Below are 144,179 nucleotides of genomic sequence, written 5' to 3'. Positions count from 1 at the left end.
AACCACAGCACTAAAAATCAGTTCTCCACCTGAAAACACTCAAAAACAAGCTAATTCTGGATCATGTCAACTGCTCCACTGAGCATCTGCACTGAATGTCAACTGCTCCACTCTGTACCTGTGTTGAATGTCAAATCTAATGAAGGCTACCTGCGCTGGGCGAGATTGGCCAAGTGGCACAGTCATTCTGCAAGGTGTCAAATGCCCAGGAAGCTTCCAAAATGACACTTGGATCAGGGAATTCGCCTTGTGATGAGTAAGAGGATCTAGATCTCCAAGTGGAAGCAAGAAACTCCAAGTGGACTCAAGAACTGAAGTATAACTGAAGTGGGAGAGGACACTAGTCAGCTTCATGCCAAACTCAAGCTGACTCATCCTTTCTCCAAAACTCCTATATATAGAGCTCTCTCATGAGGTCTAGGGAGGCTGGAATCTGGTGAATGTAAGGAAGTGCTGTTGGTTTCAGTATAGAACTATTGGGTGATTGCTTTGAAGGAGGTGAAGAGGAGATTTCTTTCTGCTGGGAGGTGTTGCTGGATTGGGCCTCTTATGGTTGTAACACTCTCAGAACTTTACTTCTTCCATTAATAAAGCATTTGAGGTTCTTCTATATGCATGTGTCTTTGTGGCGTATTGATGCTTGTATATTTGATTTATTCTAATCCTTGAATCAATTATGGATGTATGCTTCTTGTAGTTTCCCTTTCTTGTGCTTTTGCAGGATCTTTGTGTAGCTGGGCCAGTGAAAGAGCAAGGAGCTGGGAGAAAGCAGCAAGGAGAGAAGATTGGATCAAACATTAGCGGAAGACAACGGTTAGTGGATCTCTTTCTCCCCTCTCTTACATCTCATAAAGAAGTAATCTTGAATAGCTTTACATTCGGTTGTTGCTAAGGTACTATCACCCTTAGAGTGGGATAGGGTCATTCCGTATTGGATACTTTTCCCAACAACACCCGCGACAGCAGCAGTTACCTTCATTATTCTAGGGTTCTCTTCTTCTAACAGCCTATACATGCCTTCCCATGTTGAGATACCTGCATCTCTGTTGCAGGCTGTATCTGTGTACAGGGGCGCCATCTCTTTGGTTTTTTCTCTTGTTTCGGAGCTTTGAGATTTGTTCTTCTTTCCCATTTCGCTTTGCGCTTCTGTCTGATTTGCATTCGCACTTTGCTCCTACAGGTTACGAGTGAAATGGAAAGACTGATCAGAAAGGTGATGGGAGAGTTTTAAATGCAAGAGATAATCAGATATGCCACCTTACGTGAAGCAAATCCGCATCAAGGCACGCGTCTTTATTTCACTTAATAACTGACAACTAATTTATTATTATCATTAAAAGCGCATAATTTCAAGTCAGGTTATAGTAAGTGGCTTTTCTTTGGGTGACGCGCCCGAAGGATTCGTACTAAGGTGCTTTATGATTTGCCAACGTACCCTTGCATGTCGCGCAATCGCAAATCGCAGCGATCGCAATATCGCAGATCGCAATAATTCAATGTTTGCCAAACTTCGCCTGCCTCATTTCTGCGATATGCGATCGCGCGATCGCGATATCGCATATCGGCGGATTTGTAAGCTTTTCTTTATGGATGCTAGTATGTTGCGATGCGATGTTGTTATTAACACTGGGGCGGCGCGCATATTGGTCTTTAGAAGGGAAATGAAGGTGTTTCTTATCCTTATGTGGTGTGACCTTAAAGATTTGCTTTCATGAACACAGGCTTAGGCTTAAGACATTCAAGAAACCTTTTCTAAGCGTATGGTTGTAACTTCAAAAATAAATCCTTGCTTTTCCTAAAAAATTAACTAAGGGTCCCCATTCATTCAGTATCGTGGCTGATACTAGATTGAACGAGGGGGGTTGTTGCTGGCCACAACAATTGGCGATTCACTTGGGAGAACCAGTTATCTCTGCTCTTTTTCTATTGACGCTTTCAAACTTCTAAAAAATAAATTTCTCAGGAAATTTGAACTTTATTATAAAAAGATAAAAACAAATGATACTTCAAAGCGTCAATGATGTTTTGTTTCAGCTCCATTCTAGCTCAATTACTTGCATCCCCAGATTGTATTCGAATTTAAATCAGTCATTACTTGGTCTTGTAAAACATAAAAACAAAGTGTTCTCTATGTATCAATCCTTCTTAAATATGCTCCTTTGTCGCAGGTAGAGCCACTGCTGTCAGCAGGCGTCCATAGCCTCGACAGGGTTACCTATTATCCAGGAATGATCCTTTATCCTGCCTCAGGTTATTTACAACTTTTTCAGAAAGAATCCCTTTCTTGATGCTTTTTCCTTTTTTTATTCTCTAAAGAACAATGTCTTGGTTTGGTGGCCAAATTATGACACAGTCATTCACCTTATTTACACTTTTGCTGAGCAAGCTGGCTCGTGATGAGACCCCGTGTCTTTTGATTGCAACAATCTTGAGTCATTGCCCTGCTTTGGTAGACAGTTTTGGCAAAGTCAGCAAGTTATAATATCTGTGATCATGATAAGTCGGCTCGTGATGAGACCTCTTATTCTTTGAGATATAGCATCTTTTTAGGTCATTCCTCTGAATGTTGTGTTTTCCTTCAGCAGGGAGGAAGTCAAATTTTCTTTCCTTAAGAAAGTTCTGGACGACAATGATAGGGCTGCTTTTGGTAATGGCTGCTTTCACAGAGAATATTTATTTTAATATTGATACCTTTCATTGTGCTGACCTAAAAAAAATCCTTCACTGAGATAGCTTTCTTTAATTTTATTTTATTTTTATTTTTTTTTTTGGAGTTGAAACTATCATCATTTCTGGGTCAAAGTTCTATCGATAATAAAGATCAAATTCTCAAAAGATTTGTTGTTCATAGGAGCCGAAGTCCAAAATCTTTTAACAGAGACAAGGTGTCTTTAATAAACGTCAAATGTCGTTTAGCCAGAACAAACATTACTTGAGAGAGGCAAACTTTCCCTAGGGTCATGTAGAGAATATAAATACCTTTGCCTATCAATTATTGAAAGCAAAACTAACAACCTAGCTAAATTACTCCTACTCCTATTCTAACTATATACAGGAAATAACTAAGTAAAATGATATTTCCAATGGAACCAACGATTCATTATTATTCCTAGCCGTATGAATCTTCCAAGCATCAGTAAAAAGAACCGAATTTCCCTTGGATCGAAATTGTTGGCTAGGGAATAAGAACCTACAACCTCAATTGGAATTCTGTCTGATTTTCTTTTCTCATGAGAAGTTTTTTCCAACTGAGTACCTATTGGATCATAAAAATTAGGATGAATTTCTGATGTGAATTGGTGATCTTTCAATAGGAGGGATAACGAGTCAAATTGTGAAAAGGGTTTTTCAGTTTCGATGGCTTGTAACCCGTTGCTTGTTGACGTTGAGCTTTTAGCGATAATGAAAGTTCTCATATATAAATCGCTAAAATATAATCTATCAAAAATTTGAAAATTTAAAAAGAAATCTGATTTTGTACAAAATGAATGCAAGTGAGAAAGAAATGATTGGGCATTTATACAAATAGTGTTATCGCACAACTGGGAGTTACTTGCAACTTTTTGCTTTTCACAAGAACTGGCTAGGTTTTGTGAATCAGGATCTAAGTCATGATTGCGAACAGGGATGGAGCTTTCTTCTTGATATGAATCATAGATCGGAGTATTGTCTTGGATAGTAGAATTATTCAAATGAGCTTTTGCTTTGAGATGAGGGTCAGATGGAATAATTCTTGATCTAAGATGTTCCTTATTAACTGACCCTAGATGAGTTACTTGTGATAACTCAACATCATCACAATTGTCAAAGCAACTATCACGAAAGACTTTACAGTTTTCCCTAGGGTCCTCTTTTTCATTATATGTTTTCAGACAAGGGAGGTTAGGCAGCTCTCGTTTGATATTGATCAAAGGCTGTTCTAAAGTGGTCTCTTTATTTTGAAAACCCAATGATGATTTATATGAATAACCCTCTGTGTCTGTTGAGATATGCTTGATATTATGAGGGGAAAAATTGTCATCACTAAAAACATTGGGGTAAAGAGAAAAATGCGAATCTGGAATAATGCATTTAAAAACATCAAATAAATTTTGTTCATCAGATTCACTATAAACATCGGGCTTTAGATCATACCTTTTTGTGCCGATATTTTTTGAAAGAGAAACAGTTGGTGGATCTAACCTTGGCATCAGCATTTGTTGATTTGAAATGATATTGTCTGACTCTATGTCAAAGTCATCTTCTGGTTCCAAGGTAGTTTCCCTTTCAGTATTTTCGTCTTTGTTTTCTGGTACTAGAGCATGCAAGACTCCTAGGCTAATCTCTGTTTGGTCAGATACAGGAGGTAGGAAATACTCGTCACAATCTGAAGATTCTTCATCTGTGAGCTCATTCTCGAGGTCATATTGTAGACATTTAAGATGAAATCGCATATTGAAATCCCTTACGGGTTCGTCTTGTTTCCGCAGATAGTCGATTTCATCATAGACCTGGTCGTATTCATAGCAATCAAATTCCAAGATGAAAGTCCTAACGAATTGGTCCCAGCTGTGGATTGATGCAACTGGGAGGTTTCTGCACCATTTTTTAGCTTCCGCTGTGAATGTAAGAGTAAAAATCCTGCACAAAACGCCTTCATCAATTTTCTGAGTATCAGAACTTGAAACTCTTTGAATGAATTGCAGGGCATGGTGGAATGCAGAAGAATTATTCTTACCATTGAATTTTACCTGAGACAATAGCCTTACCACATCTGGTGGAGTGTTGGAAGAGGCAGGAACATGGATGCAACTCCAAATAGGAATTCTATGAGCAGCCATCCTGTTTCAAGATTTCTAATTTAAAAACATTCCAACAGACAATATGCTCAGGCCCTCCTTCTAGCGCCAAATATGTTGAGGGCCCCGAAATCGGGTCAACAACAAGGGGGATACCCACCCGGTCCGGAACCTGGTTGGCGGCTCCTTGCCCATTTGATGTAGCGGGTCCGACTGGGGGTAACGGGACCAGCTTCCCGATGCATGGGATGTGTGTGTGTGTAGAGTTTGATTATGTTGATTCTGGAAGCATTCTAAAACTAATTTAAATCTAACTTGCAAACTGATTCTAAGCTATAGTAATCTAATGAAAACAACATATGTAATCTACACTAACCCGGGATATATCTTTTCCATTATGCGATTTAGAAAGATTTCATATAATAACTGGTAATAAAGATCATTCAGCTATCACAAGAATATAAACCATTTAAGATGAACCATTCTGCATAAGAAGTTAAACAAAACAGTTGTGAACAGCATATCGCATAAATAAATCATTCATATGTCAAGCATAAATAAATGAGTCCACCGTACAAAAGTGCCAAATGATAACCCATATGCTCATACATCAACATATAAACGATATCAGCTGCATATCGCTCTAAGAATATAAGCAGAAATTCGTCAAGAGATAAAAGTACCATTTATGACTGATTTTTACTCACAGACTTCAAGCAATAACGATTTATCTCTACTTGTTCTAATATCTACTAAGAGTACAGTAGTGCAACATCAGTAGCAGACATTAAAATGCAAACATAAATAAATCTCGATCCTTCCATTCATCAAAACCTCCTCTGAGGGTGCAGAAGTGCATGTTCCGAGGACAAGTTTTTGACAAATTTCTGGACCCTTCTCCAATGCAATGAGAAGGGTTAAAATACTACTTCCTAATTCTAATAATAGTATTATTACAAAATTGAGGATACAGTTCTCAAATGACTGCCCTTTTTCTAATTTAGTTAAAAAGGAAAAAACAACATTCTAAATGAAATTACTTGTGAACTTGGTCTTTGAAGTTGCAGCTGTCAAGCATAGGCTTGAGAAGAGTAAGCTGGCTGATTTCTGCGCTTAGCTGGGCTGCGAAAACGGCATCCATAAGAGCTGGCGCTACCTTCTCGGCTGCGTTCATGATGCATCTTACTGTCATGCATTGGCTGTGCGATTTAACTAAGTATGTCCAGTAACTTTCCCAATTTAGTCTAGCCAATGCCTGGATTGTTTTCCCGTTTGCCTGCGCTTTCTGCCTCCATTCTGTCTCCAGTTGCAACTTGCTCGGTAGGTATCCCGGGGTGGTCTCTGAAATCAAATTGGCTCTGTGTAAATTTTCATTTACACAGTCGATAAGGATGCTCGCTTGTGTCGTCGCTGTCTCTGCTGCTTGCTCCGCCTGTGTGATTTTTTCGTCCCATTTATTAAAGAGAAGCTCCTTGTGAATTTCATTAATCTTGGGTGCCCCTGCTCTTTTCCCTTCCTCATCATCTTTCCAAGTCAAATATTTTGTTACTCTTTTGTTGTTCTGATCATAGTCGTTCCGCAATTCCACCACCTGGCTGGTGATCCTGTCGCTTAGTTCACAAAAGTGTCTCCACTGTGATATTCTACGTACCATATCTTCCTGTTGCTGTGATAGTTGCTCGTTCAAGCCGATGGACTCTGAAATAAACTCTGCCAGCTTAGGTTCATCTTTATGCATTTCTTGCACCGTCTGCAGTTGCTTTTCTTTTTCTTCAAGACTTCTTTGATAGCTTACCTGCATCTGGCGAAAGTCTTCCTGTAGCTTTTCGAGCTGTCTGGAAGCTTCAGTGTTTGCGCTGGCTTGTTGCAACTGTTGTTGTAGCAGTTGTATTTGATTTTCATGTTCTTTTAGGAGTTGCTGAACTTCAGAGGCCTTGTCAATAGTTGCAGAAGCATATGCTCCTGCAATCTGAGACAGCTTCATGAGATTCTCGGTTGGATTATTATTTGGGTCTTTCCACAAGATGTCTAGATGTTCAGCATCTTGAGACAGTGCATTCTCAAGCTTTCTCTTCTTTCTTTGTCTCCTTACAACTGCTTTGTGCTGGGGACTGTAGAATACGTCCAGTGGAGGAATTTCTTCTACGTTGAGTAGAAGTTCTGAGGATGGAGCGATAGGAAGGTGTTCTACTTCTGCGGCGCTACTGACTATGGTCGAGACGACCTCTTGCACCACCTGTGTATTGCCCACAGGTGTCTTCGGGACTTGCCCTTCAAGATTAATTAATTCATTGAAGGTTTCCCACTCTTTATCCAACTCTGTTGTGACAAGAGGTGTTTCGACGACAGGAGGGGGAACGTTTCTTGGTGGTGAGGCGATAACTTGCTGCTGAGCCATCGTACTTGACTGAGCTGTGTCTTTGGTTGTTTCTTCGTTCTTTTCTTTGTCGTGCACAGACTCTTCAGGATGTTCAGATATTTCTCTTGCGGCGCTGGACTTAGATCTGGAAGCGCTGGAGTTTTCACTGAGGCTGATGCTCGGAGTCGGTTCTCTAGTAGCTACTCGCAGCCCTTCTAGTGGAATACTAGCCAGCCTTCTCTCTCTATATAACGTGAATTTCCGGAGGTCGTCTGGAGACAACCTCGACTGAGCTTCTTGCAAAATCTCTTTGAGCGAGCTCTTACTCTGAAAGAGATCATCAAACAGATCTTTCTTCCCAGAGAACACTCTTATCTTGACGTTGGTTGTAAATTCCTGGGCCACATTATTTGGGTCGAATGGTCTTGATGAGAACTTAAATAATTGAAGACACGTCACATTCTCCACCTCGCCAAAAGCGTGTCCCACATCGAACAAAGAGAAGGCCCCACAAGTGACGGGAAATTGAGGCCAAATGGCCTTCTTTTTGTCCTTTAGGTCCTTGGTTAAGCCGCCTTCAGAACAAGTTTGATAAGCGATTTCCCGGGCCAACAGTTTATCAGGGACATACAAGGGTAGGACATGTGGAGGTACAGTGCTTCCAAAAACTCGAATGTAGGTAAACCATTCTTCCCCAAACCATCTCGCGATGGGGATGATGTCAATTTGGGCCTCGGGAGAGCACCTTGGGGGGTCCTTATCATATATCATTCTATGTATGGGCAATATGAGCCCATGGCAAATCTGGTAAAAATGAGGGGCAAACTGGGAATCCCATAAGACTTTATGATAAACATGGATGGGAAATGGGTCTTGGGTAGTCCATTTCCAACCCATGGTAGGAAAATTTGATACAAGACAGACAGAGTTCATTATATAGGCAAACAAATAAAAAGGAGGATAGACCCTTTGGGAGAAGGATCTCCTAGAACAGTAATTGACAACCACCGTGTATAGAGTATCAGAAAGGATTTTGGCCCAATCTACTATCTCGGAGCTAGTCGTGGCGTCAACTAACGGTAGCCATTCAGATGAAAACTTATTGATATCGGGCATACCAAATAATCTACAGAGCATAGCTGCAGCAAAACAATATGGAGAGGTAAGGGAACCAGTGCTGTACATACCGTTTTTATCCTTTTTCAATGGCTCATCTCTTCTTGACCATTCTTTAGTGGTGTCTGATAGATCCGGATTTTCTACTACGAACTTCTTAACAAACTGTGCATTATAGGTCGCTTGCGGTTCAGGAAGATGATACATGAGCTTCAGGTCTTGGGCAGCAAACGATCCCACGAGCCCATGTCCCTGGACTTTGAATTGCCTATTTGCCAATTCCGCATCATCTAGAATCCACTTGATCATGTCTGTATATGGTAGGATCTTCGGCCTTGCCGCTATTCTATGGAGGAAAGAACACGCTAGGTCTTCCAGGGATGCCTCCGAAGGACGTGATGCACCCGCGACAGCAGCAGTTACCTTCATTATTCTAGGGTTCTCTTCTTCTAACAACCTATACATGCCTTCCCATGTTGAGATACCTGCATCTCTGTTGCAGGTTGTATCTGTGTACAGGGGCGCCATCTCTTTGGTTTTTTCTCTTGTTTCGGAGCTTTGAGCTTTGTTCTTCTTTCCCATTTCGCTTTGCGCTTCTGTCTGATTTGCCTTCGCACTTTGCTCCTGCAGGTTACGAGTGAAATGGAAAGACTGATCAGAAAGGTGATGGGAGAGTTTTAAATGCAAGAGATAATCAGATATGCCACCTTACGTGAAGCAAATCCGCATCAAGGCACGCGTCTTTATTCCACTTAATAACTGACAACTAATTTATTACTATCATTAAAAGCGCATAATTTCAAGTCAGGTTATAGTAAGTGGCTTTTCTTTGGGTGACGCGCCCGAAGGATTCGTACTAAGGTGCTTTATGATTTGCCAACGTACCCTTGCATGTCGCGCAATCGCAAATCGCAGCGATCGCAATATCGCAGATCGCAATAATTCAATGTTTGCCAAACTTCGCCTGCCTCATTTCTGCGATATGCGATCGCGCGATCGCGATATCGCATATCGGTGGATTTGTAAGCTTTTCTTTATGGATGCTAGTATGTTGCGATGCGATGTTGTTATTAACACTGGGGCGGCGCGCATATTGGTCTTTAGAAGGGAAATGAAGGTGTTTCTTATCCTTATGTGGTGCGACCTTAAAGATTTGATTTCATGAACACAGGCTTAGGCTTAAGACATTCAAGAAACCTTTTCTAAGCGTATGGTTGTAACTTCAAAAAGAAATCCTTGCTTTTCCTAAAAAATTAACTAAGGGTCCCCATTCATTCAGTATCGTGGCTGATACTAGATTGAACGAGGGGGGTTGTTGCTGGCCACAACAAATTGGAATATATCCTGAAATGTTATTTTTAACATTTCTATTTTATCATTCCTTGTTGCTATTTTCCACACTGGTACCTGAAATGCTATCTATAGCAATGTTATTTTTATCATTTCTATTTTTAGCATTTCTTGTTGCTATTTTCAACAAACACAAAAACAAAAAATATTAAAAATAAATAAATAAATAAACAAGAAAATATTTCAAAAAAACCTAATTTAAGTAAAAACATTTAAAAATAAATAAAATAAAACGCTTGGGGTAGCTCAATTGGCAATGGTCGTGGAAATGAAGTCTCACTGAACAGGAACAGGAAGTCTTGGGTTCAAATATTTTGTTATCCCCCGATCGGGGTGAAAAGTTGGACATGATGAAGATGTAGTACTACCAAGCTTACAAAAAAAACAAAAAACATTAAAATAAAATAGTATATATGATGATGATGATGATGGTTAACGTCCGCTGAGACCAAAAAAATGCAAATTAAGAAAACATTAATAATAATAATGAAACAAAAAATAATAATTAAAATTAAAAAAATAATAATAAAAGCCTTGCCAGAGACCAATAGGGTGCACGCGAGGCTTGTAATAATTATTAGTTTTATTTTATTTTTTTATAAATTTTTTAATGTTCTTTTTTATTTAATTTTTTTTAATTTATTTCATTTAATTTAATTGTTTTTAAAATGGTTGTTTAAATTGTTTTAACGTGTTTTTTTAATTTAATTTAATTTTAAATTAATTAATTAATTTTATATATATATATATATATATAATTTAATTTAATTTTAAATTTTATATATATATATATATATATATATATATATATATATATCGAGAGAGAGAGAATTTATTTCATTTAATTTTGATTGTTTTTAAAATATTTTTTTATAATTTTTATTTTAATGTTTTCTTTTTCAACTTAATTTTTTATGTATTTATTTAATTGTTTTAACGTTTTTTTATTATTGTTTTAATATTTTTTATGTTTTTATGTCTTTTTTAATATAATTGTATTTTTTTTATTTTTTATGTTTCTAATTTTTATTTTTAATGATTTTAGTTTTTTTTTTAATTGTATGTTTTATTTTATTTTATAACAATTGTTTTGTTATTTTTACTTAAAATTTGATCTGTATTATTCTTTTTGGAAAAAATATTTCAAATGTCATCATCATTGGATATAAAATTCCATAAAATTTGTTATTTTTCCAACTTTTTCATTTAATTTTTTTTATTTAACATGTTATTTTTAGCGAAAAGGTCTTGAAATACATATTTTTTAATTATATTTATATGCAAAATGTGTACATTTCGTCGAGTTTTTAAAATTATTATTTTTTGTGACAATTATTTTATGTGTATTGAAGTATTAATTAACGATATATAAATATATGAGATTCAATCGGACGTGAAGGCAGGGCGGGAAGTGAAGAAGTCGGAGTTAGGGTTGAAGGTGCGCTAACGTTTGAACTATGGAAGCATGGCAGGACGTGCAGGGGGGAGCGCTGCTCCCTCCTACAGTCAGGTAGTTACAGGCAAGAATAAGGAAGCAAGAAAGCAACACTTTAAAAAACCTCTGGAAAAGGCTGCAAAAGCAAAAGGCAAAGGAACATTGGAAAGAAATGGACTTCATGAACAAGAAGGGGATAAACCGGAAACAAACAGAGAGGGAAAACAGAGAGGAGGAGAATGCAGGAAGCCATGGAAAACATCCTTCCATAAGGACAACGGGGGTCTACAAACCCAAATCAAGTACCATTCCACAGGTCATATGGAGTGATCATGCGCTTCAAGCACATAGGGATCATATGACAGAACATGTGATCATTTACAAGTTTATGGGGCTATGGCCAACGGAGAGGGCGCTACATATCTAGATAAGGAATCATTAGAAGCCTAAGGGGGAAAGACACCTATATCTGGGGTCTAAGCTCTTCTTTACAATGGTGTTCATGAGCCTAGAGGATAAGGACAGAGTGTTTGAAGGAGGTCCATATTTCTATGCTGCAGCAGGACTCTACATGCGGCCATGGAAGATGAACTTTGTCCCGGAGCGTGAAACCTTCACATCAGTACCGGTATGGATTAGACTATACTCTCTTCCTCTGGATTATTGGCTACCAGAATCTCTGAAAACAATAGGCAATAAGCTGGGGCATTTCCTAAATATCTCAGAGGCAACTTTGAAAGGAAAATACACCTCCTTTGCCCGGATTTGTGTGGAAATGGACTTATTTGGAGCTCTTCCGGAAGCAATAATTCTGGAGGTGTATGATGAAGAATGGGTGCAAACTGTGGACTATGAGCACATCCCATTTAGGTGCCGAAAATGTCATGAACATGGGCATCTATTCAGAGACTGCCCAGCAAACAACAGGGAAGGAAATGCGAAAACTGCTGAAGATAAGAATCAAGAGGGTTTCACCAAGGTCGGGAGCAGAGGGAAAGGCGGTAAATGTCCACAAAAGAAGATGAATGAGGATAGATAGTCAAGACACAATCGGTTCAAAATCTTAGAGGAAGAAGAGGGGAGCAAGGAAATAATCTAGGACATGGAGAACATAATCAATGAAAAGGAGGAGGAAGACGACATGGAGGATATCACGGTCGAGTACCAGTGAAAGGATGACCAACTGAGTTTCATGGAGATAAGTAAGGACCAGGAGATGACTCCAAGTGAAGTGGGAACGGAGGAATTTGAACTCCAGGAGATTTTAAATAAAGAAAATCTAGATCTAGAAAAAAAATTGGAACAAGGGACGACTATAGGAGTAGACTCCCTGCCAAGGGGGGACTATGACAAGGTTCAATAGCTCTTTCTATGGATATCACAAGCAAAGGGAGCTGGAGTCAAAATAAATCATGAAATTCAAGAGCACAGTGGAGTCATAACAATGGAAAATGTACAGGCACAATCGTCAAAGAACTCAAAAAGGAAAAGAGGAAGGAAAAGACAGAATGAGCTGCTCAACAAATGTGGGAAACTATTGATTAACTCAGGTAAGATGAAAGATGTTAGCTATTCCTTTACTAATATTTCTGAATTAAGCTCACAACTTGGAATATCATAGGCATAGGAAATAAAATGAAACAAAAGACTCTCAGTCACAGAATTAAAGAAGAAAAACTAGATATGATCTTTATTCAGGAGACAAAATGTTCGATGGAAAAGATTAGAGAAATTCATAATAAGTGGCTAATCAGATATGAGTACTTAGAGGTTAAAGCAAACAACTCGGCGGGGGGTATTCTCACGCTGTGGGATCCACAAAAATTTGGGATCCTGGATGCTTCAACATCCAGGAACTATCTTTCTATGGTTTGTCAACCTATAGGGGATAAGGAAGTCTACATGATAACAAATGTTTATGGACTGCAAAAGCAAGCAGACAAACTCAAACTTCTCATCTCCCTTGAGGAGCTCAGAGCTAGATACCCCAATTCCGTGGATTGTTGTAGGATATTTAAATATGATAAGATCTCTCTCTCAAAAAAAAAAAAGAGGTACTAGACAGCTAGGAAGAGATTCCTTGGCTTTCTAGAATTTTATAATGAACATGGGGCTAGTGGACACTGAAACAATAAATGGAACCTTCACCTGGAACAACAAGAGGGGAGGATTTGTTCAAGTTGCTTCCAAACTGGATAGATTTATTATTTCAGAGGATCTCCTTCTCGCAGGCCCAGCCATAAAAGCTTCTATTCTGCCCTTTGGAGGATCGGATCACTGGCCTGTACAACTGGAAGCCACATTTATGGGCACGCCCAGGAACAAACCTTTCAGGTTTGAAAATGCCTGGCTAACTCACCCTGAATTCATCAGTAATATTGGGAAATGGTGGAGAGAAGATATGAACATCCAAGGCACTAAAATGTTCATGCTCCATCAGAGACTCAAATACATCAAATCCAAGCTTAAAGAGTGGAACAAAAAGGAATTTGGGGATATCTTCAGAGCCAAAAAAGAAGTGGAGCAGAGGCTACATGAGATTAATCAGATAAACATCACAGATGGATTTACCAAGGAGTGGCTAAAGCTTACAAACTCTTTGCAGGAAGAATGGGAAGAGCGATGCTTGCAAGAGGAAATTTTCTGGTGGCAGAAATCAAGGATATAGTGGATTAGAAAGGGGGAAAGGAATACAAAAAATTTTCATAAATCCACCATGGCTCACAGGGCACATAAAAGAATCACCAAGCTCAAAGATTCTCAAGGAATAGAGCTTGTCTCTCACAACGATATGGAATCAATCCTTGTACAACACTTCCTCAATATAGCAGAGGAACCCTTGGAGGACAGATCCAGGTTCATTGAACAATTTACTCAATACATCCCTCAACTGGTCACCAGAGAAGATAACCACAATCTCAACAGGCCAATGTCGGAAGAGGAAGTCAGCGGAGTGATCAATGAAATGCAAAATGGAAAATCCCCAGACCCGGATGGGTTCAATGTGGACTTCTTCAAAGCCTACTGGGAAACAGTCAAACAAGATATCCTTGAGGTTGTGGAAGACTCAAGAAAATCTAAAAAGGTTCTAAAGGCTCTTAATGCTTCCTTCATAACTTTGATCCCAAAACAGGAGAATTCCATGACTCTGGATGGTTTCAAACCCATAGCCTTATGTAATGTGGTGTACAAAATCATTTCCAAAGTCATAGCCAATAGACTCAAGCCCCTTCTACCATCTCTAATCTCGGAGGAGAAAACGGGCTACGTGGAAGGAAGACAAATCCTCAACAACATCATACAAGCACATGAGGTGGTACACTCTCTCAAAAGCAACAAACAATCAGGTATGATCATTCAGTTGGACCTAGCGAAAGCCTATGACAAACTAAGTTGGTCGTATATAAGAGCAATTCTAAGGGCCTATGGATTCGACCAAAATTGGATAAGATGGGTTATGGCACTGGTTACCACGACCAGTTTCTCTATACTGCTCAATGGAGCTCCATCAAGAACCTTCATTCCATCCAGAGGTCTCAGACAGGGAGATCCACTCTCACCTTTCCTCTTCGTTCTCATGATGGAAGGGCTAGGTAGAGCGATAAAAGGGGCAAATGCTGAAGGACGTAACCAGGGCATCAAACTCACTGAAGAAGGAGAAGCGAACACTCATTAGAAATTTGTGGATGGTACGATGCTACAGGGTATACCCACAGTCAGGGAAGCCAGAGAGATCAAACATATCTTGAATGAATTTGCTATGGCAGCAAGCATAGAGGTAAGCCTCAACAAATCCAAAGTTTTTTCTTTAATACAAATATTGCTATTCAGAGGAATATTACCAAAATTCTTGGGTTTCAAAGGGAACAGCTACCTTCCAGGTATCTGGGCATACCTCTTACTGATAAACCTTTTAGCAAGAGTGTGTGGGAGCCAACAATCAACAAACTTAAGGACAAGGTCAGGAAATAGACACACAGGTCACTAAATCTGGCAGGATGCCTGGTGCTCACACAAGCAGTCTTGCAGGCTATTCCCATATTCATGTTCTCAGCTCTTCCAGCTCCTAAAGGCATTATGCAACAGATCAGGAGTATACAAAGGGATTTCCTATGGGGCAGAAGTGAGGAAAACAAAAGTGGGCCTTAGTAACTTGGGACAAGATATGCAAGCCCAAAAACCATCGTGGCTTGGGGCTTCATGACCCTGAAACCCTTAGTAGAGTATTGGGAGCCAAACTTTGGTGTAGATGGATTAAGGAAGTGGCAGCTCCATGGGCTAAGCTGTGGAAACAAAAATATTCCAAGAATTGGCAGGAAAAGGATCACATTAGAATGTCAGGGCAAATCAGGGGCTCCCATATTTGGAATCTGGCATGGGAGAATAAAAGCATTGTTTAGAAACACATCTTCTGGGAAATTCAAGCAAGGAACCTAGCAATATTTTGGGAGGACAACTGGCAACAGGAACCCATCCTATATAAGGATGGTTTGGCAACTCTCAAGAGAGACACAGATAATAAAGGGCTGATTATGGTTAAAGATTTCTGGGACCAGGATGGGGATAATGAAAAATGGAGGAATTGGAAGGATCTGGGCTACAATGATGATAGTCCTTTGAAGGCCCTGGCAAGAACTCTCGCCCAGGAGCTAGAGCACAGAAGGATTCTGGTTTCCTCCTTACCTGACCAACTAAGATGGGGAAAGAACCTCGAAGGTAACTTTAACCTCAAAGAAGCCAAACAGGAAGTAACAAGATTTAACTATACGAATCTTGTTCTAGTCTGGAAGAAACTATGGCAAAGGCCCCACTGGATGAAAATAAAGTTATTTATCTGGTTAGTGCATCAAAGGAAAATCTTAACCTGGGAGAATCTCAAAAAAAAAGGCTTTATTGGCCCCTCCCAATGCTATCTATGTGTCTCTCAAGAGGAGACAATGGATCACCTTCTCAACCTCTTTCCTTTCGCATCAAATATATGGGAGTGGGTAGCCTCAATCTTTAGGAAAACAGACAGGGACAGTCTCGGCATTTCTAATACCTTGAAGAACTGGTGGCTAAATTTCTCAGGGAATGAAATCATTAACAAAACCTGGATTCTGGTACCAGGCTTTGTTATCTGGAATGTTTGGAAAGAGCGCAACAATCGGATCTTCAAAGACAAATCAAGAGAGCCCAAATGCATAATTGTTCAAATATTGAGGCAGCTCAAAGATACAATAAGAAGCCTGCTAAGGAATCTTCCTAAGGATCCTCCTCTACCCCAAGAGGCGAGCATTCTTATGCAGTTGGGTCTACAGTCCCTAAACCCTCAGGGCTTAACCAAGGGGTAAAGCCAAATTAGCGCAAATATTAATATTTGGCAGCGTCATCCGCATGGCTTCCTAAAGGTTAATATAGTCGGAGCTTCTAAAGGCAATCCAGGGTTAGCTAGCTTTGGAGGGGTTATAAGAGATGAAAAGGGTCAAATAAAGAAAATCTTCCATGGCCACTTAGGCAAGGCTAATAACAACATGGCAGAGCTTATGGCACTAGAACAAGGCTTGGAAATTTTGTTAGTTTCTAATGTGCACAATGTCATCATAGAAGCAGATTTAGAATTAATTATCAGAGCGGCCCAGAAAATCTGTAATGGTACTTCTCCAAACAACGTTTCAAAGCACTGGAGGCTTTTGCAAGTCTTTTACCAAATCCAATCCCACCTGCAAACATTAAAAAAGGTCGACTTTGTCCATGTGAAGAGGAAAGTTAACATGTTAGCGAATCGCTTGGCGAATGAGGGGGTCACCAACATGGATAGGGATTCTCGGTTTGATTGGGATCTTGTACCCCCAGGCAAGCTGTTGGAGGATTGTCTCTGTCAGGCGGACAAAGATATAGAGCTATGGATTCACAAGAAGGAATAAGATGGTACAGAAGACAGGAGGGAGGATAGGGTACCCTAAATTGTCCGCCCTCATGGGGGGTGGGTCACAGTCCACAGCTCAATACTCCCTCGGACCTACTCTGGATGCACTACAGACTGGGTCGTCTATGGAACAGATCTTTAGGTGGAAAGGTTGATGGTGTTTTTGGTTCAACTGAGATTTTGGAAGGATGGCACAAGAACTGTCCGATACGCTTCATCAACGGCAAACGCTTGGCGAAAGAGCACAGTAGTTATTCCGCAAGGCGTAGTTTTCCAAAACCACAAGAGGTTTATCGGGCGGGATCTAAGTGTTATCGGGTTTTTTGGAGGAAGGCCCCGATTCCACTCATCAGGAAACACGTAGCAGGGAGAGGTGAGAGAATACCACTTGTATCGGATGGTTATCCCTCGTGCAATTTGTCCACCCAATATCTTTGTACACCATTGGATCATCGGCGGGAGATCAACGGTGTATGGTTGATCGTGCAAGTTAACTTGGATCTCAGACCTGAAAAAAGTTTAGAGGGTGGGAATAAAGTTTACGTCACGTCCATAAGAATGGTTTGGTGTGGGTTGTTGTGGGCCCGTGGTTATGGTTGTTATTGTGGGTCACGGTTGGTGTTGTGGTTGTGGGTCTGAGCGGGCCCAGTGGATACTGACAAGTTGACTCGGACGGTGCACGGCTCTACTTGCTCTTTAAAGTTTCTTGTTGATCTTCCTGGTTGAAAGTCTGGTGGACCCTCACTTGAAGCTTCTTCTGGAGGCTCGTTTTCTTTCAGCACTAGACAACATGACCAAATGATCTTCTGTTTGCCTGTTGTCCATTGTAAACGGAGGTAACTCCTAGGTTGTTTTGTTTGGACTGCGCACGGTTTTGGTTGCATGGTTCGGCTTTTGTTTGCACAGCTGCCGGTTGAACTCTCACGGGGCTACAGCTTGTAATTTATGTATTTTTAACTTGATTAATAGAAGGTCCTACTCTTACCTGATAACAAATAAAAAAAACGATATATAAATATATAAAATATCATAACCTCAAAATATTAATGTTATTGTTTTTTTAAATCTTGCAAAAAAAATTAAATTTTCATTATAAAAAAACATTACAAAGAAAAACAAAAACACATGTTTAGAAAACCCTTAAAAAACAAACATTTTACAATGAAAAACAAGAAAAAGAATAAGACAACTTGAAAAATGGTTAAATAATCAAAATTATAATAAATAAATAAACGTTGTGCATACTTAGGAAATAAAGAAAATTTAAAATGTCGATTCTTTTCAAAACCGCATGAAAATTGCCAACATTTAAAAAAAATATATCCACACTTAATAAATTAGAAATTTTAAAGTGTCAAAAATAAGCCCTCTAAAAAAAGGGTTGATGTTGCATCAACACTTTTCAAAATCAGCGTGAAAATCACTAACATTTTAAAAAAGATGTTGAGACTTGATACATAAGAAAATTTAAAGTGTCAAAAATATGCTCAAAAAAAAAGGTGTATTTTGAATCAGCGTTTTTCAAAATCAGATGATTTTTTACTACCTCAAAAAATGGGTACTAAGTACAGTTCTTGGTTCAAAGTTTACATTTCTTTATCTTGAGGTTTGAGTTTGGAAGAAACCCCGGAGTATGATAAAGGCTTAAGTTTTGGTTCTAGCACATGTGACAAATTTGATATACCCCTAAATGGGCTAGTCTCAATCAGGCCTTGGTTGTTGATGAAAATGATTGGAAATATTGAAGGCAACAGTGTTATATGGACATAGTAATGACTCTTGAAGGCTAGTTCAAGAGGGAGATGATCACTTCTCATTGAAAGAGAAGTACCATTTAGATTTATGGTATTTATTGATTAGATTTATTGTTTTGTTTATATTTCTTGCATGAATATTTGAGTATGTGAATACTTCTATTCTCTAGATGAGATGTGATAAGCATATCCTTCTTGAGGATCATCTAAGGTGCAGGAAGAAAAGAGTTGGTGTTGGAAAAGGAAAGAAGTGCCTGAGGAAAAAATTTGGAAGTTTTCAAAGTAGCATCCAGAAATTACAATATGCAAGTGCTACAGTTGCCAATGACAAATAAGAACTGCAAGTTTCACATGTATATGAATACTTCGAGGCATATATAGTGTATTGTTTCAGTGTTATGATTAAGTTGCAAGATTGGAAGGCAAGCTAATCCCTGAGATACGATGGAATATTACTGTCATAAATGACTCATGCATACATATGAAAGTAAGTTTGATTTCTGGCACATGTGATATACTGGTTCTCTTGATATTTGGCAAGTATTTTACATTTTAGATGAATTTCCTAGATGCATTGTTTTTTATATATTGTGACTTGATACAGCTTGTGATATGTACGGTAACCTTGATGATGAAAGTATAACAAGATGGATACTCAGGATCTTCTTGTTGACCTTGTTTAATTTCTAATAAGCTTGAAAATATGAATGGATGCCCTAATTTGGTAAAGAAGTGATTATTATCCTTGAAGTATGATGATACACTTGTCATTTGCCCTAATTATATGACACTAACCCTTGATGAAAGTTTGATGTCATGTACATGTGTGATGATGAAGTAGTTTATGCTAATATGTTATGACTATGATGTATATATGTCTAAGAATTTGATATAGTTTGATTTCATGATCTAACAGTTTTGTTGATGCATGATAGTATTATGATAGATCGGTCAATGTATTGATTAATGTTGATTGAAGTGGCTTCCAATTCAAAGGGAGAAACTCTCCATAAGATCCCAACACCTATTATTAGTTGCATAAAATGAATAGAAGACATGTGACTATTGAAGGAAGGATTTTGGACATGAATAACCATATGATGTTGTTAAAGAAGTTTTGGCAATTTCTAATTTGAGCATAGAAGGTTTCTCCTAATCCAAGCCCCAATTGTTGGGAAAAAGTCTTAAGGGTGCGGTTATAAGCCTCCCAACCACACGGAAGAAGGCCTATGGGTGTGGTTGAGCATGTAAGATACAAAAACCAAATCCATATGCATGAAACTAGGAGCACACTAGGAGTATGACAGTCCTACTGATATGGAGCGGACAATAAAAATTTCTTTGAGTGGGGAAGTTTCACTGTTTGACTTATTATACAGAATGTGAACTTCTTGACTAAACGTGTGTTTTCATGGTACTGGAATATACATACCAATATTTTATTCGTCTTGATTTGATCATTGGAACTAGTATATGACAGTATTTGGTAAAAGTTGCAAGGGTTTGACAAGATTTGGCTTATTGGCTTAATATAGATGAGGAGTATTGAATTTTTGACATGATGCTTGAAAATTCATGGATATGTTTTAGCTTGATTGAATTCACAGTGACAAAAAGTCGGGGTTTTGATTAGATTTGGTACTTGACAACGATGATTTGCCTTGATGAGGCATGACAATATAGGCATAATGAGCTCTCAATTATTAAATTATGTATTCAGTGTTGATTCTATGTTCCCAGCTGTGATTCAGTATTCAATGATATCACAATGAATGGATGAAATTTATTTAACTTAACCTTGGTGTATGCATTTGCATCTAGGGACAAAAGTTATTCATATTAGGATCATGAGGATGGCTTGATAAAGTTTGGTTGGATATTTCTTGGTAAATAAAAAGTTGTTGAAATGACAATAGATAAGGTTGTAACCTGGTATTTGGATGTGAGCTCTTCCTAGCACTTGGTTCGAAGAGTTTGTTAGTGAGATTGGCAAAAAAATTATGGATTTTATATTAGTTTTGGTTTAGCATTTAAGGTTTGATAAACAGACTTGGTTGATTTGATTGCATAGTATTAATTTGTTTTAGGTTGAGCATATTGATTTGGTTAGTATTATGATTACAAAAATCATTTTATGGTTTGAAGCAATCTTTTCGATCTTGGCATGTTCACATTGGAAATTACCTTGTGAAGCTTGGAAGATGTGTCGATCAAACCTCTACTTCAAAAGTAGTCCAAGGTATACCTTTGATTTTGGTTTTATATGTTGATGATCGATTCTTGACATGTAATGAGCCTTTGATGATGAAAGTAAGAGGAAGTTGACCTTTGAAGGTCGAGATGAAGAATCTTGGCATGATGAATTAATTTCTAGGATTAGAAGTTTGGAAAAAGAAAAAAAAATGTCGTAAAGTTATTTGTCATGATGAATGCAAATCCTTGGACACACTGATGGAATTGAATTTAAAGAAACTATGCAAATATATTGTTGAACTCGACTTGGAAACCGACAATTGATTGAAGCATTGATGTTCTTTGTAACACCCATCTAGACATATGTTGTGAAAAGAACGATCTCAGTCAATTCATGATTAAGTCGCTTCATACACATTGGGTTGTCGATGAGCACATTTTGAAATATTTGCATGGGATGATCATTCTTGGTCTAAGATATACTACAGGAGAAATATGATTGCATGAATACACTAATGTTGATTGGGTTGGAAAGCATTATTAATAGAAAGAGCACATATGGGTGTTTTTTTAGCTTGGGATTTTCCATGACATTTTTATGTGTAGAAAATATAATTTCGTAGCTTTAAGCACGATTGAGGTTGAGTACATTGTTGCTAGCATGGATAGTTGTGGGGAAATTTAGTTGAGGGAGCTCTTTGGAGAGTTGTTTGAGCAGGTTTGGATATGACAGTGATATATTACAACAATAAAAGGTGGGATTCGATTGGCAGAAAATCTTGTATATTCTTGGGACTAAGATATCTCCTTGTGTTGAGATAGTGTTGTTGTATGAGACGAGCTTAGGCTTGTGGTTGTTTCCTCCATGAGAGGTGGGATGAATAAGGTATCCTTTGTGACATGTATTATTCTAATATAATATTTGATGTAATATCCTACATAAACAGGAAATCATAGGATTGCTTCTTTTGGTAATGTATGAGGCATTATGATTGAACTTTTCAGTGAACTGTTTAAGCAAGTCTCGGATATGAACACGTTGATATGTTTTTTATCTATAGAGAGCAGGGTTGATCAAGGACACTAAGCTAGCTCTTCCCCCTATCTAAGCTCCCAGGGTGAGGAATTGAGATGTAGGGCTCATGGGGTTGAGGGATCTCTAGACAATAGGGTATTTCCCCTATATGTCACCCATAGGGTGAAATATGTAGCTCCCCTATCTTGGTCTATGCAGAGTATACCCCAGTTGGAATCATACCCACAAGACAGGTTTGTTGCAATTGCCATTCCCCATCTAGCCAACGGGTTGAGAGAGCTTGGGGGTGTGTGATCCTTAGCTTTGGTAAGTCAAGTATCACACCCAAGCTAGATTATGAGGCAGGTGTTCTACCACTTAACTCTTGAGGGTCATTACTGGGAGATCAGTAGACAATAGGATGGTTGTGATCCTTACCTTGTATAGCAAGTGGTATATCACCCAATGATTGCAAAATGGGATGGTTGTGATCCTTGCTTGGTAAGTGGTATCTCGCCTATTGCTTGAAATAAGGTGGAAGACATATGCTCCCCTATGAAATGACTTGGGGTGAGAGTGTCCCATAGGACCTTCCCCATTATCATAGACATGAGGTGAGAGTGTCCCATAGGACCTTCCCCATTGTCATAGACATGAGGTGAGAGTGCCCCATAGGAGCGTCCTCATTGTCATTGGATTCTAGGTTGAGATGTGCTCCTCGATGTGGTTCCAAGTTGAGCAGAGCTCCCTAGTGATAAGCTCTCTGATGTTTCCTAGGTAGTAGCATTGGGCTTCTCACTAGCGCTGATTTTGGGTGGTAGTAGTGGCTCCCCAATGAATAGAGGGTGGTAGCTTGGACTCCCTTCCAATATCAAATTCTTCTTCTTTTAGATTCGAGAGTGTTCATCATATGAACAGATACAAGCAGAGATAAGAAGAGATGAACAAAGATGAACAAAGATGAGCCAAGATATGCAGTGACGACGTTTGTTGACGAGATACATGTGATGGGATATATGTTGCAATTGGTAATTTATCCCTAGCTAAGAGGGAGTGTTAATTTGGCAGCTCAGGGACAAATTCCCTCCTTTGGATAGTATTCCTCATCAAGAAATACCCCTCCTAACCTTCGGAAGAATTTAATTTGATTAAAGAAAAACATTTTTTAATATGGAAACCCTCATGTGCACAAAATAACGGGTCAACCCTAAGAAGAATTTGGACTCCCTTGGATGGCTATAAATACAAGTCAAGTGACCCTCATTTGGAGATCATCATAAAGCATCTTCTTCTTCTATCTTCTTTGATTAGGCTCACACAAGTCTGAAGTGGTTCGTGGAGATTGGTTCATACAGGGCTGTAATTGCAGGGTCCAAAGATTGCATGTGTGATCTAGGTTTTTTTATTTGCAGCGACGTGGTTGCTACATGGAATTTTCGGTTGCAACCGCAAGGACGCAAGCTTATCCATGTGGTTGGATGGTTTCAACTGCACACACATACACTCTCCATGCAGCTGGAAACTAGGTTTTTATTTCATCATTTGAACGCAAAATTCGGCAGTTGACCGTAGATATTGACAATTGACCACAGACTTTTGAATCAGGGTTTTGATTATTAGCGTTGTTGGGTTTATCTCTTGGATGTTGTTTATTTACTTTTGCTAGATAGTTTTGTGGTTGAAGATATGGATCATTGTATTCTCTCTTTGTTGAAACATTCAACGACAATCCAATAAGAAGAAACAAAAATTAAAAGGGTTTTCCCCCTTGTGGGGTTTTTCCCTGGTCTCCAACTAATCCTGGTGTCTCTATGTGTGAATGCTTTTCTTCTATTGTTTCTTTACGTTCCACCGCATTAATGATGATTTTGTTCTTTCTATATAATTGCATATGTCGTTGAATAATGTTATGATGATATGGGGTGAATTCAATGTGTAAATTATGAAATGCAATTATCCAAAGCAAAGAACAATGTAGCCCTAAGAAAAATTAACAAAGAAAGTGATGACACATAAGCATGGGATGGATGGATGGTACGAGGAAGTAGGAATACAATCTTGCAAGATGTTTGAGCAAGATAGCAAGTATATCAGGATGCAAAAATAAGATTCGAAGCTATGGCATAATGTCATCTTACTTATAAAACATAGTTACCGATCAAATGAGAAAATGACCTAGTACCCGTTTTTTTGAGGTAGCAAAATATCACTTGATTTTGAAAAATGGTGATTCAGAATACACATTTTTTTTTGGAGCATATTTTTGCCACTTTAAATTTTTATGTATCAAATATGAACAAGTTTTTTAAATGTTAGTGATTTTCATGCTGATTTTGAGAAGTGTTGATGCAGCATCAACAATTTTTTTAGAGGGTTTATTTTTGACACTTTAAATTTTTTTTATGTATCAAGTGCAAACATTTTTTTTGTTAGTGATTTTCATCTTGATTTTGAAAAGTGCTCATTAGCATCAACCCTTTTTGTTTAAAGGGCTTAGTTTTTACACTAAAAACTTTCTAATGAATTAAGTGTGGATAATTTTTTTTAAATGTTGGTGATTTTCAAGTTAGAAATAAAACATAAAAATAAAAATAAAAATAAAAACATGAAGAAGAAAAAAATCAAATACAAAAAATATATATAAAAACAAAAAACCTATAAAAATGTAAAAAAACATAAAACATGTTAGTAAAATAAAAAATTTAAAAAAAATAACATGACCAAAAAAACAAAAAACAAAATTAACTCGTAAAAAAATAAAAAATAAAAATAAAAACAAAAAAATAAATAAATAAACATAAAAAAAATAATTAAAAAAATGAAATTTTTTCAAAAAATATATACAATTTAAAGAAAAACAAATTGAACCAGGAAAAAAATCTAAAAAAGTTATTTTAAGTTATTAAAAAAAAACGAACCTCATTTTAAAAAAATATATAATAATAATAATAATAATTAAATTAAATTAAAAATTAAATAATTTAAATAACAAAACTAAAAATAAAATAAAAATTTTAAAATTAATTTTTAAAATTAAATTATAAAAATAAATAAATAACATAAAATAAATAAATAAATAAAAATAAAAAATAAAGATAAAAATAAAATAATTAAATAACAAAAAAAAACATTAAAAATTTTCAAAACAAATAAAAATAAATAAATTATAACAATAAATAAATAACTAAAATAAAATAAAATAAAAATAAATAAAATAATAATAATAATAATAATAACAATTAAAAAAAAATTAAAAGAAACACAATTAAAAAAAATCAAATACCCTATGCCACCTGCCTTTCCGCTCCCCTCAACCCTGCCCTCCCCCTCCTTCGGCCCTCGCTCACCCACCTCCTCTCACCACCCTCGGCCCTCCCCCTCCCTCCACCCTCGGCCCTCCCCGTCCCTACCACCACCCAATCCCTCCCCTCCCCTCTCCCCCCGACCCCCACCGTCCTCCCTCACCCTCCTCTCCCCTCCCCCATCACAGCGCCCGCTCACCCCCCTTCCCTCCCCGCTCGGGCCCCCAAGGCCTGCAGCCTCTTGGCAGCTGGCTAGGTGCTCGAGCGGGGAGGGTCAGCAGGGGTCGGGGGGGAGAGGAGAGGGGGGTGAGGGAGGCGATAGGGGGTCAGTGGGGGAGGAGGGGAGGGTAGGGGTCGGGTAGGGGGAGGGAGAGGGAGCACCGACAATGGGGAGGGAAGGGGGGTGAGCGACGGCCAAGGCAGGGTGGACAGGAGATGGGATGAGAGGGGGGTGAGGAAGGGCGAGGCTGGGTGAGGTAGGGTATTTTAATTTATTTTTTTATAATTGTTTTTTTAAGTTTTTTTTTTTTTTAATTTATTTTTTTTATTTGTTTTGATTTTTTTTAATTTTTTTCTAATTTTTTTTTGTATTACGTTTTGAAAATTATTATTATTATTATTATTATTAATTTAATTTTTTTTAATTGTTTTGTTTTTTTATGTTTTTTTTTAAATTAATTTTTTATTTTTATAATTTTTTTTTAATGTTATTTCTTTATTTTTAAATTTTAATTTTAAAAAAAATTAATTCCTAAATTTTTATTTTATTTTATCTTTTATTTTTAATTTTGTTTATTTAAATTATTTAACTTAAATATTTTTTATTTTTTTATTTTAATTAACTCTTTTTTTAATTTTTATTTTATTTTTTTGGTAATTATTTTAAGTGTTGTTTTTTTTTTAACTCAAAAAAAAATGTTATTAGATTTTTTTTTGTTTCAATTTGTTTTTCTTTAAATTATATATTTTTTTGGGAAATTTTTCATTTTTTTAGTTATTTTTTGATATTTTTAATTTATTTGTTGTTTTTTTTCCGTTAATTTTTATCCAATTTTTTTATTTTGACGAGTTAATTTTGGATTTTTTTTTATTTTATAGATTTTTTGTTTTTATTTTTCCTTTTTTATATATTTTTATGATGATGATGATGATGGTTAACATCCACTGAGACCAAACTTTGGTGTATCAAACCTAAAGAAACAAATTATTTAGCTTGATTTAAGAGTTTTATTCTTATGCTCAAAAAGCTTGGAGAGAAGCCTCCCGAGCTCACTATAATTTTGACATTGTAAAAGGTTAGGAAGGTCAGTGTTGCGACAAAGATTATGAAACTGAGATCTAATGTGGTTGTACGCGGGGCACTCTAAGAAGAAGTGGTTTTCATCATCGATGTTCCTATTCTCACAGAGATGGCAGATCCTTTCCATCCATGGTGTTTTAGGTAATGCCCAACGACCTATTTCACTATGGAGCTCATGAGAGTTCGTTCTAATCTTCGCTATATTAATTTTCTTCTTTGAGCTAGTTAAAACAAAAAGATATTTTTGATCTTCTAGGGTGGGATTGATGACCTTCTTATAATAACTTAATTTTCTTTTAGCTGCTAAATCTTTCTCACACCACATTTTTTCTTTGAACTTAGAAGTAACAATATTTTTAATGTTATTAATGTTTTGCAATGCATCATTCTCATTGATCTTCCAAAGGTTTAACCAGACCCTCGTGTCTTTATACCACCCCCATTTGAGCCTTAGGTGGTTTTCGCTGGAATTTAAAGCTAGCTTAAGAAGTCTATGATCTCCTCTATTATTGAATTTGTGCTTGTACAACAGAAGCCTAGTAATAGTAGGCTCTTGATAGGGGAAAGACCTACTTCTATAAGGAGAATAGGATAGGGTGTGTTGCTTTTAATTTTCAGGGTATACGTTATAAAATGCTTCTGGATTTGCTCAATCTTTCTCCGGGATTCTCTAGAGATGTTGCGACCCCAGACCTCACATCCATATAAGATAATAGGAGTGATTAAAGTTTCAAAGAGGAACTTCTTTTTATCCCACATTATAAGGTTTGCCGTTTTACAATTATTTTCAAGACCAAAATATGTTTTATTACTAACATATTTTTATTATTTTTATTTTTGTCATGTTTTATGTGTTATTTTTATATTCTATGTTTTTTTATAGGTGTTTTATTTTTTTTGTAATTTTATTTTTATTTTTTTGTTTTTTTATTTTATATTTTAAATTATTTTTTTTATTTGGTTTTTATTTTATTTAACTCTCTTTTTTCTGCATTTTTTTTTTATTTTACATGGTATGGTTAATTTTTTTTACATTTTATATTTTTTTTTTAAGTCATTACTATATATTTTTTATATTTAATTTTTTTTTCATGTTTTTTATTTATGTTTTATTACTTGTTATTATTATTATTATTTTTTTTCAATATTTGAATTTTTGTTTTCTTTTGTATTTTTGTGTTTTTTTTATTGTTTTTTTTTCAATATTTGAATTTTTGCATTTCTATATATTTTTTATATTTGATTTTTTTGTCATGGTTTTTTATGTTTTATTACTTGTTATTATTTTTTATTTTATTTTTTTCAATATTTGAATTTTTGTTTTCTTATATATATATATATATATATATATATATATTGTAGGGTCTGTGTCGATGCTTGTCTAGCAACTCGGTCTCATTATGTGCAATTTGATAGTTGATTTTAAATTTTTCATTATAATGAATCCAGTCTATCCCACATTGTGTTAATTTCATGATTGGTCTTTAAGTTTTTATTACAATGAGTTGAGCCAAAAAACAAAACAAAAAAACGTTATTCCGGCTTCAACACTTTTCAATTTCAAAGTGTTTTTTGCACCAAACAAAATGGTTTTTATTGTTTTTTTACTGTTATTTTTAAAAATATTGAAAATTTACTCTGAAAAAAATGGTGATGCAGAATCAACACTCTTTATTTTTGGATTGTTTTTCATGTTTTTTTTGGATTTTTGGGCTCGAATACCCATTTTGAGGTAATAGTTCCCATTTGATTGGTAACTATGTTATAATCAAAGTAGCACAATGTTACCTTGGTGGCCCTGTTTCAGGGATTGTTGATGACTGGTAGGAGAGACACTATCCAGGAAGGGACTTTAGAGGTGTCATGGTGGCAATTGACATCTACTATGACAAATGTCCCCAACAATTAAACTAGACAAAGATTACTAGTTGGCAGCCTATCAAATGGAAAACTTATGGGAGATTGCTTCTAGCTAGGTTACAACACAGTTGGTGTGTTCGGGTATTGGGGATGTTAGATTCCCTATATGGCAGTGGGATCCAAGTGCATCATCCTGTCATATGGAAAGGCTTGACCAAGTAGGGGAACACAACTAGAAGGAAGAAGGCACAAGGATCGATAGTATCATATTGATGCAGCAAGGGTTTAGTGGAGCCTTCTTCATATTCATTTGGGATCTAGGATTCGATCTTGTTATAGATAATTTGGATTCCATCTCAATTATGCAACAAGGATCCTTCGGATTTAGGAATTGGTCCTGGCATACAAACTCTAGATTCCATCTCAATAATCCAACAGGGATTCTTCATATTCATTTGAGATCTTGGTATGTGTTAGCGCTTGAAATTTCACCTAGGCTGAGATAGACAAATCTCAAGGCTACATCAAACCATTACACCTCGTAGCTAGCCCTACGAGGAAGGAGAAGGCTCTCTCCGGTCAGACTCAAGGTATTTTCTCAATGGGGTGAGCTGACCAATTAGGATCAAAAATATTAGGCTAGTAAACTGATGAGGAGGGTTGATTTAAAGTTTTTGGGGTTTTTGGTGGCAATTGGAGGGAGTGCAATTCAGGGTGTGTGGATTGAGCTCAGTTTTTGCAGGTGGGTCTTTGGGGCAAGGTAGGAGTTTGTGCTGATGCCTTTAGCTGAGATGGATGATCTAGGAAGAAAGAGAGGGAGCTAAAGAGGGCAAACAATGACTTTGAATCCTCTTTAGACAGTGGAAAACATAAATATTAAACAAAATTGAAAGCTGAGCATGGCATGCATGAATTCAAACTTTATCACTTCTTTTGTTTAATTAGCAGCAATAGAATAAGAGATGGAACACATAAACACACTTACAATGACAAGTAGGAAACACACCATCAACACAATAATCCACAATGATGTCTGCAAAACCCTGGCCTTCCTTTTCCTCAAATTGCAGAGATACAAGTAAAATATACAATAGAGCTTCTCCCTCAAGAGTCCAACCATCAAAATGAGGATGAGAAGGCATCATATAGCTGATCTAACTCCTTTCCCCACCTCTAGGGGTCGAGCTCAGCTTCCTAGGAGCAGTTTGAACTAATTCTAAACTAAGAACTAGATAATAGGCAGTCAAAACAACTTGCCTCTAAAACTTAGGAAACTAATCCATGCATTAAATTTTCACTATTTACATCAAAGAAAGTTCTAGAAGTGTCAAAGGAGAGTAAATGCATCCATGTGCCATGAAAATTACACCAAAGTTTCTTATTTACATTCCCAAAAGTCATCCAAGAGTAAAAACAGTGTTTTGCTGGCCGAAATGGTCAAATCTGGCAATTTTCCCTGAGTGGTCGCGCCCCTGATCCTGAGTGGTCGCGCCCCTTTGCAGCTCTGGTTGAAGGCCTTCCCAGTGTCCAAATCAGGTGCAAGATAGCTCGTTGGAAAGGTCTGGGAGTCTACTTTCCAACCCAAGTGGAATTTCTGAATTTGGAGTTGATTTGACCCCTCAAAAATCATTTCTCCCAAGGCAGCTTTCTGAAACTCAAAAAAAAAGGGCAGAAAGTCAAAATTTGCATGTATTTTGAGCTTTTGGAGGCCCAAATCTCCATAAAATTTGAAACCCATCCATATCCAAGTGTATTTTGTCATGACAAATCCAAATATGTAGAGTTTTCCTCAATCTGAGCTGTCCCCATGAGTGGTCGCGCGGGGGGTGAGACCACTCAAATGACCAAAACCTGTAAAATGCTAAAAAATGCCAAAAATGCCTCAAAATCCTCAAAATTTCTTGTGTTTGCTGCTGGGAGGATACTAATGAGTATCATGGTGAGTGAGTGATGCCTCAGCCAAGATACGGAGTGGGTTGGCCTTCTTCTTCCTCGAAAGAGCCTCGTTCAACCGCCGTTGAAGGATCTTCATCCTTGCTTTGCAAACATGCATTCTTGCCCAATAATGATCCTTCATGTGTCTGAGCAACCTTTTGTCTCGGTTGGCTTTCTCCAACAGCTGCTGCAAGTGTACATTTGAACTGATGAGCCTTGATTCCCGGTCCCTAGGCCACAAGTCACCCGGCCTCCTACGGTTCAAGTCTCGGTTGCTACGAATTCTCCATAGTTCATCCAACTCTTTTTCCTCTTCTAGTTGCTTGTTGCGCTGCTCCAAGTAATTTATTGTCCACTTGGCCATATCAAGCTTCTCCTGCAGCAAGCGGTTTTCCGCCTCTCTCTGTCAGATGATCTCGTGCAAATCTGATGTAGGGGAGCGAGCATTAAGATCAATGATGTCAACCGGCATGTCAATGGCTCTCTCCTCCTCTGTCACGGGCTGTTTGCCCTCTCGTACCGCTGATGAAGAATGTGAAGCCCCTTCCACCTGATGTGGAGATAACACTCGCTGACCTGTAGCTGATGATGATGGCGAGACCCCTTCCACCTGCTGTGGAGAAAGTACTCGCCGAGCTGCTGCAAACAAGGCCCTCGGGCCTTTCTGATAAGTGAGGCGAGGTGAGGAAGCCATGTGTCTCGGAACAGTGATCTCAGGCTGATGTGAAGGACCTCCCTCCTCAAAAATGACCTCTGGTTGTGGCTCGGGCTGTGGCTCTGGCTGTGGCTCTGTGAAGAAATCCCGAGAAATGAAGTCTGCCCATGGAATGCCCTGCTGAGTCAACTGATGGGCAACAATAAGCCGGATAAGACCGTGATGGCACAAACTCCGATACTGCTGAGCTGGAGACCGCCTCTGGAACACTGACACCATCCTCTGAATATCATGGAAAAAGAAAACCGGGATGTTCATCATCCTCACCCGGGTGAAATGCATCAGCAAGCGAATGTGATAAGAGAAGACCCGAGAAAATCTCCCCTCGCATGTGAAGTAGTGCATGATAAGCCGCATAATAGAAGCATACTCCGCCCGGAGGAACCTGAAAGGAAAGATCCCCGACAAATGACTCATGAATGCTGGCCTGACATATGGCTCAAAATAAACATAATCCAACATTTTGCGCTTGGGCCACACCTCACCCACATTTGGTATCCCGGTAGCCTCTGAAATCACCTCCGGAGATAGTACAAAATTCACCCCTGCAAGAGTGACCTGCCCATCATGAAGGTGCAAAACAAATAATCGGGCCAACTCCCTGTGGTGCTGAATCTGCGCCAGCCTCTCACAAAACTCAAGACATGACATGTACCGGAAAAAAGTCACTGCCAAAGGGCAAGCCTGTAACTCTGCTAGAGAAGTGGGCTCTTCTCTCTTATGATGACCACCTTTGCCACCCTTCCGAGGCCTCTGTACCTCAGACTCCGAAGAAGAAGACCGGTCATCACCTTGCTCATTAGTTTCAGTGGTTGACATGATGTTATTGAGCAAGGTGGAGAAAAAGAACACAACTGATTGCTGCCCTGCCTGCAAAATGCTGAGAAGTATGCTGTTTTCAAGGGGAAAAAATCATGAAGGAAATGTTAGGGGGGGGACTTTTAATAAGGAAAGGGAAATATATAAAAACAGGGAATTTAAAGGACTGATTCACAAAATATCAAACATGTTCCTCATCTCTTATCATTTGGAAATCATTTGCAAATAAATACTTTATTAGGGAAAATATGTGTAATGATCACCAAGGGAAAGGACAATATATTTTTTAACATGGGGTAAAGGACAACATGATCATAGGGGTATGGGGTAGCATCAATCATTAGCATCAACAGGCTGCTCCTTTAATTTGTCTTTGACTGTACTTTATAAGCATACTCTGTTTTTTCAAGTTTATGTGCTTTTGATGCTAAGGGGAAACAAAGCATTAGTTTGCATTTGTCATGAGGGAAAAAGGGGCTTTAGTTACATGTTGACAAAAGGGAAGAGGGATTTCAATTGCACTGGGATTTTTAGGGAAGGAATAGAGCAATTGAACTGGGATTTTAATGAAGGGAAAAGTAGGGAAAACAGAGTTTAAAATTGGGGAGATGCAACAATTGTTCCTGTGCAAACCCTATCACAGCAAACTGTCCATTTTGAGCATCATGTACAGCTGTATATTGTTGATTTTGGCATGAATGTTTACACAGCATCCTTGCCTCTGATTTTTACACAACAATATGTCTTTTTGCTCTTGTAGTGGCTAGGCTATGGCATGGTAATACTTGACTCTGTTTTTGTGGTGAACATGCACATGCATTTGCCATATATATATACTCTTTTCTTTTTCATAACATTTCTTTTTATCTTTGCTGTGTTTTTATATATCTTTTGTTTTATTAACTGCTGTGTGATAATGCTTTAGGGTTTGAGTAGGGTAGATAGGCATTAGGGTTTTGAGGAGGGGTTAGGGTTTTAGGAACTTTGGGATGGGATTTTTAGTATAGTTTGCAAATGAGATAAAAGAGAGAGACACACTGACATTTGTGAACCAAAATGGGAAACCAAGGAGGGAAAAAGGAATTATAAACCTTGAAAAACAAACATAACCGTAGCATAATGCCTACAACACAAACAATCATTCCTATCCTTTCTCCATGCATTTTTTTTGTGATAACATACATATCAAGCCCATGAATTCATATCTCTAGCTTTCAAATGTATAAAGAGACCCTACCTCGACCGATTGAGTGAATGAGAGAGAGTTTGGGTCGATTTTGGAGGTTCCTGGGCAAATCGGCCTGAGTGGTCGCGCCCCCGTGCTGAGTGGTCGCGCCCCTGCTGAGTGGTCGCGCCCTTGTAAATTTACACAGCAAAAATTGCGCTGAGTGGTCGCGCCCTTGTAAATTTACACAGCAAAAATTGCGCTGAGTGGTCGCGCCCCACCCAAGTGGTCGCGCACCCTGCCTGAGTGGTCGCGCACCAGGCAAATACCCAATTTTGCTGTAAATCGCCTTCTTCGACCTCTCAAGTGTGTTTGCTTGCTCTCAAATGCATAATGAGGCTCCTTAGAGGGAAATTTGGCCTTTATATGCCCAAATTTGAAAAATTTAACTTACCAAACCCACTTTGTAATGATTTTGCTTTGGCATTCATTTTAACACTGTTTTTGAGTTCATTTTGTCCTGATTTTGGCCTTTTGAATGTTTTAACTCCGTTCTTTTTGCAGGTTAGACATCTGAGGGATGCTAGTGAGGAGACCAGGGTTATTGCCGGCATTTTGGAGAATTTTGAAAATTTTCTTTATTTTTGCAAATTTCACATGACCTTGGGTTTAAAAACAGAGTTTTTAAAACCAAGGTATAAATGATCTGTAGCTGATGAGAAATATCAATGGAACATATGTACATACCTCCTTCTGGCTTGCTGGGCACTCATGGACCTTTGACTCATGACCTTGCAGTGATTTTTGACTTAAAATCCTAGACCTAAGACTTGGGATCTCAAGACCAAAATAAACAAGTATAACACAAGCTCATTAAATGACATGACCTGCTCCAGCAAAACCAAGAAGGGAACAAAAGACCAGCTCCTCCATCAGTGTTATGGCATGCCTAATGGGATGCAAGACTGACACTGATGAGACACCTACTTATGCAAAATGCAAAGAGATTTTGATCACCGATGGAGGGCTCAAGACCGACACTAACATTGGCTCCGATTGGGGATGGTAGCTCCTTGGAGGTGCCAAGAACCTTAGACCTCTGGGAGAGCAGACCAGTGCTTTATTTATTGGGCAATGGAGTCAACTTGTAAACCTATGACCAACCATGGAAATGACTTTATTTGACTTGGACTAAACTGAAAATGTGAAAGGACTAAGACACACACACTGACCTACTTTTGCAGAAAATAAACAATCTGAAAACTTCACACCAACTAATCACCATCCTTAGAATTATAGCCTTCACCGCGGGCCCCAAACTAAGAATGAGAGATCAGTTCACACTTGCTGTAATGAAAGGAAAACGGTAATTACAATGAGAGTGATTAGAGCAGCATTTGCTCAAGCATGATATCTCTTAAGAAGTCGGCCATTCACCGACCCACCGGGACAGTCATCGCCATTCATCTCCTTGAGAAGGAAAGCATTTGGACCACGGTATGCAGCAATCTTATAAGGACCTTTCCACAAATTATCAAATTTACCATGCTTACCTTTGTCCTCATTTCGGGCATCCCATCTCAAGACAACATCTTCCAGCTGAAAGTTATCCGACTTTGCTTTCTTGTCATAAATTTTCTTGATGCGCTCTTGTAACTTCAAAGCATTTTGGAGCACTTCTTCCCTTGTCTGCTGTAAGTGAACCATTTGATTGATGCGCCTTTGCATTGGATCCGGATCTTCACCTGCCTCTTGAAGCAATCTTGCAACCGATACACTAAGTGATGTTGGAAAAACTGCATCAGTTCCATAAACAATCTCAAATGGAGACATGCCAATGGACTTCTTTTGACTCACCCGATCAGCCCATAATGCATTTACCAATTTCTTGTGCCAACTTTTCTTGTTAATTTCCAGCATTTTCTTGATAATGTTCACTAGTGACTTATTTGACGATTCGGCCAGCCCATTACCTTGCGGATGATAAGCGGTTGAGTGCCCCAAGTTGATGTTATACTTATAACAGAAATCAACCATCTTCTTGGACTTAAACGTTGTTGCATTGTCTGTGATCAATTTGAATGGACAGCCAAAACGGGACAAGATATTATTTTCAAGAAAAGAGATGATTACCGAATCTGTAGCCTGGCGAGTGGGAATTGCCTCTATCCACTTTGTGAAGTAATCGGTAGCGGTTAAGATCCAACGGTGCTGCCCGGATGATGCTGGGTGGATTTCGCCAATAAAGTCTAAGCCCCACTGTTGAAATGGCGCACTAATCTCCACCGGTTTGAGAGGCAATGGCTGCAACTTTTGCTTTTCTTGAAATATTTGGCATTCATGACAGCTCTTCACCGCTTTGTACACATCAGAAAATAGGGAAGGCCAATAAAAACCAGCTCGCAAGATCTTGTTGGCCGTTGTTTTCCAAAACAAGTGACCTCCACAATCACCTTTATGGAAGTCTTCCACTGTTGCCTTCGCTTCCTCTTCGACCAAACAATTCAGCAAGATGCCTACGGGATCTTTCCAATAAAGTGCAGATTTCATAATACAAAACTTAGCAGCCTTTAGCTTTAATGTTCTTGCCTTATTTCTTGACATTTCGGGAGGTGCAGATAAGTTTTGAAGTACATAAACTATATTAGCATACCAAGGTGAAGAAACAAAGATGTCTGATACCTGAACTGCTGAATTTTCTTCGTCACCATCGGATAAGGCAGCGATCAAGTTGATGTCAAGAGCATGAAGGTTTGTTTCAGCCATTAATTTCGCGAGACCTTGTCCTTTAATCAGCTTGGTGGGCTTGATTTCAACATCATACTCTAAGAGAGCAGCAATCCACTTACCCCTCCTACCTTCCGGCTCCGTTTGTACCAAGACATCTTTTACGGCTGCACTAGGAACATATGCCAATACATGAGAGTTGAGAATATATACCCAGAAATCTTTCAAGGCTTTGATCAGCGCCAAAGCTTGCTTCTCAATGATGTTATAGTTTAGTGCTCCATCTCTAATAATCCGGCTGAAAAAAGCTATTGGCCTCTCAACTCCTTCTCTTTTTTGCATCAATACTGCTGCCAATGTATGCTCGGAAGCGAAAGAGAACAAGATGAAATCTTGAGTATAATCGGGGCTGATCAAGGTAGGGGCTGAAGACAAGATTACCTTGATTAGATTGAAATATTTGACTGCCTCCTCAGTCCACTTAATCTCGCTGTCCTTCCGAAGCATATTGGTTATCTCTCTAAGGTGCTCTGCAAGGTTGGGAATGAAGCGGCGCAGAAAATTTAATTTGCCATTAAAAGACTGTATTTCCTTCTTGTTTCGGGGCTGCTCTAGCTGCTGAATTGCTTCCACCCGTGCGGGATCAATTCGGATGCCATCTTTGGAAATGATATGTCCCAGCAATTTGCCTTCACTCATGGCAAAAAGACTCTTTTTCGGGTTCAAGGAAATGCCATATTTTCTGCACTTTTGGAACACTTTAGTTAAGTGAAATAGATGCTCTTCATCTGATTTGGAAAACACGGTTAGATCGTCAAGATACACAACTAAAAATACATCCTTTTCATTAGCGAAAGCCATATCCATAGCTCGCTGAAATGTGGCACCCGCATTTTTCAACCCAAATGCCATTTTGGCGTAGTGAAATGTTCCCCATGGTGTAGTGAAGGCTGTCTTATCACGGTCATCCTCGTGCACTAAAATCTGATTGTACTTGGAGTATCCATCAAGCAATGACATTCTTGAAGCGCCCACTACCCGCTGCAATATGTGGTCCATTTTAGGCAGCGGATAGTTGTCCTTTAGCGACACTTTGTTTAAATTTCTGAAGTCTATGCACAAGCAAATCTCACCGGTCTTCTTTCTCACAGGCACTAGGTTGGAGATCCAGTCTGAAAAGCGAATGGGAACTATGATTCCGGACTTGTAGAGCCTATTGACCTCTTTCTCAATCAAAGGCAGCAACTTGGGATTGATCCTCCGCAACTTTTGCCGAAAAGGCTTTTGATTTGGCTTTATAGGAATAGTGTGCTGGATGATGCTTGTATCATATGTCTTTAAGTCTGAATAATCCCAAGCAAAGACATTAGAATAAGATGACAATAATCTGATATATTGACTTTTTACCTTGGGTGGTAATGCTTTAGATAACTTGACCATCCTTGGATTTTCGGCTGTCCCGAGATTCACATCTTCAACACCTTCATCCGTTGGCTTCAAGGTTGGCTTGCGGGCCACATCATCTTGATCAAATAATTCTTCTAAAGGAATCAAACCTTTTGGAATATAATTATCTTTGAGCTGCAAAACATCCATTTGATTAACTCCTTCAGGTTCTATGTCAATTGAGATTTCTTCAAATTTACCTTCTCCATGCAAGAAATCTTTGATCTCCTCGTCATCTTGAAACACTTGCCAACATCTTTGATTATCCGGGACTGTAGGACGGTGCTTTACATAGATTTCGAACTTGTTGCTTGAATTCATTGGTATCTTCAAATTACTTGCTGCTTTGGCCAATGCATCCGCAACACCATTTTGAATCTGGGGCACACATGTCAAAGTATGTTCAGAAAATCTTTTCAGGATATCTAAAACAGCATTTCTATAAGCTCTCATACGTGGGTGTTTGGCCTGAAATTCACCTTTGACTTGTTTGATAACTAGTTCGGAGTCGCCATATACTGCTATTTTCTTTGCCTTTAACTTCAGAAGGATTTTCAAACCAGCAATAAGAGCTTCATATTCTGCCTCATTATTCGAGCAATCAAATGCTAATTTATAAGAACATACTCGTACCTTGCTTGGAACTCGATCTTGGGCTAAGAATGGACTTCGAATCCACACACCAATACCAGCACCATCGTTGCCCACTGCACCATCAAAATCCATAGTCCAAAGACCCTCTTCATCATCTTCTAGGTGCTGAAAATCTGATGTTGTTGCAGTCATGATTTGCTGCCCATTTGTTTCAGCGATTGACCTTATGACAGCAGTCCTTTCTTCACTTTCCGTTCTCAATACTTCTCTGAAATTTTCTGCAATGCCTGGGATATCTTCTACTTGAACCAACTGACTATCTACCTCATTAAAATTATCAGCAAATAAAACAAAGGATTCTAAATCTGTTTGTACATAATTTACAGGATGATTTACTGGCTTTTCCTTGCTAGTAATCATATACTTCATCTTTTGCTCTCGGTACACCTTTCTCATTTGGCCAAACACCGGAATAGTAGCATATGAAAAATCAAGCTGAAGTGTACCCTTTAGCTTAGCTCCCCATGACCTTGAGAGCAGCATGCCAAACCGTGGAGGAATGTCCGCCACCACAACATCCATCAAAAGATTCTTTGCTGGGATTTGATCTAGACTCACAACCAAATCTTTAATCAAACCGATGCATCTCACCCGGCTGGAATCAAATGAGTATAGATCATGGTACTTTCTGGTAATGTCAAGTCCCAACTTCTCCATAATCGCCTTAGGCATTAGATTGTGTGATGCTCCCGAATCAAACATAGCATTATGAAGCACATAATCATGAATTCTCAAGCTGATATAGAATGGAGGAACCTCACTCTCGGGGGACTCACCATTTAGAGCTGGCCCAAAGATCAATTCCGGCTGGTCATCCTCTACGTTCACTGCATCTAACATTGGGTCAATGTTGAATACTTTAGAAATTTGTGCACGATATGTACTGTTCTTCATGACTTCTGTCAATGGAATGGTCAATTTCAATTTTGCAACTTCATTCTCAATGCTGAATGCTTGACTCTTTTCACCTTCCTTTGCCGGATTGTCTCATTTTTCTGCTCTATCTTTGGGTACATTTGATGGCTGATCCATCTTGTTTGCTGGAACTGTTTGAGTTGATGAAGGATCCATGATTTCTTTACCTTTTCTCTGTGGAACAGCAGCACCATTCTTTGCCAAGTTGTCCGCCTTCTTTTGAATCGGATTTATGGGAATTGTCTGGTTTCTCAATTGCCTTTGTTGGCCTTGCTGAGCTGATAAAGCGTGTAAGTAACCTCTTTGATACTCTTCTGACTCATCTTGAAGTACAACATCATTAGATAAAATATAGTGCTCATCTTGAGGTGTATATGCATTACCTACCAGCTCTTCTTCCTCCGTGACGTATGTGGGCAGATCATCGGGAGTGAAGAAATGATTTTCTTCGCCAACACCTTCACCTTCATCTTCTGATTCTTGAGTGACATAATTTTGCTGAAATGGAGGTTGGATTGGCTGCTGCACGGCCGCTTCTTGTGCTCGTGTTTCCCGTTGCTTGATTCTATATTGGGGCTGCTGTTGTTGACCTCTGAAGTTTGGGTTTCGAACTTGAGGTTCCGGTTTACCAAGAGTAAGATTTTGGAATGCCTTTTTCATCTCCTCAACTGTACGAAGAACCTGAGAAGTGGATGCTGCCTCTTCTTTGATTGTGACCTTCTTCTCCGCTTTCATTCTTGCCCTTTTGTCATTCAAATTAGCCTCCACACTGACTGTAATTTTCTGCATTTCCTCCAAGGTAGGAGGATCTCGGTCCCGCAGTGAGTAGGCCATCTCCGGATCGAAACCATCCGGGAACTTAAGCAATGCGGACTTTCTTGATGGTTTCAAATCATCGGGTATAGCGTTATACACTGAATTAAATCTGATGATATAATCTTGAACCGACTCACCTGGATTTCGCTTGAGGTTGTTGTACTCGGCATTGATTTGCAGCGGGTCTTTCCTTATTTCCCATCGGTCCAAGAATTGATTCTCGAGTGCTTCTAAGGTGGTGATGCTGTTAGCTGCCAACCCTCTGAACCATTTTCTAACTTCTCCAGCAAATGTTTGCACGAACAACCGCATGGTAACATCTTCTTCATCTAACTCATATAGATCAAAGAAAGTGGACATTTTATCGATATGTTGCTGTGCTGTAGTACTTTGCGGAGTGCCATCAAACATGGGAATTTTGCTTTGGTAATCAGCAGGCATATCATGAAGATTAGCAGGCAATACAAGTGGGGCAAACCGGGCTGCCATTGTTCTTGGTAAGGTAGGTCTTGGAGTAGCAGGCGGGGTAGGTGTGGCAGTATGAGGAGTAAGAGGAGGAGAAGTAGTATGTGAAACCGAAGGCGAAACAACTGTAGATGGGGGATGAGTAACTATGGGAGTGATGGCAATATAAGGGGGATTTGACTGTTCATGCGCCGTGATAGAAGATCCAATATGACCAGAGATATTTTCAAGGAAATCAGCAAGAGTTGTAGCTTGTACACGTGTCTGGAGATTCCTCAAAATGAAATTTTCAACTAATTTATTATGCCTCTCGAATTCAATAGCAGCTGCAAAATCAGGATTAGGAACTAGAGTAGCAAGTGCACTTTCAGATTTAGCTTTAAACAACGACAACTCAAAACTTTCATCGAAATCAAGATCTTCAAGATACTCAAAAATAGCTGGGCATGAATTAGATCTAACAATTGGTCTTGGATCAGTAGCCAGCTTGTTTTCGCGAATAGACTAGGAAAGGAAAAACCGCTCAGCCGTATGGAAACTCTTAGCCTATCATCCGAAGCTTAGAGTCCATAATGATACTGGGATAAAGATGTCACTAAAGTGAGAGTTTCAGAAGCTCACGGAGATTGACTGAAGCAGCGTTTATCTACTAACGCTGATGTAAAACAAGAGCGTGTTCAAAGGCTACCTGGCGTGACTTCAGGCTCCGTCTAAGACTTGCGAAACACACACATCAACACACAAACAAGTTTGTTCTCCCCAATATGGTCGCCACTATGTTAGCGCTTGAAATTTCACCTAGGCTGAGATAGACAAATCTCAAGGCTACATCAAACCATTACACCTCGTAGCTAGCCCTACGAGGAAGGAGAAGGCTCTCTCCGGTCAGACTCAAGGTATTTTCTCAATGGGGTGAGCTGACCAATTAGGATCAAAAATATTAGGCTAGTAAACTGATGAGGAGGGTTGATTTAAAGTTTTTGGGGTTTTTGGTGGCAATTGGAGGGAGTGCAATTCAGGGTGTGGGGATTGAGCTCAGTTTTTGCAGGTGGGTCTTTGGGGCAAGGTAGGAGTTTGTGCTGATGCCTTTAGCTGAGATGGATGATCTAGGAAGAAAGAGAGGGAGCTAAAGAGGGCAAACAATGACTTTGAATCCTCTTTAGACAGTGGAAAACATAAATATTAAACAAAATTGAAAGCTGAGCATGGCATGCATGAATTCAAACTTTATCACTTCTTTTGTTTAATTAGCAGCAATAGAATAAGAGATGGAACACATAAACACACTTACAATGACAAGTAGGAAACACACCATCAACACAATAATCCACAATGATGTCTGCAAAACCCTGGCCTTCCTTTTCCTCAAATTGCAAAGATACCAGTAAAATATACAATAGAGCTTCTCCCTCAAGAGTCCAACCATCAAAATGAGGATAAGAAGGCATCATATAGCTGATCTAACTCCTTTCCCCACCTCTAGGGGTCGAGCTCAGCTTCCTAGGAGCAGTTTGAACTAATTCTAAACTAAGAACTAGATAATAGGCAGTCAAAACAACTTGCCTCTAAAACTTAGGAAACTAATCCATGCATTAAATTTTCACTATTTACATCAAAGAAAGTTCTAGAAGTGTCAAAGGAGAGTAAATGCATCCATGTGCCATGAAAATTACACCAAAGTTTCTTATTTACATGCCCAAAAGTCATCCAAGAGTAAAAACAGTGTTTTGCTGGCCGAAATGGTCAAATCTGGCAATTTTCCCTGAGTGGTCGCGCCCCTGATCCTGAGTGGTCGCGCCCCTTTGCAGCTCTGGTTGAAGGCCTTCCCAGTGTCCAAATCAGGTGCAAGATAGCTCGTTGGAAAGGTCTGGGAGTCTACTTTCCAAACCAAGTGGAATTTCTGAATTTGGAGTTGATTTGACCCCTCAAAAATCATTTCTCCCAAGGCAGCTTTCTGAAACTCAAAAAAAAGGGCAGAAAGTCAAAATTTGCATGTATTTTGAGCTTTTGGAGGCCCAAATCTCCATAAAATTTGAAACCCATCCATATCCAAGTGTATTTTGTCATGACAAATCCAAATATGTAGAGTTTTCCTCAATCTGAGCTGTCCCCATGAGTGGTCGCGCGGGGGGTGAAACCACTCAAATGACCAAAACCTGTAAAATGCTAAAAAATGCCAAAAATGCCTCAAAATCCTCAAAATTTCTTGTGTTTGCTGCTGGGAGGATACTAATGAGTATCATGGTGAGTGAGTGATGCCTCAGCCAAGATACGGAGTGGGTTGGCCTTCTTCTTCCTCGAAAGAGCCTCGTTCAACCGCCGTTGAAGGATCTTCATCCTTGCTTTGCAAACATGCATTCTTGCCCAATAATGATCCTTCATGTGTCTGAGCAACCTTTTGTCTCGGTTGGCTTTCTCCAACAGCTGCTGCAAGTGTACATTTGAACTGATGAGCCTTGATTCCCGGTCCCTAGGCCACAAGTCACCCGGCCTCCTACGGTTCAAGTCTCGGTTGCTACGAATTCTCCATAGTTCATCCAACTCTTTTTCCTCTTCTAGTTGCTTGTTGCGCTGCTCCAAGTAATTTATTGTCCACTTGGCCATATCAAGCTTCTCCTGCAGCAAGCGGTTTTCCGCCTCTCTCTGTCGGATGATCTCGTGCAAATCTGATGTAGGGGAGAGAGCATTAAGATCAATGATGTCAACCGGCATGTCAATGGCTCTCTCCTCCTCTGTCACGGGCTGTTTGCCCTCTCGTACCGCTGATGAAGAATGCGAGGCCCCTTCCACCTGATGTGGAGATAACACTCGCTGACCTGTAGCTGATGATGATGGCGAGACCCCTTCCACCTGCTGTGGAGAAAGTACTCGCCGCGCTGCTGCAAACAAGGCCCTCGGGCCTTTCTGATAAGTGAGGCGAGGTGAGGAAGCCATGTGTCTCGGACCAGTGATCTCAGGCTGATGTGAAGGACCTCCCTCCTCAAAAATGACCTCTGGCTGTGGCTCTGGCTGTGGCTCTGTGAAGAAATCCCGAGAAATGAAGTCTGCCCATGCAATGCCCTGCTGAGTCAACTGATGGGCAACAATAAGCTGGATAAGACCGTGATGGCACAAACTCCGATACTGCTGAGCTGGAGACCGCCTCTGGAACACTGACACCATCCTCTGAATATCATGGAAAAAGAAAACCGGGATGTTCATCATCCTCACCCGGGTGAAATGCATCAGCTAGCGAATGTGATAAGAGAAGACCCGAGAAAATCTCCCCTCGCATGTGAAGTAGTGCATGATAAGCCGCATAATAGAAGCATACTCCGCCCGGAGGAACCTGAAAGGAAAGATCCCCGACAAATGACTCATGAATGCTGGCCTGACATATGGCTCAAAATAAACATAATCCAGCATTTTGCGCTTGGGCCACACCTCACCCACATTTGGTATCCCGGTAGCCTCTGAAATCACCTCCGGAGATAGTACAAAATTCACCCCTGCAAGAGTGACCTGCCCATCATGAAGGTGCAAAACAAATAATCGGGCCAACTCCCTGTGGTGCTGAATCTGGGCCAGCCTCTCACAAAACTCAAGACATGACATGTACCGGAAAAAAGTCACTGCCAAAGGGCAAGCCTGTAACTCTGCTAGAGAAGTGGGCTCTTCTCTCTTATGATGACCACCTTTGCCACCCTTCCGAGGCCTCTGTACCTCAGACTCCGAAGAAGAAGACCGGTCATCACCTTGCTCATTAGTTTCAGTGGTTGACATGATGTTATTGAGCAAGGTGGAGAAAAAGAACACAACTGATTGCTGCCCTGCCTGCAAAATGCTGAGAAGTATGCTGTTTTCAAGGGGAAAAAATCATGAAGGAAATGTTAGGGGGGGGACTTTTAATAAGGAAAGGGAAATATATAAAAACAGGGAATTTAAAGGACTGATTCACAAAATATCAAACATGTTCCTCATCTCTTATCATTTGGAAATCATTTGCAAATAAATACTTTATTAGGGAAAATATGTGTAATGATCACCAAGGGAAAGGACAATATATTTTTTAACATGGGGTAAAGGACAACATGATCATAGGGGTATGGGGTAGCATCAATCATTAGCATCAACAGGCTGCTCCTTTAATTTGTCTTTGACTGTACTTTATAAGCATACTCTGTTTTTTCAAGTTTATGTGCTTTTGATGCTAAGGGGAAACAAAGCATTAGTTTGCATTTGTCATGAGGGAAAAAGGGGCTTTAGTTACATGTTGACAAAAGGGAAGAGGGATTTCAATTGCACTGGGATTTTTAGGGAAGGAATAGAGCAATTGAACTGGGATTTTAATGAAGGGAAAAGTAGGGAAAACAGAGTTTAAAATTGGGGAGATGCAACAATTGTTCCTGTGCAAACCCTATCACAGCAAACTGTCCATTTTAGCATGAATGTTTACACAGCATCCTTGCCTCTGATTTTTACACAACAATATGTCTTTTTGCTCTTGTAGTGGCTAGGCTATGGCATGGTAATACTTGACTCTGTTTTTGTGGTGAACATGCACATGCATTTGCCATATATATATACTCTTTTCTTTTTCATAACATTTCTTTTTATCTTTGCTGTGTTTTTATATATCTTTTGTTTTATTAACTGTTGTGTGATAATGCTTTAGGGTTTGAGTAGGATAGATAGGCATTAGGGTTTTGAGGAGGGGTTAGGGTTTTAGGAACTTTGGGATGGGATTTTTAGTATAGTTTGCAAATGAGATAAAAGAGAGAGACACACTGACATTTGTGAACCAAAATGGGAAACCAAGGAGGGAAAAAGGAATTATAAACCTTGAAAAACAAACATAACCGTAGCATAATGCCTACAACACAAACAATCATTCCTATCCTTTCTCCATGCATTTTTTCTGTGATAACATACATATCAAGCCCATGAATTCATATCTCTAGCTTTCAAATGTATAAAGAGACCCTACCTCGACCGATTGAGTGAATGAGAGAGAGTTTGGGTCAATTTTGGAGGTTCCTGGGCAAATCGGCCTGAGTGGTCGCGCCCCCGTGCTGAGTGGTCGCGCCCCTGCTGAGTGGTCGCGCCCTTGTAAATTTACACAGCAAAAATTGCGCTGAGTGGTCGCGCCCCACCCAAGTGGTCGTGCACCCTGCCTGAGTGGTCACGCACCAGGCAAATACCCAATTTTGCTGCAAATCGCCTTCTTCGACCTCTCAAGTGTGTTTGCTTGCTCTCAAATGCATAATGAGGCTCCTTAGAGGTAAATTTGGCCTTTATATGCCCAAATTTGAAAAAATTAACTTACCAAACCCACTTTGTAATGTTTTTGCTTTGGCATTCATTTTAACACTGTTTTTGTGTTCATTTTGTCCTGATTTTGGCCTTTTGAATGTTTTAACTCCGTTCTTTTTGCAGGTTAGCCATCTGAGGGATGCTAGTGAGGAGACCAGGGTTATTGCCGGCATTTTGGAGAATTTTGAAAATTTTCTTTATTTTTGCAAATTTCACATGACCTTGGGTTTAAAAACAGAGTTTTTAAAACCAAGGTATAAATGATCTGTAGCTGATGAGAAATATCAATGGAACATATGTACATACCTCCTTCTGGCTTGCTGGGCACTCATGGACCTTTGACTCATGACCTTGCAGTGATTTTTGACTTAAAACCCTAGACCTAAGACTTGGGATCTCAAGACCAAAATAAACAAGTATAACACAAGCTCATTAAATGACATGACCTTCTCCAGCAAAACCAAGAAGGGAACAAAAGACCAGCTCCTCCATCAGTGTTATGGCATGCCTAATGGGATGCAAGACTGACACTGATGAGACACCTACTTATGCAAAATGCAAAGAGCTTTTGATCACCGATGGAGGGCTCAAGACCGACACTAACAGTATGGAGGTTAGAATTCCTTGGGGTCAAACAATTTTGAGAAGGGAAGATTGTAATGTCCTTTTTTCTGAGCACTAGGAATAGAGACTAGCTTAGTAGCCTAGCTATTCCTATAGGCTACAGATGTAATAATGTAATAGTTGAGAATAAATTAATTAAAAAGTGACTAAGGAAAAAAAATATTATAAGTCACTTTAATAAAGAAAGAAAAAACCCCATGGTATTTGGATGACACGTGTTATTTTGATATTCCATGACTATTAAAGGAGATGAGAGCTCACTTCTTAGGCATGCTTTTGGATTATTGTTTTGTTGTTGTTGAGTTGAACGCTTGGAGATTCTCTGAGTGAGAGGACTATATTATGTAGAGGGTTACTTTTGGTGGTAAGTGATCCACCCTAGCTAATCCAATCAAGAGGGGTTTCGGTATTCAGACATACACCCCAGCCACTTGAAAAATGAGGGATCAAATCAGATCCGCTCACTAGGCTTAACCTGAAGATCGCGAGGAGAGGCCAATCAGATCTCTCATTGGTGCATTGCTTTGGAGAAGCCATCATTAGCCATGCAAATATATTGATGGTGTTTGAACAAGTTCTCAAAACCATATTTGGCATGTATTTCCAGATCCATATTTAACATAATAAGGTTGAGATTTTATTGTTATTCTCATGTTAACTTTGAGTTGCAATTTCTGAATTTTTATATTGCAAAAAAATATTTGTGTCAATAATTTAATGGTGCAAATCGTGCAATTTAACTTGATTTTAAATAAATAAATTTATCGAGTAATTTCTTGTAGCAAAATTTTAGAAATTAATTTATTTATTTTTTGTATATTACACCTTTGTATCATATATTTTACAAATAGTTCATTGAAAGGTGTTTTTGGTGATCATTGGTACTAATCTTAACAATATTCTGTTTTTAAGATCAAACAATTGAAAAAATAGTTTTTGATCAAATTAATTATGATCAGTAAAATATTTGTAGTATTTCTACTTCATCTTATAAATGATATCGTTTTGGCCTTAAAAATCCTATGGATCTAAAATTTCATGTTATCAATATTATTATTTTGATCGTTGAGCCAAGATTGAAAATTCTTAGCCAAACTTCTCTTGACGTTGTGGTGGCCACCACTCATGCTAATTATAAGCAATAATAGGGTACCTATCCTTACTCGACATGAGTAATTTATAATTAATCTTATATATTTAATGAGGGATATAGACTCCATGAAAGCTTCAATCAAGATAATGGGGGTAACAAGTGTCCCATTTTATTTTAAAATTAGAGGTAATAAATGTTTTTAGATTTGCTCAATTTTATTCCATTTTAAAATTAGAGGTAATAAATGTTTTTAGATTTGCTCAATTTTATTCCTAGTGTCACCAGAGATGTTGCAAGTCCAAAGTACACAACCATATATAATAACTGATATAACTAAAGTATTGAAAAATGATCTTTTTCATATCTCAGTCTCAGTCTCAAGCTCAACGGTTCTTACATCTGTTTTCAAAATCATGATAAATTTTTCAACCATCAGTTATTCTCATCATAACACTATGGTTCCAATTTCACTGAAATCAATGCCCAAATATTTATAAGATTGCACCTTTCCAACAATATCATCAAGAGGGATATCTAATATGTTAAATATCTCACCTTCGATGTTTTTTTGTAATCAGCTTTAGCCACTTGTGGGTGAAAGTACAATATGATGCATATAATGATCAGACCGTTTTCCAGAAGCATGATCAAAACCAACTTTGTTACATGCAACTCCTCAGTGTTGTCGTTGGCTATCAAACTTTACTGTAGTAAGGAAAGTGCAACTCGTGCAATGACCAAATATATACCAAAAGCGAACTTGAAGTTAGAACCACTAATTTTGTTTAAATGCAACGAACCAATTCACCATTCAATCACTAACCTTCATCATAAATTTCAACTAGCTCTCGTTCCAATTAACAAGGAATGCCATCAAAATATGGACAATGGATGGCAAGTAATAGGGAAAACAACTCTCAATTAGCAAAGCATCTAGAAATAGCAATGCCTTAACCTTAACATTAACCTTGGCAAGGTTCTATCTTCATATAAGCACAACGCTAATTAAGATCAAAGATCAAATGTGATCAACTTTGATTAAATTAGAACAAAAAATCCTTGTTCTACACAACTGTACTCATTTCTACGGTAATAATTGAGTACTCGATTAACAATTAGAGAGGGTTTTCAAACTTTCACAAGTACTGTACATCTTGATACTGCCAACAAATTAGTAACTTCAACATGCAGCTTTCAAATAAGTATTTTCAAGCACAGAAACGAGTTGTCTGTGCAAATCTGCAAGTTCACCTGTACCACTCGTAGTTGATGAGGACCCAATATGTTCTTCAAGTTTTAATGTCTGAAGGTTTCCTTCCAAATCCACCTGTCAACAAGATACCAATGCTTTCCATCTTAGTTGTGATGACAAGACTTCGTTTTATTAGTGGAAAAAATAATATTATTCAAAATAATATCAGTAACATATGAATGCATTGAAATATCCAACTCCAATACCACCACCTAAACTTTGAAAATGGGAACACAAAGGACCAAGCCTCACTTGAGAATTGTCTTTTGATTTGCCCATTTTTGCTTCCACTTCGCCTTTCAAAACATCCTCATGAAATAACTTCAATGCGTCCTTTCCTGACATTGAACTCACTTTGCCATGAAGAGCTTCCAATTTGGTTCTACCTTCACTTGTTTCAACCAACTTTACTTTCACATGCTCCGGAAGGATAGCAAACAAACTTCAAAGAGGTTAGACTTTCCAGTGGAAAATTACCTAAAAAGAGAAAACTAATATATTTTAATGAAATCGTACCCAATCTCCACAAAGAAAATTGAGTTGAACTCAATTAATTGATATTCACATATCCAGAATTCTACTACAGTTGTAGACTACCTCTACTTATTTTTTACTGATAAATATATTTCTGAAAGAAACCGCTCATTACCCAAGTCCTTTCTTCCTCACTATTATCTTGGAATAAGGAAATAAATGAAAAAATTGTGAGTTAAATAAGAGTAGATTTTATGTCGTTCCTAGAGGACCACTGAAGTACTTTAGAGTAGCGTTTGAAAATGAATGTGATTTATTAGCTAGCAAATCACCAAGTATTTTGATTGCAAAAGATATATTGAATATAATGTTTAGTGCAATATATCCTCGCCCACTGAAAAACAGACATGATAGACGGAAAAGAATAAAGACAGTGAAGAAAAAGTAAATGAATTTAAGATACCTTGTAATCCCTCGAACTTTGCCAAAATTATATCCAAACAACACTGATTCTTTGAAGCCATTATTAAAACCTAGTTGAGCAGCTGTCTCTTTACCTGCAAGCAGACCTTCTCTATAGCCAACCTGATATCTTTTCAAAGCTCCACAAGCTATTATAGATGACTAACACTTAAAAACCTAAATATTAATCAAGACAAGTTAATTATTTATAACTATAGATGTAGGATTTTATAACGCAATGGAAAATGACAAAGAGGATACTGTGTGAAATTGCTTGTATCTAGCTTGCCATTCTCTATCCAAATCCAAGACTTCTCTATTCAGATTATCTTGGTGAGTTTCATCATCCCCAAAAAAGTCATCATCCTCAATGGAACCTTGACATGCGGAATCCATTTAAATTGGATGTTGGGAACAAGCCTGTCAAAGATTAATTTCGTGAAAAACTATTGTACATGGAGATAAAGGGTTTGGTAAGGACTTCGTATTTTAGAATAGTATACAACAAAACTCAGTTCTAGTTTCCTTTTTGATCCAGCTAAGTCCTCCCACTCATTCATTTCAATCTAGAAATAGAACCACATATTTCTCTTCTAGTTTACTCTGCATATGTAATCATTCCAAGCCAAAAATAGAATCAAATATTCCTTCTTTAATTGTTAACCCACGTAATTTTGCTTTGGAACCATTCCAAGCTAGAAATATCATCACAGATTTCTTCTCTAACTACAAGTATTAACAAATCGCATATTATAAAAACTACAAGTAAAAATGCAAAAAACATGTATGTTCAAATGCAATCTTTGAAAATTCACAAAAATAATGTAAATTGTATTAGAATGAGAATTTGCAGGGGCTAATGGGTCATTCCCTCACTTCAACAGGTCTCTCCTTCAGCTGTCAAGCCCAGGACTCCTCTGCCTTATCTAACCAATGTGAAGTCTTCACCTCCATTGGATATTTCTAATGAGCTTCCTCCTTTAAGGTTTTGGATCTCTCTAACAGAGCTTCGATCTGTAGATTTGAAGGACTTTGGCCGACTATAAATTTTAAAATAGAAATTAAAAACGAAAAAATAAAAGAACTGTGTATTGATTTTCCAAGTCCATTTCAATTAAAAATTCTCCAAGCTTCTACTTCTGTCCAAGAAGGTTCTTTGGGAGCCCACAGCTGTATGGTATAGCGGCAAGCAGAAAGGTGATAAGGCTTGTATTCCTGTGGAATCTCCATCCTTGGTTTAAATCCATGGCATACTAACTTTTAATTTTTAACCCAATCTCAACAGAGTTTGAGTCCATTTCTATTTGGTTAGAGCTTAAGACCCCCTAATTTCCCACTCTTTACTTTTGACAGGATGATATTTTTACATATATAAAAAATCATTTTAGGATATATTCGGGCAATAAAACCCCTTCTGAAGGAGCTTTCTTTTGAGCAAAAAAATTGTGGAAATGAACATCCACAAAGGACTCCTAGAAAATTTCGCTTTGAAAGTTGACGGAATTACTTAGACCCAGATATTTTATTCTGTCAATGTGTTCTCTTGTTGCAGAACATGTCATGTTTATTGGTACCTGGTTAACACTTTCCCTCTCCTGCTTCCTGCCACTTCTCAAGAAGAGAAAGAACCTCGTGAATTTACAAGAAAGAAAACGATGAAGAACAGATTAGACCTAGAAAAGAAAATCCAAAGATTCAATGGAAAGTAAATAAGAAAGGAAATTATTGATAGCCTAGATTCAGCCTTTAAAATTTTCCAAAATTACTTCAAAAGAAAATTGATCTTCCCTCGAAAGCAGGATTACCCACAAACCCACTTGGAAGAAAAGGAGAGCCATACAGAAAACAAAGGTTGTGCAAAAAACTATACAGACTCAGACTCTTCTGAAAAAAAGAAAGAATATTCTTCATCTGAAAAGTCAAAAGAAGACAGGCACACAGTTTCCAAACTTTTTTGAAAACTAGGAAGGGATTTTTTAAAAAGAAGGAACAAATCCAAGAAATGATATAAGAAAGATTGAAAATCTTGGCTTGGATCAATCAGTAATATCAAAATCTCTTGATTCAATGTAGCATCCCTGATGCATTTTTCTGGATCAATATAATTCTTCGTTTTGGAAAAAAACAGTATGAGATACTTTGTTACAAAAGATAAATAGGTTAACACAATTAAAATAAGGATAAAAGGGAATCATATTAACATTTAAGTTCACCACAAAAATCATCAGGAGACAGAAGATAATCAAAAGCTAAGACAAAAAAGGAGTCATAGCAAGCATGATACTGTGTCAAAACAAGGACAGAAACAGATAAAGCATGCATACGGATATTCGAATGGATATGGATATGATATCTAACATGAATATGAAAAAATTTAAGAAAATCAAGAAAAGATATGGCTAGGATATGTCAAATCCATACATACATATGTAATGGCATAGTGGGTTAGTTCAGTTGGTTCAAATGAACTTGTTCAAGGCAAAGTTTGTCGTGAAATCTCCAGTTCTAGTCCCACTAAGGTTCAAGTCTGGTTGAGTCTCATTGGATTACCAGCCACTCTTGCAGCTAGAAATTGAAACACTATTCATCCAGATATCCAGAAGAGGGGGGAATCCCATGAGGTTTAACTTGGAAAAATAATGTGTATATATTTTGGTGCACAGAAACATTCTTTTATTCATGAGGTGCTATGAATCTCATGTGCATTAACACAGAAGCCACATCAATGCAATGATCCTGTCAAACTCATGCACTGTCACGGGCCCTAATCCCATCGAGATTTTGACCTTGGGTCTTTTGCATGGTGATGCCCTGTCTCAAACACTCAACCACATCTTGGCAAACCAAAATTCATTAGCCTTAGAGAACATGGGGGTGGGATTTAATACACTCATGTATGAACAAGTTAGTTCTATGTAACCTCGCAAGTTAGACCACTACCTCTAAGTGCCTGCCTGGATAACTCAAGGAACTGGAAAAGCCCTCATGATAATTGACCCCAAGTCCTAGTGAAAAAATCCTTATTTCTCACCAATGGATCCAACCCCTTTGTTCTTAAATTGGTTAGCCTGAAGGGGCATCGGTTTGGACTTTGACCCACTTATGTGTGCAAAGGTAATGCTATGCAGCCTCACACATCCAACCACTACCTACAAGTGACCCCATGGTTATCTTAAGGAGCTTGAAAGGTTCTCACAAAAATTGAACCTGAGTCACTAGTGAAAAACTCCTCATCCCTGACCAATGGAATTAACCGCTTTGGTATATCAAATTAGCTGGTCTTAAGGGCCATGGATGGGCATTGATCAACTTATGTGTGCGCGGGTAATGCTATGGAGCCTCACATGTTTGACCACTAGCTCAAGATGCCCCCATGATTACCTTAAAGAGTCAGAAAAGCCCTGACAGGTGTTGACCTGGGTCATGGATGAAAGACCCATCACTCCTCACCAATTGATCCCACACCATTGGGCTATATATATATATATGAAAAAGCAACCAGGAGACATAAAATTCAAAATACCATTCACGAATTTCAAATTTGGAGAATAGCCAAAAAAAGAGTTATAATTAAGAGAGTCCCAAGCCCTCTCTTTATACTTGATTTGTAAGAAAAGACCAATTCGGTGACCAAAACGTCAAAACAGCCCCACTGAAACAGCAGATATAGTGCTTCAAAAATATAAAATGCCAATGAACACTTTCAGTGTGTTTTGGAGACATTTTGTACACAAAAACGTCTCTAAAACTTCATAACATGTTTCCAACACCTCAGTGTGGAGGTTTTCGTAACAGAGAACGAAACTCTGAAACTGAATTGTAACAGATAAAATTCCAGGATAGGAGGCATGCAGCCCTAGATATATACCGATAATATCTGAAATTGCATGTAAATGATGAAATAGGTTGGAGCATACATGAGAAACAATGAACACAGATCCCAAGACAAGCCATACAGAACAGTAAAGAACCACAATACAGTACATAGCAGTCCCGAAACAACACAAGATAGATGCAGGAGACATACATGCAACCCAAAGCTTGTGAAAAATACCTCAAAAAGCCAAAAAAATAGGATCTTGAGCACAAACATTAAGGACATTGTGCACAGAAATAGATGTATTTCTTGCACAGAAATCGAAGTAATGATATGCAACAGCGCACAAAATCAAGGCAGCCCTAAATAGTGCACAGAAATCAAGGTATGTACTCTGTAACAGTGCATAGAGACCAAGGTAACAACCAGTAACAGTGTGCAAAAAACAAGCCAACTTGTAACAGGGAAAGAATTTGAAGCAGATGACAGAATTTTGTAGTAGCACAGAAATGGAGGTAACAGATTTTCATTTTCTGATTATAAGATTTAAATTTGTGTAGCAGCATGACATAATTTGGGTGGGAGCTTTTGAAAATGTAACTAGTTTTGGTCTTCATAATTGTTGTATTCATTTCAATATGTATCCTATGTAACAAACAAGAAAAGAAAAGAAAAGTTATTATTATTAAAGCATGGTTTCATGCTCATTATTTATGGCCTTATAGGTAAAAGCATGTTCTTCATGCTTCTAGTGATTGTTAGCTCTTAGGATTTATTGTCGTGAGTCAAAAGAGTCAACATCATGTTTAGAAGACCCTTCCAGGCAAAAGTATATTTGTAAAAAGAATTATTTTCGAGTCTAGAAAGTCCTAGAAACTCCAAAAGTGCAAGTCGGCCTAAAGGAGGGAATTCAACCCCTTGAGAAGGCTATATAAAGAAGAAGTTTGACCTCATTTTAGACTCACTCACTCCACAAGTTCGATCTATCAAGAAAGAGTTTGATCTGTAGCTAGGAAGCTAGAAAAAAGAGAGTGAAGGTCTAAGTGAAGAAAGAAGGATGGAAATATATTGTTTTGGGGCTCTATCTCTCTCACACGTGCGAAATTCTAGGGTTTCTGGGCTGCAAGAAGAGGCTGAAGTTGCAGGTCTGAGTTGCAGGAAGACGAAGTACAATAACTTGTAGCTAGAAGAGAGAATACTCTATCTAGACCTCGTTGACCTTGGGAAGAGTTGTCTTGCTCTAGGAAGGTCTTAGGAGGCCAGATTAGGGTTTCTAAGGAAGCTGCAAGGCCAGAATTGTAGGGCCAAGTTGCAGGATGATTGCAGTATTGAAGCTGGCAGGTCAAAGTTGCAGTTTGAAGCTGGTTGGTGCAAAATCAGTGAAGGACTTGTTAGAGGTTCGACTTGGTACTTGGAGGAGGATTTGGTCTAGGGTTTGGGTCTTTGTGTCTCAATTGAAGCAAATTCTAAGAAGAGAAGAGTTTCTGGGTTTTCCCCTTGGAGGGGTTTTTCCCTAGCTTGGAGCCTAATTTTTGTGTCATCTGTTGTGTTTTGTTCTTGATATTTGTTTGATGAAAAGATCTAACTAAAGAACATAAGAAGAATTCTGAATAACTAAGTTCACAAGCAAGTATTAAGGATCAAGGAAAATAAGATTTAATACGTTGGCACTTTGCATTTTCCAACATCGTTTCAGAGCTAAGGTGAACAAGGAAGGCAGCCGAATGACACTAGTTACTTGTCAAGGGAAAGGAAGAAGGAAGCTCTTCAAGAAGAAGGAATTGATTGCCAAAAGGGATCATTTGAGAAAGGACTCAAGAAAGGAGGGTTTCTACATTAAAGAAGACCAAGTCTACATCGAGGTCAGATCAAAAGGAAGTTTTGAGAAAAAGACTTCAAGAAGATAGTGTTGATCTCATTCTGAAAGAAGAACTATTTGGAAGGAATCGTTGAAGGAAGCATCAAGGGACTCTAGAAGCTATTATCAATGACTCTTCAAGAATCTTGAAGGCATCAAGAAGGTTGAAGACATCATCAAGAAGAATCTTGATCTCAAGTAAGTATCATATTATTACATCATGTCTGAATCTTCAAGTCATATGGGTTCTTTCTGCAAGGAGAGAAATAAGCTCGTTGGGGCATCAAACTATCTAGCATGGAAGAAAATAATTGACTTGATACTCATAGAACAAGAAGTAATGGAATATGTCACTGGGAAAATTATTGTACCTGAGAAAGATAAGACACAAGAACTAGCAAAATACAAGAAAGGGGAAGTAAGGGCACAGAGGATCATCGTGGAATCCATTAAAGATTCTCTTGTTCCAGTTGTTGCAAATTTGAAGATTTCCAAGGCTATGTATGACAAGCTAGTGAATTTGCACTCAGTAAGTAAAACGGGACAAAGGATGTCATTGAGGAACAAGTTGTATAGAATGAAGAAATCAAAGGATGAGGATGTGACATCCTTTCTCATGAGAGTCTCTCAACTAAGAGACCATCTGCAAGGACTTGGGGAACCAATTACTAATTCTGAAGTAACCATTTGTGTACTAAATGAACTGCCACAGGAATGGAGTAGCTTTGTAACACGCATCTATTCCAAGAAAGATTCAACTCCTTTTGATGAGTTGTGGGCTCAATGCATATTGGAAGAATCAAGGATCAAAGTAAAAGATGATATTGGATCAGATGAGAAATCTCAAGCCTTTCTAGCCCGAGTCAAGAAGCTGAAGAAGGGAAAGTTTGGTAAGTCCAAGAAGAAAGACATGTCCAAGGTTCAATGCTTTAAGTGCAATGAGTTTGGACACTTTAAGAGGGATTGTCCAAGCCTACAGACCAATAAGAGAAAAGAAAGGATTGAAGCTCATGTAGCCAAGGTAGTGAGAGAACCTTAGAAGAAACTGAAGAAGGAAGAAGTGAAGAATCTTTACTACTGAAGAAGGTTCATTGACTGTCAAGTTCTTTATAAGGAGTAATCTTTCTTTTAGAACAGTATGTTTTGCATAGCATCATAGAGAGAAGCATGTGATAGTAGCATGTCTAGGATTTACATGATTAAGTTGCTTTGTAGAGATCATCTAGATAGATCAATAGATAGACCATTTTTGCATAATGTTCATCTAGGTATTATCTAACATCATGTTAGAAGTTGCCATCCTTCTTATCAACATGATTAAGGAAGGACCATCATTTGGAAGGTCTTTGGGAAAAGCATCATGACAAGGTTAGTAGACATTCCATGTAATGTGGAATCAATATTGGTAAAGGGATGAAAGAATGCAATGGGTCAGGATGCAGGCTCTTTGTGAGATATATGAATAGCTAGATGATCGGATGAAAGCATAGGAATGCATGTTGGATATAAAACTTTGGATAAGATTCATATGTGTAGAATCTTGTGGAAAGAAAGTTGGTCATAAAATATGCTTAGGTATATGGATATATGATGCTTGAAAGGAATAGGATTTGACTTACTTAAGGATATGTAAAGAATTTAAGACTTTCTCTAGAATATATGTAATAATAATTAACATCCAATATAATCTTCAGACGAAAAAGTTGTAACTTAGTAATCAAGTTCGATCCTTGGGCTCTCTGATGCATGAAAGAAGATTCATATGGAGATGGACCAAGAGGATGTTGATGTAACAAGGTGGTCACCATGGTGAGGTAAGTTTGATTTCCATCACTGATGGTTATCTGGTTAACATATTATTTTGCTACTTGGAAGAATGTTGCAAGAATATATGGTGGAAGTTGAAGCAAGTTCAACTATATGGATGAAGGAAGTTGAGGGAAGCTCGATATCTAGTACCTGGCAACTGTGAAGTCAAAATATGGACATCTTGAGATTAAAAGGTAGCAGTGAAAAAAGATAACCTTGAGGTCAAAAGGAAGATCACTTTCAAGAAGAAGCTATGATCAACTTGAAGTTTGGGAAGGCTCAATGTAATTCCTTCATATCAAAGAAGAAAGTGATGAGCAAGAAGATTGGCCTAGAACCTGTCACAAGATCAAAGAGAGAAGGTGGCTCCATGATACCTTGAAAGAAAGGAAAGCTCAATGATACAGAAAAAGGAGGGAGTCGGACAGCTATGAAGAACTAGTAGTTGATACTCTTATGAAGACAAGTTGTAAGGCTTGTGATGGTGACTTCCCAAATAGAAAGGAAGTCTAGATCTCCTCTGATTTTGAGAGGGAGTAAAGGAGTCTCCTTATATAGGAGCAAGGTTCTATTCTCAAGATTAAAGGAGAATAGGGATGTCCTCTCTGGTTGAGAGGGAGTGATGTTGGACATCACATGTGCATTCTCCTCTTTAGGTGATGAAGAGAGAATGACAAAGGATTGGATAAGCATCTGTGGTTTCCTTGAGGATAAAACATCCAAGAAAGGAAAGGTATCGACACTCTTTGAGGATGTGACAAGTATCCAAGAGAAGAGTGGTCGAAGAGGATCGATATTCTTTGAGGACTCAGGATTGGAGATCCAAGATAAGAATAGTCCTAAAAGGACATACCTTGTAGACATCTGGATGGGGTATGTACCTTGTAGAGGTAGTGCGGTATCACATGTAAAGCCTCCCAACATAATGCTCTTGATTAAAGAAGAGCTTGTCTAGTTAGGCCTCAAAGACAGTGTTGGTCATGATGATGATGCTTACAATATGGCTTATCAATCTAACTCTTCTTATGAGAACTCTTCAATTTGAGATATGATGTTGTACTAGTTGTACAATTATGAATACCTCCCTAGTTAAGAGGGAGTGTTGAAAATGTAACTAGTTTCGATCTTCATAATTGTTGTACTCATTTCAATATGTATCCTATGTAACAAACAAGAAAAGAAAAGGAAAGTTATTATTATTAAAGCATGGGTTTCATGCTCATTATTGATGGTCTTCTAGGTAAAAGCATGTTCTTCATGCTTCTAGGGTTTGTTAGGTCTTAGGATTTATTGTCATGAGTCAAAGGAGTCAACATCATGTTTATAAGACCCTTCTAGGCAAAAATATATTTGTAAAAAGAATTATTTTTTAGTCTAGAAAGTCCTAGAAACTCCAAAAGTACAAGTTGGCCCTGGGAACATCAAGTCGACCTAAAGGAGGGAATTCAACCCCTTGAGAAGGCTATATAAAGAAGTAGTTCGACCTCATTTGAGACTCACTCACTCCACAAGTTCGATCTATCAAGAAAGAGTTCGATCTGTAGTTGGGAAGTTGGAAGAAGGAGAGCGAAGGTCTAAGTGAAGAAAGAAGGACGAAAATATCTTGTTTTTGGGCTCTATCTCTCTCACATGTGTGAAATTCTAGGGTTTTTGGGCTGCAATAAGAGGTCGGAGTTGCAGGAAGACGAAGTACTGTAACTTGTAGTTGGAAGAGAGAATACTCTGTCTAAACCTCGTTGACCTTTGGAAGAGTTGTCTTGCTCTAGAAAGATCTTAGGAGTAGGCTAGATTAGGGTTTTTAAGGAAGCTACAAGGCCGGAATTGTAGGGTCGAAGTTGCAGGACAATTGCAGTATTGAAGCTAGCAGGTCAAAGTTGTAGTTTGAAGTTGGTTGGTGCAGAATCAGGGAAGGACTTGTTAGAGGGTCGACTTGGTAATTGGAGGAGGACTTGGTCTAAGGTTTGGGTTTTTGTGTCTCAATTGAAGCAAATTCTAAGAAGAGAAGTGTTTATGGGTTGTCCCCTTGGAGGGGTTTTTCCCTAGCTTGGAGCCTAATTTTTGTGTCCTATGTTGTTGTTTCATTCTTGATATTTGTTTGATGAAAAGATCTAACTAAAGAACATAAGAAGAATAAATAAGTTCACAAGCAAGTATTAAGGATCAAGGAAAATAAGATTTAATAAGTTTCCACTTTGCATTTTCCAACAAGAGCACAATCCGGAGTCAAAAGTATTTATTCTTGAAATTGAAATTTTATTTTGGTTTTTGGTAATAATTTCATTAATGGCAAAGATGAACCCACTCTCGAATTTTAAGCCAGTGCCCAATCAGAAAATCAATGGGCATAATTTCAACAAATGGAAACAACAAACAATCATCATTTTCCAGTAGAGGGGCCTGTTGGGAGTGGTGATGTCATGTCCCTTCTCAAATGTATTAGTCACGGGGTGTAGCTACACAATTTTGGCATCATTTTTTGCTTAGGAGGAGGACCCCACACAAAGAACTTAGGAACTATAGGCAATTCGACTTTATTTCTGGCAGCTAGTGGAATGTGGGGGCCACCCACATGAATAATTCGAACCTCGCCATTGCATGAGTTAGAGGGAATCGAATTAGTGGAAGGAGGGGCCCACATGAGGCTAAGAGGGCCCAAGGTGATAAAAGAGGAAGGAGCTCTCATTTTGCAGCATATTGAACATTTGCAAACAAACACTCTTTTGTACGCTCTACTGCGTAGCGAGTCTACCGGTTGTTTAGCCACGAATCTCTCACACAGGAGATTCAACCTCTTCTTCGGGGGACCATTCGTGCCCGCCCTAGGGAGGTCGTTCCACAGGAGTTTCAGGGAGTCCAGTACAGTCACACACTTCAGCCATCAACGCAGAGAGGAAACTACATATTCCTGGGCAGCCACAAAACACACAGGAGGAGTTGGAAATCAGCAAAGGGGATTCACAGCTTGCTAGGAGAGTTGGGAGTTGAGGAGGCAGCATAAAAAAGGCATTTTCCCTAGAGTAGAAGCCAGCTATACCAACACAGCAGTCAGTAGAAGTTCTGGACAGAGGTACTGCGCAGAGGCCTCTGGCAGCAAACCCGTGGTGCTTGGGAGAGAAGTCATCCTAGCCAAGGGTCATCCGGGGAGCAAGGAGTTAGTCAATACAGGTGAACCCAGCGTTCTAGGGGTGTTTTCAGAGGGATTTGTAGGTTGTTTCCTGCAAGTTGAATTTGGCAGTAGCAGCTGGGGAGAGGCTCCAAGGAGGCCGAAAATCCAAAGTCAAAACTAGAGAAATTCCCTTCTGGGTTTTTCTAGGTTTTTTCCAAGGAGTCTAAGGCTAAAAGGATATAATTTTTTGGGTGGTTTTTGGGCACATTCCAATAGGTCGAAGTTCAGCAGGACAGCAGTTTTACTGGGACAGCGCAGTGCAGAGTGGTGCAACAACTGGGCAGCCTTCAGCTCAGCTATTCCATCACCTGGGTTTGGTCCAGCTTGTCCTTGAGACAAGCCCAGGTGCACCATCTCATTTATATTGTACCTATGCTCTCAAATTTTATAATATATGGCTCAACAATTCCAAATTTACAGTGTTTTATGGATGTATAATGCATGTTTTTAATTTTATGTTGTTGCATTGTTTATTTGTTTAAAATATCACTCATATTCCCACTTAGGAACATTACAGTGGTATCAGAGCCTAGTTTTTGGCTCAACTGTGCGGTTTGTTTCATATGAGAGGAGAAGACTGGGAGAACATCACTTACCGAAGGTAGAGGTACAGGAGCAGAGAAAGGGAGCTAGAAATTACGCCAAATACAGAGGAAAGAGGGAACGCAGTGGCTGGAGAGGAGGAAATGGCAGAGCCCAAGAGCAGGGAGGAGATGGCCTTCGATAGCCTCTTGAGGGCCTTGAGTGGCTTGGCAAAGGGGGAAAAGACATGCTAGAGGAGATCAAATCACAGAACAGAGACAGGGCCACACCTAGGGGGTTTTTGTGTGGAGAAACTTTCGGGGCTTCTCGGCCTTTCGATCACCCCTCACCAACAATGCAACGCCCTTCAATTAGTGTGCCAACTAGGGCTACACTACCCTCTTTCATGCCAATGGCACAAATCGAACCAGCAAGGGAGGAAGACACTCCCCAGATGGGGGATTACTTCAGAGAGTGGCAGGCGATGGACGAAGATTTCAAAGAAGCCCTCTCCTTCAGAGATTACTGCAAGCTCAAGCAGAGTGAGAGGAACAAGGGGTACGGAGGACAAGGGACCCAAAACTATGAGTTGTAGAGAACTATACGGAGGATGTATTTCCCTACATTTGATGACACTGCCAAGTGCACAGCCAGGGCTTGGGTTGAAAAGATGGACACATACTTTCAACTCAACCGGATGACGGAGCAGGAAGCCATTAAGATGGCAGCACTGCACTTGGAGGGGGAAGCCCATGACTGGTGGTTTCACGGCCTGACCACTTTGGGGCATGCCCAGATAGTTTCTTATGAGGACTTCACCCGGAGGGTGGTGGAGCGATTTGATCAGAGGGATCCAGAGGCATCTTTCAAGGAACTGACACAATTGCGCCAAACAGGCAACCCAGAGCAGTACTTCTCAGATTTTCTGCATGTGTCAGTGATGGTCCCGGATCTGTCCAAGGCAAGGAGGGTATACACCTTCATTGAGGGCTTGCTTGAGCCTCTGCGTGGATTGGTGAAGTCACGCAGACCCTCCACGCTGCAGGAAGTGGTGGTGTGTGCCAGAGATTTACAGGGGGCCATCCCCAAGACCAGAGCGCCATTTCCTGCACGGACCCCTTTTCCACAGAAGGGGCATGAGACTAGACCCCCACCACCGAGGACCACACAAGGGAGGGGGCAGCTAGATGAGGAGACACGGAAGGACCTCCAAAGGAGGAAGTTGTGCTTCACATGCAGAGAGCCCTAGGCACCTGGCCATAGGTGCACTGCCGGTAGAGCACATTGCATTGAGGTCTTTTTTGACAGTGACCAGGAGGACAAGGTGGAGCAGGATTATGGTGGGACAGATGAAGAGAGTCCGGCAGACAGAGGGCCACCACCACCACCTCCACAGGGAGGGGTATCTCTTGCCTCATCAAGAGGAGTCCTTGCTTCTTTATGTGAGATTCCTAAGTTTTTGACCCTCAGGATCAGAGTTACAATACACGAACAAAGGGTGTCAGTACTAGTGGACAATGGGGCTACCCACAACTTCATAGATGCACAGTTGGTCAAGAGGAGGGGCCTCACCAAAGCAGAGTTTGAGGGATTCTCAATCCTAGTACCAGGTGACCGTACCATCTAGTGTACCAGATACATGCCCTCCTTGACAGTATTTATGGGAAACTACTCGATGACAGACCACTTCTTTGTGGTCGATGTGCCAGACACCAAAGTGGTGATGGGTGTCCAGTCGTTGTATTCCCTTGGGCGAGTCACGACAGATTGGAGGAAACCTGAGATGGAGTTCATGGGGCCAAATGGAAAACTAGTGGTCTTGAGAGGCATACAGTCTTATCTACCTCAGAAAGTTTCGGCCCACGGGATGGAGGCAGATCTTCGGCATGGGGACATTGCATGGGCAGTCAAGTTGAGGATCTCAGAGGTTGGGGGTAGGCACAGCCACCACCACCAAACATACAGGCTTTACTGGACAGATATGCAGTAGTGTTCGAAGACATTCCACCAGGACAGCCACCAAATGGAGGGTTTCAGTACACCATTGAGCTGGAGTCGGGTATACAGGCAGTCATCACTACTCCTTACAGGCACCCCAAAGCCTATAAGGACGAGATAGAGAAGGCCAATCAGGAGCTACTTGTGTTGGGGCATATCAAGCCTAGTTCTAGTCCTTTCGCTTCTTCCGTAGTGCTAGTGAAGAAGAAGGATGGGACCCTCTGGATGTGTATCGACTACCGAGCTCTTAACCAAAAGATCCTTAAGAACTGGTACCCCATTCCCCGCATTGATGAGCTGATGGATGAGCTTAGAGGAGCCAAGTACTTCTCTAAGATTGATCTGCGTTCAGGGTACCACCAGATCAGAGTTCAGGATCAGACATCCCGAAGACAGCATTCCGATGCCACTATGGGCACTTTGAGTTTTTGGTCATGCCATTTGGACTGACCAATGCTCCCGCCACATTTCAGTCTTGCATGAACCATATCTTTCAGGGACAACTGAGGAGGTTCGTGCTAGTGTTCTTCGATGACATCCTGATCTATAGCCGGACGTGGGAGGAGCACCTCCAACACTTGGAGGAGGTACTGCACATTTTGGAGGAGCAGCAGTTTTATGCCAAGCTCTCCAAGTGCAAGTTTGGATTGACGGAGATGCTTTATCTCGGGCATATCATTGGAGCAAACGGGGTGAAGGTTCACGAGGAGAAGATTCGGGCCATCCAGGATTGGCCAGTACCCCGAGATGTGACTATGCTGAGAGGCTTCCTAGGTATTTGCACTTACTATAGGAAGTTTGTCAAAGGGTTCTCACAGCTAGCAGCACCCTTGACCGACTTGACCAAGAAAGGGGCCTTCACATGGACTGATGGAGCACATGCCACTTTTGATCGCCTCAAGGAGGTGATGAGCAGTTGCCCTGTTCTGGCACTCCCTAACTTTTCCCAACCATTCACGGTGGAGTGTGATGCATCAGAGGTAGGAGTTGGAGTTGTATTGTCACAGGAGGGGCATCCCATAACTTTCGAGAGTCAGAAGCTCCTACCGCATGAGCTGTCATATTCCATATATGACAAGGAGATGCTGGCCATTATGCATGCATTGGCCAAGTTCCGCCAATACTTGGTGGGCAACCGATTCCGAGTGAAGACTGATCACAACAGTCTTCGACATTTCATGGGGCAGCAGGGCCTCAATGACAGGCAACAGAGATGGGTCAGCAAGGTGCAGGCCTACGATTTTGACATTGAGTATGTGCGGGGCAAGCACAATGTGGTGGTTGATGCTCTATCCAGGAGACCAACTGGGTTATCTCTCATGAGCATCTGCCAGGATTGGAAGGCTTAGCTATTGGTAGAGTACTCCAAGGACAGGAGGGCCTGCGAGGTGCTGGAGGGGACACATGCAAATGAGCATTACCGTGTGATGGATGAGGTCATCTATTACAAGGGGCACATTTACTTGGTGCCCAACTCACAGTTGAGGGAGAGGGTACTCCAGGCAGCTCACAATTCACCGTTGTCCGGACACCAGGGTTCCAAAAGACTTACATGGTTGTTCAAGAGAGATTCAAGTGGAAAGGCCTCAAGAAGGATGTGTTGCAGCACGTAAGGGAGTGTGAGGCCTGCCAGCGGAACAAGGGGGAGTTGACTCACCCTGCAGGGCTACTACAGCCACTTCCCATTCTGGAGGGGAAATGGGAAAGTATTTCGATGGATTTCATCACTGGGCTCCCCATGGTACAGGGGAAGGATTTCATACATGTACTGGTCAACAAGTTGACCAAATTTGCCCACTGCTTAACCATCCCCACTAGATAAACCGCTGCACATGTTGCCGAGTTGTTCTTCCGGGAGGTTTTCAAGTTACATGGGCTCCCCAAGAACATTGTGAGCAACAGAGACAACAGATTTATGGGTGGCTTTTGGCAGGAGCTCTTCAGGTTGGTTGGGACGGAGCTCACTCCTAGCACCAGTTATCACCCTCAGACAGACGGCCAGACAGAGAGGGTCAACCAGTGGTTGGAGGGGTACCTGAGGAATTATGTGACAGGTCAGCAAAGGACGTGGATTTGGTGGTTGCACTTGGGCGAGTTCTGCTACAACACCACGAACCACATGTCTATCGATACGACTCCTTTTCGTGCCTTGTATGTATATGATGCACTAACTTTTGCTGATGTTATTTTCAGAGACAGTCGGGCCTCAAAGGCCAAAGACTGGGTCCAAGAGAGTCAAGATATCCTCAAAGCTCTCAAGGATAATTTAGCGACAGCCCAAAATTAGCAAAAATTGTATGCAGATCAGCACAAGATAGAGAGGCACTTTGAGGAGGAGGACTTAGTATACCTTCGATTGCAGCCTTACATACAGTCTACGCTAAAATAGAAGTGGAGCGAGAAGCTACAACCACGCTTCTATGGGCCCTACCGGGTGACTAAGCGAGTTGGGGAGGTGGTTTATGAGCTAGAGCTGCCTCCAGGAAGTAGAATCCATAACATATTTCATGTCTCATGCCTGAAGAAGGTGTTGGGACAACAGGTGACCGCAGCAGCTGATCTACCCCCGTTGGATGATGAGGGCCATTTGGTGTTGGAACCAGAGGCCATTGTAGAGAGCAGGGAGAGGAGATTGAGGAGCAGAACCATCAAGGAGTTCTTGGTACGCTGGAAGAACTTGCCGGATGAGGATGCCAGCTGGGAGGGTGAGCACATACTGGAGCACCCGGCTTTGAGGTTGCTTGAGGGCAAGCAACATTTGGGAGGGGAGGATTGTCATGTCCCTTCTCAAATGTATTAGTCACACGGTGCAGCTACACAAATTTGGCATCATTTTTGGCTTAGGAGGAGGACCCCACACGCAAAACTTAGGTACTATAAGCAATTCTACTTTATTTCAGGTAACTAGTGGAATGTGGGGGCCACCCACATGAATAATTCGAACCTGGCCATTGCATGAGTTGGAGGGAATTGAATTAGTGGAAGGAGGAGCCCACATGAGGCTAAGGGGGTCCAAGGTGATAAAAGAGGAAGGAGCTCTCATTTTGCAGCATCTTGAACATTTGCAAACAAACACTCTTTTGTACTCTCTACTGCTTAGCGAGTCTACCGGTTGTTTAGCCACGAATCTCTCACATGGGAGATTCAACCTCTTCTTCGGGGGAACATCCATGCCCGCCCTAGGGAGGTCGTTCCACAGGAGTTTCAGGGAGTCTGATACAGTCACACACTTCAGCCATCAGTGCAAAGATGAAACTATGTATTCCTGGGCAGCCAGAAAACATGCAGGAGGAGTTGGAAATCAACAAAGGGGATTCACAGCTTGCTGGGAGAGCCGGGAATAGATCAGCAAGGGGATTCATAGCTTGCTGGGAGAGCCAAGAGTTGAGGAGGCAGCATAGAAAAGGCATTTTCGCTAGAGTAGCAGCCAGCTAGACCAGCGCAGCAGTCAGTCGAAGTTTTGGACAGAGGTACTGCGCAGAGGCCTCTGGCAGCAAACTCATGGTGCTTGGGAGAGCAGTCATCCGAGCCAAGGGTCATCCGGGGAGCAAGGAGTTAGTCAATACAGGTGAACCCAGCGTTCTAGGGGTGTTTTCAGAGGGATTTGCAAGTTGTTTCCTGCAAGTCGAATTTGGCAGTAGCAGCTAGGGAGAGGCTCCAAGGAGGCCGAAAATCCAAAGTCAAAACCAGAGAAATTCCCTTCTGGGTTTTGTCCAAGGAGTCTAAGGCTGAAAGGATATAATTTTATGGGTGGTTTTTGGGCACATTCCAGTAGGTCAAAGTTCAGTAGGACAGCAGTTTTACTAGGACAGCATAGTGCAAAGTGGTGCAGCAATTGGGCAGCCTTCAGCTCAGCTATTCCATCACCTAGGTTTGGTCCAGCTTGTCCTTGAGACAAGCCCAGGTGCACCATCTCATTTATATTGTACCTATGCTCTCAGATTTTATAATATATGGCTCAGCAATTCCAGATTTACAACGTTTTATAGATGTATAATGCATGTTTTTAATTTTATGTTGTTGCACTGTTTATTTGTTTAAAATATCACTCATATTCCTACTTAGGAACATTACAGGTGACCAAGAAATTTGTGCAAAAACCAAATGGAGAATATGAAGTATAGGCAAACCAAGTACTCATGGAACAAAAGGAATATGACTATAGGAACTATGAAGCAACCATGCTCATCAAGATGCCAATGATGAAGGGGATCCTTCCTCAAGTGTAACATGTGGAAGATGCATTCACAGTATGAAAGAAACCACACAAGATGCACGAAACTTGAAATAAGCATAGGTCTTTTACCTTTAACAAAAAGATTGTTTTCCATGCCAATGAAGGGAAGTTGATTTCAAAGCATTTAGTGAAGTTGAAAGACATAGATAGAGAACTAAATGAAGAAGATATCATTGCAATTCCCTTAAAAAGCATGCCTCCATCGTTTAAGAAAATTGTAGAAACTCTTAACATTACTTAATATATTGAAAAAACTTTTGAAACACTGACAAGTTCGTTGTTACAAAAGGAATGTTGAAAAAAGCAGTTGGAAGCAGCAGCAGTGCCTCTAAAAGCACTTTTGCAACAAAATATAAAGGCAAGAAGAAGCAAGGAGGTACAACCAGTGTTGGCAAAAAAACATCTATAGGTACAAATTCAGTTAAAAGTAAGTCCATAACTAAGAATTTGAAGTGTTATCATTGTGGCAAAGTGGGACATCTGAAAATTAGTGCATGAAAAGAACGTGGAATTGGAGCATGGCAAAGTCACCAAAAAGTAGGCAATATTGTGGAAAAGGTGTAAAATGTAATATTCCCTACTAATTAATTGCCCAGGGGAGGACAAAGTAGCCTACCCAACCCAAGGGGGCAACCCATTATTCAATGTTTTTGGGGACAACATTGGGTAAATTGGGTAATTGGAGGAAAATTTGCAAAGCAAGCAAGAATTGGGGCTAAGTAGAGGGAAAATCGTTAGCCCATCAAATTGAATTTAGGAAAGAACACCCCAAAGGGAATCTATAAATAAGAGAGGACAATCATTATACTGATCACAATTGTTGGATATTTCTATTTTGTGAGTTGAGGCTCTGAAGGTTTTAAGACCCCTTTCCCCTTGATTGGATTCAGTGGTGGAAGATTCCACCCTAGCCAATCCCCTCTATTTCTCTAATATATTTCGCATAATATTTTGAGGCATTTTTCATTTGGTTTGTGGCAAGCAAGGAGATTTTTATGGATTAATTGGCTTAGGGAGACATTCTATGACATCTTCATCCATTTTGAGGCTTTTGTGGCTAAGAGATAGGCCAGCAAGGCAGTCTGGAGTTTTTATGGAGCAATGGATGCGCAACAAAACTTTATCTGGGCTAGAAGAACCCTTTTAGAGCCTAGTTGAGGTTGTTCTAGGGCAGCGAGTATTGATAAATCTATAGGGCAATGATTATAGTGATTTCTCTTTCCTTGATAACTGGTTTTGATGTCTTTTTACTTATTAGCTTTGTTACTTATTATTATATGTGTGTATCATCAAACAGCGACCAAAAATAAGAAGAAAAAGAACACAGAATATAGGTTGCAAGTCAGGGCCAAAACCTCTCCACTTGAGAGGAAAACCCGCAAATCTCTTCTCTTCCTTATAGATTCTTCAATTGAGAAATTCCAAGACCCAAAGGCTGACTTCAGAACCCTCCAAGACCAAGACCAACCTCTCCGGATGATGTGCTAAGCTTGATCCAGTCAAACCCAGTCAAATCTCTTCCAGTAGCACTTTTTTGACCTCCAGCTATAGAATTTCGGCCTCCACTGTAGATCTGAAATTTCGGCCCCCCAGCAATTGTTGTTGCCACACGTGTGAGCTTTGATCTGCCTTCTGAGCCTTCCTTTGACCTTCGCTTGCTTTTCCCTCACTTCTGGAGCTTGAGGATGACCCTTGGTGACCTTCACTTGACCTACTTGCCTTCTTTTCTCCAAGATCGAACTTGTAGATAGAAACCCTAGATCTGTTGCAGAAACCCTAGTTCTCCTTAGCACGTGTGAGAGAGAAATAGCCCAAACAAAGATCTTCTTTGTCCTCTTCCTTCTTCACTGCCTTCTTCTTCCTTCTTCTTCGCTAGAATGAGAGATGAGTGAATGTGTCTCAAGGAGGACGAGTTCCCTCCTATATATAGGCTCTTCAAGGTGGACGTGGCTCTTCCTTTTAGGCTGACTTGCCAGCTGCCAGGCCGACTTGGTCTTGGAGGGTATTTGGACACTTAATTTTCTTTACAAGTTACAATGTACCCGATGGGGTCTTCAACTTATGATAATGACTCTTTTGACTTCTTGACCTAGGACAAACTCTAGAAGCACTCAATGGATGCTTGACCTATAAAATAAAAGACCTTGAGAGTAGTCGTGGACGAGTTCCCTCCTATATATAGGCTCATCAAGGTGGCCATGGCACTTCCTTTTAGGCTGATTTGCAAGCTGCCAGGCCGACTTGGTCCTGGAGGGTATTTGGACACTTAATTTTCTTTACAAGTTACAATGTACCCGATGGGGTCTTCAACTTATGAAAACAACTCTTTTGACTTCTTGACCTAGGACAAACTCTAGAAGCACTCAATGGATGCTTGACCTATGAAATAAAATACCTTGAAAACCTAGTTACACATTTTTCAACACTCCCTCTTAACTAGGGAGGTGTTCATATATGGTACATTAACATTCTCAATCTAAAGAGATCTCATAAGAAGAGTTGGATTGGTAACCCATCTATTTTAGCATCATACCAACCAGCATTGTCATATAGCAAGGCCTTGACTAACAACTCTATCTCTCCACAAGATCAGAGCACAATGTTGGTGAGACCAATGATTTATAGACACCATCATCATTGTCTCTCAAGGTACATACTCCACTCGGGTGTTCACAGAGTATGACCTTCTTTGGACTATTCTTATCTTGGATAGCCAGTCCTCAAAGAATATCGGTCCACGACTACTCTCATCTTGGATGCCCTACCACATCCTCAAAGAGTATCAGATGTCAGATGCTTACCCAATCCTCCATTCTGTCTTCCCAAGTGAAGACAAGAATGATGTGCCTATCTCTCCCTCTCAACTAGGTAGGATACATCAACCAAACTAAGCTTGTCTCTCAAATACACAAGCTTCTTATTAGGAAGAGATTTTTTCAATATGTCAGCTACTTTCTCATTAGTGGAGATATATTATAGCTGCACTACACCATCTTGTACTAGCTTCCAAATAGAGTGATACTTGTTATTAATATGCTTTGTCTTTCCATGAAATACTAGGTCTTCAGACAATCGTATACAACTGGTGTTATCACAATGTATCACAGTAGGGTCAATAGGTCCTACAAATAGGTTGGATAGCAGCTTCCTTAACCAGACTGCTTCTCTACTTACTTCACAGGCTGCAATATACTCAGCCTTAGCACTACTCAAAGCAACTATATCTTGTTTTCTGCTCATCCATGAGACCATGGAGGATCCCAAACTGAAACATCCTCCTGTAGTGCTCCTTCCATCTTGCTCACTGCCTCCCCAGTTGGAATCTGTATATCCAATCAGGTGGACATCATTCCTTCTATCGTACTTTAGGTAGTAGTGGATGGTTCCTCACAGATATCTCAAAATATGTTTTGCTGCTATCCAATGATCATGCTTCAGCTCCACTTGGAATTGACTGAGAACATTTACTGCAAAGCATATGTCTGGTCAAGTATTCACCAAGTACATCAGTGAGCCAATCAGTTGTCTATACTTGGAAGGATCCATCGGGCTCGATTCGAAACTCCTTAGCCTTTTCAAGTTTGTGATCATCGGAGTTGTCATTGGTTTGCAATCCATCATGTCAAACCTCTTCAACATCTCTTCAACATCTTGATCACATACTTCCCTTGACCCAGATAAATATCATCGGGTCCTTGCCAGACTTCTAGTCCCAAATAGTAATGCATTAGCTCTAGATCCTTTATGTCAAATTTTGTTGCTAATTTCTTCTTGCATTCTTTAATTCGACCTTCTACACTTGTCAAGAGAAGATCATCTACATACAGAAGAATGATTACCGATTCACCCTTCACGACCTTAATATAAAGGTTCGGACCAGCAGAACTCTTTGTGAAGCCTAACCTTTGAAGGTATGCATCCATCCTAGTATACCATGCCCTTGCTGCTTATTTGAGGCCATATAATGACTTCTTCAATCTACAAACATATGCCTTTTTGTCTTTAACTTAAAATCCCAACAGTTGTTCTATATAGACTTCCCCATCAAATGTGCCATTCAAAAATGCAGTCTTGACATCTAATTAGTGGATGTTCCATCTCATCGATGCTACCAAAGAGACCAATGAACGTATAGTTGTATACCTTGTTGTCAGAGCAAATGTCTCTTCATAGTCGATGCCTTCTAGTTGAGAGAAACCCCTAGCCACAAATCTTGCCTTATACTTGTCAATACTTCCATTTGTTGCATGTTTGATCTTATAGATCCATTTGGAAGTTACCACAAATTTTTCATTGGGCCTAGGCATGATTTTCCAAACTCCATTCTTCATTATAGATTAATATTCTTCATTCATGGCATCCTTCCATTCTTGATGATTGACAGCTTCTTCAAAAGTGGATGGCTTTGCTTCTATTAGTTTTGTCATGTAGGTTGCATACCCAGAATATCGTTTGGGCTTCTTGCTTTCCCTGAATGTGCCCTAAGTTGCTCCATGACCTTTTGCATCAAGTAGTGTTGACTTCAACCAATTAGGTCTCTTTCTTGATTCGGGGATGACCATAGGTTGAATAGGTTCACTGGGACCTTCATCTTCATGGTGAGATTCTTCTTCTTCCCTATCAACTTCTTCTTCAAATACTAGAAGTTCTTCATCATCAAAGTCCATGGGAAGTTCCTTTGATTTCTTGAATGCAATGCTCTCATCAAATATGACATCTCGACTGCCTTCTATACGGTGTCCTCCTTTTATGTAGATTCTATAGGCCTTAGACGAGTTGTTGTAGCCAACAAATGTTCCTCTCATGCTTGATGGATCCAACTTCTTTCTTTTGTCCTTCAGTATATGAATATATACAGGACAACCAAAGATTCTGAGATTATCTACAGTTGGTTTCTTCCCAGTGAATACTTCTTTGGAAATTTTGTTATCCAGTGACCACATTCGATTTTGAATATATACAGTTGTCTTTGTGGCTTCTCCCCATAGAAATTTCGGTAGATCTTTATCATGCAACATTGCTTTTACACTTTATTCAATGGATCGATTCTTTCGCTCTATAACTCCATTTTGTTCTAGATTATATGGGACTATTAGCTCCCTCTTAATCCCAGACTCCTTGCAGAAAGCTATAATTTCCTTGGATGTATACTCTCCTCCATTATCAGATCTTAATATCTTGATTTTCTTTTCTATAAGGTTCTCAACTTCAGCTTTGAATTCTTGAAATTTTGTAAATACTTCGTCCTTGGATTTCATCAAGTAAACCCAAGTTTTCCTTGAATGATCATCTATAAATGTGACATAATATAGATGACCTCCAAGTGATTTAGGAGTCATAGGACCACAAACATCGGAATGAATAAGATCCAAGATTTCTTTTGACCGTGAAGCACTGCTTCCAAATGGTCTCTTGGTATTCTTACCCAATGCACATCCTTTGCATACTCCTTCGTGATCTTCTTTCAATTCGGGGATTCCTTCTACTATAGAACTTAGAGTTGGAAGGATTTTGAAATGAAGATGGCCAAATCTTCTATGCCAGAGTTCACATGGGCTGATTTCAATGTGAACCAAAGCTTGTGCAAGAGGAGATATCAACCTATATAGTATAAAGACTTCCTTCACGAATACCAATTACTCTACCATTCTCTATGCTTGATTTCTTACTCCATACTACAACTCTTCCATCAATGAAAGCTACTCTATCACCCTTATCCTCTAAACTTGAAATAGAAATTAAGTTCTTATGCAAACCTGGAACAAATAGGATGTCGTTGAGATGAAAGTTGCTTCCATTTTCCAGCTCTATAGAGGTTGATCCAATTCCTCTTATAGGATAGCTTTTATTATCTCCAAGTTCCCCTGAGTAAGAAGATTTTCCTTTTGATAATGTCTTCAATTGTTTGTGATGACCAATTGGTGGGCTCCAGTATTGCAGCAATAATGTTGCAACTCCTAGGGCTCTCTTCTTTACTTTTATCAACCCGGTAGTTCGTAACAAACTTGGAAGCGACGGTGTTGTATGCACAAATACTAGCTTTTGCTGCGGCTGTCACTTGATCAGCTAACACAAGTCCGCTAGGAGCTTAAACCAACTTCTATGAGCTCTTAGAAGAAGCTTTAACTTTGATGGACGAAAGCTAATTCAAAAGAGGCTAATCTACTTGCGGAAAGAAGATGAAAACTGAAAGGAAACACAAACCTTAGCAAACCCTAGTTTTACCCATTAACCCTACTGGTGCAAGAAAAGAAATGAAAGCTGCTGAAATGGATGCCATTGACTCTTCGAAAGGTAAAATGCATGTGACTAAGCTACTTCTTAAGGAAAATATGGAAAAAAAAATTAAAAAAACAAAACAAAACAAAACAAAAACATCTTTTTGTATTTTTCAGTAATTTGGCAAAATTATTATGCATGTGCTTTAACTGTTTTTTACTGTGCAGAGGTTGTTGATGAAAGGAAATGGTGAGGGCGCTTGCAGGAGGTTGGGAAGGTGAGAAGAGGGCCTAAGGGGTCCCTAGCACCCTTCCAGAGAGTTTCACAGTGTTCGGATCTCAAGAAACCGTTTTCGTGAGCTTCTACAGGAAGTCTGCAGGGGTTCTACAGGATGTTCCGAAAGGGAATTTTGAAGGGCTGATGGTGGAAAAAAGGTGAAGAAGTGGGTATGGAGGTGAGATAAGGGTGTGAGGAGGTCTAGGACTTGGTGAATGAGGATGAGAAGTGATTAAGGCGATCGGATTTGGTTCAAGGATGGAGGGAAGCAATGATGCACAAGAATGTAGAAATTAGGGCAAAGTGAGAAAATGTGGCAAATGAAAGGCAAGAATCTGAGTTAGAGGACGAAGCAGGTTGCATTGATGGGGTAAGGGTAGGTAAGGAGGTATCACAGGTGCTCTGCACATTATTTTCCAAACTGATCAAACGAAGACTAGGAAAACCAAAGATCTAGCTACTTTAACCTAATTTGACCTAGAAACCGTAAGCATGATGAACAGAAGTTTATTGGCAGCAAATCATGTAAGATAACTATGAAAGCTAAGCAAGAATAGATTCTAAACATGCAAGTACAACTGGTATCAACTTTCCTAACTAAAAATCTAACACTAGCAATTGCATGAAGAAGCAAGAACAATGTTTTTATGGCAGCAAGGACACCTTGGTCTCAGCTCATGGTCCCGAGGAGGGAGAGGTGAGATCAAGGGTTGCTTGATGGCCTTTTTCGAAGATCTTTTCTGCTACCAACCTATCAAATCAACCTGAACATGAAAAGCTATTTCAATCATCAAAAGCAACCTAAATAACAAAACAAGATTTTAACCTAAATAACAGATTTTATTCTAAGAATGCAGCAAAGACACATAAAAGTACACAAAGGAGGTACTGGGCACTTGGGTTGGGCCCAACCCCAAGAGCTACAGCCTCCTAAGGAAGATTAGAGCTGGTGCAAAGCTGGATTCATCTTTATTGATCAAAAGAATAGTTACATCCCAAAAACTGTCCACAAGAAAAAGCTTGAAAATGTGCTGAAATGCAGAGCTAACCTACTAACTAAAATCTAACTAACATCTGACTAACTCCTCCTAAAATCGAACTACAAACTGGCTAACTTCTGACCAACCCAAATGAGGCCCTAAGCCCTCTTATTTATACAAATTGAGGACCCCAACAGTCCTCCTAAACTTTAGGGACTCGGCTGCCAAAACTTGCAGTTAACAGCAACTTTACTAGCCCTTGCTCGGCTGCCCTTGTGATAATCGATGTGGTGGCCCTTGAACTCCGAGCTGCTGGTGGAGAATTCGAGGTAAGGGCTCATAAATGAAGGGGACACCTTCCTACAAATCCTCTCCACGAATTTGGCTGCCAAGTGCTCATTTAAACCTTTGATTTTGTCTCTGAATTGACCAAAAAGACTGCATAAAGCACACATTAAACTTGTTGGCATAATAATTAACCCAATTCACTCTATTAGCATAAATATAATCCAAAACATGCAATAAACTAATGAGAATGGTGGATTAAGTCAAATTACGAGGCTGAATGAGCCCATATAATTACCCATTTATGGGGCTCATCATCACCCCCTACTGAAAGTGTTGCTCATCCTCTAAGCAACTAATCTATCTCTTTATTTTTTATGGCCCTGGTGACATCCTTATCATCCCAAGCTTCTGATGTGGTCTACTCATGTGTGCCATAAAATCCTGCCCTCTTGTCCATGTCCTTTCACTGTTCCTCCTAGTCTGCTTGTTTGAATTCTTGTGCTTTCCCTGTTCTGTCTCTTCATCCTTTTCCTCTTCTATTTTAGTTTCTTCCTTTTCCTTTTCTTGTCTTGCTGAGTCATTAGTTGCTTCATCTTCTCCCCCTTTCTGCTCTTCTTCCTCACTGTCAGAAGGACTGATATCATAGGTGAGGGCTTTTATGTCACTTTCTGCTGTCATGTCCCCAACGACTTCCCAACTAGGGAGTGTGAATGTATGGAGGGCTTCTTGGTCTTTAAGATACAATGCATAGGATCGAGCTAGTTGTCTTCATTGCAGGGCTTCTATTGCCTAGCTGGCCGTGCAGGCCATCTGGGCTTCTCTCTCCTGCAACTGTTGTTTCAGCATCAGTATTTCAGCTACTACCTGAGACTCCCTCTCTTGCTGCTGCTTTATCCTCATTTCAACATCAGGCTGTGTATCTTCCCTTGGCTGTTGTTCCTCTACTATTTCCTAACCTGCGAGGGAACCTTCCTGTAGTTGCTGCTCTTCAGAAATCTGTGTTATGTCTGCCCTTTTGAGTTTCCTGTAGAGAATTCTCAGCTTCCTGTAGAACTGTCTTTGAGTCCATCATCTTAATTCTCTCTCTCTAGTGAAGGTTTTTGGCTTCCTCATTCATAGGTGATGGTTATCTTTGAAGGAGACTCCTCCTTTTGTTTAGCTGTGGTGTCCTCAATGATAATTGGCTCCTTTGACTGTGGCTGGGGTCTGCCCACTTTGATCCGTGTGCTCCTCCTTGCTTTAAAGTACATGGAGGTTTGCCTCTTTCGCTTCCCTTTTTGTTTTGGAGGTGTGCTTAAGGCAGCAAGTGTAGTTGTTGCCTCCCTGGCCAATATCTCAGGTGATTTCTCCTCTTGCTGTTCTGTTTCCATGCTTCCTGTAGAAATCCCTATGTCAACTATTTCTGTCTGTTTTGCTGGATGTGTCTTTTCCTTTTATTTCTGTGTGTCTGCTTTGGCTGTGACATCCTTCAGGTGGACTTTTTTAGCCCTCTCTGCCCAGAATTCGGCTGTCCGTTTATGAAAGGAAGAATTGTGTTTCTACGGATAGAGTACAGAGCTCAATTTCTCTTCTCAGCACACATACAGACATGCAAGTTCAAAATTTTCCATACACAGGTTGGCCCCCATAGTTGCATATCTTCTCTACAGGAGAATTTTAAAGACAAGAAACGCGGAGGAGAATCTTGATGCAGACACAACTGAGAAACTCAGTGCAACACACAGGCAAACGTTTTATTTCCAATTCACAGGCAGATTTTTCACTGATTTTCCAATCTCATGCCATGTTCAATTCACCACTTTGCACAAACAAATCATGCACAAAGAAGCTTCCCTGAGCCTACCTCGTTTTGAGCTTGAAATTCGCTGAAAATCCCGAGTTTTCTTTCTGCATGGTTGTTTCATGTGTTTCCTGCAGAAGCCTTCCTATAGAAGGCTCTTGTTTCCTGTGGAAGCCTTCCTGTAGAAGGCTCTCGTTTCCTGTAGAACGAAACTGTGCTTCCTGTAGAGCCCGATAGGCGGGAGATTTAAAAAAAAAACGGCAAAAATCTCGAAAAATCAGGCAAGAATCTTGCAGAGGACCACTAGTTAGCTGATCTGGAAGTGGTGGACGCGTGCTTCAGTTGTGAATGTCGTGAAGGCGCAGTGAACAAAGAGTGGTGAGAGTTTCAGCCGAGCATCATTTAACTGCAGCGTGATTCGTGTGAGAAGATGAGGTGGCCGGATGTGCATTGGCCCCATGCAAACTATAGTGCTGTTATGAACTGTATGTTCTCTTCTTGTTAATCACTTGTCATCTGTTGCACTGGAGTTCAAACAGCCAACACTACCTGTTTTTTTAAATTTCACGTGAGTTGACTATACACGTATGCTGCATGATTTCTGGCTGAGCGCTAGAGAACTGGACAAGGCACTGTCTGAACTGGACGAGGGTGGCCAGTTAGCTGGCCACCGATCTTGTTTAATCCCAACCATCTCATTGTTCACGCAGTTCTTAAATTACATTCATGCAACAGAGGAATGGGTTTAGTCACGTACCTGGAAGTCGAATGTCCTGGTCCTTTTTGCTGCTGCATGCTCATATTCTGTGGATGCATGCTGGTTTGTTTGCTGATACATGGCTTATTTTCTGGTGCAGGTATCCTCTGGATGGATCTACGCTGCAGGAGCCTGCTTCAACGTTCAGATTTGCACCCTCATGCTGTTGATGCTGAATTTTTACAAGACAACTTGTTTTCTCCATAGCTCCCAAACGATAGATCGGATTGACCTGAAACTTTCTAAGCATGCTTCTATCATCGTTATGCACCTCCCATGGCAAAATTGTGGTCAATGGATGCACGGATATCGAGAAAAACTGAAAATGGCTGAAGATGACAGAGGCCAATTTCTCGAAAACCATGCATCGGAATTGGCTGAAACTGCTTGGGTAGGTTACTATCACCTATATGCATCTCCCCATGAAAAAGGTTTTGAAATGGATGCACGGATATGGAGAAAATGCAAAAATGGATAAAGGTGATGGAGGCGGATTTCTTGGAAACTGTGCACTAGAATTGGCTGAAATTGCTCGGGCATGTTGCCATCATCCCTATACAACTCCCCCTGTAACAGTTTTGTAAATGGATGCACGGTTTTCAAGTTAGGGAAAAAACAAATTTCAGCACTATGCATTTTTGTTTCAAAGCATTCTGCAGTTTTTTGCACAGTAAGAAAAATGAGCTTGGGCTATAATGCAGACTTGGAATTGATGGGAAAGAGGTTTGAAGATTGTAGGAGGACTTATGAGCCCTTTAGGAAGCTACCATGTTCGCCAAACTGTCTTTTAAAATCCATTTCTAGCTTCCTGTAATTTCTACAGGAACTTCCTGTAGAACACACAGTTTTTAGGAAAGAAGCACAATGAGATGGAAAAAATAATGGAGAAGGGTGAGGGATGGAAACATGGATGTTTGCAGTGCTCATGGACATATTCCCAGCCTTCGGGTCCTCTTCGGAGATCAATTTTGGCTTGTTTGTAGGCTTCTTGTAGAAGACACAAAACTTCTTGTAGAAGGCACAGAACTTCCTCTGTCTTTGTTTTGAGCGATCCTCCTAACCTGCAATGTCCTTGCTGCAACCTGCAATTATTCATTGGAAATTAGGTTTATTTTTCTTTTTCTTTTTCTTTCTCTTTTTTGAAAACAACTAGGGCTCCTCATGGAGGTTTTCACCCTAATTCACTGCCCGGGGCGCCTCCAAGGGAGGTTTTCACCCAGGGACCTTATTCTCTTTTTATTTTCTCTTCTTTCCAACCCATTGACCACCTCATGGAGGTTTTCAATCAATGAGTCAATCTAAGGCGCCTCCGAGGAGGTTTTCACCTTGGATTTTTATTCTTATTTTCATTTTTCTTTTTCTTTTTTCTTTTTTTCTACCCTACCCTACTTGAAAAACAAAATCATTTTCAAGTATAAGAATACTTCCAATGGAGCCATGTGCACATCCAGATTAAAGACAAAATGATGTGGAGGCTTGAAATGCATGCTTTGACAGCTATCTAGATTTTAGAGACCAAATGATTTGACTTTGAAGGGATCAAACATAACTGAGGAAGAGAGTATTGCTGCAACTTAGTGACCATCTGGAACCATATCTCAATATAGCTCTGATATCCTTGGTCCTTTTGCTGATCTGGATCATTCTCCATATCTTCTTCTATCATGACCTTCACATCTTCCTCTTTTTGCTGATTTTTCTCTTGACTACATGGAGGATTTGATGGTAACCATGAGGGAGCTTTCTCGATCTCTGATTCTGATCTCTTCTCTTCATCAAGTGCAGCCCATGGTTCTTTGATCTCCTCTTTTGAATCTTCTTTTGCTGGATGTGATCCTTCAATGCTGTCAATATAATCTCTTTTTTGCAACACTCTTCTTGAGCTATGGTGAATATCATTGAGCTCAAGAGGAGTTGTTTGGACATGTTGTACCTCAGCTTTGCAATTGGGTTGAGCTACTCCAATGTGTGGGTTTGGAAATGGTGGTACGGGTAGTTGAGTGGGGGTGTATATTTGAGATGGATGTGGTTGGGCAGGTGGTGGAGGCAAAGGAGCAAGAGGAGAGTTGTACTGGGGCCTCCACCCCTAATGAGGTGCATTCCACTGAGGCTGTGGCTGAGCATAGGGGTGAAATGGATGAGTAGCTGGTTGAACATGATATTGAGATGTGAAAGACCAAGGAGGGGGTGTGGACCAGGAAGGATGAGCAGGGGGACCCCAAGAAGGCATGGAAGTGGTTTGATAGGGGTCATAATAGGTCTGGGATGTCCCTTGCATTCCCTGCTGGTAAAGTATGGATCCATGTGGCCTCCTTTGGTTCATATAATAGAGTGGTTCAGTGGCTCCTTTGGCCCTCTGATATGCAGCTTTAAGTCCGGGTAAGGAGGGGCACTGATTCGTAAGATGGTCTTCTTCACAGACAAAACACACTTCTATAGAGTGCAATGGACATTTGTTCCTAGGATGCTTTCTAGTGCACCTAGGACAAAAGATGGCCAAAGCCCTCTCGGCTTCCTCTTGCTTCCTTAGGATCCGCAAGGTATCCAGTTGCATGGCAAGAAACTGTCTCACCTCGCTCTTGAAATCTTCCATCTGATTTGCAAATTCATTTTTGGATAAGGTGTTGCTCCCAACATTTCTGTTTGTAGCCATTTGCTCCAGAGGAATGTTTTCTTCTTCTTCTCCCCTAGAGGTTCTTCAAAATATGTCTTGTTGTCCACCTAGGGGTTCTTCTTAATCACAGCCATCGAAGAAGAGAGAAGGTTGGCTGTGTGAAGCAGTGGGGGTGTTGTGCAAACATTTTTCTGACTTATCTCTACTCCTACAAGGCATGAAAGGAAATCTTTTTCGCTGATTTTCGTTTTTTTTTCTACTTGTACCTGCAAAACTGAAATAGATTGAACTACAACTAGCTAAAACCTATCTTGCTAAAATGAAAATGTGGAATTGAAATGAAAGCAGAAAAGGACTAATCTATTTTGCTGAAATGAAATTGCAGGAATGAAATGCTAGGCTATGCTTGCAGAATTGAAATTGCGGAATTGAAATGCTAATCTATGAAAGTGGGAAATATCTAATCTACGCTTGCTGAAATAAACTACTTAGTAGAAGATTGTAGTAGAAAATAGAAGAAAAGCAACAATCACCAATACTCTGACGCTTCCCCGGCAATGGTGCCAAAAAGATGGTGGGCTCCAGTATTGCAACAATAATGCTGCAACTCCTAGGGCTCCCTTCTTTACTTTTATCAACCCGGTAGTTCGTAACAAACTTGGAAGCGACGGTGCTGTATGCACAAGTACTAGCTTTTGCTGCGGCTGTCACTTGATCAGCTGGCACAAGTCCGCTAGGAGCTTAAGCCAACTTCTATGAGCTCTTAGAAGAAGCTTTTAACTTTGATGGACGAAAGCTAACTCAAAAGAGGCTAGTCTACTTGCAGAAAGAAGATGAAAACTGAAAGGAAACGCAAACCCTAGTTTTACCCATTAACCCTACTGGTGCAAGAAAAGAGATGAAAGCTGCTGAAATGGATGCCATTGACTCTTGGAAAGGTAAAATGCATGTGACTAAGCTACTTCTTAAGGAAAATATGGAAAAAAACATCTTTTTGTATTTTTGAGTAATTTGGCAAAATTATTATGCATGTGCTTTAACTGTTTTTGACTGTGCAGAGGTTGTTGATGAAAGGAAATGGCGAGGGCGCTTGCAGGAGGTTGGGAAGGTGAGAAGAGGGCCTAAGGGGTCCCTAGCACCCTTCCAGAGAGTTTCATAGTGTTCGGATCTCAAGAAACCGCTTTCGTGAGCTTCTACAGGAAGTCTACAGGGGTTCTACAGGATGTACTGTAGCTTCTACAGGATGTTCCGAAAGGGAATTTTGAAGGGTTGATGGTGGAAAAAAGGTGAAGAAGTGAGTATGGAAGTGAGATAAGAGTGTGAGGAGGTCGAGGACTTGATGAATGAGGATGAGGAGTGGTTAAAGCGATCGGATTTGGTTCAAAGATGGAGGGAAGCAATGATGCATAAGAATGTAGAAATTAGGGCAAAGTGAGAAAATGTGGCAAATGAAAAGCAAGAATCTGAGTTAGAGGACGAAGCATGTTGCATTGATGGGGTAAGGGTAGGTAAGGAGGTATCGCAGGTGCTCTGCACATTATTTTCCAAACTGATCAAACAAGACTAGGAAAACCAAAGATCTAGCTACTTTATCCTAGTTTGACCTAGAAACAGTAAGCATGATGAACAGAAGTTTATTGGCAGCAAATCATGTAAGATAACTATGAAAGCTAAGCAAGAACAGATTATAAACATGCAAGTACAACTGGTATCAACTTTCCTAACTAAAAATCTAACACTAGCAATTGCATGAAGAAGCAAGAACAGTGTTTTTATCGCAGCAAGGACAACTTGGTCTTAACTCATGGGTCCCGAGGAGGGAGAAGTGAGATCAAGGGTTGCTTGATGACCTTTTCAAAGATCTTTTCTGCTACCAACCTATCAAATCAACCTAAACATGAAAAGCTATTTCAATCATCAAAAGCAACATAAATAACAAAACAAAATTTTAACCTAAATAACAAATTTTATTCTAAGAATGCAGCAAAGACACATAAAAGTACACAAAGGAGGCACTAGGCACTTGGGTTGGGCCCAACCCTAAGAGCTACAGCGTCCTAAGGAAGATTAGAGCTGGTGCAAAGCTAGATTCATCTTTATTGACCAAAAGAATAGTTACATCCCAAAAAATGTCCACAATAAAAAGCTTGAAAATGCGTTGAAATGCAAAGCTAACCTACTGACTAAAATCTAACTAACATCTTACTAACTCCTAAAATCGAACTACAAACTGGCTAACTTTTGACCAACCCAAATGAGGCCCTAACCCCTCTTATTTATACATATTGAGGACCCCATGTGTCATGAATCCAACGTGTCAGACACAATTTGGTGTTGACATGTGTCTGATCCGTTGCTGGTGAGTGTCCGATTTTTGAGATTCGTGTCAGGAAGGAGTCTGATTCGTGCCCAAAGAGAATCGTGATTTTTGGAAACATGTCCACCAAAAAGTGACCCGCAAGCTTGATAAAAGTCGAAATTGGGTTGCATTTATCCATTTGCTTTCATTGTTTGGGTGTTGTGCGACTGTGGGATTGACCAGCAAAGAAGACAGGAGTGTTTCAAAGGTGATTAACGCCACAAGTGGATTTTCCTTCCATTTTTTTTAGTTTTTCTACAATAGTCTACCTATCCATTTTGTTTACATGCACAGCCTTATAGCAATGCATTTTTTCGTTATTTTTATAGCATTCATGGCTCAATCAAGGGCAACAGGGAAGGGGCAAAAGAAGTGGCAGAATGTCCCCATTGGTAATGCCCCCCCCTCTTTCAATTTCATTAGGGTCTGCCAGTCCAGGGCAGAGAATGGTGCATGTGCACACCAACCTTCGTCTTATTTACAGGCAAAGGGAGGAGTGGTTGAAGGGAAAGACAAAGATGTGGGATGTGTTTGTTGATGATATGTGTTTGGAAAGCAGTGTTGAGTTGGCATTGGCCAACTTGGATCTTAACGAGCCAGCGCTAGAGACTGTCCTTTTGATGATAGTGATACTCTTAAATGGTCATCCATCACACCAGCAGATGCAAAGATTACATTGGATACAGAGGAGGAAGCAGAAAAAGCAATGGTGGTACTGATGTTGATTTTGATGTTGATGAGCTATATGCATAGCCTATAGCCTGTTGGCAACAGCCTATGAGATTCTTCCTTCCTGTTCTATGGTTCCAGGTTCTAGTGTCTACCTTGTTTTGTATTTGCTATTTTCCATTGGCATTCCTAGTTAGGAGTCCTCAGGACTCAGTATCTATGTAATACATTTTGATTTTGATGACTTAATGAGAAAATTGTAGTTTATGGTTAATTTCTTGTGTTTGTCCAATGTTAATTTATCGTATTTGTCATTGATGTAGTAGTAAGTGCTAGTTGTAAACTTGTATCATTGATGAATCATGATTGTATGCATAATGTTACAATGTACATGTATGATCGAATTTGTATCATCATAAGAATTTGTGTAATATCTATTAATTTTTTTCATATATATAGAATATAGTATATAACGTGTCCTACGTGCCATGTTCCAGGGGGTCTCCATGTCCCATGTCAGACTCTCGTATTTGTGTGTCCTGCATGTCTCGTGTCCCCGTGTCAGGTGACTTAGCTTCATAAGTATCCGTACTTAGAGCAATTGTTTAAGGACCGAGCAAAGAGAGCAAAACTTTCAAATGTCTAGAATAGTAAAAGCAGTGAAAATGACAGCTCAGATGAACGTGACAATCAAAAGGGTAGCAGTGAAGAAGATAAAAATTGAGATTTGGATGTTGTTATGGGTCAAAAGGATGGCCATAATATAGAAAGGGTGGAGCATGTTTACCCATCTAATAAAAAAAATGAGGTAGCTAAAGCAAATATTCTAGATTACTGGTCAAATGATGCTTTGCAAAATAATACAAATACTTCTTATCAAGACAATCTGCATGATAAGGATTTTGATTTCATAAGGGAGACTAAGGACATTGAATTCTAAGTCACTGAATCGCTCACTAGGAATATAGATTATCTAAGGGGAGCCCATATTTCATGTGAAACTAATGCATTCACCCTTTGGGAGGACGATGAAATTCCTTCCATTAATGATTTCTTACAAGTGATAACTTCAGTTACTCTTGTATCTGATAAACCTATTGATGCAACAACTTCTGAAAGTTTAACTTTTGTATCGGTTCTTCACCTCACAAAAGCAACGTTGTAACTTCTACAACTATTTTAAAAATTAATATACGATCAAGCCCCACTAGATGGTGTCGATGTTGTTGGACTAGAGAACTTGCGGGCAGAACCTGAAGAAGGAAGTAAACATAACAAATCAGAGAATATTTCCATTACTAAAAGTGATAGGGTGATGCTTATCACAAAGGAGTTGTCAATGGAGTGCAATGCAAATGGTCTAGAACTATAAAGGCAAGATGAAGGTGTGGATAAAACCTGCTTGAATGGTAAAATGGGTGAGGATGTTAATAGGACATCCTGAAACATGGATTTATATTTATATGATCCAGATATCTTGTCTGCACCCATGACTTCAGGATACGAGATATTAGACAAGAAGGATTCTTCTGGAAAGGCAAAAGAAGGGGTAAAACCAGTGGACTATAAGAATGATCACATTGGAACTACGATACCTATTTTAGATATCTGTAAAGGTAGCCCAGCAAGAAGTTCCTGAGAACTATCCTTTGGAGTTAGGCAAATATGTCCACAATCATTTGGTGAATGTGGCAAAGAGTGCTTCAATAGAAACTAAGACCCAAGCACTGGATAAAGGATTACAGAAACATGCAAACTGGAAGAAATAAGAGTTTGGATTTGGCACATATGGGGCAGTTTATCATGGAAAATGGAAGGGATCAGATGTTGTTATCACTCCTTATAGGAGACAAAAAAATATTTCTAGTACAATTCATACAAGATTAAAGTCTAGGAATACAATAGATTCAGATATGCATATTTTGGATTCCGATGAGAGGCTTGAAAGTTGAAACCATACTTAAGGTGATTGCTCATCGCAAACAAGTTGAAGACACAATAAATATTGTTTGGAGGCAGTACATAGGCTTGAAGATGTAGCCTGCAAAGCAGCCTGTGTGACTACAAAACCCAAATCATCAGATAGCAGCCCACAAGCCTGTGAGTTTGGTACTAAAGTGGTTAAGTTTCTAAGTCTACCAGTTAGAAACCCTCCATGCACTTTACTGATTTATTCCTACCTACTTGTTCCATTAATTAACAAGTTATTTACAATGTAATTACTGAAAATAAACACTAGTGCATGCTCAACATATTACAGATCATCAACTGAAGGAAACAGAAACAAGCACACAAAATGACACCGTTATTTTTGAACCAATGTCCCCAGAAAAAGCCAATGCAGGAAAACCAGTGCAGCTATCTGAGGGTTTTCTTATTAAGCAATTTCAGAGTACAATCCAGGTGCCAAATCCGGCTTACCCAACAGAGAATGCCCTTGGCAGTGGTACCTCTCAGTTTGAGACAAATGTCCCGGCTGAAACCCCGAATAAACCCTCTGGCACTTCCTCAACTCCAATTTGCCCCAGAAACCCCAGCGTCAGCCTCTCTCTGGACTGCATCAACCTCTCTCTGCCCAGCGTTGGCCCTACGTCACCCTGAATGGGTCTGCGTCAGCCTCAGGAAGCCCTGCGTCAGCCTTCTTTCCCTCTGCGTCAACAACGCTGGCCTCTCTGAAGCACTACACAGCTCCTCGCTACCTCTACGTGGCCTTGCGTGAGCCCTGGCTGCTACTGCGTCACTCTCTCTGGCTCCTGCGCTGATCTCCCGACACTATCTCTGCCTCTATGTCTCTTTGTACTCACTGCCCCTCAGCTGCAACTTCGATCACTGATTCTATCTCTCTTAGCAAACCCCGCTCTAGAGAATAGAATGACTGATTATCTGGTGTACTCTCCAAGTGACCCTCAAGCCCCCTCTTATACTTTTCTCATTGACATATCAACGGCCGAGATTAAGTCCCTCATTAACAGCTAAGATTAGATCTGCCTTGATCCATGTCTTTTGTACCATTCTAACACAGTTTTATATCAATCCACATTAATATTTTAATTTCCCTAAGTTTAGACTTAGGGACTCCATTAAAAATATTAATTATTTTAATATCTCTTGAACTGCTTACAATCTGCCCAAACCCTTTCTGGGTATTGGAGATCTCATGTGCCCCAACCTCTCCACCAAATTTCGTGGCTAGAGCACATCCGATGCTACCACAAATCAACACTCCCTCTTAGCGAGAATTGTGCTCTAGCAATACTCCTCATTGAGTATTACTCTGATCATCCAGCATTGGTCCCTATGCTGATGCTAGGCCTATTGCCCAGCATCCTCTACACTGTTGTATCCCGTAACGCTGCCCATGGTTCTGCCACTGCCACCGCTGCATCTGTACGACAGCTCCCTCTGCATCTGTGTTGTTGCTGGTCCTTTCTTCCAACACTGCATCCGCACTGAATCTCCTCTCATCATGTTGCATCGTACTGCCCACTGTTGCACTGCAACTCAGTTACTGAGAAGTAAGTAACTGATCTCCCAACTACCTCTGCGTTGCTGCAACAACTCCTTGCATCTCGCACTGTTGCACCCCTCTCTATGCCATCCTACACTGATGCAACACTCCCGTGCCTCTCGCACTGTTGCAGCCTGCTAGCCTCGCGTTGTCTCGGGACTCCTGCACTGTAGCTCTCTTTGCTACTCCATCCGCATCCATCTCTACCCACATCAGCCAGTCCTGCTACTCCTCTTCGGGGCTCCCATAGCAAGGTCTAATCCAAGAGGCTAGGTACCTCGAGGATCCTGCCCCTCATCGCCTGTAGTCCGCCTGACTACAGCTCGATGTCTCCCCACTTCCGCTCAAGTGGTGCGTGTGCACTCATGGCACAGTCATCATCTGTCTACACTTCCTTCTCTGCCCTTGTTGGCGCTGCCTTAGTCTCAGAAGACTCTCCCTTACTCTTCTTCCTTGGACATTGGGTCGCATAATGACCCAGCTCCCCACAATGGAAGCACTTGATCTTGGAGAGATCCTTCTTCTTCCGCTTTTCTTGCTTTCCCTCAAGATGTTATTCCCGCCTTTGTCTGTCGTTTGATCTCTTCTTTGCGAAGAGCCGCCCACATCTCATCCCAAGGTGGAAGTGTCCCTCTGCCCAGTATACTCTGGACAAATACCTCCCAGTCTTCTGAGACTGCATTCAGGGTTGTCCTCACCATCAATTCCTGATCTGGCGTGGCTTCTATGGAAGTCAACTGATCTCGGATCTCATTCAGTCCTTCGAGGAAGGTGTCAATTGGTTCTCCCTTCTTCATCTGATATGACCTCAACTAATTTTCTAGTAACATTCTTCTTTGCACAAAAGTATGTTGGTACAATTTCTTTAGGGCCTCCCACATCTCATTTGTCGTTTCCTTCTCGGCAATGTGTGGTACTACATGGTCCTTGACCCCATCAAGGATGATGCTCTTGGCCCTCACCATTGCCTCCTCGTACTTGTCATTCTCAGTTGGGTCGACTGGGATAGCTATCGTCTTCAAGGCGAAGTGCTTGACACGATTTCTGTCAAGTACGGATAAGATTATGGCCTTCCAGACTGCGAAGTTTGACGCTCCGTCCAGTCTGTCCTGGTCTCTTACTCTGTGTAGTGCCATGATGCTCTTCTACTTCCCTCCTGGAAGTTCTCGATGTGACTCCCTCTGAGTCTCGATTTCCCTCCTAGAAATCCTTCTGCCGATGTCGAGATGCCCCCTACTCTGATCGTCTGTGCAACGACACCACTAATCCAGATTTCTCGGCTAGACACCCTTAGTAGCAACCAATGTTGCACGAAGCGGGAGCGAAGCGGAAGCGTTTTTTGGAAGCGGGGACGCCGAAGCGTCATTTTCCAAAAATCTAGGAAGCGAAGCGTCCGCGGAAGCGTCTGCTATATATATATATATATATATTTTATATTTTTTTGCATTTATACTCAAAACAAACATCCCAAATACCAAATTAATTGTAGAAGACATGAAAACATGCATATTTTTGCATAAATCAAGATAGATATGGCATCCATGATTCCATTGTAGTTACTAGTATGTACAACAATCATCTATATTCTAGCTATTACAAACATACATCAAATTTTTAAGCATATTATAAAACATAAAACATTTAAGCATATTATAAAACATAAAACATAGAGCATATTATGATTTATCTAGCAAGTGAGCAACTGTCAACATTTGTCATGTCCAAAATTCAAATAATAATGTTTACAAAATATGTCACTTGGTCACCGCCAAGCCAAAAAGGTTCAAAATTCAAATTCACAAGTCTACAAGTCTAATGAGTAATCTATGACAAAAAGTAGTAGATTGTGAATATATCTACTAATCTCTCCTCCTTCCACCACGAATAGAACGTGGTGGCAATGAAGAAGATGGTGCCTGTGGAAGTCGTGGCACTGAAACTGATGAAGAAGAACCCCCTGCTGTTGGTGTTGAACCATGGAACCTAGGAACCAAGGGACCAGATGGGGGTGGGGGTGGCATATCAACACGGTCATCATCATCCTAGAATCGCTCAAAAAATTCATGCAAAAAAAAAACACTAGTTAACAAAAAATTAAAAACATGAATTAGAGAAATGCTTTATAAGGGAAAATTGGAAAATTCATACCACAATGGACATACCTAGATAAGAGCATCCTCTAATTGCTCTAATCGCAACACTCCATCCTCCAAATTGGGCTCCTCTGGATTCTTGTCCCAAATCAACAAGTCTTTATTAGACTTTGCATCTTCACAGTAATGGGACAACAATCGCAAGTTGTAATGAACATAAACCAAGCTCTTTGCCCGGTCTCAATTCAACCTGTTCCTTTTAACACTGTGGATGAAAGAATAAGAGCTCCAACACCTCTCTGCAGAAGAAGTGTTTACCACCTGTGATAGCACCCGCAATGCCAAACTCTGTAGAAGTGGAGTACCCCCTCCATGCATGTTCCACCACTCAAGAGCAGAAAAAGTCTCTCGATCTTTAATTGCATGCATGCTCCCAAATGGACCAGTGTTGAGCGTATAGTTGCTCACCTATCTCCGTACCAATGCAACCTCCTCCTCATCAGGGATTAATTTACTCAATGCAGCCATATATTTTTTTGTGAACCTCTTGATCTTGGTGTGGTTTTCTCCTGCTTCCCCCCCCAGGTGCTGGTGTTGAAAGCCATGATGGATGATAGTATTTAGGTGTCAAAACATATGCTAATGCATGCAATGGAACATTTAGCATTTCCCATCGGTTTTCCACCTCTACACGAATATAATTGTACAAGGTGGTATGTCTAGGCTCAACAATGTCTTTAATCTGCCCCAACATGCTATCCATTTGCTCATACACCTCCCCAATTACTAGTCGATCTGAATCTGCAAACTTGATCATGTAATAAATTGGTTTGGTGAATTGCAAAACATATTTAACCTGTCCCCAAAAGTAACTGTCAAGAACAGTGTCCTTGACTGCATTAGCACCATCTATGTCAGTGTTAATTTCATCCCATGTTTCAGCACACACCAGATTAGTTAAAGCTTGTCTCACCTTCACTAGCCGCCTAAAGGTGAGGTAATAACTAGCAAATCTTGTCTTTGCAATTTTAAGCAATTGCAACTTGGAGTAAGTGCCATAGAAGTAGTTTACCCTTGTATGCCCTGTGATGAATTTAATGAGCTGCTTCCCTCTCCTGTAAACCTCAGCAATCCACCCACATTCTTTGTGTTTCACAATATCATGCATCAAAAGGTTCAATGTGTGAACCAGGCACCCAGACCAAAAGATGTGTGGATGAGTACGCTCAATAATTTTTCCTGCTGCCTTACAATTTGCTGCATTATCTGTGATCACTTGAACCACATTCTTCGGACCAACATCTTTGATTGATTTCAATAGGAGATTTGCAATGTTTTGTGCAGATGCAGTGATGGAGGAGGAGTCATGACATGCAATAAATACTGCACCACTAGAAGAAACACCAAGAACATTTATCAAATGTTGGTTTCTAATATTTGTCCACCCATCTGATACAATGGATACCCCAGAATCTACCCACTCATTTGTAAAACGTGTCAAAGCTCTTTGAACCTTAGCTTTTTCTCTTTCTAATAACATTGTTCTAGCTTTCTCATAGTTGGGGGCCTTGTATCCTTTTGGGGCTTCATTGATGGCCTTTACCATTTCATGCCAATAGGGAGAGCGAAGCACATTGAATGGTACACCGCAAGCACAAAGAAAACGGACTATCTTTCCATCCACATCATCCCTCCCAGCAACATTAAGGAAATCCCCTATTGTTCTTCTACCTCCAGAGCTTGCAGAAGTACCATGAGGAGATGAGCAACTACCAAATTTAGAGGTTGCACTTGATTCAGAATGAGTTTCTTGTTTCTTGTTTTTTTGTTGTGCAGCCATCTCTATTTGGATGTATTTTCTTCTTTCTTCAGTTGAAATGTTTGGGCAAATTTGTACCCCCACAGGACCCTTTTTTTCATCACTGTCCAGCACCCCACAAAGATGCCTCCTTAGACGGGTATATGAACCACAATATGGTTTTCCTCCATGACAACCATGAGGGCACACAAATTTGTAAGATCCACCACCCTTTCCCCCATCAAGTTTGGTCACATAGTTCCACAAGGGTGTTGATGTAGCTTTCCCATCTTGTGTTTCAGTGTCCCCTTCAGGTTCATCCCCTTCCTCTTCAAACCCTTCCTCCTCATCATACATTGGGTCACTCCTATTGGGACCATCACCACTGTCCTCTTCTGTTTCTTCCCTTCTATTCCTATTCACCTTTGCCATCATTAAAACCAAGAGTGGAATGATACATAGAAGCCAAAAGAACACCATCTTGGAATATGGATATAGGTGGTGGACAACCTGTAAATAAAGGAGCAAGTAGAAACAATGGGAAAGAGTAGGAGAGGGAGGAGAAAAATACAATCAAAATTGTCAAAAAAACAAGGGAGTTTGGGGTTTGAACTTACCTCTTTAGCTCTTGTAGATGAAGTCCTCCAAGCTCTTGCTCCAAGCTCCTCCTCCTTCTCCTAGCTCCTCCTTCTTCACTCCTCCAAGCTCTCCTCTCTTCTCCTCTCCTTTCCTCTCTTCTCTTCTCCTCTCCTCTCTTCTCTTCTCCAACTCTCATAAACTAAAAGTGAGAAAATGAGGAATGAATGGGGGCTTTCTTCTTTTCATTCCTCACCCTAACCTCACTCTAACCTCACCCTAACCCACCCCCTTAATGTTGAGTTAACATAACTTAAAAAAAAAATTAAAAAAAGAGTGTCTTTTTCCCTTGCGCGCGCCCTGTTTGGCCGAAGCGTACGGAAGCATGCGTGAAGCGTGCGCTTCCTGCTCCGAAGCGCCGCGCTTCTGAGGCCCGAAGCGCCGTACGAAGCGCGCTTCGGAGGCATGGAAGCGACGCTTCCGTCCGGCGCTTCGGAAATTCCAGGAAGCGGCTTAAAAAGCCAAAGCGTCGCTTCCGATGAAGCTTCCTAGGCGCTTCCGGGACGCGCTTCGAAGCTTCGAACCGGGGGGGGGGGTGCTTCATGCAACACTGGTAGCAACTCCCTCCTCTTGGCCTTGCCCTGTCAGGCACTGTTCTGACTACAATACCTCACCAGCTCCACTCTGCAACTTTCCCACAGCGTCCTAAACCCTAGCAACCTGAAGGTGAGAGCTCCTAGGCTCTGCGCAATCGCGACACCAGCAACCCGGCCTCCTCAGCGAACTACGTCAGCCCTCCTAGCTTCTGCGTGAGTCTCCCTTTGCCTCCCTTAGCCTCTGCGCTGCCTCTTCCTAGCTCACCCGTGATGACGCAAGCACTACGTCGCCCTTCCCTTGTTGCTGCTTTGCTATAAACAACTTCTGTCACTCATGACCACTGTTTTCTGTTGTTATTGCTCCGCTCGGCTGATGTCCTCAGTTCTCTTGTGATTTGCAACCACGCTCCGATACCATGTTGAAGTTTCTAAGTCTACTAGTTAGAAACCCTCCATGCACTTTACTGATATATTCCTACCTACTTGTTTTGTTACTTAACAAGTTATTTACAATGTAAATACTAAAAATAAACACTAGTGCATGCTCAACATATTTACAAATCATCAACTGAAGGAAACAGAAACAAACACACAAAATGACACCGTTATTTTTGTACCAGAAAAATGCAATGCAGGAAAACCAATGCAGCTATTTGAGGGTTTTCTTATTAAGCAATTTCATAGTACAATCTGGGTGCCAAATTCGGCTTACCCAATAGAGAATGCCCTTGGCAGTAGTACCTCTCAGTCTGAGACAAATGTCCCCGCTGAAACCCCAGATAAACCCTCCAGCAGTTCCTCAACTCCAATCTGCCCCAAAAACCCTAGCGTCAACCTCTCTCTGCCCAACGCTAGCCCTGTGTCACCTTGAATGGGTCTGCGTCAGCCTTCTGGCCCTCTGTATCAGCAACGCTGGCCTCTCTGAAGCACTGCACAGCTCCTGGCTACCTCTACGTGGCCCTGCGTGAACCTTGGCTGCTACTGCGTCACTCTCTCTAGCTCCTGCGCTGATCTCTCGGCACTATCTATGCCTCTCTGTCTCTCTGTACGCACTGCCCCTTAGCTGCAACTCCGATCACTGATTCTATCTCTCTTAGCAAACCCCGCTCTAGAGAATAGAATGACTAATCATCTGGTGTACTCTCCAAGTGACCCTCAAGCCCCCTCTTATACTTTTCTCGTTGACATATCAACGGCCGAGATTAAGTCCCTAATCAACGGCTAAGATTAAATCTGGCTTGATCCATGTCTTTTGGATCATTCTAACACAGTTTTATATTAATCCACATTAATATTTTAATTTCCCTAAGTTTAGAATCTTTAGACTTAGGGACTCCATTAAAAATATTAATTATTTTAATATCTCCTGAACTGTTTACAATCTGCCCAAACCCTTTCTGGGTATTGGAGATCTCATGTGCCCCAACCTCTCCACCAAATTTCGTGGCTAGAGCACATCTGATGCTACCACAAATCAACATAAAGGTGAGAAGAATGTTGGGATTGACATATGCACACTCTCGGAAATTACCAAAGATTGGAAAGCCCAACTCCTAGTAGAATGCTCCAAAAATAAGTTTACTAGCGAATTGATGGACATTGTCATCCAGGATGACAAGGACAAGATAGAGGATGAGGTCATTTTATATAAGGATATGACATATTTGATTCCTGATTCTACACTTAAGCAGAAAATCTTGAATGTTGTACATGACCCACAACTAACAATACACCAAGGACTCTTTGAGACATACAGGCAGATCAGAGAAAAGTTTTCTTCAAAGGGCCTCAAGGATGATGTGTTGAGGCATGCAAAAGGATGCATAACTTGCCAACAGAACAAGCCTAGGCACACTCCTGTACGACTTCTACAACACGATGAGTATACCAAAAGGGTAAGGCCACGCTTGGACTACCCAAGAGCGAGGAAAGGTGAGTTTGTGGTAGATAGCTACCATGGGATGCTTGCAAATGAATTTTACAAGCAGCTAAAGACCCAGGTGCGAAGGAGATCAAGGATTCTATGTAAATACAAGTCTCCTTAACTAAATCCCTACTACAAACAAGAGGGAAACTGTGGGAGTCATCTACTATTCCACTGACTCCACTAATGTCACTGCTTTCACAGTACACTTATAAAACCAATAGCTTAAATCTCCAAAGTGATCACAACAGAATTGGCTAGCATAAACAGTCAGATGGTGAGACTTACCAGCATTTTGACAATGGATCATGGTCCTCCAAGTGGTCGAGATGATAGCCACCCATATTTGGCCTATGCAAACCCGAGAATGAGCAATAATAATTCTGCTAAGTTTAATTCTTGCACTGCTAAAGAGTCAGAGCAAGACAAACAAATTCCTTTCCAATTTGGGAGGAAGAGCAAAGTTGATAAGCATTACAATCAGAATCCGAAAGAAGAAGCACTAAAGATGAATAATAATGTAGCTGCTAATGGGAGGCAGAGAGATATTTTCTGAGCAATCCATACAAGATTAAAATCTAGGGATCCAACAGAAGAGGAGGATCTTGTGACTGCTCATTGTAGGCAAGTTGAAGATACAATAAATATTGTTATGGAGGACATGAAGATGTTTGAAACAAACCAACCAGGCAACTAGATAGATAAAAGCATTTCTAAACTAAATAATATTAATGGAACATCTGAGAAGGGTGTGCATGAATCAGCTTGTTGTGTCAGTGGAAATCATCTCCTGTTAAGCTATTATTTGCAAATACGAGAATGGAAATATGGAGAATTGCTTCATAATTTGTTGACGGATATTGGGATAGCTTCAAGAATATCAGGGAGGCATAAAGACAGGGAGATATTTATTGGTTTCAGCATCTTCCCAATCCCTGGCATTATCTAGCGGTGCAACCTTGTTATAGAAAACCTGAGTTAGTAGTTTTTAAAGGGACTGTTCCATACCTTGAGCAAACAGAGTTCGAGGCTAAGCAAGTTTTCAAAACCATAAAGGTTGGAACTCAAATACCAATGGTCAGTAAGAAAGAAGGTCCTCACCCAGCTCTATTATATGATTATAGGGATTTTAATATTAGCATCACCCCAAACTCTAGTGTTGATCAATCGATCCTTTCAAGGCATTTATGGGCAGTTTTGCAATTGCAAATATTCGTGATGGCAGTGAATATGGAGAAGAGCTAGGGATTGTTACATCCCTTATTTTGAAAGAAGATGGATGTTTTGAAAGTGATTAGAGGAAGGAAGATGAGCCAATTGAGAGGTTCTCATTCTTGAAAGCAGGGGGACAAATTAAAAATTTTGCAGCGCCCAAACTTGCAATTGCTTGAGGACAAGCAATATCAGGAAGGGGAGACTATAATCTCCCCTACTAATTCGTTTCCCAAGGGAGGAAGAAGTAGCCTATCCAACCCCATAGACTATAGTCAATTATAAAGGGTGAAACCCATTATTCAATCCTTTTTGAGACAAAATTTGGTAAATTGGGGTACTTGGAGGAAACTTGTGAAGGAAGCAAGAATAGGGGCTACGTGGATGGAAACTTGTTAGCCCCTTGAATTAAATTTAGGAAAGAAGACCCCAAAGGGAATATATAAATAAGAGAGAGGAGAATCATTATTCTCATCATGGTTGTTGGATATTTTTGTTTTGTTAGCTAAGGCTCTAAGGGTTTTAAGACCCCTTTTCCCCTTTATTGATTTCGGTAGTAAAAGATTCCAACCCAAACAATCCACTCTTTCTCTAATCTGTTTGGCATACTTTTCTGAGGCACTATTCATCTGGTTTGTGGCAAGCAAGGAGATTTTTGTGGATTAATTTGGCTTTGGGAGACATTTTGTGACATCATCATCCATTCTAAGGCTTTTGTGGCTAAGAGCTAGGGCAGAGAGGCAGTGTGGGGTTTCTGTGGAGCAATGAATGAGCAACATGACTCTATCTGGGCCAGCGGAACTGTTAATTTTAGGTACGTTCTATGCTGACAGCAAATTTACTTCAATTTTCCATATTAGCTCAATATCAATTCCAAATTAACAATCACATTTAGCATGATAGTAAAATGCAGATAGAACATAAACATAAATAGCAGAAAACAAACCGAGACAAGAGGACACAAGATGTGGCCCCAGCCAAGGACAAACCCCAACGTGGGGAAACCCTTGATCAATTCTTCTTATATGTTCTTCAATAGTTCAGCAGAGAGAGAGATAGTACATATACATCAGAAATCAACATTTTGACTTATCTAAATAAGAGCAAAGATCTTCTCTAAGAAGATGGCACATGAGGCAGCTGATCTGAACTCAGGTGAAGGCATATTGCTTCAACTGATCCTCCAAGGTGACTCCATCACCATGCAGCACCCATCACTGTGCTGCACCTCATCATCATGCTGCACCCATCACTGTGTTGCACCCAATCACTGAGCTGCTCTTCATCACTATGCTGCTCCCATCACTGAGTAGTACCACATCATCATGTTGTACTCATCATCAACAAGCTGCTGCAATTCATCGTGTTGCTACTATATCTACATGCCCATCATCACCATGTTGTACCATTGTGCAGCGCTTCACTGCATCCACGCTGCCCACAACAATCACTGCGCTTATCATGCTGCATCCATCCAAGTATGTTGCATCTAAACATACTATCAATACAACCATGCTGATGTTGACAATACAACCATCCATTGTATCTTATTACATCATGAGTTGCACCATACTGTGCTGCACCATACTATCCATTGTGTTGCACCTAAACATGTTGTCATATCAAACTTCACTCCTCTATGTTGTTGGCTATGGTTGACAACCCAGCTATCTTTACTCTTGAACAAAAATGGCTTCTGGTGAACCCCAGTATTGCAGCAATAATGCTGCAACTCCTGGAACTCCCTTCTTTAATTTTATCAACCCGGTAGTTCGTAACAAACTTGGAAGCGACGGTGTTGTATGCACAAGTACTAGCTCTTGCCGCAGCTGTCACTTGGTTAGCTGGCACAAGTCCGCTAGGAGCTTAAGCCAACTTCTATGAGCTCTTAGAAGAAGCTTTTTAACTGATGGACGAAAGCTAACTCAAAGAAGGCTAATCTACTTGCAGAAAGAAACTGGAAAGCTGAAAGGAAACGTAAACCCTAGCAAACCCTAATTTTACCAGCTAGCTCTACTGATGCAAGAAAGAGGATGCAAGCTACTGGGAGAGATGCCATTGACTTCTAAGAAGATGAAATGCATGTGTCTAAGCTACTTTTATAGTCAAATCTGAAAGAACCATCTTTTTGTATTTTTGAGTAAGTTGGCAGAATTATTATGCATGCGATTTAACTGTTTTTGACTGTGCAGAGGTGGATTGGCGAGAGGAAATGCTTGGAGGAGGTCGGGAAGGTTCAGAGAGGGCCTAAGGGGTCCCTAACACCCTTCCAGAGAGTTTCACAGAGTTTGGCTACCAAGAAACCTCATTCGTGAGCTTCTACAGGAAGTCTGCAGGGGTTCTACAGGATGTTCTGGAATTTCTACAGGATGTTCTGTAATTTTCTACAGGATGTTCCGAAAAGTGGATTTTGGAGGGTTGATGGAGGAAAAATGGTGGGAAAGTGGAAATGGAGGTTGGATAATGATGAGGCTTCCCTATATTAGGTCACCTAATGGATATATCAAGTCTAAGGCTTAGAGGTGACAAGGATATGCTTAGGATAGGTACTCAACTTAAGGAAGGGACTCAAAATGGCTTAAATAAGGCAAAGCATACCCTCCAAAAAGCCTATCTAGGGCACAAATGGCCTAGGGTTTATGCATATGCAAAGTTAACCAGCTTACCTAGGTACACAAGGCCAAGAAAAGGCTTGAATAGATGAATATGATCAACTTTAGGAACAACAAGCCTTCAACAAGCCCCAAGTTGAAGCCTAGAGCTAGATTATGGTTTACTTAGGGCAAAATTACCTAGGGCTTATGACATCAACCCTAAACTAGAAGAATTAGCCACAGGAAAAGGATGATTTTGAGGCAATATCTTATCAAACACGTGTTGAATCCTCCCACAAGCCAATACATGCACCCTAGTTGAATTTTGGCCCTAACCCTAGCCTCGCGGCTTGCCTTAAAGGGACAAAAATTAAAAAAGAGGAGAGAAAAAATAAAACGTATGGGTAATTAATGGTGTTATCAACAATGTGGAAAGGCCAATGCTTTACCTTGGTTGATGGGTTCTAGAGGGAGATATACTTAGGAGAAAACTAAACCCTACATTGGAGTAAGGGAGAATGGAAAACCCTAGTTTCATACCCTAGCTATCAATTTATGAGGGAACAAAGTCACTGAGAGCTTAACATGAAGAATAACTCAAGGGATTGTCACACAAAATCTTAAAATGGTAATGCATACAATACCATTGCCAAGATTTTATAAAAAAAAAATCAATAAAAACTAACACAAAAACCCTAACAATATCCATTCCATGCAATAGCCATAAAAATATTCAAATACACAGAATACTTACAAGAAAAATGCATGAACCAATGCCTTATTGTTCCAAAATGACATCTCCAAAGCAAGAGAAAAGATCCATAAGCAAATACTCCACAAAAGATCACATCTCCACAAGATACAAGTCAATTTCAGCTAGGCCGAAATCCTCTAAGGAGGCCAAATTGATCCACAAGTGATGATGAAAATGAAAGTGAGGTGACCTTTATTTGTATGAGGTCTACCTCAATTAATTTTGGACTAATGAAGCCCCTTACAACAAGTTTGACATAAGATAAACTTGGGTTACAAGGAAACCCACTAGCTAAATGACAAAATAACCAATAAATGCCCATAAGTGTTGACATCGTGCGCTTTTAGGGCTCCAAATGCCATGCCAAGGTGTGTTGAGGCGTCAAAAGGTGTCAAAGTGTCTATATCATCCAAAATTTGATGGAATGCCCTCAAATCCTCCTTTGGGGTCTCGAATGCAACTAGGGTGCCATCATGTGGTCTCCATGGGTCTCCAACTGTCAAAATGAATCCTCTCTATAGCGTTAGGGTTTCTCCAGGTGCAACAAATCGTCCTTAGTCTCTCAATGGGAAACCATCTTCATCTAGGCTCTGAATCAAGTCCTATGCATCAAGTTGTGTCAAGGCCAACTTGGGGGCACACTAGGTCCAATGGTGTCATCATGAAGAATCCTCTGTGCTAAGTCAAAGTAGACCAATGTCCTAGGTCCTAAGGGTGCTCAATGACATGTAACATTTGCTCAAGTTATCAGGAGGCTCAATTATCTCAATGTTGCATTTGCTTAGCCATATATCTCTTTGAAAGGCCTGGGTACTTGTGGAGTGGGTGCCCTTAAGGCCTGGGCTGTTGAGGACCACCTAACAAAAACAACATGAACTCAAGTGAAAGCAACCATCCATCAAACACTAAAACCAATAATCCATCTAGGTGGGCAAAACTTGAATGTTAAGGGCATATTAATGCTTCAAACAAGGATCAACTTTTGATATCTAACTAGACCATGTCCCATAAAGATGTTCACTACCTTAAAGGAGGGGCTAATGGTCAATCCTATTAGGTGCTTCCCACCCTCAAGAGGAAGTGACAGTTCCAAGGTCAACCCCTCAATCAATAGGGGTTAGTGTAAATATGTATGATAATCAAGGGGAAAAGGATTCATGGTCAAGGAGACCAGCGGATAGGGTGTCCAGATCCTGAGTGTATGAATGGAAAGGAGGAAGCAATCGTGGAGACACGAGTTACCCTGCTTGGCCCCCTTTTTCCACCCCTCTTGTGCGTCTTTTACTTCCTCTCGACAATGCTTTGTATTGTTGCATATAGCTCAAGGGTTTAGCTTGATCTTTATGATGTAGCATTTTCATTATCCCTTAAGATGAGTCAGTTCATTGCTCATCAGGGTTGGGACATGCAAGGGTCCCTCTTGATGTGCTTAGGAATCGAGTGATGGCTACTGAGGGTAGAGTTCATGCTAGGCTTTTTCCCACACATTAATTTATGTCCCATCAATCTTTTACATTTCGATTTTTCTCTTCTTTTGTTGTAGCCATGATATGCTTTTTCGTTCTTTTATTTGCATCAACCTCAAGGGCAATAGTTTTCCAGCCCTACTCAAGGAGTGTGATCATATGGGTGCCAAATCCCAAAGAACCAATGGCAAGTTAGACTCGAAGATTGAAGGTGAGATATGGGGCTTGTAATGTTAAAGGAAAGTGCCAAGTATGGTGTAGGGGATAATGAACATGTTATCTCAATCGGGGTTTTCCAAGTAGTGCCCCTTCTATAACCATAAGGCCTTAAGGTAGGTCCCACTAGACTAGGACTAAAGATTAATCCCCCTGATAAGGTGAGAACAAATTTACAGTCAAGATTGTCCAATCTTCCAAAGCACCCCTTTATCCATACTAAATGCCCAAAACAAACAAGTATAAGCACCCGATTGCAAAATGATCAAAGTAACTTTTCAATACCAGCCACCTTCATCCAAGTGTTAATGTCGAATGGGGAGAGGCACATGACGGAAGCAAATGGCGAATGAACATGGCATATCATCGTCAAATAGTGGTTGTCAGGGGTTGTTGGCTAGTCGGTCATTCGGTTGGCTATCAAATATAGGAGAAAAGTTTTCTCCTATGGGGTTACCCATTTTGGCGAATAACAGGCCCAATGCATCACTCTCCATGATAAAATCCAAATTGTTAAAAGATGGGACATTGGCAATCATTGCTAGTCCTTTATAAGAGCATCCATGTATCTAGCAAGTCCTCCTTTTGTGACCCCAAACTCTTTTAGCCTTTGAACCTCGTAAACATTAACCTTTATTGTTACTTGCCAGTTCTTGGGCTCGATAGTCATTGTAAGAGTGTTGACCATACAACCTTCCCTCCCTGAGTCACTATGGTATAATTCAATTGTAGTAAAAAGAGGATTTGCACTCTTATATCTAGTATTGACCCAAAAGTGCAATGTAGAAAGGAAAATCCTTTTCATCAGGACATCCCCCAATTTAGCATAGGTTTGCACTGTGTTAATAGGAATCTTACAAAACTAATGGATGGAAAGTTTTGAAGCAATTCATGCTAAAAAATATATGGCTTCTTTAATTCACATCCTACTCTAGGTAAAGACCATTCATGCTTGCCTTTCCCCTTTTAACTATTTTGATTATTGTACTACTAAAGATGATGGTGTTTCACCAATAACAACACCAGCTAATGCAGTCAGTAACTTGGGTGCAAGAATGTTGGCCATAGTACCAAATTCATTTGGAGGATGTACAACAGAGAACTCACTTCTGGAAGGAGTTTGCCCAAACATAGCATCTATGTGATACACCATCTTTGGAACACTATTTATATCTCCCACAATATACAATGTCACATTAGCAGGGAAGTACCAACGCTCATGAAAGTTTTTAATTGCCTCTACATCCCATTTTTTAATCTACTCCAATCCAATCAGAAATATTCTACCTAGTTTGTTTCCTAAATATAGTCGTTGCAACAGCTGGCAATCAACCCTGTATTCTATAGTTGTTAAATTTAGGTATGTTCTATGCTAGAGCAATTTATTTCAATTTTCACAGTTAGCTCAATATCTTTTCTAGATTAGCAATCACATCAGCATTAAAGTAAACTGCAGATAGAACATAAATATAAATCACAAAAGACAAGCCAAGACAAGAGGACACAAGATGTGGTGCTAGCCAGGGACAAACTCCAATGTGGGGAAACCCTTCGTCAATTCTTCTTATATGATCTTCAATAGTTCAGCAGAGAGAGAGAGAGAGAGATAGAGATAGTACATTTACAACAGAAGTCAACACTTTGACTTTACTAGATAAGAGCATAGATCGCCTCCTAGGATGATGATACCTGAGATCAGTTGAAGACATGCTGCTTCAACTGATTCTCCAAGGTTACCCCTTCACCTATCATAGTGTTGTATCTCGTCATCATGCTGCACCTCACCGTGTTGCAGCCTGCACCATGTTGCACCCATCATCACAATGCTGGACCTCATGTTGTTGTTGTCCCAGTGTTTAGCACTGTTGTACATAGTGCCATTGCTGCACCATGCTTATTGTTGTCCCAATGTACTTGCTACACTATCCATGTTGTTGTCCATGTTTTACCATGCTGCTACTATCCATGATTCTTCATGCTTGCAGCTGTCCCATGTTGCAGTTGTCCCATGTGTCACCAAGCTTGCAACTGTCCCACTTGCAGTTGTCCTAGTGTCATTGCAGTTGTCCCATGTATAAGCTTGTTGTATTTAACTGCTGCATGAAGACATGTAGCATCCAACCATGTAGCTGCATCATACATAGTGTTGTACTATGCATCATACCATGCTGCACCCTTTTTACATTATGTTGCATTGCTACCCATCACTGTATGTTGATAGCACTATGTTGTACTATGTATACAACTGTCATATACTATGTTGTCACAGCATTCATCACATCTGGTTGCACTCCTTTGGGGTACTCAACACTCCATGTTGACCCAACATGTGGCTCCCACAGGCTGTTCCAAGTCTGATCCAAATCTGGTCAATATCCTTGACCCAATGCACCTCTAACACTGCTTCAAATCTGCTTGACACTTTGTTGTTCCTGACTGTTCTGTTTAGGGCACTTGGGCATACTGTTGCAGCCCTAAGTTCCTCTCAACAGTCCTCAAACAGCCCTTCAAAAACTGCGGACTAGGCAAGGAGAGATGCTCCTCCTCCATGCTGAAGGTAAGGGCTCAAGATAGCCCTCAAATCTGCCCACGTTAGGTTTGTTGTAGTGGTATGGCATGTGGCCTACCACACAACACTACTGCTACTCACGACACCCTCCAACAATGATACAAACCATCTGTTAGCCTTTAAACAAGCTAGCGTTCAGCTCCCAAGGCCTCAGCCTAGCACAACAAGCATCACGGCTTCCTACAACAGACTTCGGACTTTGTTCAACCCATGAAACAATCCTCCAACCCATGCTGCCCTAGCCTCCCATGTTGTGGCCTCAAAACAGAGATCTCCCTTTAGACCTACAGCTAGGGCTAGGGCTTGAACGCATAGCAGTTTAGGGCATATAGTAAACCCTTATAGGACAGCAAGGGAGCCTACTTCAATCTCCTTCATGACAGTGGTGAGGGTCTCCCTTTGACTGCATAGAGCCTTCTTTGATTAACTGCGTTAGGGCTTCTTCATTAGGGCAGCGTAGAGCCTTTCTCCATTAGGGCAGTGTTATCCCTTAGGATCTCTTCTCCTACTAAAACCCAAAGACAAGTAGAGAGGAAGAGATCCCAAGTGTGTGTAGAAATGACTTGAAGGCCACCTCTATTTATACTAAAATGTTGAGCACAAGTGAGGTTTATTTGGTTGATGGCCGACCTTGACGAATTGTCCCATAACACTAATAAATTCATATCTCCGTGAATACTTATCGGAATCGGATGATCTTTAGACCAATCCTACACCTCTCGATGAGAGGGATTCAAGAAAAATATCAGCTGCCATTTTTAAGATGACCCACATGGAGTTTGGCCCTAGTTTCCAATTTTAACACTCCCTCTCAACTAGGGAGAACTCCATCTGTTGATCAATATGTCCGACTGTACTATCTCTGCCATCATTGCCCTGCACTGCTCTGCTCTGCTAAGCTCTGCTCTGCTCTGTTGAACCATGAAGAAGAAGAATTGATCAAGAATGTCTCATACCATTCTCTACTGGCCCGAGGTCAGTTTCATCTAAAGAGAGTATGTCATATCACTCTTACTGACCCGAAGTTAGTTTTATTGATCCCATATCAATATCACAAGAGAGTGTCTCAAACCACTTATATTGATCCCAGATCAATGGAGGTCATTGTAGCATAGGGAGTACGGTAGATACAACGATGCGTCCATCGATAGTATTACTATGGTCCCTAACCCCATTTCCCTGCTCATTGATCAGATGAGAGGTACTTCCCATGAGTCCCAGACTGCATGGGTAGGATGCCTCGACAAGAGAACTAATCATCCTGTCCCACAGGAGAACTAATCATCCTGTCCCAAAGTCGCCACGGGGTATCACAGGGGAAGGCTGAGCCATTTACCCTGTACACAACGCACCATTAGGGGAGGGTGAGTTGCCCTATGGTCGTGTGTTGCTCCAGTAAGTACCCCAAGCCCCCCAGAGCTCCCAGAGCTCAATGCATGCAACATGTAGGACCCTTTTAAGAAGGTCTCCCAACGACTCCAAGTCGTTTGGGAAAGTCACAGGTTTGACCTTTCCCCAGGGCTTTGACAAAATGTCTGCGACCTGTACATCAGTCTCAATACGATGGAGCCTCCTCGCTCATCGACTTACCATATCCCAGATAAGGTAGTATCTGATGTCTATCTACTGGAGCAATCATCGAATACGGGATTCCTCAACAATCGAATCCCCCCCTAGTTATCACAGAGGATCACAATGATATTCATCATGTGTACAAACAACTCACTGAAGAGCTTCCACAACCAGGCAACTTCACATGAGATCATACTCGTAACTATGTATTCGGTCTCCGCGGTGCTTATAGCAACTAACTTCCGCTTCCTGCTCATCCATGATATCGAAGCAGAATCCAAAGAGAACCAGCATTGAGAAGTGCTCTAGTGATCCTCCACACTGCCTACCCAGTCAACATTTGAATAATCATGCATCTTCATATTTTCGGCAGTGTATCTCAATCCATGAGAGATTGTGCCCCGAAGATATCTCAGAAGATTCTTAGCACCAGTCCAGTGAGGGTCAACCAAATATGAGCTCACCATGCTAACTGCAAAACATATATCCAGACGGAAGTTCACCAAGAACATCAATGCAAATGAGTTTATGAAACTCAGAGGCATTTCCCAAATCTGGTTCGGCATCATCACCATATAACTTCTGAAAGTTAAGATCCTCGAGGTAGTCATGGGCTTGTAGTTTACCATTCCACATCTGGAATCCAACTCCCTCTTACTTCTACAAGTGAGAGGGTCAGCACCTATCAGAAATAGATCGTTCTTAGAAGGTGTCGGTATGAGAGGTCTATCATCCACAACCTTCAAACAATGGTTTGGATCAGCTTCACTCTTAGTGAATCTCAACTTCATCTGACAGTTATCAATCCTCTCATATCAAACCCGGGGTGATTTGCTTCAAGCCATAGAGGGATTTCTTCCACCTTTATACATGAGATTCCCAATCATGAATCTCAAACTCCTCGGGTTGTTCCAAACCTATGGACCTGGTACATGAGGGGAATGGTCCCCTTGTAGGAATTTCCTTCGGTACATCTCAAAACATGTACCTTCATGCTCTTCTTGAATTCAGGCATCCCTGTCACCATCTAACACATATTGGGTAGGGCCCCATAAGTAGACCTCCAGTGTTATAGATGAGATATGTCAATTGACATGATCCCAATGGACCATCCTGCAACTTGATACAAATTTCCAACCCTGAACCCATGAGAAAAAGCATCTTTTGAAAATTATATTTTCAAACACGTACCTTTCCATTGATGAATGCTTCCCTGTAACCTTTGACTTCCATTGCCGAAATGGACACTAGGTTCTTCTTGCGATCAGGTACATAAAAGAGATTTTGTAGATGAATCGAGTTACCCTCATTCAATTGAGAGGTAACATTTCCTACACCCTTTCCAGGATAGGTGGCATTGGCTCCAAGTATAATCCCACGATTGTTTCCATCTTTATCAAATTAGAGAGAGCACCATTCTATTTGATGGAGTGCCTTGAAGCACTACAATCAATAAGCCAAATTCCCAAAGAATCTGAAGGAGAGGGCCAATACAAGATAACACTTCTTTATCTTATCAGAAACAACATTTGATTCTTCATACCTGGAGTTTCTCGCTTTCTCTTAAGAGTCGGTCATTTCCTTGATGACCTGCATTACCTGTCATTCCTCTAATCATTGAAGATGTCCCTGGAATGATTGTTATCTTCATCAAGAGATGTGTCCCAGCCATTTGGACCCTCCTTTGCATAATGGCCGAACTTATTATAAGCAAAGCATCTCCTCCTTTGCATAATGGCCGAACTTATTATAAGCAAAGCATCTACCTTTTGTTTCACCCTGAGATCCGGACTTCCCATTGAAGTGATATGTAGGTAGGCCATCAAAAGCTTCCGTTGCGCCATAATATACTGTGCTTCGACTTCACCCTTGGTGAATTTGAAGAGAGATGAGGAATCCATTGATCCTTTTGTCCTTTCCCAACTGTCTTCGGTGATTGCCCTTTCACTCTTGCTTGGGCATTGTATTCACCTCAGCTCTGATATCATGTTAAATTTAGGTATGTTCTACGCTAGAGCAATTTATTTCAATTTTCACAGTTAGCTCAATATCTTTTCCATATTAGCAATCACATCAGCATTAAAGTAAACTGCAGATAGAACATAAATATAAATCGCAGAAGACAAGAGGACACAAGATGTGGCGCTAGTCGGGGACAAACCCCAATGTGGGGAAACCCTTCGTCAATTCTTCTTATATGATCTTCAATAGTTCAGCAGAGAGAGAGAGAGAGAGAGATAGAGGTAGTACATTTACAACAGAAGTCAACACTTTGACTTATCAAGATAAGAGCATAGATCATCTCCTAGGATGATGATACATGAGATCAGTTGAAGACATGCTGCTTCAACTGATTCTCCAAGGTGACCCCTTCACCTATCATAGTGTTGTATCTTGTCATCATGTTGCACCTCACCGTGCTGCACCATGTTGCACCCATCATCACAATGTTGGACCTCATGCTGCTGTTGTCCCAGTGTTTAGCACTGTTGTACATATTGCCATTGCTGCACCAAGCTTACTGCTATCCCAATGTACTTGCTGCACTGTACATGTTGTTGTCCATGCTTTACCATGCTACTGTTGTCCATGATTCTTCATGCTTGCAATTGTCCCATGTTGCAATTGTCCCATGTTGCAGTTGTCCCACGTGTCGCCAAGCTTGCAACTGTCCCACTTGCAGTTGTCCCACGTGTCGCCAAGCTTGCAACTGTCCCACTTGCAGTTGTCCTAGTGTCATTGCAGTTGTCCCATGTATAAGTTTGTTGTATTTAACTGTTGCATGAAGACATGTAGTTGCATCATACATAGTGTTGTAATATGCATCATACCATGTTGCACCCTTTTTACATTATACTGCATTGCTAACCATCACTGTATGTTGATAGCATTATGTTGTACTATGTACACAGCTGTCATATACTATGTTGTCACTACATTCATCACATCAGGCTGCACTCCTTTGGGGTATTCAACACTCCATGTTGACCCAACATGTGGCTCCCACAGGCTGTTCCAAATCTAGTCAATATCCTTGACCCAATGCACCTCTAACACTGCTTCAAATCTGCATGACACTTTGTTGTTCCTGACTGTTCTGTTTAGGGCACTTGGGCATACTGTTGCAGCCCTAAGTTCCTCTCAACAATCCTCGAACAGCCCTTCAAAAACTGCGGACTAGGCAAGGAGAGATGCTCCTCCTCCATGCTGAAGGTAAGGGCTCTAGACAGCCCTCAAATCTGCCCACGCTAGGTTTGTTGTAGTGGTATGGCATGTGGCCTACCACACAACACTACTGCTGCTCACGACACCCTCCAGCAATGATACAAACCATTTGTTAGCCTTTAAACAAGCTAGCGTTCAGCTCCCAAGGCCTCAGCCTAACACAACAAGCATCACGACTTCCTACAACAGACTTCGGACTTTGTTCAACCCATGAAACAGTCCTCCAACCCATGCTGCCCTAGCCTCCCATGTTGTGGCCTCAAAATAGAGATCTCCCTTTAGACCTACGGCTAGGGCTAGGGCTAGAACGCATAGCAGTTTAGGGCATATAGTAAACCCTTATAAGACAGCGAGGGAGCCTACTTTAATCTCCTTCATGACAGGGTGAGGGTCTCCCTTTGACTGCGTAGAGCCTTCTTTGATTAACTACGTTAGGGCTTCTTCATTAGGGCAACATAGAGCCTTTATCCATTAGGGCAACGTTATCCCTTAGGATCTCTTCTCCTACTAAAACCCAAAGACAAGTAGAGAGGAAGAGATCCCAAGTGTGTGTAGAAATGACTTGAAGGCCACCTCTATTTATACTAAAACGTTGAGCACAAGTGGGGTTTATTTGGTTGTTGGCCGACCTTGACGAATTGTCCCATAACACTAATAAATTCATATCTCCATGAATACTTATCGGAATCGGATGATCTTTAGATCAATCCTACACCTCTCGATGAGAGGGATCCAAGAAAAATATCAGCTGCCATTAATAAGATGACCCACATGGAGTTTGGCCCTAGTTGCCAATTTTAACACTCCCTCTCAACTAAGGAGAACTCCATCCGCTGATCCATATGTCCGACTGTACTATCTCTGCCATCAGTGCCCTGCACTGCTCTGCTCTGCTGAACCATGAAGAAGAAGAATTGATCGAGAATGTCTCATACCATTCTCTACTGACCCGAAGTCAGTTTCATCTAAAGAGAGTGTGCCATATCACTCTCACTAACCCGAAGTCAATTTTATTGATCCCAAATCAATATCACAAGAGAGTGTCTCAAACCACTTATACTGATCCCAGATCAATGGAGGTCATCGTAGCATAGGGAGTACGATAGATACAACGATGTGTCCATCGATAGTACTACTATGGTCCCTAACCCCATTTCCCTGCTCATTAACCAGATGAGAGGTACTTCCCACGAGTCCCACACTGCATGGGTAGGATGCCTCGACAGGAAAAATAATCATGCTGTCCCACAGGAGAACTAATCATCCTGTCCCAAAGACGCCACGAGGTATCACAGGGGAAGGTTGAGCCATTTACTCTATACACAGCGCACCATTAGGGGAGGGTGAGTCACCCTATGGTCGTGTGTTTCTCCAGTAAGTACCCCAAGCCCCCCAGAGCTCCCAGAGCTCAATGCATGCAACATGTAGGACCCTTTTAAGAAGGTCTCCCAACGACTCCAAGTCATTCGAGAAAGTCACAAGTTTGACCTTTCCCCGGGGCTTTGACAAAATGTCTGTGACCTGTACATCAGTCTCAATGCGATGGAGCCTCCTCGCTCATCGACTTACCATATCCCAGATAAGGTAGTATCTGATGTCTATCTGCTGGAGCAATCATCGAATACGGGATTCCTCAACAATCGAATCCCCCCCTGGTTGTCACAGAGGATCACAATGGTATTCATCATGTGTACAAACAGCTCACTGAAAAGCTTCCACAACCAAGCAGTTTCACACGAGATCATACTCGTAGCTATGTATTCAATCTCAACAGTGCTTATAGCAACTGACTTCCGCTTCCTGCTCATCCATGATATCGAAGCAGAATCCAAAGAGAACCAGAACTAAGAAGTGCTCTAGTGATCCTCCACACTGCTTGCCCAGTCAGCATTCGAATAATCATGCAGCTTCATATTTTCGGCAGTGTATCTCAATCCATGAGAGATTGTGCCCCGAAGATATGTCAGAAGATTCTTGGCACCAATCCAATGAGGCTCAACCAAATATGAGCTCACCATGCTAACTGCAAAACATACATCCGAAAGGAATTTCACCAAGAACACCAATGCAAATGAGTTTATTAAACTCAGAGGGATTTCCTAAATCTGGTCCTGCATCATCACCATATAACTTCTGAAAGTTAAGATCCTCGAGGTAGTCACAGGCTTGTAGTTTACCATTCCACATCTGGAATCCAACTCCCTCTTACTTCTACAAGTGAGAGGGTCGAGACCTATCAGAAATAAATCATTCTTAGAAGGTGTCGGTATGAGAGGTCTATCATCCACAACCTTCAAACAATGGTTTGGATCAGCTTCACTCTTAGTGAATCTCAACTTCATCTGACAACTATCAATCCTCTCATATCAAACTCGGGGTGATTTGCTTCAAGCCATAGAGGGCTTTCTTCCACCTTTATACATGAGATTCTCGATCATGAATCTCAAACTCCTCGGGTTGTTCCAAACCTGTGGACCTGCTACATGAGGGGAATGGTCCCCTTGTAGGATTTTCCTTCGGTACATCTCAAACATGTACCTTCATGCTCTTCTTGAATTCAGGCATCCCTGTCACCATCTGACTCACATCGGGTAGGGCCCCATAAGTAGACCTTCGGTGTTATAGATGAGATATGTCAATTGACATGATTCCCAATGGACCATCCTACAACTTGATACAAATTTCCAACCCTGAACACATGAGAAAAAACATCTTTTGAAAATTCTATTTTCAAACACCTACCTTTCCATCGATGAATGATTCCTTGTAACCTTTGACTTCCATTGCCGAAATGGACACCAGGTTCTTGTTTCGATCAGGTACATAAAAGAGATTTTGTAGATGAATCGAGTTACCCTCATTCAATTGAGAGGTAACATTTCTTACACCCTTTCCAGGATAGGTGGCATTGGCTCCAAGTATAATCCCATGATTGTTTCCATCTTTATCAAATTAGAGAGAGCACCCTTCTATTTGATGGAGTGCCTTGAAGCGCTACAATCTAAAGCCAAATTCCCAAAGAATCTGAAGGAGAGGGCCAATACAAGATAACAATCTTTATCTTATCAGAAACAACATTTGATTCTTCATACCTGGGGTTCCTTACTTTCTCTGAAGAGTCGGTCATTTCCTTGATGACCTGCATTACCTGTCATTCCTCTGATCATTGAAGATGTCCCTGGAATGATTGTTATCTTCATCAAGAGATGTGTCCCAGCCATTTGGACACTCCTTCGCATAATGGTCGAACTTATTGTAAGCAAGGCATCTACCTTTCCTTTCACCCTGAGATCCGGACTTCCCATTGAAGTGATCTGTAGGTAGGCCATCAGAAGCTTCCGTTGCACCATAATATACTCTGCTTCAACTTCACCCTTGGTGAATTTGAAGAGGGATGAGGAATCCATTGATCCTTTTGTCCTTTCCCAACTGTCTTCGGTGATTGCTCTTTCACTCTTGCTTGGGCATTGTCTTCACCTCAGCTCTAATACCATGTTAAATTTAGGTATGTTCTATGCTAGAGCAATTTATTTCAATTTTCACAGTTAGCTCAATATCGTTTCCAGATTAGAAATCACATCAACATTAAAGTATACTGCAAATAGAACATAAATATAAATCGCAGAAGACAAGCCAAGACAAGAGGACACAAGATGTGGCGCTAGCCAGGGACAAACCCCAATGTGGGGAAACCCTTCGTCAATTCTTCTTATATGATCTTCAATAGTTCAGCAGAGAGAGAGAGAGATAGAGATAGTACATTTACAACAGAAGTCAACACTTTGACTTATCTAGATAAGAGCATAGATCATCTCCTAGGATGATGATACATGAGATTAGTTGAAGACATGTTGCTTCAACTGATTCTCCAAGGTTACTCCTTCACCTATCATAGTGCTACATCTCGTCATCATGTTGCACCTCATCGTGCTACACAATGTTGGACCTCATGTTGCTATTGTCCCGGTGTTTAGCATTGTTGTACAAAGTGCCATTGTTGCACCATGCTTATTGCTGTCCCAGTGTACTTGTTGCACTGTACTTGTTGTTGTCCATGCTTTACCATGCTGCTGCTGTCCATGATTCTTCATGCTTGCAGCTGTCCCATGTTGTAGTTGTACCATGTGTCACCAAGCTTGCAGTTGTCCTAGTGTCATTGTAGTTGTCCCATGTATAAACCTGTTGTATTTAACTGCTGCATGAAGACATGTAGCATCCAACCATGTAGTTGCATCATACATAGTGTTGTACTATGCATCATACCATGTTGCACCCTTTTTACATTATGCTGCATTGCTACCCATCACTGTATGTTGATAGCGCTATGTTGTACTATGTATACCGCTATCATATACTATGCTGTCACAGCATTCATCACATCAGGCCACACTCCTTTGGGGTATTCAACACTCCATGTTGACCCAACATGTGGCTCCCACAGGCTGTTCCAAGTCTGATCCAAATCTAGTCAATATCCTTGACCCAATGCACCTCTAACACTGCTTCAAATCCGCTTGACACTTTGTTGTTCCTGACTGTTCTGTTTAGGGCACTTGGGCATACTGTTGCAGCCCTAAGCTCCTCTCAACAGTCCTCGAACAACCCTTCAAAAACTGCAGACTAGGCAAGGAGAGATGCTCCTCCTCCACGCTGAAGGTAAGGGCTCTAGACAGCCGTCAAATTTTCCCATGCTAGGTTTGTTGTAGTGGTATGGCATGTGGCCTACCACACAACACTACTGTTGCTCACGACACCCTCTAGCAATGATACAAACCATCTGTTAGCCTTTAAACAAGCTAGCGTTCAGCTCCTAAGGCCTCGGCCTAGCACAGCAAGCATCACGGCTTCCTACAACAGACTCCGGACTTTGTTCAACCCATGAAACAGTCCTCCAACCTATGCTGCCCTAGCCTCAAAACAGAGATCTCCCTTTAGACCTATGGCTAGGGCTAGGGCTTGAACACGTAGCAGTTTAGGGCATATAGTAAACCCTTCTAGGGCAACGAGGTAGCCTACTTCAATCTCCTTCATGACAGAGGTGAGGATCTCCCTTTGACTGCATAAAGCCTTCTTTGATTAACTGCGTTAGCGCTTCTTCATTAGAGCAGCGTAGAGCCTTTCTCCATTAGGGTAGCGTTATCCCTTACAATCTCTTCTCCTACTAAAACCCAAAGACAAGTAGAGAGGAAGAGATCCCAAGTGTGTGTCGAAATGACTTGAAAGCCACCTCTATTTATACTAAAACGTTGAGCACAAGTGGGGTTTATTTGGTTGCTGGCCGACCTTGACGAATTGTCCCATAACACTAATAAATTCATATCCGTGAATACTTATCGGAATCGGATGATCTTTAGATCAATCCTACACCTCTCGATGAGAGGGATCCAAGAAAAATATCAGCGGCCATTAATAAGATGACCCACATGGAGTTTGGCCCTAGTTGCCAATTTTAACAATAATGTTTCTCATTTGAAGCCCTGAAAGAATAGCCCTCCACTATTTCTCAAACCGTGATGAAAGAAATTCTGGATAAAAAGTGATTTCATGTAAGGCATCTAGTACAAATGGCAATAAAGATCCATCTACATCCTTGATCATGAAAGGAGAATGGACACGAAATACAGTGTGATGAAAATTTGTGTATGCATTAGACCAAGCTCCTATATCAAGATGTTTATCACACTTCTTACTTCCAAGGAAAGCGGCATGCTCAATCATATGGGTAATGCCCTTCTCATCTCCATCCTCATCGACAAATCCAACATGAATTTCCTTGTGAGCTGTTATCCATGATAACCCCTAGAAATAAATTAAAATAAAAATAAAAATAAAAAAATTGATTAGTTATTTGAGATAAGGTTTTTCACCACCGCTCTTTACATCTATCTGCTGCTTTTCTTAAAGAGGTTGTTGTGCTTACATTTGGAGATTAAAGGAGGAACAACAGGTCTGGTTTAAATTGTTTTGGAAAAATTCCCATGTTCTCTAAAAACCCATTTCCCATTTCATCATTTGTTTTTAAGCTCTAGCCATTTCCATTTCAATATTTCAACTCTAGCCACATCCCATTATTTCAACTCTAACCTTAACCTACAGTTAAACTCTAGCAGCATCCCCTTTTTAACTCTCGTTGCGGTTCTCTTTAAAGGGCTAGGACCCGCAGTCTATATCTCAATCGGCCCTTTCCCTTTTGCGAAACCATATCTGCCTATGTCCCTCCTCCGCTTGTGATTGCGATATCGCAAATCGCAAAGTCTATCCTCCGTTGATATCGCAAGTCCCCCCCGCCAATTGCGATATCGCATAAACCCGTCACCACTCATCCGCCGATATCACAATTCCTCCCCGCCGATTGTGATATCGCACAAGGTTTCGTCCCCCCGCCAATTGCGATATTGCAATCGGGGATCGCTCAAGTCACAAATCCCTTCTCTGCCAAACTCCCTTCTGACTTGCGATTAAGTTGGACCCAATAAGTTATGTTTTATGGTTTTTAAAATTTCAAGTCCGGCATATCGAGAAATCACCGTAAATCAATGTTAACGCACCTTTTCACTCTCCGATGGCAATATGCAAGTCTTGGTTCCAGATGCGATATTATATCATGTTTTATTGAAATTTCGCATCCATATAGTCGGTGAACACTATGAAACATCGTAAATCGGCCCTCTCCTGTATTGCGATTGCGATATCAGCAGGCCCAAGTCAATGAGCATTAAAGCGTCCATTTCGCCTCCGCTCAGAGGACAGCGGGAGTGTTTTTCGACGTATATCCAACAACATGGTCATCAAACAAGAATGCAGAGAAAAGAGAGCAGTGAGACACTTTCAGCACGTTTTACCTAGAAACAACACAGCAGGATTTGAAAGGGTCAGATATTCTAAGTTTCCACAAATACAGTGCCAACACTTCAAGCAATTTTCCTAACTTATTGTAACAGTCAGATAGGTTCTGTGTAAGTGACTCCTATTTGTATTCAAACTCTATTAAAACAAAAAATCCCTATGAAAACTCTACTAGTTAGAAGAAAAGCAAGAACAGGTCTCTAGAACAATGAATCAAATTTGGCCCACGTGGCAAGATATGTAAAGAGATCTTTTCTCTATAAATAGGTAGATTTTCGACTCTGTGAGGGAGGGGGATTGATCATGTGAGAAGACCAAATTTTGTATATTTTTCAGTTAATAAAACAATACTTTGTTTTAACCTAAGATTCATTTTTGGTTTCAGTTCCATCCTATCATGCTCCTATGTTGTTATCAATTTTCATAGCTTATTTGATTACTTGGAATTCAATGTTATATTGCTCCAACTTCCTTCAATTTTGTTGTGATTACTGTAAATGTCCATATTCACATTAGTAAACCAAAAAATGCCTCAGCTTCCACAAAACAGTGTTGTTTGTAATTGATTTTCTTTAATTGACTCCATGCCCAATGGTGGTTGTCCTCACACTCTTTCACCTGCAAAATCACATGAAACACAGAGTTAGCCATCTGTATTTTTGAGCTTATCATAGCCAATTTTTTAAGTATATTGAGAGAGCCCTCTCAAATTGGAAGGGCTAACTTTCAGTTAAAAGTTGGTTTGAAATAGTTACACTGGGTTGAAGGTTGACACAGCCCAACCCTTTCCAGCCCAGTGATAACATTTTGGTGCGTCTACTGGGAGCCAAAAAGCTCCTTTTCCCGGATTCTCTTTGAGTCTCTTCATTTTGATTCCTGAGGGTAACAAGAAATCAGAGTTTTCTGAAGGTTGTGATATTACCTTGGCGACTCCAATCTCAAAAGATCCAGAAGATCGAAGCTTCATGGTGACTCCACTGCTTACAGATCAGTAGCTTGAAGAATTTCCAAGATGAGTTCTACTATAAGAAGAAATGTCAGGTATGCTCCTATGGATTGGTCTCACATCTATGGGTTTCCAAATCCTATGCCTTGTGTTGATTGGTCAACTCATCTTCCCATATTTAAAGATGAAAAGGAAAATGATGATATACATGTACATGAAAAGGTTAAATTCCATATACATGTATGTACACTGAGGGTTGATTTTCCTGAGGATTGTCTCATGAAGATGTTTATGGCTACCCTTGAAGACAAAGCTAGAATATGGTATGAAGGGTTGCCATCAGGGAGCTTGTATTCTCTTAAAGATTTTCATAGAAGGTTTTTTGGACAATATGGGAAGTCTCATCCTTCATCACCACTGTTTCAACACTATTGTAATTTTTGGAAAGGTTTCATTCAATATCTCAAAAGTATTGATGGTGATGTAGAATGTATGGATGATGAGGAGATGTTAGAGGCACTTTATGAATTTTCTTCTCAAGCTATTTGTCATGATGATCAAGAAGTTTTCCAACAAGCAGAGGTCTCTTCTTTAGTTGAAGATGAAAGGGATCAGCAATTTGATAGTGAAGTCATATTACATGAAATCCATGAAGATTTGCAACCCTGTCAATCTATATTCAATCAAAGGTATGAGTCATTTTTTGAGATTTTATGTCAAGAAGAAACTCCTCAAAATTAGGTTGTTGAAAATACATGCATGAAGATTCTGAACAAGGAGGTGACATGTGATGAAAGTTGTCTACCTAGATAGGAACTTTTTTCTGTTGAAGATCATAATGATGTTGTCCCGGTTAAAGTGCATGAAAGTTCACTTTTAGGTAAACCTGAGTTACATGAAGAGCTGAATATACAGGTTTTACCTATTCTATTTGAGGATCATAAAAATGACATGGATGAAATGCATAAAGTTGTTTGTATAGGAGTTGTTAGTGTTCAAACTCAAGATGACATTCCTCAAGCAAAACTACCAAAGGTTATATCTGATTTGTTTTCTAAGCAAAAGAGTAGTTTTGATACACACAATATGGATTTCATGTTTGAAGATGTTCAAGGATGCATGGATGGTTTCGTTGATTTACATGGAAGGGAAGACAAATCTATTGTTGTCTTTTTATTTGATGATGTTTTTAGAATTGAAGACATAGGACAACAGAGACTATCAGTTATGAACGAATTCAGTCCTTATGGTGTTACTCATCAAGAAAAGGTGATTTTTCATGATTATCAAGATCGTTTGGTAAGTCTATTCCAGTCATCAATGAAGGTGGAGTTTCTTTCATTTATAAGCTCAGGTGATGGATTCAGTTTTTATTCTGAGTTGCCAATAGATGATTCACTATTGATTTTGTTCACGCACATTCAAGGACCCCAGGTGTTGGATCAACTCTTTGATTGGTTATACCTGAGGTTTCATATCGGTTGAATTAAGCAGATGGATTTTCAAATGTTAGAGTAGAGTTATTGGTACATAAATAAACTTGTTGGGCAAGCATTTCCTTCAGCTTTAGGTTACATTTTACAGTTGTCAGTTTCAGTTTATACAACAGTTTGATATCATATTGCAGCAGTAGTAGTAGGTCTTCAGTTGGTTTGCAGTTTACTTTTCAGTTTGGTCAAGTGGGTTTGAATGTAGTCGTCAAATTGGGATCAGCCCAATGGTCAGGCAACTGGTCTGTTGGTTCTTTGCTGCACCACAGGGTTGCAGCATCCCCATTGGAGCCATTGTTGTCCATGATAACCGCTAGAAATAAAAAAAAAAATAAAAAAATAAAAAAATTATTAGTTATTTGAGATAAGGTTTTTCACCACCGCTCTTTACATCTATTTGTTGCTTTTTTCAAAGAGGTTGTTGTGCTTACATTTGGAGATTAAAGGAGACAGAACAGGTTTGATTTAAATCGTTTTGGAAAAATTCCCATGTTCTCTAAAAACCCATTCCTTTCACAATTCCCATTTCATCCTTTGTTTTTAAACTCTAGCCATTTCTGTTTCAATATTTCAATTCTAGCCGCATCCCTTTTTTAACTCTCGTCGCAGTTCTTTTTAAAGGGCTAGGACCCACAGTTTATATCGCAATTGGCCCTTTCCCTTTTGCGAAACCATGTCCACCCATGTCCCTCCTCCACTTGCGATTGCGATATCGCAAATCGCAATCTCTCCTCTGTCGATATTGCAAGTCCACCCGCCGATTGCGATATCACATAAACTCGTCACCCTCCTCTGCCGATATCGCAATTCCTCCCCGGCGATTGCGATATCGCATAAAGTTTCGTCCCCCCGCCGATTGCGATATTGCAATCGGGGATCACTCAAGTCACAAATCCCTTCTCCGTCAAACTCCCTTCCAACTTGCGATTGCGATAGATCTGATAAGTTATGTTTTATGGTTTTTAAAATTTCAAGTCCGGCATATCGAGAAATCACTGTAAATTTGTGTTAATGCCCTTTTTTGCTTTCCGATGGCGATATGTAAGTCTTGGTTCCAGATGTGATATTATATCATGCTTTATTTAAGTTTCGCATCCGGACAATCGGTGAACACTATGAAACATGGTAAATCGACCCTCCCTTGTATTGTGATTGCGATATTAGCAAGCCCAGGTCAATGAGCATTAAAGCGTCCATTTCGCCTCCGCTCAGAGGACAGCGAGACTGTTTTTCAGCGTATATCTAGCAACATGGTCATCAAACAAGAATGCAAAGAAAAGAGGCCAGCGAGACACAGAGGACAGCGAGAAACTTTCAACATGTTTTACCCAGAAACAGCACAATAGGATTCGAAAGGGCCGGATGTTCTAAGTTTCCACAAATACAGTGCCAACAATTCAAGCAGTTTTCCTAACTTATTGTAACAATTAGATAGGTTATGTGTAAGTGACTCGTATTTGTATTCAAACTCTATTAAAACATAAAATCCCTATGAAAACTCTGTTAGTTAGAAGAAAAGAAAGAACAGGTCTCTAGAACAATGAATCGAATTTGGCCCAGGTGGCAAGATATGTAAAGATATCTTTTCTCTATAAATAGGTAGATTTTCGACTCTGTGAGGGAGGGGGATCAACGATGTGAGAAGACCACATTTTGTATATTTTTCAGTTAATAAAAATACAATTTGCAACAATACTCTGTTTTAACCTGAGAATCATTTTTGGTTTCAATTCCATCCTATCATGCTCCTATGTTGTTATCAATTTTCATAGCTTATTTGACTACTTAGAATTCAATGTTATATTGCTCCAAATTCCTTCAATTTTGTTGTGATTACTGTAAATGTCCATATTCACATTAGTAAACCAAAAAATGCCTCAGCTTCCACAAAATAGTGTTGTTTGTAATTGATTTTCTTTAATTGACTCCATGCCCAATGGTGTTGTCCTCACACACTTTCACCTACAAATCACGCGAAACACAGAGTTAGCCATCTGTATTTTTGAGCTTATCATAGTCAAATTTTTAAGTATATTGAGAGAGCCCTCTCAGATTGGAAGGGCTAACTTCCAATTAAAAGTTGGTTTGAAATAGTTACACGAGGTTGAAGATTGACACAGCCCAACCCTTTCCAGCCCGGTGATAACATGAGCCTCAAATCTATTAGGAGGAACTTTGTTGGGGAGAATCACATAGCATAGTCCATTTTTAAGTTGTCCACAATATAGCTTGGGATGAGATAGAATTCTGAAACTTAAAAATCCTTCCAAATCAGTACCTTTAGTTTCATGCTCCCATATTCCTAGTCCTTTCTTCTCTAGTAATCCTTCCTCAAGGCATGATGTGCTTGCCACATGTGGCTTATCTAGCCCTACTATTGTCAAAGTTACAATAGTTGAGTGTTTATCCAGATTATTTCCATTGTGATACTCCATCGTTGAAATGTGAAGGTTATCTATGATTGTCTAGATGGTTGCTTGCTTTGATCCAAGTGTTGCTATTAAAGCCAATAAGCGCAGCCGCACAAGCACTTTCATTATTTCACAAAAGACAACACAATAAGAGTAATTTCCCATTGCATTATGAGCCTCGTCAACTACCAAACAAACAAGTCATTTAACTAGGCACGAACTAGATTGGATATCTTTTTCAAGCACATGAGGGGTTACATAAAACACTCTCTTGCTTTGCCAAAATTTAGATCTTTGTGCCAGATTCATCTATCCCGTCATGTTAAGCATCCATTCTTGAGGAATTCCAACAATATTAAGGCACGTCTCAATTTGTTGTATTGCAATAGGTCTATTGGGCTAATAGGTATAGTTTTGTTGCATAGCCCACAACCAAAAATGTAGATTTTGTACTAGAATTCCAAATCCTTTTGCCGCCTCTCGTAGAACAGTAAAATCCTCTGAACCCCGGACAATGGACCCCAAATTGATACATGGAAGTGCCTCCAGTGCATCAGAATCTAGCAAAATCTTGTCTGTGGGCACTGCCTGAATAATTTTCTTTGCCTTTTATGATTTCCCAAAAAATGAAAAATAAGCTCCAAACTTTGCCATGGTTTGAACCGTCTCTTCACACTCTGTTGTAGATGTAGCAAGCTTTTGGTATTCAGCAGGATTAGATAGAAGATCTGGATCAGCCAATCTTAGCTGGGATTTCTGATGATTTCTAATGGATTATTGTTGCTCTCTTAATTTGATTTCATACAATTTTTCTCGGAGTACTTGTACAACTCGAGTTTTGTTCTTAAGCTAAGATCTTTCTTCAATGCAAAATATGTGAATTCATGTTGGCATATGGAAAAGGTCTACAGCAATTTCAACCTTATTCACATTCTGACCCCCAGATCCACCAAATCATGCAGTCAAAATATCTTTATCCTTTGGATCTATTACCACATCAACCTCATCAAGCTTGAGATAATCACAATTGTAGCAGTAGATGTATGAACACAACTTTGAGACTCTGTTTGAGGGACCCGCTGCACACAGTGGACTCCTGTTGAAATTTCTAAGTCTGACACGTTAGAAATCCCTACTGCATTATCTGGTTTAATTTCTCCTACTTGATCATTCCATTTAACTCCTGTTGAAATTTCTAAGTCTAACACATTAGAAATCCCTACTGCATTATCTGGTTTAATTTCTCCTACTTGTTCATTCCATTAACAAGTTATTTATAAATAAAAATATTGAAATAAACACAAATGCAGCCTTAACTCATATACAGATCAACAACTGAAATACTGAAACAAACACACAAGGGACACCGTTATTTTTGGACAATCGTCCTCAGAAAAACCCAATGCAGGAAAACCAATGCAGCAGTTCTGAGGGTTTTATTATTATGCAGATTCTTGAGTACAACTAGGGTGCTAGAAATGGCTCACCCAACAGAGCTTGTTACACGACAGTAATGCCTCTTCTCAGAGATAGATATTTAGCCTCTCAGCTCTAGTCTGCCCCACAAAAATCCTTCTGGCGCTTCCTCTTGGCTCTGCATCAGCCCTGCTAGCCTCAGCGTAGCTCCTGAAGCCTCTGCGTCGGCTCTCTGGCCCTCTGCATCAACTCTCTGGCCCTCTACGTCACCCACGCAGGCCCCTCAGCCTCTGTACAGTCTTTAGCTGCCTCTGTGTAGCTTTTGCTGCCTCTACGTAGCTCTAGTTGCCTCTGCATCAGCCTCTTTGGTCTCTACGCTGACCCTCTAGCACTATCCCTGCCTCTCTGCTATGTACTCACTGCCCCTCGCTGCAACAAATCACTTGTTCGAATTTTCTCAGCAAGCCCCGCTCCAGAAAATCGAACTGACTGATCAATCTTGGTGTATCTCCAACTGACCCTCAAGCCTCCTCTTATACTTTTCTTGTTGAGTCTCCAACGACCGAGATTAAGTCTCTAATCAACGGCTAAGATTAGATTTGGCTTCATCTAAGTCATTTAAAACATTCTCACCCAGTTTTATATTAATACCCATCAATATTTTAATTTTCCTAAATTTAGACTTAGGTACCCCATTAAAAATATTAATTATTTTAATATCTCTCCAACCGGGTGGAATTTCCCCAAACCATTTATGGGTCTTGGAGATCTTATGTGCCTTAGCCTCTCCACCAATTTCCATGGCTAGAGCACATCCGATGCTACCACAAATCAACAACTCCAAATTCATATTTGAGCTTGTTAAATTTGGCAACTAGGGCCAAACTTCACATTGGATAGCTCATATGAGGTAGCTCATATTTCTATTGGATTCCTCACTTCGAGAGGTGTAGGATTGATCTAAATATCATCACATTCTGACATGTACAAATGAAATTATGAATTTATTTTGATTATGGACAAATTGTCAAAGTTGGCCAGCAAACTCATGTAGGCTCAGAAGCCCAACAGTCACGTCTATTCATCCTCAACATTTGCCTATAAATACATGATGTCTCCTCCTCATTTGGACACACTTCACTCACTCATCTTCTCTCTCCTACTTTGATTGGGTACGAAAATCAAAAGTTGCTCTCCACACGTGCGAAAGGAAGGGTTTTATGTTCCATGCGTTGACCAGATTTGACCGAAAATTTCAAAGATTATTTTGACCAGTGTTGACCTGTTTTGGTGCAGTTTTGGGTGGAGGAATTATGTCTTAGCAGGCTGCAATTCTGGGCACAAAAACCAAGGCAATCTGACCTCCTGTTTGACCAGCGTTGACTGTACTAGGGCTGATTGCAGCGTTGACTTTTGTTGACCAGTTTTGACGGGACTTTTTCAGACTGTTTTGCGCTGATTAGACTTGTTGTTGGAGGCCGAAGTTGATTGGGTTTTACTGAGTTTAATTGAGGAAGCAATTTACCCTGTTGACCAGTGTTGACTTTCTGGTTAGGGATTTTTGTTTTTGTACTTTGACTGATCAGATTTTCACTATAATTGGACAAGTGAATATTATACATCATACTTTCTCTCTCAACTGAAATTTTGAAGAATTATAAGAAGAATTGATCAAGGGTTTCCCCACATTGGGGTTTGTCCCTGGCTAGTGCCATATCTTGTGTCCTCTCGTCTTAGCTAGTCTTCCACTGTTATTGTTTATGTTCTATCTGCATTTTACTATCATGTTGATGTGATTGCTCAACTGGATATTTATATTGACTAATAAAGAAATTTGACGTGGGAAAAACTTGCGATACCCACAGTATGCATATAAAATGCATAATCTTGTCTGTCCCAGGAATTTCAATGACCTACCTGGTCAAACCTTCATTACTTAAGGTTCAAGGTCCCTTAATTGGTCTCATGTGGAACGAGTTAATAACTAACTCCAATCTGACCCTTTGGTAATCCTTTGTTGTGGAACCCTATAACTCGACCCTTCATCCTTTATGATAACTTTGGTTAATTCTATAACTGCGCATGTTAACCAAACCCCACTCTACATGCCAGCGCCTCCTTTATCGCAATTGAGGAGTTCAAAGGACTCAATAGAATGTGCATTTAGAACTCCCGTCTTGCGATATGTGATTTCCCTTTCCGCCGTTGATTTCATCCACCAGATCAACAGTTGTCGCAATATCACATCACACCATCATGTGACTTCATCGCCTCTCGCATGCGATATGCAATAACACAACTGGACTTCAAATAGAATGAAACCGCGCCTATAACCTTCTCAGGTCCGGTCCTTTCCAATTCGTCAATTGAACAGCTACTGAACAACAATCCATAATTGAACAGCACTCGGGATTGAACAGCAATCCGTAATTGAACACCACTCGGAATTGAACAACAATCCGTAATTGAACAGCGCTCGGGATTGAACAACAATCCGTAATTCAACAGCACTTCGCCGATTGAACAACAATTCGCCAATTGAACAGAACTTTGTCGATTTAACAGCAATTCGCCAATTAAACAGCAGTTCTGTCCCACGTTGACTTTCACTCGCCACCGTTGATCTTCTCTCTCTAGATCTAACGGTCATCACTTGTCCCGATCACCAAAACAATCCGATCGCCATCCTCCACCGATTGATCAAGGCGCGCTTGATATAATCATTCGATCCGACGGTCTGCGGATCTTCAACAAGCATGAGGGTTAATTATAGGTCTAATGTCGTAGTTGACTATGACGTAAGCGTCTGAATTTGCGATCGACGACTAAGAACAACTGCGGGCCTTCAACCGCGATCAAGGCATCCCGTACTTTCTACCCCCACTGCGATTACTAATCACTGTCGATCTACCAAATCTATCGATCCGACGGTCTAGATCAATTCCCGCCTTTCTCCTTCCGCAAGTACTTAGATTTAATCTCCACAGTTCATTTGTTTTATTTATGTGGCACGACTTAATCTTGGTCGCCCATCACCTTCAGCCTCGTTCGTTGATCTTCAGATCCAACGACTCTTGTGCATTGATACCTCACTCCTTCGTCCTTCTCTTGACTTTGCTTTTATGTCGTTCCTTCAATGTTCTTCTGCGGTTTCGGCTTTCTTTAGGGTTCTGGTATTTTGCTCTTCTGCATCACGACTTCCTCCTGAGCTTAGCTCCGCTCGCGCCTTTAGGCTTCCTTCACCTTCACTGATACATTAAAGGCTTCCTCCTGTACTGTCGATGTGTACAAAGCCGTAACACCACTCTGTTACTCTTCTCTGTATTTCGCCTCTGGTTTTGCACCTGTAACCTATGTTACACAGAATAACTCAAGATCATACACAATCAATATCTCAATTACTCAACACACACACATGAACTCAAAATCGAGTTGTTTGCATTAATAAATAGGTATTTACACAGTTTCTTCTCTCAGGCCTAATTTCCAATATCAGTGGCCTCTGTTTCACAATCTGCCTGTAGGCTTACAATCAAACTCTTCACACTCTAACTCCTAACTAACTAGCTAACCAACCCCTGACTATGCCTTTTAGGCTTACATTTATACAAAAGGATTCTACAACCAATTCCTGGTTTAGATCCATAACCTTCTCAACAAAATCCTAAATTATCTTCCTTATCTCTAAGGATCCTCTCTAATCCACAAAATCATGAATTAGCTCCTAATCTAAGATTTACAATTAATTCTCAAATCTCTCAACTATCCTAATTCTCTCATGTTCTCCTACATTTGAGAATATTTACTAATATGCCTCACTATACTTAATTAAATCCCTATTCAAGCTTCTCTCATTAAAATCACCCAAAACATTAATAATTACATTAATTCAAAACATAGGAAACTAACTTCCTTGAAAACACAAGACCCCCTATGTCTACTAAGATACAATGATATTGTTGAGCTGAATTCTCCTGCATCAGACTCTCAAGGTTGAAAATAATCATGATCTCTTGATCATGTGCTTCTGATCTGTGTCCTCCTGGATCCCATACTTTGTTCTGTAGTCTGTCCTTGGTTGCTGCTGTTGTTTGTTGTTGTTCTCCAGGTCTCCACACTTTATGCTGCATTTCCCCACTAGCTATGCTCTCATGGTCAGCTGTTGTCTTTTTCTTATTGCTGCTTTGTTTTCTTTCTTTGAGACTCTTTTCCCATCAAATCTATCATCAGTTCAATTTCTATGTCCAACTCACTTCTTTGTTGGACTCTTCCCTCATCCTCTCTTGCATATCCTTTCCAATCTTCATCAGGTTCTTTCTTCCCTACTGGTGCTTTCAGCCATTTCTCCAATTGCTCCAATTCTGTCTCCCATTCATTGATCCTTTGATGAGAGTTTAGTCCTTCTTCTTTATTGACTGCCTCAACAGCTTCCCTGGTTATCTCCATTGTGCCTATCATCATGATGGAATGATGATCCTTTACTATGTTTTCAGCTAACATAGTCTCTTCTTTAAATTTGCCTTTAATCTTCTGTTGGTTACCTTCACTTTGTAGTTGCTGGTTCCTTACGGCCACCCTTACATCCTTACCCTCTTGTTGCTTCTGAACTTCCATTTCATCTCTAATTAACTTCTGTTCAATTTCTTTGATCACAGCATCACACTCATTCATTCTATGCATTGTTCCTGCAAACAAACTATTGGTTTGTGAACCAAAACACTCTTCTATCTCTATGTCTTTTAAAGACCCTCTGCTACTGTTAAGTACTGCTGTAACCACCTCTTTTCTATTGCCATTTCCTCCTAGCAACTTCTCCAGCAATTCAATTTCCTCCTTACATTTAGCAAGTGTCTTATCACAATGCTCTTCATTTCCAGCTTCATCTTTTACACAGTCACTATTGCCCAACAATTCAATCGGACTGCCTTCCATAGACAATTCTGTCTCATTCATCTCCACAGAAATAAGTTCCTGTTCAACACTTATAATCCCTGTATTCACACAACAATTGCCAGTTTGAAAAATGTATTCAACTAACGTTTCACATACCAACTTTTCAGACTGATCTTCATCTCCTTCTTCCACAAGGAATTGTCCTTGTTTTGTAACAGTCCCAAATATCAATTCATCAATAATTTCTTTTTGTTGCAACAATTCAATATTTTCCTCATTCAAGAGGCATTCTTCATCATACTCTGCTCTAGAATACTTATCCTCTGAAAAGTACTCTTCATCCTCTGTCAATACATCAGTATGCTGATCCAAGTTCTCCTCTGAACTCTGGTAATTTTTATCAAGTTTCATTACAGCTTCATAAGGTTGCCAATCCTCTGCAAAACCTGCACTCACAAAACAATCATTATAATTAAAAACATAAGACCTCAATGTCTCTTCTTCCTCTGGCAACACTTCAATACGCTGCTCTGAACTATCCCAATAGTTCACTAATCTCCATTCTTCATTTTCACCCAAAATTTCACCCTGTTTTGGTTTACAAATGGAAACTTCCATTTCTGACTCTGCTTCTCTGAGTTTTCCCATCAGCCACTTTACTTGCCTCTGTTGTATCCTTCTCTGTAGCTTATGCCACTTTACTGGCTTTTTCTTCAATACCCAACCTAGTCTCTGGTTTTCCTCCAATATCCTCCTTAATGCATCGAGTTGTTCTTTCATCTCTGCAATTTCCTTGTCAAATTCCTCTTTACTCATTCTCTTGCCATTTGTCTTGGCATCCTCGTTCTTCACTTTTCTTCTGCTATGGTCTTCCTCAAAACCTCTACTATGACTATCGATAGTCATTTTCTCCTCCATTTCTATGAGTTCCTCACTCACTCACTATGAGCTGCATTAAAGCCTCTGCAACAACAAGTCCTCCCTGCTGCCTCTTACCTCACCAAGCTTTCCTCGGTACTTGGTCTTTTGGCAAGCCCTTGGTTCTCTATTTCTGGAACCTCTTTTGAGCACTTCTCTCTGCCCGTTCTAGGCTTCAACTCATCTGCATCTTCTAAGAACACAATTGTCCTCTTCTATTTCAATCACAATGAAATACTTGGTTCTGACCACTTCTTCTTTCACTTAGAAAGTCTTATCAGTTTCCTTCATTACTTAGCAATTCTACCCACATCCTCTGTGGAATTGCCCTAATGGTCTTCTTGTGAGTTGCAACAATACCTCCGCAGTAACAAGTCTCCTTCTTGCTACATATGCTTCACTAAGCTTCTCTCCTCTGAGCTCAGTCTTTTAGCATTTCTCTGGTTCTTTCCTCTGGAACCAATTGAGCACTCCTTGCTCTAGGTTGCTGCAATCTTCTCACCTTCTTTTGTTGTTACCTGTGTATCAATATAAAGACCACACACTCTCCAATCTTCAAATCAAATTAAAATAAAAACATACCATCTCACCTTCAAGACTTCTGCACGATCTTGTTCTACCATTCACCTGCACTTTGAATGGATTGTCCTCTGTTCCCTTGCATCTGCAATTCTCCCAATATTCTGTTATACTTTATCTCTGTGTGCTTACTGTTTGTTAGATTAGAATCTGATCTCCTCTTGCCTGCTTTCATCACCATTCACCTGTATACACACCTTCAAAACATAACCCTGTTCTAAATTCTTTTCAAAGAAATTTTCACACAGAATTTCTTTGTGCTTTAATATCAAATGTTTCAATCACAATTCTGCTCTGATACCAAAATGACGTAGGAAAAACCTGCAATACCCACAGTATGCATATAAAATGCATAATCTCGTCTGTCCCAGGAATTTCAATGACCTGCCTGGTCAAACCTTCATTACTTAAGGTTCAAGGCCCCTTAATTGGTCTCATGCAGAACGAGTTAATAACTAACTCCAATCTGACCCTTTGGTAATCCTTTGTTGTGGAACCCTATAACTCGACCCTTCATCCTTTATGATAACTTTGGTTAATTCTATAACCGCGCATGTTAACCAAACCCCACTCTACGTGCCAGCTCCTCCTTTATCGCAATCGCGGAGTTCAAAGGACTCAATAGAATGTGCATTCAGAACTCCCGTCTTGCAATATGTGATTGCCCTTTCCACCGTTGATTTCGTCCACCAGATCAACGGTTGTCGCAATATCGCATCACACCATCATGTGACTTCATCGCCTCTCGCATGCGATATGCGATAACACAACCGGACTTCAAATAAAATGAAACCGCGCCTATAACCTTCTCGGGTCCGCTCCTTTCCAATTCGTCAATTGAACAGCAACTGAACAGCACTCGGGATTGAACAGCAATCCGTAATTGAACAGCACTCAGGATTGAACAGCAATCCGTAATTGAACAACACTCAGGATTGAACAACAATCTGTAATTGAATAGCGCTCGGGATTGAACAACAATCTGTAATTGAACAGCACTTCGCCGATTGAACAGCACTTCGTCGATTGAACAACAATTCGCCAAATGAACAACACTTCCGTCCCACATTGACTTTCACTCTCCACCGTTGATCTTCTCTCTCCAGATCTAACGGTCATCACTTGTCCCGATCACCAAAACAATCCGATCGCCATCCTCCACCGATTGATCAAGGCACGCTTGATCTAATCATTTGATCCGACAGTCTGCGGGTCTTCAACAAGCATGCGGGTTAATTACAGGGCTAATGCTGTAGTTGACTGTGACATAAGCGTCTGAATTTGCAATCGACGGCTAAGAACAACTGCGGGCCTTCAACTGCGATCAAGGCATCCTGTACTTTCTACCCCCGTTGCGGTTACTAATCACCGTCGATCTACCAGATCTATCGATCCGACGGTCCATATCGATTCCCGCCTTTCTCCTTCCGCGAGTACTTAGATTTAATCTCTGTCGTTCATTTCTTTTATTTATGTAGCACGACTTAATCTTGGTCGCCCATCACCTTCAGCCTCGTTCATTGATCTTCAGATCCAACGACTCCTGTGCATCGGTACCTCACTCCTTCGTCCTTCTCTTGACTTTTCTTTTATGTCGTTCCTTTAATGTTCTTCTACGGTTTCGGCTTTCTTCAGGGTTCTGGTATTTCGCTCTTCTGCATCACGACTTCCTCCTGAGCTTAGCTTCGCTCATGCCTTTAGGCTTCCTTCACCTTCACTGATACATTAAAGGCTTCCTCCTGTACTATCGATGTGTACAAAGCCATAACACCACTCTGTTACTCTTCTCTGTATTTCGCCTCTGGTTCTGCACCTGTAACCTATGTTACGCAGAATAACTCAAGATCATACACAATCAATATCTCAATTACTCAACACACACACATGAACTCAAAATCGAGTTGTTTGTATTAATAGACAGGTATTTACACAGTTTCTTCTCTCAGGCCTGATTTCCAATATCAGTGGCCTCTGTTTCACAATCTACCCGTAGGCTTACAATCAAACTCTTCACACTCTAACTTCTAGCTAACTAGCTAACCAACCCCTGACTATGCCTTTTAGGTTTACATTTATATAAAAAGATTCTACAACCAATTCTTGGTTTAGATCCATAACCTTCTCAACAAAATCCTAAAATGTCTTCCTTATCTCTAAGGATCCTCTCTAATCCACAAAATCATGAATTAGCTCCTAATCTAAGATTTACAATTAATTCTCAAATCTCTCAACTATCATGATTCTCTCATGTTCTCCTATATTCGAGAATATTTACTAATATGCCTCACTATACTTAATTAAATCCCTATTCTAGCTTCTCTCATTAAAATCACCCAAAACATTAATAATTACATTAATTCAAAAAATAGGAAACTAACTTCCTTGAAAACACAAGACCCCCTATGTCTACTAAGATACAATGATATTGTTGAGCTGAATGCTCCTGCATCAAAATTGAAGTAAAATTGCTCTAAGCATAGAACATACAATTGTTATCCTAAAATTAACAAAGTTGTAATGTCCCAAATGGGAATTTGAATAGTAGATACCAGAAATAAACTTGAACAGCAAAATAAATGTAAATGGACACACAACCAGCAAACAATACGCAAATAGAAGTTGATAAAATCACTGAGCCATTTTATTAATCCACTGAAAAGACTACATCAACATGAAGGAATAGTGGAACCTGAGCCTGCTAAGCAAGAGGAGCAAAACCCAAAAAATCTCTGACCCAACTGATGAATAGCTCTGACAACGATGTAGATGGCTCGATGAGAAGATTGTTGCAAACCAGATATGGCAAAACTACTCTCTCCAATCTCCACTGAAGCAATGTGAGATTTGTGAGTGAAACCTCCTCAAGAGTATTGGGTTTTCGTCCAACACCCACTTGCACACCTTAGGGTTTCCGTCATGGGGCTACTACTAAAGTAGAGAACCGGGTTCTCAACCTCTCACACAAGAAGAAATGTCAAATCCAAGATGTCACCTAATGGCCTCCTCCTCCTCTTTTATAAATCTGATGGGCCCCTCTAGAACCTCCAATATTATTATTATTATTTTAATCATGGAGCACTTTTCCCTCTTTTATTTTAATTAAAATATTATTTTTAATGTGGGACAAGGGTAAATTGGCCACCATATCTCCTCAAGTCATTGAAAATCTCTTCTAACCATCTCGTCCTGTAGATCTTCTCATTCTGGTTCCAATGATCTATTACACTAAGGTGTTCTTCCAAGTTTTCCTCTCGAAATGCCATCTTAAGCGTAATTAATTGAGTCAGGCCCATTAATAACTCTGTTTTATTTTAAGTTGTCAGAATGCCACGGAACGAAACGCAAATTGTGCAGATGATGGAATATACCAAGCAAATGCCATCGGACCTCATAAAAACTCCTCAAAACCCCATGAGACACCTCCAGAAGCCCATGGGCCCACTAATGAAGTAAACCTGCACCTATGACTTGTCTACCCCAACCCTGAAAGTCCATCCTAACCATGCCATGAGGAACACCAGAAAAAGGAACATTACAAGTCCTCCCACCCCAAGATTGTTTGCCCGCAAGCAATCCAAACCTGTGGACCAGTCTGATGGCCCAACGTAGCTGAGACTCAATGCCCGGATCCCATACAAACTGCTAGGTGAGGCTATGACTCTATGTTGACCCACCAAGAACGAATCCCTCAATGCCCGAATTCCAAACCAATCCCTGACTGAACCTGTCATCAATAAACCCTCCTAGATCCCAATGCCACCAAGCATCAATGCTTCATGGCTCCTGTTGTGTTATAGCTTCAACTGTGAATGTCACCCCATCGACTACGTACCAACTCATTCCCTCTCTCCAATCCAACCTATGGCATAGACCGAGGTCAACCCTACTTTGCTGTTGTTGGGCTAGTGCTACTGAAATATTGATGAACTATTGGTCCACAGGCCACTGCCCACTAGAACATGCAATAACCCTCTCATCTAAGGGCTCCTGTTGTATTGTGCCTCGAACTAAGAGTGATACTCCATCAATAGGATACCAACTCATGATCTCCCACTAATCTATCTCGTGAAGAGAATTGAATGCAAGGACACCTATGTATGGAACAAGTCTACTATGTTTTCTTCGGTCCATGCTCGACTCATGCTGCTCTGTCCAGTCCATCAACAAGATCTGTCTAAGGAAACTTGCCCCACTCTCTATAGTAGGCAAAAATGGGCAAGATGTGCTACAAGCCCTATCTATGTAATCCTGGAGAGGGTTGTGGGCTGGAAATACTGCATCTCTACCAACTGCCACTGCACCTATCTGCATCGTATCAATGGGTAGGCCCAAAGATGGATTCACCAACATCTCCAACAGCTCCTCCCTCCTCTAGTTAGGAACTCCGTGCTCATGTCGTCTACTAGCCTCTTGCAAAACTACCCTGTCAACCTCCAACACCTCCTGAGGACAAGTTTCTACAAATACTACCACCCTGCTAGGTGTCTATACATCTGTCTGCTCCTCATCCTCCTCCATCATGGGTTCAATATGAACCACTAGTTGATTATCCAAAAACAGCCTATCATGCCCATCGTGCATATCATACTCTTCTAACACATGTTCCACTATATGTTGCTCATGCTGAATCATCACGGGTGACCCATCTCCCTGAATGTCTCCTATGGGGTCTACTAACTGCTCACAAGGATATGTATCTAGGTTGTTGCCAATCACTCCATACAACTGCTCATGCTCCTCAGAGGTGTCCTCGTTAGAACCCATGGAATCAACTAAAGAAGAACCATCATCTGGAAAGTCAGGAGGCTCCTCCTGATCTACCTCAGTCATCTCTGTTGTATCACCTAAGCATGAGTGATCAAGTCCCCAAGGCTTCTTGCAGGTGAAGCAAAGACCTTTTCTTATCAGTTCATTCATGCTACATGGTTGGTCACCACAAATCCTCCGCAACTCCTGGGTTAGCTGCTTTCTGAAGAACCTCATGCCTTGCTCAACCACCTTTTTGGCTAGCTCATAAGCAGCTGGCGAGACAAGTTGTGTCTTCCTCCAAATGACTAACAATTTGGTCTGCAGTTGCTTGCGAATGAAGTCACTCTCAACTAAAAATGAAGATAAGATATCTTGCATGTTGGCTTTTACCTCCTCAGGGTGATGCTCTCTGATGTTGGTGAAGAAGAATTGGCACATCTGAAGGATCAGATCATCCTGTTCTAGATCAAGCATGACTACGTAAGATCTGATTTTGGCCATGGTGTCTAGGATTACAAGCCTTCTATCAAAGTTTGAGCTCTGGGTGTCATGCAGTCCTGAATAGCATTCTACAATCAATTGAAAGACCCTCTTCATGATGTCATCATTATAGGGAGGAAAGGGTGCTACTATCCTCAAAATATTGCTGAAACAGGATGCAATGATAAGCTTGGCTTTTTCTCCTGGATGCTCCAAGAATTTGGCTTGTACCAATGCAAGCATAGCTGGTTCCAGAGCCCAATTTAAACTCCAATCAGATTGCTCCACCTTGGAAAGATAGCATTCCAGCTCTTCCAATGTGAGAGGGTCACCCTCTGATCTTCCAGTCTTCAAGTCTAACCCAAGTGCAAAAAACCAATTCCCCACCTCTTTTTCCTTTTGCAAGTCTCTCGGATGCCTTTGCTGGAGCATATTATGAACTTCTCTGGAGAAAGGTCTACTATTTTGTCTTGTGTTTGGCTGGTCAAAAGAAGCATGGTGGTTCAAGGAACCAACCTTTGCACTGCTGGGATGATTTAATTGTCTTAATTTGTTCAGTTGTTTAATGAACCTGTCCATAGTTTTGTCCAGTGATGACAACTAAAATTTGTCTGAGATTTAAGGTGTTTTTCAGGGAAGACCTTTGCCAAACCGTTCATGCATACACGGCTGTAGGTGTTGTTTTCATTTTTAAGCCATACACTGCTAGCAGAAAAGAGCCCATATATGCATTCCAGAGAGACTACTTAACATTTATATAAGTAGTGATAAAAAAAGACTGATATTATTCAGTGATATGCATATATGTATTTCAAAGATCGAATCTGGAAACTCATGAGACATACTACAGCCATGCAAATTAATAAATAACTGTATTAGCAACAAGAACCTGATTTGAATTCAATAAGAAGCTACAGGGGTCAATTTGAGCCCCGAACCAGGGTATCCAGCCAACTATAAACCCGTGCCTCCTCCAATTAGCTCCACGCACCAGTGGTTGGACAATAAATCAGATTCAGAATGCGTGCCAGAGGGAAAAGAATTAACACCCAGCTACAGAGAATAGTTACAGCTCTCGTCACAGTCGAATTCCCTTCCAGTTCTGAAGTGCGTATTCTTATTTAACTGGTGCACCTTTCCAGCCAATACAAGATTCACCTTCAGAAATTGATTTCTGCAAATTAGGAACTCGGTAACGATATTAAACTCCTGGGAATTGTCGAGTGAACCTTCAAAAACAATGAAGCCTGCACATTGTGAGACTGCTCCAAAGCAGATACAGGGTCAATAGTAGCTGGACGGTCAGGGCCTATCACCTCAGGAATTCTAAGCAACGTTTTTTATCAGCATGAATCACCTGAAAAACTGCTTTACCCGTGTGTAAAGTTGGAGTTAACCCATAGCTCAGTCACCTGTTGTATCTTCATCAAAATGTTGTTGTAGCAACAAATGGGCCGAAGATATCCCTGGGGGTTGAGAGGGTTTAATGATAACTTCTCCACCACCCGGGTTCCAATCTCATGACACGATTATGTTGTAAATGTCTGAGGTATGTACCAACCGCTCCTTGAATTAAATTAAGCAGGATGCGGGGCTTCTTCCAAGGTTTCGCAGCCCTGGAAAGAAAAAAAAATGCTGACGTCTTCAGTGAAACACCTCAGCATGTTGAGGAACTCGACTCACAAAAGAGAACCCAACTCGTTTCTTAGTCATCGCACTGCTTCATTGACATTTCTCACACACAAAATTTCATTGACATTTCTCACACACAAAATTCATTCCAATTTAGCCTCTATGTCGTCACGTCTTTGTTGCACAAGTCGACCAACGCTTCCCACTCCACCTGGCCCGTGTTCACACTGGTGATTTTGTGCGTGCAGCAACGCCTGACGGCAAAATGTAAACCGACCATAAGATTAATGTTTATTTTTAATACGGCTTCTCTACAATAGTTTGGCCCAAAACCTGCTCATGCCCCTTGTAATATCTTCACGGCCCCACTCAGAAATAAGATGCCACGACCCACTTGAAGAAATTCGGCCAAGTATTTAAAATTAATTTGGCATCACTTTCAACCTTGTGATAAAAATCATTGACACTTTGGTTGGTATTTGAACTTCCATATGATAAAAATCATTGACAGTTTGGTTGGTATTTGAACTTTATTAAAAATAATTTTGGCCAAGTAATAGTTGTCCACTTTTATAAAATTTCCTTTGCACCAAATGGTTGCAACCTTAGTTTCTTGAAATATATTTAATAGAAAAATAAACTATAGCAGATAAACCCTTAATCAATTTGTATTTAAGACCTTCAAGCTGGCATGAACACCAGCTCTCATACCATTGTAATGTCTCAAATGGGAATTTGAACAGTGGATACCAAAAATAAACTTGAATAGCAAAATAAACGTAAATGGACACACAACTAGAAAACAATACTCAAATAGATGTCGATAAAATTATTGAGCCGTTTTATTAATCTACTGAAAATAGTACATCAACATGAAGGAATAGTGGAACCTGAGTTTGCTAAGTAAGTGGAGCAAAACCCAGAAGAAGATGAACGGCTCTGACAACGATGTAGATGGCTCGGTGAGAAGATTGTTGCAAACCGGCGACGGGAAAATTGCGCTCTCCAAACTCCATTGAAGCACCATAAGATTTCTGAGCGAACTCCCCTGAAGAGTATTGGGTTTTCGTCCAACACCCACTAGCACACCCGCGGGTTTCCGGGGCTAATGCTGAAGTATAGAACCGGGTTCTTAACCTCTCACACAAGGAGAAATGTCAAATCCAAGATGTCCCCTAATGGTCTCCTCCTCCTCTTTTATAAATCTGATGGACCCCTCTAGAACCTCCAATATTATTATTATTATTAGTTTAATCATGGAGCATCTTTCTCTCTTTTATTTTAATTAAAATATTCTTTTTAATGTGGGAAAAGGGTAAATTGGCCACCATATCTCCTCAGGTTACTTAAAATCTCTTCTAACCATCCCATCTTCTCATTTCGGTTCCAACAAGCTATTACACTAAGGTGTTTTGCCCAAGTTTTCCTCCCGGAATGCCACCTTAAGCGTAATTAATTGAGTCAAATCTATTAATAACTTTGTTTTTTGAAAGTTGTCAGAATGCCACGAAACAAAAGGTAAATTGTGCAAGTGATGGAATATACCACGCGAAAGTCATTGGTCTCATAAAAACTCCTCAAAACCCTATGAAACACCTCCAAAAGCCCATAGGCCCACTGCTAAAGTAAGCTTGTAGTTGTGACCTGTAACGCCCTAGCCCTAAAAGTCCATCCTAGCCATGCCATGAGGAACATAAGAAAAAGGAACATTAGATGAGCTCACTGCAAACATGTTCACCTCTTATTTCAATGATATACTGCTTGAAACTGCCTTTCTTAGCCTCTGTGAGGAAATAGGTGAATACTTCCAAGAGTTTTGTTCAACGTATCTTTAGTACATATGCACAATATCTCCAGCCCAAACCCCTTCTTCATCACCCTTTGTTCTTGCCTGCACTTCAAGCATGATATTTCGTGAATCTAGAGATCAACGTAGCAAATATCTTAAACAAGACAATAACACTCTGACTGTATCACAAGTAAAGTTTTGCTTTCATAATGGTATAAGACTCTCCTTGGTGTCTTTCTCAGAAGTAGTTTCTGCACATTTAATCTCTTCATGTGTACCATTCCCACATGATGAAATTTTATTTTGATTTTTGTAGTAGGAATGATGAAGTATGTATGCAGAGGGATTCCGCATCTAAAGATAAATATGGGTAGCTAGTGGTGGAATCACTTGTATAATCAGAACATAATGTTGCAAATAACATATTAGACTAAAAGGAGGGATAAAAGTCTTTGTGCTTGCTATATGCATCCTCGGCTTTGTTTCTTTTAGCATTGAAAACGCCTTTCTGCTTGTGCAGATAGTCATAGACACTATCGCCAGACATAAACTTTGTTACAACACACAAATCCAATGGCCTTGCACCAATAAACTAAACCACAATTTTATGTTGAACTCTCCTCATAATGAATACTTATTGGGCAAATTCACTCCACAAATATGCATCTAAATGTTCAACCTTAAGAGCTTTAATAGCAGTATCTTGTCTCTCTTCAACAGATGCAACCTATCCAAATTTTCCCTTAGTAGTTGGACCGCAGTTTTCACCTTAAGCCATTGAAACAATAAGAATTGTCTCCCCTACATCTACAGCATGAACTAATACTTTACTGCACTATGAAGTGTCATTGTTGGACATGGAATTTTGAACATCTTTTTCTGATGAAGTAGATATTGCATGCACTCCACTTATTTTACACAAATGGCTTTAGTTGTGCTGGTAAGGCTGATTTCTTGGTCTTCGACAACTGCTCTATCATCTTGAGTTCTTCCATCTTCTTTTCCCCTTACTGCTTTAGGGCCTTCATGATTTCTTGCACTGTCATCACTCTTCTTATTGTTGGAATCAACTTTAGTTTAGAATGCCAATGCTCCAACCTAATCTATCACTTGTATCATGTTCTTGTTATATTCTTCAAATTTTTATTTTTTCCATTGAGGGAAATAATTCTTGTTGCAACTGAATTGGAAGCATTTTTCAAATAAACCCTTCATGTTGGCAGGAAGACTAGCTTTGATACCACTAAATATTCCCCTTTAACTATTTTATAATTTTCGAGAATTTTTCTATCTCATATTTCTTTAAAAAACTTCCACAAACAATTTGCCGAAATTTAAATGAATTTTAATAAAAAAATAAGACAACAAATAACCACAATTTTTATTGAAAATGTCACATAAAAAACCCAGGCAATTTTATTTATTAATTTTCTAGAAAAATTACAAGCAACGGTATTATTGAACCTGGTGGCAATACTAGGTTAGGTTCTCCTGGAGTCCAGCTTGGCCTTTAAGGGGATTTGGCCTCTTCAGATCATGATCCCTGCAACTAAAAATTGTCTTTGTTCATTGTAATTCATCCTCCTGGGAATTATTTCAGCCTCCAACAATAAATTGGCCCTCCAAAATGATTTGGCTCCTGCACAAATAATTTGGCCTCCTTGAAGATATTTCGTTACGCCCAATTAACTCGGCCTCTATAATGTAATTACTCTTGCCAGAATAATCTCGGATTACTGTAAGTACATCAATCCCTTGAACCCAAGTTTCTAACCATTCTCAACCCTCCTTCCTCGTTAAGCACCAATAAAGAACCTGAATTCATTCTCCCTCTTGATTAGCCAGGATGGATGTTTCACCACTAAAACTAATCGCCACCAGTTAGGGTGTATTGTTCCATCACCAAAACTAGGATATCCACAAGGGTTTCCCCCCACACCATAAGCTACTAGAGCTCCAATTTCAATTCACAATATTCCAAATCATATCCCCAAAAGTGAACTCCAATATTCTTTTATAACATAATCATAAAATACCATGGGTCATAATACCACGAGTCATAAAAACACCTTGGGTTTTCTCTTTATGACCCTTTTTAATTTAATTATTCATTTCAATTTTTGATGTTTTTTCTCTTCAAATAAAAATGAATAATTAAATCAATCTTCTTGGAAAGGGACATTACAGGCTTGCCACAAAAAGGAAACAAATACTGGAAGCGATGACATTGGCTAGTCAGGCTTAAGTGGTGTGGCTCAGCCACAAAAAGTAAACAAATAATGGAAGCAATGACACTATATGGTGAGGTTTCAATGGTCTCGGTTAGCCACAAAAAGCAAATAAACGGTGGAAGTGATGACACTGGATGGTGAGGCTTCAATCGTCTGGCTGAGCCCAAATTTAATCAAACAGAGGAGGCAGTGAAATTGGCTGGTAAGGCTTTAGTAGTTGAGAAAATTATGTCTCTTTGGAAGAAAAATAGAGCATCAGTTATATTTTAACAGCATTTGATAACAACTAGAGGAACAATCTGTGATCTACACAACAATGTGAAAACAATTCACCCACGATGTAGACATATAATCTATGAAATGGAAATAAAGTAAACCAACAAATATGGACTATAAAAATCAATGAATTCAAAGTATATGAGATAGAGCACACCAATCCAATAAAACACATTTATTTTATCTATACTAACCCTGGGGCCTATGAATTATTATAAAGTGTGAATTTACATACGCTGCCGCTATCCCTGCTATTCATTGAGCTGCGCAACCAAACCTAGATCGAGGACGCATAGATCGCAGTTGCCCCTCAGCGGCCTCCTGCTGCTGAGGCTCAAGGCCTAATGGATCCTCGAGAGGATGAAGATCCCCTTCCAGGTCGTCAACAAGAAACGGAAGAATCTGCAAAAGCCTTCTCTTCCCTCATCTCTGCAATGGGTCCGACCAAAAATCGACCGTCAATAACCAAGTTTGTGAAAAGATTGGAAGACATCCCTAAAATCTCCCTCCACCTGTTGCCCCTCATAGATTAGCGTTATCCCTTGCTGAACGTGGATTATCAGGCAGTTTACTCAGTTATGGCCCTCACCCAAGACGGTCCAGAAATGGGTTGAAAGGAACTGGACTGTGTCGATAAATGGGAAAATATCAATCAGATTCTGTGGAAGAGGATACTACACCTTTCACTTTGAAACCAAGGAGGATCGCGATCTGATATTTAGGAATGACCCATACTTCATGGACACAAGAGGACTGTATCTAAACAGATGGACACCAGATTTCGATCCGGAAATGGATGTGCCCAGCACTGTTCCAGTATGGGTCAGGCTGCCACACCTCCCCCTTCACTGCTAGGGAGATGATTCAGTAAAGGCCATCGGAAATGTTGTTGGGAAATACATAGATAGGTGCGAACCAAAGGAGAATATGCATGCATGCGCTAGAATATGTGTAGAAGTGGATCTAGGGAAAGGGCTTCCAAAGGAAATCAAGATCAAAGTGGACCAATGGACGCACATTCAACAACTGGACTACGAGAAAATTCCTTTCAAATGCAAGGTATGTCACGAATACTGTCATTTTACTAATAGATGCTAAAAAAAATTGAAATTGAAAATGCAGAAGATTTGGAAAAAAAATGGGAACAGGCTAAATGGAAGAAGACATCCAATAAACAACCCCCCTCCTCCTCAACATAGCCCCTTGCCCCCCCTGACCCTCTCCCTCCATCTCCAAAAGCAGACAACCTCTCTTCCCTTATTAGCCTAAATCCTTTTGGCCCCTTGGAAGACCCCACCACCCCTCCTTCCCCTAGATCCCCTCCCCAACCTCTCAACTCTTCCATATCTCCTCCTCTCACAAACATCTGTTCCCCGCCCCCTCCATCTGTTGACAAAATTATAACAAGAAATCAGTCAAAGGAATCCCTTCAAACCTTTGAACATAAAAAAAAAATCAGGGAGGAAGTCCAACAAAGAGCTGAGGGATGAAGCTACAGCAAAGGAAATGGCTCTAGGTACGCAACAACCAATGGATTCCTTTTTGGGAAAGAGTTCAGGAAACAATGACAAAAGCCAGCAGAGAGGGAAAGGTCCCTTGCATCACCCAACAAATAAATAATGATTGTGGTCTCCTGGAATTGTCGAGGATTGGGATCATCCTTCAAAGAAAATGCAGCAAGGGACATTTTGGCAAAAGAAAATCCAGACATCTTTATGATTCAGGAGACCAAAACAAATAGTCAAGAAACTGAAAAAATAATAAAAAAAAAACTTAAAAATTATGAAGGGGAAGCAATACAGGCTACAGGAGCTTCAGGAGGAATCTGCATGATATGGAAAAAAGGACATTGGGAAATGATACAACAAAAAAAGGAACAACACTGGATCCAAACATATTTAAAGCAAACAAGCACAAAAGAGCAGTACAGCTTCATTAACATATATGCCCCCAATCACTACAGGGAAAAAGAGCAATGTTGGAACACCATAAAGGAAACTCTAAATGAAACACAAAATGGAAAAATAATCCTTGGAGGGGATCTAAATCTGGTTAGAAATATAGAAGAGAAGTTTGGAGGGACATATCATATAGACCCATCCAGGGATGCTTTGGAAACAATAATGGAGCATCACAACCTAATGGATATTCCCCCAAACAATGGAAAATATATCTAGAGCAACAAAAGAGTGGGCAAAAATAACATAAAGGAAAGAATATTGATCCAAGAAAACATAGCAGCAGGTTACAACTCAATAAAATAAAAAATTCTTCACACCATGGCCTCTAATCATAAGCCAATGGTAATAATTATGGGCAAAATGGAAAATCAAGGACCTCTACCATTTAAATACAACTCAATATGGGATAGCAACGAAGAATTTAGAAATCAAATCAAAGAAGCATGGGCACCAAGAATCACTCAATCACCCCAATATATTTGGGAAACAAAATTAAAAAATATGAGAGCTAGGCTTAAGGAATGGGCAAGAGCAAATGAAAAAAAAAAACAGAGCTGCAAAATAAAATGGACAACATGCAAACTGAAAAAGAAAATAAAGAGGAGGACAAGCAAGATTATTTAAGAGAGAAGGAGATTTTTTGGGAAATATACAGGGAAAATAGGAAAGAGGAAGAAGAGGCAAGACTGAAATCCAGAAGCCTATGGCTCAATGCAGGGGATAAAAATACAACCTTCTTCCACAACACCATTAAAATAAGAAGAGCAAGGAATTAGATAGACAAAATTCAAGTTGACGGACAAGAGGTCAAAGGAGCAGAGGAACTGAAAAAAGCAGCCCATCAACATTTCAAAAACCTTCTTTCAGCTAGTGAAGATGCAGTAGATTATGAAAGCTTCCTACAACACACCAAAAAAAAAAATCAAAGAAGAGCAAAATTCAAAAATATGCAAAGAGATAACAGAAGAGGAAGTAGTGGCAACCATCTGGAGCCTACATCCAGACAAGGCCCTAGGGCCAGATGACTTCACTATAGCTTTCTACAGGCAACATTGGAATATAATAAGAAAGGATTTTTTAAGAATGGTTAAAAATGTTTTTCAAAAGAAAAAATAGGAAACAACACAAAATCCTCATATCTTGCTCTAGTCCCAAAAGAATCCAACCCTTCCACTTTCAATAGATTTCGCCCCATTTCCCTCTGCAAATCCTCCTACAAGATCATTACCAAAATAATTGCAAACAGAATCAAAGAAGTTCTTCCGACAATAGTATCAGAAAATCAAGGAGGTTTTGTGCCCAGCAGGCAAATCATTGATAATGTAATTATTGTACAGGAAGCCGTCCACTCCAGCATGCAAAGGAAAGAGAAAGGAATTATCATCAAACTAGATATGGCAAATGCATTTGATAGGGTCAGCCTTCCATATCTAATGGCAGTGCTCAAAAAATTTGGATTCTCTCATGAAATAATAGAGGTCATCCAAGCTTGCATCTCGACTCCATGGATAACACCTCTCATAAATGGAAGGCCTAGTGAATTCTTTCAAAGCACCAAAGGTCTTAGACAAGGATGCCCGCTCTCCCCTTTTCTCTATATTATAATGGCTGAAACTCTAAGCAAGAACATTGGAAAAACAAAGAAAAGAAAGAAATATTACTGGGCTTCGAATAGCAAGAGGAGTAAAGACCATAAACCACTCCTTGTTTGCGGATGACACCCTATTATTGGGAGGGGCCTCTACAATAATTGCAAGAAAATTCAAAAGAATTCTTGATGATTTTCTTCAGGTTTCAGGTGGGCTCTTAAACAACTCAAAATGCAGAATTTATGGTTGGAACACTCCTCCCAGAATCATGCAAAGGATTTCACAAATCCTAGAAATCCCCATCCAAGAGAAATGGACTCATTTCTTCTATTTGGGCTCCCCATTTCTAAAGAAACTATGAAGGCAAAACTATGGACCAAACAGATTGAAAAAATGAAAAACAAAATCCAGAGCTGGGGGATAATGTGGCTAAATATGGCAGGAAGGGTGATCCTAATTAAAGCACTACTTGCAACACTCCCAGTCTATCAGTATGCAATAATTTTGGCACCAACAAGTGCACACAAACTAATGCAGCTAATTCTATGAAGCTTTTTATGGCAAGGGGGAAACAAGAAAACAAAAAATTCAGTTTTGTTAGGTGGGAACAAGTAATACTACCATATGAACAAGGAGTCTTATCAATAAAGCTACCTGACCTCATGAATGCTACTCTGGGAATGAAAATAATATGGCGACTGATCACAGGAAAAGAGAGCTGGTGGAAAAAAACCCTCGCCTCAAAATATATGGACAAATCTAGAATAAGTTTGTTGAATGAAAATATCCCAATAAGGTCGTGCACTCAAGTCTGGAAACTCGTGAAAAAGACAATCCCTTTATTTAGAAATCATATATCTAAAATCCCAGGCAATGGGAAAACAATATCGATTTGGGAGGATAGAATTATGGGGGAAGAGCCTTTAAAAACTCATTTGGAACTTGAGGGCATCAAAAAATGGATGATAGAAAGAGGCCTCAACACTCTACACTCAATATCTGTTTGTAACCAGAGAGAATGGCAAGCATGGCAAAATACAATAACTTCTGAAATATGAAAGTGAAATGGGTCAAATTAAGGCAACAGTTAAAAGGAGCAGCGCCCATAAGCTATGATGAAGAAGATGACTTCCTTTGGGACCCAAGTGGAGGAAGATACACAATCAAGACTGGTTACAAAATCTTATAAGATCATCCAAATCAACATGATTGGGGCCTCTGGAAGATAGTTTGGAAGTCTAAAAGTTTACCCAAGATTAAAATATTTATTTGGACTCTCTTAAAAGGAAATATCCTAACTAGTGAAAACTTAAAAAAAAAAGGCTTCCAAGGCCCTTCTAGATGTCCAATGTGCTTGCAGGCAGAAGAGACCATTCATCATTTATTCCAGGATTGCATGTTAGCCAAAGAATGTTGGCAACAACTCACAAGTCCCCTTGAAATCAATATAAATTTCACAAAACCTCTGCCGAAATTTTTCCAAGCCTGGGAGAAGGCTTATCCGTACACAACAAAGAAGAAGGTGACAATATAGAGGTTCTGGAAATGCATCCCAGTAGTACTATGTTGGCAAATATGGTTGACAAGAAACAAAAGTATTTTCAAAAACCAGACCCCAAGAATAGGGAAAATTATTTCTAAAACTTGGGGCTTAACCTCTGAAATCCTAAATGTAAAAGGAACAACAGCAATAGACTACAACATCCTTCAACAAGAAGAGAAAGACTGGTTCAATAAAGCCATAATAAATAACAATGGACAAACACGACAAAAGAAAAAACCTTCAACTCAGAGTTGGAAATGTAGAATTTTTGAATAATATGACACTTATTCACAAAGATTATCCCAATTATACACTATTGCATAATACATAACCTCCTCTACATTGATCATCAATTTAGCAGCATTAAAAACAATGAAACATCAATCACATGCACACATTAACACAGTATGTAACCCGGGGAAAGCATACAACTAAAAACCCCACACTATCTGTATATTATAATGATTGAGAACATGTAACAATACATAGTACAATACTCCTCACAAGTACTCAGTACTATCTCCACCTGTTACACACAAAACTAGCTCAGATCTGAATCAATCACAGGTTCAAATATCCTCCACTACTTTGCCTACCTCTACTGCGCAATCCTGCATGAGAATAATGATGAATGGCTGAAGCAAACTCGTATTCCTTGGCTAAACCACGCAATCCTCATTGGCATTACTCAATCCCATTGATTGTGCAAGATCTCATGCACAACTATAGTCACAACTGATAGCAATCTCAACCTCTAACACCTGTCTCCACTGAACTGTCCATGCACTGAGTTAACTGATGTATTCTTCAGTTGCTTTATCAGTTAATAATTAGTGAATTAATTAACAATTAATTCACATCACTCATCACTAGTGTATTCTGCAGTTAGACTAAATACAACTAGTTTAACCAATTCAAACTAAACACAACTCCATCAACTCCATCAAACTCAACCACATGAGTTCTAACTGAAGTCCTACATGCAATAGCTCAACTGACCCACAAGAAAAGTGTATTTCCTTCTAACAGCTGCATGTGCCACATCTGTAGCTCAAACTGAAGTGCTCCAAGAGGATAAGATAATGTTTATAGTCCAAATATTATTATGAGCTAATAATATTCGACTGTTCTATTTTTAGCCTGGTAGTCTAAAAATAGAAACCGCCCATATGTCTAAAAATAGAATTCCATCTATTTTTACCAACATGACCAATCATCCACAAATAGCATCCTGCAACTCATAGACCATGATCCATATTTCTAAAAATAGACATAGTCTAAAAAATAGACTTTGCGCCAAAAATAGCCTGCGGGCCCACTTAGTGAAGGCGACTTCTTTCCACTGAGCTCCATCATCTTGTTGCATTCTCAAACACTCCCTCTCAACAAGATGTGGATTATCAGCAACCCTTATCCTGCCTCGGTGGTATTCGAATTTGCTCCTGGTGAGCGCCTTCGTCAAGATATCAGCATCCTGATCCTCCGTTGGAATGTATGAAAGTAACATGATTCTCCGCTGCACACAATCTCTGATATGATGGTACCTGATGTCAATGTTCTTAGATCTATCATGAAATACTGGATTAGCCGAGAGTTTAATCCAACTCTGGTTATCACAGTAAATCACAGTAGGCTCCAAGTATGAACCGAACAACACGACCAGGATCTTCCTCATCCATATAGCCTCGCATGCAGCCAAACTTGCTACCATATACTCGACCTCTGCTGAACTGAGTGCCACGGATCTCTGCTTC

General features: G+C 40.3%; 1 protein-coding gene and 1 pseudogene across 2 annotated transcripts; both read right to left on the bottom strand.

Moving 5' to 3' along the window:
* Nucleotides 1-48,041: 48,041 nt before the first annotated feature.
* On the bottom strand, nt 48,042-133,303 carry LOC149228483 (uncharacterized). 2 transcript variants are annotated; one of them, XM_089378227.1, is made up of 5 exons: nt 132,343-133,303; nt 49,486-49,644; nt 49,226-49,347; nt 48,541-48,730; nt 48,042-48,363 (listed from the first exon to the last, which is right to left on the bottom strand). In XM_089378227.1, the coding sequence occupies exons 2-5, from the start codon at nt 49,618-49,620 to the stop codon at nt 48,217-48,219; spliced, it is 594 nt and encodes a 197-aa protein (XP_089234353.1). In that variant the 5' UTR covers nt 49,621-49,644; nt 132,343-133,303; the 3' UTR covers nt 48,042-48,216. The 2 variants fall into 2 exon arrangements, with proteins under 2 accessions (XP_089234353.1, XP_089234352.1); XM_089378226.1 differs by having other exon boundaries at nt 132,294-133,301.
* Nucleotides 99,694-118,393, bottom strand: LOC149228484 (stromal processing peptidase, chloroplastic pseudogene; annotated as a pseudogene).
* Nucleotides 133,304-144,179: the final 10,876 nt, after the last annotated feature.

This window comes from Pinus tabuliformis, chromosome J (genome assembly GCF_031772625.1).
Source record: "Pinus tabuliformis cultivar Carrire ecotype Pingquan chromosome J, CPIR1, whole genome shotgun sequence".
NCBI lineage: Eukaryota > Viridiplantae > Streptophyta > Pinopsida > Pinales > Pinaceae > Pinus > Pinus tabuliformis.
This window is presented reverse-complemented; position numbering and strand designations above follow the sequence as displayed.

Coding starts and splice junctions, on each gene's coding strand:
- LOC149228483 (XM_089378227.1), bottom strand. CDS start 49,620: ATGGATTCCGCATGTCAAGGTTCCATTGAGGATGATGACTTTTTTGGG. Junction 48,731..49,225: donor AAAGTTCGAGGGATTACAAG/GTATCTTAAATT, acceptor ACCTCTTTGAAG/TTTGTTTGCTATCCTTCCGG. Junction 48,364..48,540: donor AATCAAAAGACAATTCTCAA/GTGAGGCTTGGT, acceptor TCTTGTTGACAG/GTGGATTTGGAAGGAAACCT.